Here is a 125948-nt window from a genome sequence, read left to right as displayed (position 1 = left end):
CCCTTGCCTCCCTCTCCCTCTCTTTATTGAGCTCCTTCACCTGCAGAGCTCCACATCAAAAAATTATCTTCTGCTGGTCCCCAGAAGAATGCAGCTTTTTTTGTTCTTTTTTCTCTCTCATCTAAGTAAGGTAAGATAAAAGCAAGACCAAGAGCAGAGAAATCATTTAAATGTAAGATTTTTTTTGTTGAATTTGAAGGCAACGTGCTTATAAAAACGTTTTTGTTGCTGCAGAAAAGATGTACGTTTTTATTTAACGTTTATAAAATAAACGTTAAATAAAATAAAATATATATAAAAATATTTCTCATTTTTATTTAGCTTAACTTGATGTACTAAAATTACTAAAAACTGAAGAAAAAAAATAAGAACTGTATAGGCATATTAAGAAAATGTATAAAAATGACAAAAAAGCAGCATCAAAATTGCTAAAACTTTAAAATGAAAATGAAACAAATATAAAAACTAATTAAAAAAAATTTAATCAACTATAATAGTATCTATGATCTTAAAATAACACTGGAAGGCAACTTCCAAAATATCGTAATCTTTAATTTTAAAGTGTTTTAATATATATAAATGCATGATGCCTCTGACCATAAGCACTAATAGATGATCCATGTGTTATAATAAAGTACTATTAGGAAGCTAGATAATTATTCTATTTATAGTAATTCATTTTCAATGTTAAAACCCCAACACACCTGATAGTGATTATAATAATATTATCTATGTTTTAAACTCAAATTACACAAATAATACAGAAACATTTACACTTGTTTCGGTGAACTTCAAATTTGATCGAAATGGTGCTTAATCGTCTGTAGGCGAACATGCCAAGCTAGCGATCAAAGACTTCAGATTTTAGGCCCGGGATCAGAGAAATCTTTTAGGATTCTCAAAATGTGTCTCAGACTGCCAAAATTGTACAGTGTGAACCCGGCTTTATTTAACACAACAACTTATGCACTACCCCCAGGTCAAAAAATGAGAAAATGCAAAACAGAAAAATGGTGAGTCACCTCATGAAACGTGTTATGCAATAATGTCCTTCGGCACTAAGTCTCAGGAACGGAAAATCACAGAGGACAGCAGTACACATCTGTAAATTTTTATGACATGTGAGAATTGAAAACCAAAAATCTATTTGTAGTTTATACCTATTGATTCGGTGAGCTCTGTCTTGAGCATTGCGGTGAGTTCTCTTTGAAATATTCTCCAGCTAAGCAAAAACCCTCCTTTAAAAGCAAACTACTCCTGAGGGTGAGACACTGTGACCCAGCAGGGCGATAAACACATTCCTCAAATTAAGTCACCTAAATGACCCCAGATTCACAACTTGTTGGCGTGTGCCTGTTCTTTTGTTCATTTTCATGCAGGGGAGGAAGACAAAACAATACTGTCACTGCATAATTTAAAGTACAATATCATGGATGAATGGGTTTAAGTTGGTGTTAAAATGAAAGTAATGCTTTCTGAGGGAGTTAATACATAGAAAATAAGAATAGAAATAGATCTAGGGAGCTGATGGTAAAGAGATTTCCAGATCCCATGTGAATCTCTCGTTATTAAACGTGCACATTAACCTACCAAATGCAAATGGAGAGCCAGACCTCATCAGGCAAGGTCAGCAATGACTAACCACTGACGGTAATGAGTCCTCACCGGATATTCTCCAAGAGGATTGCTGAGGAAAGACTCTGATAAGCGCTTTTGGCTTCACATAAATTTCTACGGTTAAAGTCGCTTTCATGAATTATTCATTTTATTTGACGGTCGACTGCAGTAAACAGAAGATGCTTAGAAGTGTGTCAATCTATAAAAAGGTCTCCTGAGGCAGTGCAGGAATACTCAAATCATTGTTGCTTTCACGCAACTCTGAATTGATCCTTTATGAAACATGATGTTTTCCTGCAGGCATGAATATAACTTGAGAATTGTATGTGTTAGTAGGTACACACCACTATGTACATGCTCTCCTTATATAATAGCTTGGCTCGACTGAAAGTAATCTCTGTTTTTGTGGAAAAAAATGTGATTGGACGAATGCCGGGCTTAGCTTAAATATAAGCAAGAGATTTCCTCATCCAACTAAACTCATCCCAGCCTCTTTGAATACTCACTTGAAAGATGCTTAGCTGTTAAAATGCAAGAGAGCAGGTCTAGCTTATGTTGCAGTCCACTCATGTCACTTTGGATAAAAGGGTTTGCTAAATCAAAATATGTAAACGGCCATCATTACTCAACCACACTTAATTCGGTTTGGAGCCCCTTCTGTGATTTATTGAAATAATGTAAGTTATTGCTATTTAGCTGTACACACGCTAAAAACGCTGAAACATGTCTGCTAACACAAACTATTCATGTGCCGAGTCATTGCAGTTAAAACTCCTTATTTCAGAAAGGGAATCTGTATTTTTATCCTTGATTACTGTGCATTCAATTGGTGACTAATGCACCAACAATCTGACAACAATAATGGACAAGCACATTGTTAGTGAGCCATTTACATGATTTCCTGACCTGTGTATTTGACAGCAAAGTATCAGCATGCTGTTCTTATTAATCTTTGTAATTTTTCATTTTATATAAAGCATTTTTCAGTACATTAATCACAAGGACACACAATATCTCAGGACTAAGCAAGGTTTAGAATTTTCTCCACAGAACAAAGCACAAACTCTCCTGTCCACAACCAATAAGCTACAACAACTCCAAGAGTTCACAACATTTTACCCTTATGTCATTCCAAACCTGAATGACCTTCCTTCTTCTGTGAATAGAAAAGGTGATATTCTGAAGAATGTTTACGCTGCTCTCTTCCACACAATGAAAGTGGAAGTGAAAAAGCATCATAAAAGTAGTCCACATGACTTTAGTGCTATATTCCAAGACTTCTGAAGCTGTACACATGAATTACATTATTACATAATCTCGCTGGTCATAAATAGCCTAAATGCTTTTGTGCTCCATAGAAGAAAGAAACCTATACAAGTTCAGAAATACATGAGTGAGAACATTTACATTTTTGGGTGAACTATTCATTTAACTTGGTTAGAGCTCAGTTTAATTTTCCCCAAATTGTTCTTTAACATATTTTTGTCTAAGCTTATTACACATTATAATTACTATAATAAAAAAAATGATGTGACGTGTAGCCAAGTATGGTGTCCCAAACTCAGAATCTGTTCTCTGCATTTCACCCATCCAAGTGCACACACACAGCAGTGAGTATTGAACACACACACACACACACACCGTGAACAACACACACCCAGAGCAGTGGGCAGCCTTTTTTCTTCTTTTTTTTTGCTGCGGTGCCCAGAGCGATTGGGTGTTAGGTGCCTTGCTCAAGGGCATCTCAGTTGTGGGTAATGAGAGTGGAAGAGAGCGCTGTTCATTCACTCCCCCCACCTACATTTCCTGCCGGCACTGAGACTAAAACTTGTGACCTTCGGGTTTGAGTTAGACTCTCTAACCATTACACCACAACCGCCCATGTTACATGCCACATTTCTATCTCATTAAGAAATATATCAAGTTTTAATTGAATACAGCTCATAATAAGCATATAGGTCCACTGTCTTCGACAAGAAGACCAAAAGAAAATTAAATGTATATTTTAAAATTGGCAATAAAACCCACATGAACACGATTAATAATATTTTTTGGTCCATGCCTCAGAAATAAGTTATTTGCCTGCATGTTTCCTGATCCCTTAATCTGAATAAAGCTTCCAAGGTCCCTCCATCTGTACAGTGAAAGAGCAGAGCAAATAATCGTATACAGACAATGTTTGCACAGATTTAAAACAAATAATTTAATAAACACATACCATGTACTCTACAGCACAAACAACTGGTTCAATAGTCCGTGTTTGCTTGAGTGAAATCCTAAAATGCACTAAGTGAATCTGCTGAGGGGAAACTCTGTCATGATGATCTTGTCTTTCCCTCCAGTGTTCTGCACAGTTGAATGCACAGTTCAAATCAGAGGAAACAAAACAGACAGTCATAGTGGACATCCTCTCGCCAATATTTAGGATATTCACTGTAGATCAGAGCACATCAGAGCTCCCACTCTCAAGCAAACGAAGTAGCAAATGGTAAGACTTTCTCTTTGTCACATCAATTTATTTTCTGACATTTCTCTTTCACTGCTGGCTGAATACCCTGGTAAGCAAGAACATGATATAGCCATCAAAAGAAGAGAAGAACTGAAAAAGCTTTTACCCAAGTTATGAATCACCCTTGTGCTTTTACCTGTTTTTGAGTAGCACTCTTTTGTTCCTGACACACATGCAAGCCACACACAAAGATTTCATTACATGAAAATTGCCCTCATTTTCCCAACTTGTATTATGATTTTGTCAGGATCTCCATTCTGTACAAATGTCAGCTACAACATTTGGCTTCTAAATTATCTTGCAAAGGTTATTTTCCAGGATGACATTCATTATTCTAACTCACGCACACCATGAGACAGGACAGACGTCACACGTCATCAGCGAGTTTCATGGACTACCTGAAACCTGCTAAAGCTCCCACGCTAACCAGAGTGTGCGTTTGCTTGCTCATTATTTGGGAGACAACACTGAGCTAAATTAAGCTTTTTCTAAACTCACAAGGCATCTACATTCAGGGCCATTCAGCTCCAGTGAGAAAAGATAAGGAAACAATGGTCAAGGAGATGAAATGTCAATCATTTTTACCAATCGACTGAAATGTCTACTGACAATGTTAGAATATATTTTTAATAATTCTAAAACAAAATAAAAAATCATCTTTTGTATTAATTACATATTTAATCATTTAACACATTAGGTATCAAGAATTAACAATGAACAGTATTTTTTATAGTTACAAATCTATTGCTATTTTGTATGTTGAAATTCACATTAAAGGGATCGTTCACCCCAAAATTAAAATTATATCATTATGTTCTCATCCTCATTTCACTTCAAACCTGTATGACTTTGTGGAAGACAGAAGAAGGTATTTTGAAAAATTTCTATCCTTTAACCATAATAACCAATATGGTAGCACTTTACAATGAGATTACCTCATTGGTTACCATTTGTAATGAATCGGAGTCATAGAGATCCATTTGTATATGACAGGCAGGGCATAGATCGGCAGACAGGGATGGTATGGGCAAGGCAAAGAATACTCAGGTAAGCAAGCGCAGATGGTCAGGGCAGGCACAGAGGTTTCAAAGCACAGGTAACAATCCAGGGTCGTGGGAGCCAGAGAATAATCAGATAGCCAGGAAACAGTCCAAGGTCGAGGTAGCCAGAGAGTGGTCAAAAATATTCGTAAACAGTCCAGATCTAAACCAGTAGAAACAGAATATGTAGATAATTGCTCAGAATGTTAACCAGGGCAAAACAAGACTTCACACTGAATGATTATGAGAGCGTGATTTTATACATGAGGGAATGAAGTGCAGGTGTGAGTGTAACCAGTGAAGAGCAGGTGTGTGTGATCAGTCCAGGAGAGCTGCATTATGGGAAATGTAGTTTGCATGGCAACAGTCAATACTCTGGAGACGTATCCCTCTGTGAGTGCGGAGGAGGTGACGCAGGAAACTCCTGCATAACACCATTACTTAACTAGCTAACATGAGTTGTATCTGTTAACATTAGTTAATGCACTCTGAACTAAATTGTTATATGAACAATGAACAATTTAGATTAACTAACATTAGCAAAGGTTAATAAATGCTATGAAAATACATTGCTTATTGCTAGTTCACGTAAGTTAATCCATTAACTAATGTCAAAAAATGGGAATTTAATGGAAAGTGTTATACTGTTTTAATTAGTTCACGGTACATAATGCGTTAACAAAAGTTAACAAACTGAACCTTATTGGAAAGAGTTTCCAAAATTAGGCATGGGGAACCTCTTAAAGATATGTGCCTGGTTGCATGAGGCACCTTATTTTTTTCCTTTAAGTGTGATTCTTAAACCATTTCTGTCCATTCTCTGAAAGTCATAAAAGTAATCCATACGAATCAGGCTGTTTCAAAACGCGCAAGAACCAATGAGGTTTGTTCTTGTGTGTGACGCACGCACACTTTTAAACAAGTTAAAAGTGATCTACCTGTAAATGCATCTACATGATCTAAATGTATTTATATGTATATATATATATATATATATATATATATATATTATACGGTGGTATCTCATCTGTAATGGTAAATGGACTGCATTTATATAGCGCTTTCACAGACCTATGGCCACCAAAGAGCTTTACATTTAGCCTCACATTCACCCATTCACTCACTCATTCATACACCGACGGAAGGTGTGGAAGGTGTGGAAGCTGTGGAAGGTGTACCATAAAATGTTCATCCAATACCATGCTCGCGCAGACGTCAGACGTCATCAGCGAGTTTCATGCTATGCAGAGTTAGACAGAAGCTGCTGCCACCTTTTACAATTCCCCCTGAACCCAAACAATGAGCTTATGCTTCGTTCACGCCATAACTACCGTAATCTGTAAGAGATGGAAACCCATGACGTTGTATTTTGAGTGGTTCATGACTCCAATTTTTGTGTTTCAATGGCAACACTATCAAGACCGAAATGAATCTGCAGCAGTCAGATGATACAGGTCAGTGCTCTTTATGTTGTCTATATGTTCATTATTATTATACTGTTATGTGCATTGAGGCATGAGGTAGTTTAACTTTTGTTTGCTCCCTGCTGTGCGCATTCATGTGTTTTGAAGGAGGCGTGGCTCTGGAGACACTCTGAAGGGAGGGTGGGATCTTATGCTTTCAAAACTAGCCCGCTATTGCTATAGCCTCTCCGAAAATCATCTACACTACCTTTAACACTTTAGAGTTATTTTCTGTGACAACCTTAAGTTTAAGGAAACCTAAGTACGATCTTAAGGGAAAATTACTCTTAATGTACTTTATGCAAATTGTATTCTCCATGCAGAGAAATGCTGAGATATGTTTGTATTGTTTAAAAATGTTGTCTCAGAGGTTCAGATATTGAAAGATTTTGAAAATAGGTCACTGATGACTATAAGGATGTGTGTTTGTAAGAGCTAAAGGGAGACAGAGCATGAAAGTGAGTATTAGAGAATGTTTGGCTTAAAGAATGTGTGAAAGAAAGTGTCCTAATTGGTAAGTGTTGGTTATTAGGGTGTGTGTGTGTGTGTAGGTCACAGTAATCCCCAAAGAAATTGGTTGGTAGAGAAGGAATGGAAGTAGATTAAAAAATAGGGTCCACAATGACCCTTTCTTTAAGTATGAGGTTGTCATTTTTCATTTTCTCCTGCACAATGGGTCAACTGGGTGACTCCCAGGTGATGGGCTCTCAGTGGGTAAGGCCTTTACATTGGTTACATTGGCCTTTACAACCATCCTCTGACCACTGCTATTGTGCCGAGACAGTAGTCGATTTTACCTCTGTGTTGCCAAAGTTCTTTTTCCCTCAAGACCAGGGTAGAGCAATGCTTTTAATGCCATGTATTTAGGGGCATCGCTAGACACTTTTTTACTGGGACACATGCCCCAGAGAAATACAGCTGTGCCACAGTAAAATATTTGGCTACTATAAATCCTTGTCTGACAATGGAGACACCGTATAACCTATAAGAATCAATTTCCCTGATAATATTTCAGCAATCATATAATGTGTGTTTTCTATTAGCTGTTTAGAATAAGCACTAAAATTCACAAATGAAACATGCTAATTGTTCAAACAGGTTTGCAAAAAGGTCTGTGAGTGAATTATTTCTTTAGCTGCTTTATAGCTGAATTGAACTTATTTCTTAATTGATTAACTTAATTGAACTAAATTAACTTAAAAGTCACCTTTATGTATCTAGAGCTTTATACAATAAACTGTAGATTGTTTCAAAGCAGCTTTAAAGAGATAACAAGAAAATGAATGATTCAATGAGGCAAACAGAATTAAATACTGCTGTAAAGTAGCTCTAAAATGAAAAGTGTCATTGTTCAGTTCCGTTCAATAACTGTGATCATCAAATATGAAATGAGTTCAATTCAGCTATAAAGGATCTCTGTAGAAAACAGGGTTACACTTTGTTTTAATGTGTCCCCGTTACAGTGTAATTATGCATTTAAGAACTGAGTAATAATAATTAGCTATATACTTACTATATGTTAAAGGCACAATATGTAAGATTAAAAATATCCAAAAACCAATGTTATATATTTTGTTGATTTGTGTACTTACATTATCCCAAATGTTTCCAAGAATGTTTAAATCCAGAGAAATAAGCAATTTTAACCAGGACATGGACCCGCGTTACCCTTGATTTCTGTAGAAACCATGAAAAGACCAAAGACGCTTTAACATATTTTGTGTTTTATTAGACAGGTGAGCAACAGTTTGGATACATTCATCAACCGAAAACTAATCATTGTTATATAACTCAACACAGTTAGTCTTATTGTTTAAATCTCGTTTTCTTGATTTACAGCGAGTACCGTGTTTTACCGCACCTAATATCGATCTAGCTTACTGCAGTGTGTAACAAGTGTCTCATAGTAGCCGCATAGTTGCAAACACAGAGTAGTATTACATAACTTTCAACAAACTCAAATGTATGTAAACTGTTACCCCGCATATATGACTGGAAGAAGTGGAAGAGGTCGACTGCGGCATCATAAAAGCTCCACTGCTCTCAAGCCAAAATCACGGCGTCATCAAGCTACGCCTTTGTTTTGAATAAGCAACCTCTAGCAGTGAAAAATTCAGCCCGATCTCATCCCAAGGCGTCATATACTGACGCTCTTGACATTTCGTCTACATCGAACGCACATGGCACCCTTTAACGTCAATATGAGACGCAGATAGATATGGGCCAGAAGGCGCCTCCTAGCAGTCTAACCCTAACCCTACCCCAGACCTAAACCTACCCATAACCGAACAAATCTCTGTGCGTGTCATATTGACGCTAAAGGGTGCCATGTGCGTTCGATGTAGACGAAATGTCAAAAGCGTCAGTATATGACGCCCTAGGGTGAGAATGCGTTGGAAAAATTACATAGTGTGCCTTTAAGGGTTAGGATGAGAGTTTGATTTAGGGTTAGTTGCATGTAATTATGCATCATTTATAGTTATTACTGTGGTGAATACATTAAAATAAAGTGGGTTACACTTTATTTTAAGGTGTTTTTGTTACACTGTAACTACACATTCAAGTACTGGGAAATATTAAGAAAGTACTTGTCCTTACTCTAGTGTTAGGATTAGGGTTTTGTTTTGTAAAACTAATTCTAAACACAAATTAATAGAAAAAGCAAATGGAAGCTAGAAAAAGAAAGGAATGAATGAAAAGGGAAGGCAGCAGGGGAATAAACAAGCTGTTAAAATCTATAAATCTGCAGCCATTCAATTTATTTATTTTATTTTTTTGCGAATTGTTTGTGTCGGAATGAAAAGAGGAATTTGAACTCATTCCATGGTGAGCAGGAAACCAGAAATGAAGGGCACACCATTCAACAAAACATTTTAGTCTGGGTTTCCTGATAACATTGCCACTGATTCTCTTAAGGTCATCTTAACTAACATTGTGCTTTATTTTACAAGGTTTTCCAAACGCCATGTCAATTGCTCGTCAAGTAAACATGAAGCGCATTGTTATGGGAGCTGTTAAGTTCAATTGGTGCAAAAAAGATGCTAAGTCATTAAACATAACTGAATATAGTAAAATAACTAATTATGACATTGTAAGACAGTGTTTCAGAAATGCTGAAGTTACCACAGCCTACAGTTGGGCTCCTTTGGTCAGAAATTTAGAAGCACACTGAAGATTACAATGTCATATTCATAGATCTTCTGGTTTGAGGTTTAAGCACTGGATAATTGCAACTTCCACTATGCAATATGTGACTGCCACAAAGGTTTATCCTACTGTCTGTCATCTTAATTAAGATTTATAACAGGACAAGCTCAGACTGCAGAGTGCAGGACTAACATTTTTTATATAAACTTATAATATTATACATGATTTTTTCATTTTTAAATATAGAGTACACTGACCAAAATTAATTAATAGCTTTTATTTTATTTATCTTCGTTTCTAAAAGCAAAAAGAAAAGGTTAAAAGTTTCAGAGTCTGTTTAAGTTCCACATAGACCTGTTCACGTAATGGGCTAATTCATTTATGGACATTTTTAGGCACTCAAATAACGATGCAAATGTGCATATATATGCTAACGAAATAAAAGAAAGGGCAGCAGCAATATCAGAATATTCTTGCCTGAGCATGACTTTAGTGCCGTGGGTCATTCCAGGCCCCTATAACAGCAGATTATTTACTGAGACACTTAGTAAGGGATATATTTGATTTACCATTGCAATTTTAGAACTCTTCCAAAATCAGCACAAATCTGTATTGAAGCTTTAAAACAGTACCTTGGAAGTTTTGCTGTTTAGAAAGAGATGTGTGTAATGAGGTTTAAAGTACATCAGAGGATACAAATGAACAGAACAGCACAAAGACACTGTGCAAACTGTCTTTTAATACTGCATGCAGAAGCAGAAACTAAGTTTTAAATATGAAATGTTGATGTTGAAACCAAGCCAGAGTGACGCAAATGAGACTGCACATTTATAGCCATTCTAAACTAATGGTCTCTGGCTTATCAATTACTAATGAGCAGAATAATTACCAACGCGTATTGAAACATTCTTTTAAAAATGTGAACAACATTGTATTTTAGGGCATCCGAAAAACACAAATTTTACAGCACAGACTTCACAAAGTGACAAGACTGGTGGCAATATCCAAGAGAGGAAATTGAGCACTATGGATAACAAGAGACAATGCCCAAAGTCTAATCTATTCACTTTATTTATTTACTGCTGCAAGGGATTTGAAACTTGTCAAAACTTTATGTTCCATAAAAAGAAAATTTCAAAGAGGTTTGAGGAGGGGAATGCCCAAACATGGGGAATTGGGGGCAGATATAAATAAGCTGCAATTGATAACTTTAGATAAAAGACATCTTAAATTAAAGCTGACATCTTCATTGTCCATTACTAAACAATCTTATCTAAAATAATTTCCATCTCTCCAACATATTTCGATTTGGCTCTAAAGTTTACCAACTATGACATCATTAAAGTAAGTTTAAAAGAGCTGTAAAAAACGTATGAATATTAATGCCTGCTTCACCTAATGAGGAACTATCATTTCAATAGATAGATAAATGAGTTGTGGTCTTGTGGAGGGCACTGCAATTAGAAGCCAGTGTTCAAGATCTCGCATAAAGCCAGTTTAACGCTGAGCGAGATCCAGTGACCTGAAAGGCAATGTGTGTGTGTGTGTGTGTGTGTGTGTGTGTGTGTGTGTGTGTGTGTGTGTGTGTGTGTGTGTGTGTGTGTGTGTGTGTGTGTGTCTACTATCCGTACAGTTTTTCAGGAACACGCCTCCAGGTTTTTAACACATATCAGGTTGGATTACAGTTAAGAGAAGTATAGGTGAGATCAGGTTGTAGCTCTTTTTGCTCAAACGTCTATATCGCAATTTTTTTGTCTCATTTATTAACATTAGTTAATGCCATAAAATGTTAATTAGTTCATGCAAATTAGTAATGCAAATTATTGTAAATTAGTTCATGCAAAAATTAACAATATATTCTTAAAGCATTTATTAACTTTTGTTAATGATATAATAAAAATGTTCATGTTAATGTTAGTTCACAGTACATTATGTAAGGGACAATGCATATCCAACCGGTTATCTCAGAATAAACCCCAGACAGGGTGATGAGGACCCCGATGCGAAGCGGATGGGTCTTGATCAGCCTGAAGGGGGTTTATACTGGCTGGATGTACATTATCCCGCTTATTACAAGGCTTCTTGACACATAAACAATTAGACATGAAATATTGATCTGAGTTAAAATATTTTATTAGGTCTTTAAATGCAAAGCTTCTAAGGAGAGGGCAGTTGCTAGCGCGGCAAGTTCAAACTAGAAGGACAATGGAGGGATACGGTAGGCTATATAGTCATAAACATAAATAATTATGGGGATAATAGATATTGATTTCAGATTAAACTGTTTTAAAATCGTACCTGTTTGTCCTATACTGGGATACTGTATCCAACAGTGTACAAAAAAATAGTCACAAAATGGCAGCAGCTGCGTTTGTAGAGAGCGAGACCATGATACTAGATGGCATAATTGACCTATCGGTAAGCCCCGCCCCCCTTAGTTACTGTTGCCAACTAATAAACAGAGTTGCTAACTGTCTTACAATGACAGCTGTCAGTGTGAAAAACTTGTCCTAATTTGTTTTTGATACATTTTGGACACAGAAGGACCACCTCTCGTCAAGGAGCGTATTAGATTAAATTAATAAAAAAAGGAGCATTCATGTGGGATTTAAATATGCCATGGAGGGATATAAAAGATTTTAAAATAAATATGGTGGGTAACGTTAACAACAAGATTAATGGGAATGCAAGCGCGAGAAACATCATGTTATGGTCGTCATGATCGCAGATGACAACATCCAGGATCAACACTGTTCATGTACCGCGGGGTTAGATTAAATTAATTTACATTTAACCAGTTTAATATGGAGAGGCACTGAAATGTACACCTTCGTTTAGCCTATGTGTTTATGACCTAGCGTTACACTGTACATGATGTGAGAAAAGTTAGCTATTTAGGTTTGTACATTAGCATGGACTTTAGATTTTAATTGTAACTTATTATGACAACAAGAAAATTAATGTTTTCGTCTTTTTTTGGGATTGGGGTTGAATCTTCAGGGAACCAGGTTACTGCGCACACATCAGTGATAAATTAATTTGCAGTTGCAGATAATTGGTCCATTCGCAATCTTATCACACTTTTAGTGATTCATAACATAAATACCCATGCCCATCCTCTCAGGATATCTGGAATCAGTGTTACAAGTACCACAGGCACATCATTTTACCATTTTTGTAGCATTTTTGTTGGGCTTACCAATAGATCAATTAAATAACTGTACACAAAATATTGATTCGACTGAGTTTTAATTTTTTATTAGCTCACTAAAAGCAAAACTTCCACAAAGAAAAAGCGTTCCTAGCAAGCGTATAGCGCTGCTGACTTCAGTAACCCAGATGACCCTGTGTTATCTGTTTTCAGCGGTTATCGAGGAATAACATACCACTGGATCGTGCGATTGGCCAGTCAGAATCAAGCATTCCACACAGCTGTGTAATAGCTAATGTAAACAGATACAACTTTCTGGGCCCTATTTGAAGGATCTAAGTGCATGGTCTAAAGCGCACAGCACAAGTGCACTTAGTCCGAATCCACTTTTGCTAGTTTAACGACGGGAAAAATGGTCTAAAAGGGTTGTCCCTATTCTCTTAATGAGTAATGGGTGTGTTTTGGGTGTAGCGTGCAATAAACCAATCAGAGTCTCATCTCCCATTCCCTTTAAAAGCCAGTTGCACTCGCGTCATGGCGGATTCAATATTTATATGGCGGAATTTGCAAGCGGAATAACTGAACGCTTCTCTAGCGAGGAAACGGATCTGCTCGTGCGCGTGAGCAGACCATCTACGCCACAAAGTGTACACGCGTTGTGGACCCGTCTATAGGCGCACATTATTAACGCTCCCTTTAAATAACAATTCAAATTATTGACTTTAGACCAGGTTTCAGTTTGTCAATGATGCAGTCTATTTCAGTTGCCTCAAAACAGCAACGCGCCAACAATGCGCCTGAACACAACTCTTTTTCAGACCAGCACGCCCAAGGGCGCACAGATGGGCGCAAATGCATTTGCTATTTAAACAACGTGGCGCAGGACATGAAAATGATGACTGCGTCGGACTGAAACTAGCAAATAACACTTGTGTTACGCCTGGGTGATAGGGCCCCTTACCTTAACCCTCTGGTGCCATCTATTTTTTACCTGTTAACCACTTTTTTAACCTGAAAATGATACTTCCAACTTAAACTGTGATAAATTTTGAATGCTTTAGAGCATAGACTTAAGTTTGGTCTCTTTTTAAAGAAGACGCTTGACAGATTATTGCAGAAGTGATAAAAGTCACAAAAAAAGAAAAAGAAAAAAAAAAGTGTAAGTTTGTTATTACGAAAAAGCAAAAATTAAATTTTATTCTCTCAAAAAGGGCCTTCAGTAAGATTTTGTTTGGGCGTGGCTTATGTTTCCATTTCCGTTTATTTTCAGGACCATTTAACCTTTTACAATCATGTGTGTGTGTGTGTGTGTGTGTGTGTGTGTGTGTGCGTGCGTGCGTGTGTGTGTGTGTGTGTTTTCAGTTCACACAGCAAGTACCAAAACCATTACCAAGTTTCGTACCATTCCGATCAAGTAAAAAATTCTAAAGCAAAAATATTTTATGGTTAACTATAAGATCAATAAATGCTGTAAAAGTATTGTTTATTGTTAGTTCATGTTAACGAATGTAGTTCACTAATGTTAACAAATGAAACCTTATTATAAAATCCTTTTCTTCTTACATAAGCTTAAACCTGCTGTTCTACAGCAATCAGTGTCAGTCCTGACCTTTGCACACACATACAGCACACACTGCGCATTTCTAAATGTAATACAGAAAGATGATCCTGCAATTGGTTATTTGCTCCATGTTGACCAGTAATTCCTAAAATGATCTCTGCTTTAGGAATATATACCTCATTGTCTGAGGACAATGTGCAGAATTCAGTTTCTTGAGGTCTTTTTTCCCTCTTCGTGTTTCCTCTCTCCTTTTCTTCCGGCCATGGGAGACGGACTTCATCATGTTACCCTTAATAAACTGGTCACCGTCATCTCTCTTTTTTCAGCTGTGCAATAGAGGTGACTCATCCACTGCTTTGGCTCTCTGCAGATAAGAACACTTGCCTTTTCATTCATGATTTTGACTAAAGGGGAAAACAAGCACGAAAACAACCCACAGTCTTTAAGCTTTCACAACAGCGTGATAAATAGACCAGTATAGTGGTCTATTAGTGGAAGGACAGAATAGATTTAATTATCTATCATGATAAAAGAAGAAAAGGACAAGGACCAGAGAAAAGCCCTTCTTTCTGTCCAGATGTTACGTGTGCTATTGAGTATGCTTAATGCTGCGCGTATTGTGTGAAAGACGCCCATCACTGAGATATTTCTGTACATAAAATGATCAATTCAGACACTATCAGTGGTCATTTATGAAATATCTTTGTGCATATTAAAGGAAAGAAAGTCTGGCACTGCTAGTGATCGCTCTGTGTGTGTGTGTGTGTGTGTGTGTGTGTGTGTGTGTGTGTGTGTGTGTGTGTGTGTGTGTGTGTGTGTGTGTGTGTGTGTGTGTGTGTGTGTGTGTGTGTGTGTGTGTGTGTGTGTGTGTGTGTGTGTCTGTGTGTGAGAGAGACTGTCCCCTAATGCCACCTCACACTGAGCCCAGCGTTATCATAGTCGCACAAAATTACATGTTCTTTAAAAAAAAAAAAAAAGTTACATGTTTGATGATCAACAGACAACATGAAAAACATTTCAGCATGGCTTTTTCTAGTCAGATTGTTTTATATGCAGTTGAATCTATCTTCTCTCTTGTGTTAATGTTCTGTCAGGACAGGACACCTTTTTGCAATTGAGAAATGAGTTGAAGATGAATGCCAGCTTTGAATCATCACTGTTCCTGTGCCAAATAATAGAGACTCGCTTTATTAAATTCACTGCAAAAAGAATTTACCTCACTTTGTTGTCTATCAGAGTTCATTACAGGAAAAATGGCCCTAGATTGTTCCAGGAAAGAGAAGCTGTGTAAATCGAGACAGAGTTCATGTAATGTAACTTCAAGGGCAGAATTATTTCGATTATAAATAGATAAAATCACTCTGGATTCAATGTAGCCTAAATTAAATTTGTTCTTAAAGCCATTGTGCCTCTCCAGAAAATGTGGGCTAAAGCACTATTAGTTTTAAGATCTCTTTATGAACTTTTTGAAGTCAAAGTGGTAGTTGCGTAGACTGTCAGTAGAGGGACAGAAATCGTTCAGATTTCATTAAAAATATCTTAATTTATGTTCAGAAGATGAACGGAAGTCTTGTGTGTTTGGAACGACATGAGGGTGAGTAAATAATGACAAAATGTTCATTTTTGGGGCGAACTATCCCTTTAATGTTTTTTTGTGTGTGTGTGTGTGTGTGTGTGTGTGTGGAAACCATAATACTTTTTTTCAGGATTCTTTGATGAACGGAAAGTAAAAGGTTTTTTTTTGTTTTTGTTTTTTTGTAAGAACATTACTGTAATTTTTGATCAATTTAATGCATCCTTGCTAAAGAAAATTTGTTTTTAAAAAAACGTATTAAACTCCAAAAGCAGGTTTTTTGTGTATGCAAAGCAGAAAATGCAGAGAAAGCAGAGCTGGTCATTCTCTGTAGTCTTTAACAGTTTGTTACGGAGTGGACAGATTCTCCTTTGTTATATCAGGAAAAAAAATACGTTCAGACAGATTGTACGGGCAGGGGAAAAGAGTCATAGATGCTCTCAGCGGACAAAACAAACACTCACACCTCTGTACAAATCTGACAGGAGAAAATCCGTTTTTCTAATCCCTTTTCTCCAGCTGACTTATACCAGCTTTTATTATCTGATCCAAGTTAAAGCAATTATTTGTCAGTGTAAACTTGTTAAGTCTAAATTTGATGTCAGGATTAGCGACAGGGATAAAAAGCACTAGGTTAATCAGTCCTTGACATTTCTAGTATCAATATACCCTTGCCATGTTCATGCAATGTAAATATTCAGTGCAATCTTCATGCAAACATTATTTTGCTTAATGAAACCTTCAGTGGTAAACCATTACACACTTTATGTGGTCTAGTAATATTAATGCAAGATATAAATATGCAGACAGTGTTTACAAAGAAGTTATTATGACTGTGGCAGTAAATTCAAGTCCAGATGAGTTTAGTGTCAAGTGTTTAACTCACCTTGCAGCAGTGGCATGATGCATCATGCTCTCCAAGAACTTGTGATGAAAGTTATACCAGCCATCTGCAGACTTGAGTCTTGTGGAGGAGTCTGAAGGTTCAGGTGAGAGATATGAAGTTATAACTTCTATTTCATGTCAGTCCGGAAGTAACGTTACATTTTTTTCACCGACAGAGCCAGATCAAGAATGTCAGCCGGGAGAGCCTGATCTGTAAAATAATTATGTTCAGAATGCAAAATAAGAACAAGTACAATGATGTTAGGCTGTCCATAGACATAAAATACTGAGGTTCAAGATTGTGTTGATCTGTTTCTTGTATCACACTTCATACAGTGTCCAGTGACAGTTAGATATGCAAAATGTAGAAAGATTTGAACGAGTTATTGAGTTTTCGTTTACTTTAAATGTTCTTATTACAGGAATTTTCAATTTGCTTGACCAATCGCTACATTCAGTGGATAACGTTAGATGTTTAGAGATATTTCTATTGTTTGTCGTCCATGGTAACCTTTTTATATATTGTCTATGATGGTAACTGACCGTATCACCCCGCGCATCCTGATGACTGCAGCTGCGCCACTCACGTGTCTCTCGTATCACTCCGCAACTGGCGCCGTCTGCATCGTAGTTGATAGTTCATCCAAAAAATTTTATTTTCATAATTTACTCACCTTCATTTTGTTTCAAACCTGTTTGAGTTTCTTTCCTCTGATGAACACAAAAGAAGATATTTTAAAGAATGTTGGTGACCAAACAGTTGACAGTGGCCGTTGACTTCCTTAATAGGAAGAAAAATAATATGCAAATCATAATGGCAGCTGTTAACTGTTTGATTACCAACATTCTTTAAAATATCTTCTTTTGTGTTCAGCAGAGGAAAGAAACTCATACAGGTTTGAAACAACCTGAGGATGAGTAAATGATGACAGAATTTTAATTTTTGGGTGAAATATCCCTTTAAGATAATTCAATTCAGATTTATGATACAGGTAAAGTAAAAAATGTAGGCTTATGTACAGTAAATTCATATCAATAGTTCATGTCTACGTATTTATAGCCTATTTGTTTTTTGGCTGTGTAATAAGTGGGATAATGTAGGCTACATAATTTAGTAAACTTGTTTCAGAACTTTATAGAACAGTGGAAAAATCACAATAACAACACTCCCATGTAGGCTACCCAATCAACCCCTCATATAATTTAATGCTATTACAATCACTTTTTATTACAACACTAAATGAGTTTCCATGTAAATTACTGTAATTATTAATGACAATTAAACTTACTGTATTTCTTTTATAATTGAGTACTTTGATGGATCTAACGAAGACTATTAAGAATCAGCACCAGGATAGACAGAAACACAGAAACACATAGGGAAGAGGTGAGAAGTCCTTAGAGAGCCGGTTACTGCTAACGGCACCTTTCCTCGAGAGAGAGAGAGAGAGAGAGAGAGAGAGAGAGAGAGAGAGAGAGAGAGAGAGAGAGAGAGAGAGAGAGAGAGAGAGAGAGAGAGAGAGAGAGAGAGATCGCGCGCAGACATGGCTCCATGCTCCAGCTTATCCATGTGATCAAAGAGAACCTAAAATGGATCATCATTCACAACTAACAAATAATGAAGGCAAGTCTTTCATACAGTGCTGGTCAGAAAAAAATGTGTCACTGAGCACAAAACCAAGCATCTGCAATGGCCATCCCAGTATCCAGACCTAAATCCTATAGAAAATGAAGAGAGGAAGCGCCAACATGGATCTGGGAATCTGAAGGATCTGGAGAGATTCTCTATGGAAGAATGGTCTCTGATCTCTTGTCAGGTGTTCTCCAAACTCATCAGGCGTTATAGGAGAAGACTCAGAGCTGTTATCTTGGAAAAAGGAGGTTACAAAAAGTATTTAATAAAAAGGGGGCAAATAATTCTGACCAGCACTGTATAGTCCTTTTTTTTTTTTTACATGAACAAGATTAGATCACAGTTAATTCTGCAGAAGAGGATGATACATGTATATTATGTGAAAGATAACACATATTTGATAGAGTGAAGATGGGGATCATCACTTCATTTACACTCCTGTTGCATTATGGGAATGTGTTGACAGTAACTAAAGACAGTAATGTTGTTAAATGAGTCAGAGTTTGCCATATGAGACACTGGCCACCCTATTGTGATTTACTGAGCCATCATGTGCCCTTTTAAGGTGTGTAAAAGTGTGTGTTGCGAAGTACATGGCTTGAGCTGAAAGACTCACAGCCAGATATATTTGCAAATTTAATGCAAACTAATGCAACTGGTTTGTTATAATAACTTTTAGAAAATAAGAAATAAAATAAAACATTTAGTCAGGTTTATTTCTAATATGCTGATTTGGTGCTTAAGAAACATTTCTTATTATTATCAATGTTTATTTTCAATTATTATCAATTTTTGTGGAAAACGTGATACGTGTTTTTTTCCAATATACATTGATGAATAGAAAGTTCAAAAGAACAGCATTTATTTAAAATAAAAATAATTTGTAACATCACAGATGTCTTTACTGTCACGTTTGATCAATTTCGTTTGATCAATTTAATGTGCCCTTGCTGAATAAAAGTATTCATAAAACTTTTTTTTTGAATGGTAGTGTATACAAGACACATTTTCTGAAACCAAGTGTTAATAACATAAGGGCAAAAATACTGCTTGTTGTCTTTCAACATATTGCTGAGATGTTCTGTTGGGAATTATCAATCTTGAACACAGAACAAGCAGTGAAAACTGTTACGTCACAACAGTTTGAATTTAAATCACTTCTTTTCCCCCCTGGATGAGTAAGGTTGTGATACCAAGAGATTAATCATTCAGCGTCTCATTAGAGAAGTGAGAAGATGTCTCTGACCCATCGACCAAGTGTCACAGGCATGTCTTTCATAATCGTGGTCTTTAGACACATTATTTTAAAGAGTTTGGTCTGCTTTCTAATATACTGTAATTAAATGAAGGAAGAGCACAGAGAAAAACAGAGAATGAAAGGAGTCTCTGCATGATGTAAGTTGTTTATTTTAAGCAGAGTTGGACAGTAACAAAGTACATTTACTTGAGTACTTAAGTGTGAGTATCTGTACTTTACTTGAGTATTATTTTTTCGGGAAACTTTTTACTTTAACTTCACTACATTTGAAAGACAAATATCGTACTCCACTTCAATTCTGTCAAGGTCCTTGAGTAGAAAGTAGTAATGCCAGTCAGGGGATGATTTTGGTTGCAGGGGTTGCATTTTGGATTGTCAGATTGACGTCAACATTCAACGTCGTCTGACGTTGATTAAATACACACAGACGTTGTATTTTGGTTGGAAATGAAAGTCGGGTTGACGACTGATGTTGGTTTCTGCGGTTTTCGTTTTCAACCACGTCGTCTGTCCAACGTTAGAGACTAATATCAATCTGGCCTGGATTCTGACATCAACCTGCTTTTCATTCTCAACGTTGGGTTTGGTCTTCTAAATGCAAATTTTGTCATTGTTTTGGAGCACACTAGCTTACAGATAACAGTAAGGCTAACATATTCATACTATAAGCCAAAAAACTTTAAATAGGGCACTATTTGAGGGAACAGCCATTGGGTGTCCGAAACCATTGTGGACGTTATTGAGTGACTTATTCAATATCACATTCAATCCTACTGGAACTGTGTTCTAGAAATAAATGTGATATTGATATGAGGGTAGGCAGGCATAGATTCAGAGGCATATAGGTACTGTAAGTATTACAACAATAATTAAACAATGCATTGACATTTACTTTTTACTTTTGATTAGTAGCCTACTAGTAATTAGTACTAGTACTTTTAAAAACAAGTACTTCTGTACTTTTACTTAAGTAAAAAACGGTCTTTACAACTTGTACTTGTAACGGAGTTAATAATTTTTGACCAGTAGCCAGCCTATCTGTAGCCTACTTTCACTCAAGTAAGGCAGTTGTGTACTTTGTCCACCTCTGATTTTAAGGGTAGTAAATAGTGAATATGAGTGTGATGTATGTGAGCATTGTTTATGTAAGGGTTAATGCCCGACGAGGTGTCCATTATCAGGTTTTAATGGACGGACGATTGCCTCCGCCGAAGTCCATTAAAACCTTATAATGGACACCTCGAAGGGCATTAACCCGCTTATACCATGGTCACTTTCGAAAGAAAGAAATATTTAATCAATTAATAATACTTTAATGTGTTTTAGAGTAAAAAGGGTTTTAATTTATTGAGTCGAGCGCACTATTTAATATCTCCCGTATACAGGCGTTGCCAAGCAACGTGGCCACAGCGACCCGACCGCAGCAGTTGATCAGTGAGTTTGAGCCAGCGCAATCATTTAGAACTGTCATCAGGCAAATTGACGGGACGCCTTTCCTAGGTGTACATTATCACTTTTTAACGGACACCCTGCAGCCAATCAGAATCGAGTATTCACCCAGACCATGGTATAAGGTTTGTTGAATTATTTTTTGCACATTTAATCCTGTGAAAAAAATATTTCTGTGACCTTACAATTGAGCAAGGTTTATAGACGAGCATGTGGCTGCAGCGCTCTGTGTAAAATCTGTGAGCTGAAGCAACACAGACGAACAGCTCAACTGTCTGTTATCACCTCTAAGAGTCTTAATCGTTTTTTCCTCCAGCTCTTCTTTCGTCCTTCCCTACTCAGCCCACAGCTTGGCGAGAGCATAGACTGAAGAAAAAGCTAAAAGAAGAAACACATAAAGATGCACAGTAAGAAGGAAAATAATAAATGATTGTGTGATTATTCCCTAGCAAGTCATTATTAATTGCAAGCAGGAAAATCTCTAAAGTGCCCTGACACATTCGCTCACCTATTGGTACACTTGACATTAGTACACATTGTTTCAAATAGTCACATACTGACTCACCATGCTGGATGCAAACTAGACTAAAAATGGACTTCTTTGAATTTACCCAGTCTGTGCTTTTATACCGGATCTGAACTAAACATATGAAGAACATCTAGGATAGTTGACACTCTTTTAAATTCTCTGAATCTGCCATTGATTTACCACTATCGCTATGAACAATTATTTTATTTGTAATAAATTGTCATGGATGATTTTGGCCCAATTCTACATTTGTAGAACATTTGTGACATTTCTAATGTCAGTAATTTATCCACATTATATATGATAAACACTTAAATCAAATGTAATTGGTATGTTATGATAACACAAGATTTGGGTGTTCAGCTGGTTGTCAGGTGAATTCATTTGTGTGATATAAAATCATTTAAGATGCTGTGCTGGCCAATTAGTGTTGATGCGCCATCTGGTGGCTGTGAACGACCAGAAATATCTTCATAAAATTTACTGAGGACAAAGAAAGAATTCAGTGCTCAGAACGGCACACTGGGACTGTTAAACCCAATGATCGTGCGCAATATAATAAGGCAGCAAACTGATTTTAGAGCTAAAAAGAGAAACTAATTCAGAAGTTTAGAACTACCTTTTAAAAGAGAGTAATGTGCAAAATAAATTAGATCAAGCATATTCTGAGCCCCGTGTTGCCTAGTCTCAATACAGCTTAAAGAAATAAACAATATTCAGTATGCAAATAACTATAATTGAAATTTTGACAGTTAGACTTGAATGCGCAGTGTCAATAGGAGAATTTTTAGAATTTTATATTAAGACATATGAGGTTTAAACTAAATATAGATACCAAAGGCCGAAAAAATGATCATAGTTTTAAGGGTTCAGGCTGAATTCATATGCAGTTTTGAACACACCCTAACCAGAATGTTAGAATAATATTGTTTTGCCTTGCAATGTAATACATTTAAGCTGACAGTCTGAGCAATGATAATGCACAGAGCAGGGACAAATATATATGCGTGTGTGTGTATGTATATGTGCATATATATATATATACACACACACACACACAGGATAATTGGACTTAAAAAGTCATTTAAATCAGACACATTCCTATATTACTTTACTTCAGCTACAGAGAGGAAACAAACCATTTACAAAGAACACTGCCCTTCTGTATACACAAAATAGACTATGTAAAAAAACAAAACCATAATCTTTAAAAAAAAAAAAAAAAAAACTTTTATTTACAGAGTCTGAAAGTTCAGAGGTATTTACAATGCTATTTATATTCCAACTGTAAACCAGATATTAACGCTTCACTAGATTACAAATATGCAAAATGCAAATGAGTCTGTCATGCTGCACACAATGAAAACAATGCACTGGTGACATTTGAGGCCAGTGGATTGAAATTATGCAAACAAATGATGACTGTAGGCATCTGGAGAATGAAAAACAAACAAATTGATAAAACATATCCAGGTTTATGAGGCTTTGCTTAAGAGAGGACCTGTGTAGGTTTGGTCCTCTGCTCCTCTGCAAGGTATTTTATGTTGCCATCCGGATCTCCACAATCACAGAGACAAGATAAACTGATGCAGACAACATACTTTCATACCTTTCAAGCTGTTCAGGTGGACAAACTCAAACACACACACACACGCACACGCGCACACACACTCAGTCTGAGTCACTGCTGCTGCTGGAGGAATCTGTTGACATGGCCTCAACATCATCTTCATTTTCTTTGTTATGACCAGGTGGCTCCAGGCCAAAATCGTTGCCATGGTGAGGAGGCAGAATCCCCATGGAAACATCAGTGGACTGCCAAGGATACTGTGGGGTTAGTACATCTAAAAGTGAAAGGAGAAATATACATTAACAAATAAAAAGTACATAAATCACACACACATTATAAAATCAATATAGCCCCTTTCACACAGAGCGTTGATCCCAGAAAACTGACATTGAATTGCTAGAGTGGCTTCTGTGTGAACGCAAACACGTCCCGGGATTGATCCCGGAATGTGGACCTAGTGACATCGCTGGAATCAGTCCCGGAACGCGGCCTGTGTAAACAAAAGACAGGACTAATGCCGTAAGGGGTGTGTCGTAGTGATGACGCATGTGTTTGTCATCCTCTTATCACATTCCAGAAAATCACTGGCAGTGTGAATGAACCAAAATCAAAAGATCCCGCGACACATTATCCGGAATCTCTGTGCGAAAGGGGCTTATGATAAGGACAACTAAAAAGAGAAGAGAGCATGGACAGATGAATCAAACATCTAAACAGAAGAGTGAACCTGCCTGGTAACCTCCCAGCAGCCAATGCATCTCCAGGCAGGTGTCCGTTCACTCCATTGGTGGACATGTTGCTGATGTTACCCAACATTCCACTGCGCATCTCCAGATCAGTGGGGTACGGCCTGCGGGGGTCACCTACACACACATGCACATCATGTGAGCTTACAGAATAAAATAAGACATAAGCCAATCAAGTCACTGGAAATGTTTCAGAGTAAATCAAGTCAGATAGGAATGACAGGAAAGGAAGAACATGATGTAGAAGAAAGTAGTAGTCTGTTTACCTGGAACCCAGTTCAGAGGAGCACACACTGCATTACTGGCACTGATCCTGTGAGCGTACTTGATGATCTCCTCTGAAGAGATACTCCCTAGTCAAAACAAACAGAACAACCAAAAAAGAAGAAACATTGAGGAAATTCGATTTTAAAATGTAAATATGTATATTTGTGTGTATTAATATGTATACATAAATGTATATGTAGATACTGTGGTATATCGAGTAAATATCAAGTAAAACTAAAAACTACAATTTACTTGCATTTCAGTCTTACGACTATCAATTCTACTGATAATGAACACATACACTGGAATATAAGTCACATTTTTTATTACCTGAAACACGCTGCAACTTGAATTCTAAAGCAACTTATATAATGCAATTAATGTCAAGCAAACAAAACATGCGCAAAGCACTCACAATTTGATTTGCGCTGAATAAGAGAGGTACATAACCCTAATTTATTTGTATAGCACATTTCCTAAACGTCAGTAGTTTCAGTTTCACTTTGAATAAATTTGTTTAAGCTTGCTGTATATAATAAATGTTGCTTATAATGAATGCCATTAAAATTTATGTTGTTTTATTCTCAAATTTTTCCTTCCTGTTCTGTTCTAAATACAATCAAATTTAAAGGATTTGTTGTGGATTCAGGGGAACTACTAAAATACATGTTTATAATTTTTGTCAATATTTTGTTTTATTATTACAGAGTGTAATAAAATGTGACTTACACACCAATGCGACTTCTGGTTTTTCTCTCTCTCTCAACAATGCAATTTATTTTGACCCAGTGAAACTTATTTTGTGTCACACAAAAATACCTTTTCTGGCCTTTTCAATAGACTTCAGTTTCTCTTTGGCTTGATAGACAGCAGTGGCCTGATGATGAATGAAAAACAGAATTATTATCTGATTCGGTCAAACACATTTTATATATATATATAAAAAAAAGATTGGATGGGTTGCACTTTATTTTAAGTTGTCTTTGTTACGGTATAAATACTCAAACAAGTAATATTACAACAATATTAATTAACAACATGCACTGATTATAGGGTTAGTTTCTTGTACTTAAGTAAACTTTACTGTTATTTCTATTAGTTCGTACAAATAAGATGTATAACCAGGATACTTAAAAGTGTCCAAGAATGTGAGTTTAATCAAAATGCATTGGCAATGTTCTGTCATTTCAAACGACCAATGATTTATGTGAGTGCCTCAAATCAAATGCACAACACAGAAAGCAGTGGTTAGAGCTGGAAATTAAAAAGTTATTTCAAACGTAAAAAAAGAAATCATAAAAGATATATATTTTAACACTATTGTAATTGCAAAGCATACTTTTTTTTTTTCCATAAAGTGATAAACTATTTTGGTTTGCATACCAACAACATTGCTGAAACAATTGAATGTAACTGAAAAGAAATGTGCATTGACTCATGTCAGTCACCAGTATGTGCTCGGCCTCTTTGAGTTGTTTCTGGAGCTGCTGGATATCACTGTCTCTCTTCTCGACTTCCTTCTCCAGCGTCTGCATCTCCTGGTGAACTCTGCCCTGCTCCATCGCCGTCTGCATCAGCTCCTGGAACTCTTTATCTCTCTGCACTAACAGCTCCAGTATCTGTTCACAGAATCAGCAGCATATATATACTAATTCATCATTTTATTACTGACTCTAATGAAATGTTTTAGCAAATGTAATTTAATTTAAGTTACTTTAAAGCATGTAACTGCATGACTTTTCCGGATTTTTCATCAGAACTTTAAAGCCTGTAAATATCAGTGAATTCACTTCTACTTGAGATCTCAGTGTTGTCTCAGTCACTGATTGAATATTGTCTATACGCGCGCGCGCGCGTGTGTGTGTGTGTGTGTAAACAGTGTCTCTCACCTGTGTGTCCTCTCCAGGCTGGGGCAGTTTCTGTGACCTGGACAGTGCTAGCATCTCTATCAGCTCTCTGCAACAGAAAAGAGAAAATAAAAGAACGAAAGAAGAGCCGTGTGTCTGAACAGTAGTAGTGTATATTAAGTGTATTACTAGGAGTAAAAACAGTAGGCTGGGGTGGACAAGAGAGACTGGGACTTTATTTATTCAAGTATTAACTAACGTTAATCCAGCAACTGTTAGCAGAAATCACTGGAAATCTCATGAATGAACGAACTAACGTAAGCAGTTTATTATCATTCTGCTTTGTGCCAGCTAAAACAAACAACAACACACAAATGGTTAACGTATTCTTCATCTAAATGTGCAAAATATATGACGACAAACCTGGATAAAACTTCAATATCATCCAGAGTGGATAAAAGCTTTTCTTTCGTGGACTTCTCTGCCGCCGCCATGACTGTTTCTCCTCACTTGCGCATGCGTGAGAAATGAAAAGCAAACGCATGTGTCAAACAGTGACGCCTGTTGGCAGTAGGACCAAAATGCTAGTGATGTGACGTTCGGCACCGAGGCTTCGAAGCTTGTATCAGAGAATGTCTTGTATCAAAAAAAAAAAAAACATCACACATTGAAGAAGTGTATCGTTTTGCCATAACCACGTGCTATGTGACGTTCGAAGCTTCGTTTCCACACACAGTCACGTGACTGCTTCGGATTCAGAATCAGATTCAAAAATAGCGCGAACCCCTTGAGCAGGTTTCGAGTGTCATACCCTTGCCTTCGGTAGTAGTAAAAAAAGAAAAGAAATAGACTAGCCCTGTTGAACAAGTCCGGTTTCTTAATTAAAAAAAAAAACATTAATTTATTAAATTACCCACAAAAATGTATGTGTAAAATATCAGCTCCCCAGTTCACAAGCACTTCACCATTCCACAACAATTCTTTTTAAATTTTGATTATATATGCCTACATGAGCCTTGCCTATGAACTCGTAGGATTAGGACTGAGGCTAAAGTTTATGTGAATAAGGCTGCATTTGTAGATCAAAGCAGATTCATAAGAATTGTTTCTGTACAAGTGAATTAGTCCCATTATTATTTTTTTCATGACTTAATTCTTACAGTTGTTTGTTCATACATTGTATAAGAACTACATCAACACTAACACTTGAATTATGATGATTAATTGTATTGCTTTGTGGTTTACAGAGCAGAAAGTGATTTATTAAATAAAAATAAAAAATAAAAAAGGTCTTCTGTGACAGAAGGGCAGCTTTTCCACCTTTTGACCACAAGATGTCGTTAGTGTACAACGTGTTGAAAAGCTTCGAGTAATGAACCATTTTACGATACAGAGTCGAGGGGGAAAGTACGGAGCCCCTAAACGGGACGTGGTGGTGGAAATTATTATTTATTATTTATTTTTTTCAAATCTTTTGCGTTCCCACCAGAAACTTTTGCGTTCCCACGAGAAACTTTGCGTTCCCACGCAAAACTTTTGCGTTCCCACGCAAAACCTGTTTTGAGCTCGGACAGACACTTCCTGTTGTAATGTCCCACTGGCAGTGTTTCAGAGCTCCCTCCGTACGTGAATGGAGCGTTTCATAGTGTTTGAACTTGGACTCAAATATAAAGAAATGCGGTCAGTGCTTACTGTCAGTAGCCTACAGTGTGTCACAGTGAATCTATTGAATATGTTTAATAATATAAAATGTGCAGAATTGTCACCAAATTTAGCTCACACATCACTGCTCTCCTGCTGGTTATTCTACATTACTTAGTTTGATAAAAAATGCAGAATTTTTATGATTATTTATTATGAAATAAAAGCAATAACTTCACCCTTTTTAGAAAAAAATATTAAATAACTTCACACTGTGTGAAGTGTAGGCTTACAGTGTAGCCTACAGTGTAATGCCATCAAATTCAGTAAGCAAATATAATGCAAAAGCTGCGTAGCCTACAGTACCAATATAATTTGTGTAAAGAATAGGCCTATACTTATTTTTTATGTGCAGTTACTTCCCAAACTAATTGTTGTAGTCCTATAACCAACATTAGAGCAGAACTAAATTTGGTGTGTTACAGTGAAGTTATTGAATATTTTTCATAATATAAAATGGGCAAAAGCAGTGTAGTATGACCAACACGGGTCACCATTGATGTTTGTAACATTGAAGTTAATGACTATTTTTGTATTTTTGACTGTGAGTTGATGCTGTAGTCGTTTTTGGGTTATATTGCACTTTGCAGACGGTCCCTTTGAACTAGTCTCTCAACCGCCTGCTCATAGAGATCAATTTAGCCTATATTATAAAGCTTGTTTTGATGAGAATCGGGTTGTAGTCTAGGTTACTGTGATTGTAAATAGTGTCGTTTGTGTTTTAACAACGTTTAACTCAAGAATAGGGAAGTTCGTATAGCCTATGTGAATATTGCCAACTTCACTTAACTCCTTTAGTTAAGCACTGACCGCATTTCTTTAAATTTGAGTCCAAGTTCAAACACTTTGAAACGCTCCATTAACGTACGGAGCTCTGAAACACTGCCAGCTGGACATTACAACAGGAAGTGTCTGTCCGAGCTCAAAACAGGGCTGCGTTCAGCCCCGACAAAACGTTGCACAACGTTTTTTAAACAGAAACGGTGATGCGTTGAACACACTGTTCTGATGACGCAAGAGTTGCAACTATGGCAGCTGAGAAGGCCATTCTTTGTGTTCTTTGTGAATAATTTTCTGAGCCTGATGAAGTCGGTATAAATGTGTTTAACACTACAAAATATGCCCGATGTTACTGCACTTGCCGCCCAGAACAAAAGAGAACATCCCAATCGAGTGAAGGGATTTGTGGAAACTGAAATGGAAGCACACATCTTACCTAATTCAGACTAAAACACATCTATTTAGCCTCACATACTGACTTTATTTGTAGTTCATACTGTTTACCCTGTATTTTCTTTCTCATTTTTAGGAAAAGCACTTAATTACCATTGTTTATTTCTATACCAAATCTCATACACTTGCAATGAAGCTAAAAATATAAACAACTGTACTCGAGTCCGGTCTCGAGACCGATTTCTGCTTTCTCGGACTCGACTCGGACTTGTTCCTTCAAAGACTCGGTCTTGACTCGGATTTGGCATAGGCGGTCTCGTCCCCATCACTAGTCCACTAGAATATACCACTAGAAAATTTTAATTTGCTCTGCATGTCCTATAACTATGATTAAAATCACTTTAATACCGCGTGCTTTATATACATGTTGCTGCTGATTGGACTGCAGTTCTGACACACCCACCAAACAAGAGAAAACGTATCTCAAACCCCGTTGCACACCGGTGCACGCCGTTTCCAGGAAACATGACGTTCAACCCGGAAACCGTAGCAAAACGTTGCGCACCGTTTTGAACTTGAACGTGCCCCTGGATTTGCGTGGGAACGCAAACTGCGGGGTAATAATAGAGTAAACGACGAAGAACATAAACCCGGTTACAATTATGCTGGTGTAACAGTAGCTGGTTATGTTAATTACTCAGCGCGGGTGAAGATAGCCAACCACATTTGTTTTTGATGATAGCTCGATAAGAATATTTGCATAAATATTATTATTATTATACAGTTGTATCCGGTTCTCAACCTTTTTGATAAGGCCTCATACTGGCCACAACATAAAGGCCCCCTCCACTTTTTTTAATTTACAGAAGTAGGAGTGCGTTAAAATAAGTAACTAAAATAATTTTCATTAAAATGATAATAATTTAAATGTAGCTTATTTCAAAGCGTGTTTTGTCTTATTTTAAATAGTTTTAAGTCATCTTGAACCCCAAAGGTATAGCTTCCATGCATAAACTATTCCATTTGTTAGCTGTTGTTGTTGTTGTTGTTGTTGTTGTTGTTGTATACTAGGCTTACTGGATTATCTATTCCACATTTACAAGTAACGAAAGGTAGTAATCTTCTAGTAATTATTTCTGTGTTATTTCCAGGTGTTGTAGTTGATTTTCTGGTAGTTGTCACTAGAGGCAGTGGAGCCTCTGTTGTGGTCTGTCATGTGCGTCACACACAAACATTGTTGCTGATCAGGAAACTAAACGCTCTCAGTTTTGTCTCACTTCTCTTTCGCTTTCACAGTAACAACAACTTACAGAGACCTTTCAGTATGGTTAAAGTTTCTTTTAACACGGCTCTCGCCCTAAAGGATCCGAAGAAGGAAACCCTCATTCCTGATGTACAGGTACGTTATTAACAAATCTTGCTCACTTTTATTGAATTAGGAATATTACGTCCAATAATGTCTTAATTATTTTAATCAAAAAGGCTGGTAATGTGTGCTCGTTGTTCTTATATTATCTTGAGAGAAGTAGCTAGACTATCTCAAATGCATAAGTGTGTGTTTCTTTGTTTAAGTTTTAACCTATTTTTTACAGTCTATGGTTTTAACAGACTTTGATCAGTTCAGTGAAAGTGTTATATAAAATGGCTGACGGCCCAAAGCTTGTCAAAGACGGATATAATCACTCATCCATATATACCCTGGCAAAAATTACTGCAATAATATGAAATACTATTATTTTATAGTATTTATTATATACAAATATATTCTTCGATTAATATTTCATGTTCAATTTTAACTTTTGGGAAAGTAATTACACAATGTGATTTTTTTTTCTCACTACCACTTTTTGGTTATTATATCTGAATGCTGATAGAGAATTGCTCTCATTGTATTTTAATGATAGAATGTGCCCTTTCAAATAGGAAGGAAAGTAAGATACAGATGGCATAAAGTCTTTTTCTGTGTACATACTGTATAGGCTAAGGACCAAATATCTGAAAATGTCCTCACAAATACAAACAATTTAAAATCGATTTGTTTAGACTATCCACAAAAGTAAACTGATCCAATCAAGGATGGACTGTATGGGCAAGTGCGCAGGGGCCTTTGCCAGGGGGCCTCGAAATAAGAAAAACCCAGAAAAAAACAGAGATGGTTAAACGCATTTCATTCGGACGTCACATGGTATTCTGCCATCTCAAGTGAGATTTCAATCCGAAGGGATTGAATATGTTCAGTTCTGTGAACAGAATAGAATAACATCGATAGACCACTTAACAGGAAGTGTAGAGCGAAATTTACCCATGTTAAACATGACTACAGAGGTTTATCACTTAGTTTAGTGCTTTCAAATATGACAATTTATTTTAATTAAATGAATAATAACTTAATATTTAAATAAATAACCATGGATGTGATAAATATCCACTTGTATATTAAATGATAGTATGGTAATTTATATTATATTTATTTACAGAAGTAGCCTATATTGCACTCCAAAAAACGATGCAGCGATGCCATGGAATAACCATTTCTTCTATTCAGTTAATCTTTTTGTGTGTGAAGAACTGAAGTAATAATCTGAAGAAGAACCTTTTCCACTATAAAGAACCTTTTGCAACTTTATTTCTTGTGTTTGCGATTAGGGAGGGAAGTAAATAAAATTCGTTTGCATTTCACTATTGAATTAATCGGTTATGACACTGGAAAAAAATCATCTTCAAATGTCTGTGTGGTGGTAGCCCAAGACGTTCTTGTGTTTTGTGAGTTGGAAGCAGTAAACACAGTTGAATTTCTACGAATGGGATTCTTCCAGACATAGTTTAGCTGTGTTTTTCACAGCACACATTATTAGTAGTACCAGGAGACTTTTCATGGGTTGTGAAAGACAGACTTGTTGAGGCATGTTTGATGTGTGCACTCTCAAACATGTTTATGATAATGAGTGTATTGCAAAAGGAGTCAGGGCTGCAAGCCAAGAATACAAAAGAAGATCCCAAAGTGCAAAATAGAAGCATGCAATATAGAACAATATTTGATATGATTTCTCTGTAGAATCAGGAAATGACTGAAGCCAAAGTTTCTAGAAGCTTTAAAAAGACTCTTAACTTCCTGGTTAAGGCCATTCTGTGTGGTTACGTCAATGAGAGAATGTGCAAAAAGTCTAAAAACTGGTTTTGCTTTTCCACTACAAGTTATTGAATAAGGATAAACTATTTGGATTAAATGAGTAGAGCACTATGAAATGATTTATTGGGGCAGTATCTCACTCCTGCATTATAAATGTTGTCTGTGTCTCTTTATTCAGGTTTAGATAGTCACTTGAATTCCCCTTCTGCTCTTCAAATAGAAACAACTTGATTTACTTTCTCTTTTGATTCATATGTGAGCTTCTGTCTGCAGTTATTGTTTGAGTGAGTGTTATAAGTGTTATATGGATTAAATGTTGCTGATTATTCCTCCTCGTGACTTTGCAGAAGTTGATACCAAACTGTTTTAACACATTTTGACTTGAAACCAGAAAAGAGAAACAGAGAGATTCTCACTTCTTTTTTTTTCTTCTTTTTTTTTCTTTAACTTTAATTAGTCATCATTTCTGTTTAAATTCATGTTTTGTCCTTTAGTTCTTTGAAAATCACCCTTTTTCTAAGAAACCACTTTAATCCTCTTGTTAACCTGTCCTTGTGATTTAGGCCTAAGCCTTGTTTATTATGCTGCTCACCAAGCCTGCATTTATTTGATCGAAAATACAGTAAAACGGTAATATTGTGAAATATTATTAATACAATTTGAAATAACTGTTTTCTATTTTAATGTTTTTAAAATGTGATGTATTCCTGTGATTTCAAAGCTAAATTTTTAGTAGGCGCTCCAGTCTTCAATGTCACATTTATCCATCAGAAATCATTCTAATATGCTGATTTGGTGCTCAAAATAATTGCACATTTCTTATTATTATCAATGTCGAAAAATTTCTTCTTGGTTGATATTTTTGTGAAAACCATGATAAAAAAAAATTCAGGATTCTTTGATGAATAGAAAGTTCAAAAGAACAGCATTTATTTGAAATATAAATCTTTTTGTAACATTATGAATGTCTTTACTGTCACTTCTGATCAATTTACTGCATCCTTGCTGAATCTAGTAAAACAAATAGTAGATTTGAATGGTAGTGTGTGTGTATCTAGAGTTATTAAGTGACTTTAACCATCATTATACTGTGTGATCTGTCCGGTAGGATCCTGAAGCAGCGGTGGGGGTGCGTCAACGGTCTAAGGTGTGGTGCTGGTGCTTCTGTCTGGGATTGGCTCTCGTGCTCTCTGGCATAGTTGTGGGAGGAGCCTACCTGTATAGGTATTATGTGTTGGAGGTGAGATAACTGCTGTAACCATGGTGATATCAAAAACAAAACATAACATCCTGTCATCTTGTGTCACTGTTTATCTTTATTTTGATTAGTTTTTATATTTATGTCATAATCAGTCTAAGCCTGTTTCATAAAGCAATTCTCAACCATGATTAAAAGTATGCAAGATACAACCCAGAATACATAGCAAAGAGAATAAAAATGTTTGTGCGACGATGCAAGCCGCCGATTTTACATTACACGGTGGCAACTTCTAAGAAACAAGTCACTGGTATTAAAAGAGGAAAATACATTTCTTCATAAAGTGATCACATCTTGAGAAAAAGTTTTCTTCCAAGACAAGGCAGAATGCTTAAGACTAGAGATCGACCAATAATCAGGTTTCCCGATATTTTTCCCGATATTTAAGCATTTTCCCATAATCGGGTATCGGTTTTGTAATGTCAGATTAACCGATAAATGGCGCCATCTTGTGGCCGTGTGAGAATTAAAGGGTAAGTTCACCCAAAAATGAAAATTCTGTCAGTAATTACTCACCCTCACCTAAGACTTTCGTTTATCTTTGTAACACAAATTAAGATATTTTTGATGAAATCTGAGTGCTGGATCACTCCTCCACAGGCTTATGGACACCTTAACTTGCTGGCCCAGAAAATGTATTAAAGACATTGTTAATATAGTCCAAGTGATTCCAGTGGCTCAATCTTAAGTTTATAAAGCGACGAGAATACTTTTTGTGCGCAAAAACAAACAAAAATAACGACTTTATTCCACTTTTCATTTCCTTCTCTCTGGGCCTCGAGTCTTTTCATGTAGTGTTTTTGCGTAGCGCTTCTGTGTTGCACGTCACCACGTATCACACACATGACCAGCGTCGCCCAATAGTGAGCCTACGTGGTGACGTGCAACCTACAGTCTATGCGCTACGCAAAAACACGTGAAAAGACTCGAGGTCCAGAGAGAAGGAAATGAAAAGTGGAATAAAGTCGTTATTTTTGTTTGTTTTTGCGCACAAAAAGTATTCTCGTCGCTTTATAAACTTAAGATTGAGCCACTGGAGTCACTTGGACTATATTAACAATGTCTTTTATACATTTTCTGGGCCAGCAAGTTATAGTGTCCATAAGCCTGTGGAGGAGTGATCCAGCACTCAGATTTCATCAAAAATATCTTAGTTTGTGTTCCAAAGATGAACGAAAGTCTTACGGGGTTGGAACAACATGAGGGTGAGTGATTACTGACAGAATTTTCATTTTTGGGTGAACTAACCCTTTAAAGCCGTTACAGCGTTGTGTCTGAGGGGGAGATGAGTCAACAACGGTGTTCAAAGGTAAAATAACTTGTCTCCCTTCATTAATAAACTGAATTAATAATTAATAATAATTAATAAAAACAAAATGAGATGTGTAACTTAAATGCTTCATATGTAGTTTAAACTTGGCGCTAAAAAATAGATATGAACTTACGGAATCGGTCAAGTCCCTGTCCCAATAAAGATGCAAGTTTACATGAATTAAATATAACAGCCATGAATGAGTGCATGTTGTAAATAAACGCGCTGAATTGAATTCCCTCTCTCTTGTCTATGCTCGTCATTAGTCTTGTAAAGTCGTTCATGCTCCAGCATGGCCACCGTATGCAGCTTTTAACACAATCCACTCGTTTCAGAAGCCGCGAGAGAAGTTCTGTATAAACGCACAGATAAAAACAGCGCAAACAACACATAAACCTTTTAAAACAAATACTTAGATTTATGCCTATTATATTTATGGGGAGTTGATAGATTTCTCTGTCATTTATTAATGTTTTCCATTTGAACCATTACATTTTGTAAATGTATTTTACCTGTTGTTAATATTAATGCTATTGTTATTTGTTATAAATAAAAAGATGCAACTAGGATAATTAAGATACACTAAATTAGTAATGTTTTTTATTCAGGCGGTTTAGATTTTTTTATGCTTTTTTTATTTTTATTTGTTCGAATGATTTTAACATGCTATAATTGTGACCATATATTTTTTCATATTTCAGACTTTCAGACTCCATTTATTGATGTAGAATCGTTTTGTTTTGTATGCTAGGAGGGAGTGAAATTTCAGAAATTACAGTAAATAAACTATAAATAAATAAATAAATAGCTATTAGTTCTATATATTGGTTATCGGGCACATAAACATGCAAATAATTGGTATTGTATCGGTTATAAAAAATGAATATCAGTCGATCTCTACTTCAGACAGCAGGACATTTATAGATCTGTTCCTGTAAGTTCATTCTGTATCAAGCTTTGCTGTTTTTCCCTAAGAAACCTGATAATGTGAGCTTTTTCGAAGACGATGAGGTGGAGCTCAACCGAGTGCCAATGCCCGAGTTCAGAGACAGCGATCCAGCTGACAACCTGCGTGACTTCAACATGGTGCAAAAATACACACACACACAGTGTTCAGCCATAACCACCACACACATATCATCAGTAGTGTTGTTCGTCTGCTATATTTTTCATTTAGTTTTAGTCATGTCATTTTTGTCAACCTTATAATCACAAATATAGTCGAGATCCATGTTTGGATTTATTTATGCTCATGAAGGAACACAGACTGAGCAGATTACACTTTAATTTGAGCAGAATATCTCAAATGGAGTCGGTCTGATTTTGATACGTTGCCGCCAAATATCATATTTAAATTGATAAAATAAGGCGCTCTAAATAGATTTCCCTGCTCCCTGCATCACTAATTCATGGCTCCTCGAGGTGGCGCTCAACACATGAATGAGGGAAACGTGAACAGCCTAAGAAAAGTAGGTTTTTAACGGGATGGCGGATAGCAGGGTGAGTAAAATAATAGATGCCCCAGCCACGTTTAAGTCTAAAGTCTAGACCCGCTTCGGCTTTTATAGCATTGATGGGACAAATAAAATCGACAAAGAGTACGCGATATACAAGAACTGCCTGGTAAAAGTAAAGCACACGCGTAAAACCACAAACATGCAAAGCCACTTGCAACACCATCACCCTGATCTCATTGAAAATGTTCAATTAAATTTATAGATTGAATATAGATTTTCTAACAGTTTAAACTTGAATAAAGAAAACCCGCACTTACCCTTTTCACGGGCATTTTGTTTTCATAGTTAGACAGATATCGTGATGTATCATTTTAGGATTGTCTAGCAATATATTGATTATCGCAGAATTGCTGTATCGTATCGTGAGGTAATGTACCCTGTGATTCCCACCCCTAACACACACACACACAGACACAAATACACTCTCTAGTTGTTGTTTTTGAAAGGAATGGCTGTGATGTCCTTCTGCTTTTCACCAAATCATTTGCACACTCGTCTTATTTTATTTATTTTTGCTATCCGAAGCGATTGCAACAATATTGAAATCTCCAGTCTCCGTGGTCAGCGTTAGTCATTAGTCACAGCATTAGTCATAAAAAAGGTCATTGACAAACATTTGTCATCATAGTTTTCATAAAACATCGATTTTGCGATCTTGTGATTGCAAGAATTAATGCAAATTCAACCAATCACCATTATTTGTGGCAGGGAAGTGTATACCCAAATGTTCTTGGAAATGTTGATGCAGACATAAACATGCTTGTTTTTTACTCTATATGTATTTCTAACCCAACAGGAGGAGGAGGTGTTTGTCTGTGGGATGAAGTACTTTGAGGAAGACTATGAGTTTGATGAGGAGGTGGAGGTGGGAATGCCGCTGAGGCAGATTGACGAGAATGTGAGCTTTTTCGAAGACGATGAGGTGGAGCTCATCCAAGTGCCAGTGCCCGAGTTCAAGGACAGCGATCCAGCTGGCATCCTGCACGACTTCAAAATGGTGCAAAAATACACACACACACACACACACACACACACACACACACACACACACACACACACACACACACACACACACACACACACAGTGTTCAGCCACAACCACCACACACATATCATCATTTAGTGTATTAATGCAAATTCAACCAATCGCCACTATATTTGTGGCAATTTGCTTTTTTGTAGTATTTTCAAAAATGTTCTGCAAAAAAATGCTAACCTGAAGGGGGAAAAGCAATATTAGCTAATCAAAATTCCTAAATCATTAGTAACAAAATGATCACTGTGTTCAAATGTCCTGTATTTGTATCCATTGTAAACTGAGTGGGGATTGGACTGGTTTTCTAAAATGTTCAATCTCTTAGATATTAATGCGCAAAAAGTATTGTTGAGGACAAAACAGTTAAAGACCCCGAACCAGATATGATGAATGAAGATGTTTTACATCATAATGCATTGATAATGTAATGTTTTACATTAACAAAAATCACAGCAATTATACCCTTCACCAAGGTCTAAGCTACGTCATTGCCTTTGGTAGAATGATTCTGGCTAAGAAATGACAGAAGCATATCTCCATTGATCAGAACAGCGTTTCTGGGCGCAAGCTTGTCCGGAACAACAGTCAGTCAGTCTCCAATAATGCCAGTTGTTCCTTAACCTGTAACCTGTAACACAGTAATACTAGCTCCTTCAAGGTCGGATTTGGTTTGGCTCTAACTATAAACAGGAGACTCTTCCCAAAACATCAAGATAACATGTTCTTTCTCTCAGTGAGAGGATACTTTAATATTGAACAGTAAACACTTTAACAAAAAAAAAGGTCACTTAAACTATTGATTGCAATGACCCCTGTGACCTATAGCTGTCAGGGTAAGCTAGAAACACAGATATATGTATTGACGCATGTTTAGAGGCCTCTCTCAATCCTTACAAAACAAGTCCATATTTCATTTCTGGAAGCCGGGCTAAATGACCCTCGGTCACCTCTTAGATATTTAATACAGACATGAAAGAATACCTGAAAAGAACATTTTGGTAATCACACTCACATAATGTATTAAGGAGAAATATTGATCATTAATTAATACGTTGATTATAAATCATAAATGTAAATCACTCATCAAATCACTCAAAAGGATATAGATATATTGAAGAGACATGGGATTCCAGAATTTTCCCCTTCAGTATATATTATGTGCAATAATTATAATATGTGATTTTATCCCAAAACCACAAAAAAACTGTTTTCAGAGAAGTTTGGATCTGGAAGACTTTTTTTTGTTGTTGAAAGAAGTGACTACTTTTAATCAGCAAGGATGAACTGAATGTATCAAATGTGACTATAAAGACAAACGTCACAAAAGACTTATATTTAAAAAAAAATGCTTTTCTTTTCACCATTGATAATCATAAGAAATGTTTCTTGAGCAGCAAATCAGCATATTAGAATTATTTCTGAAGGATCATGTAACTGTGAAGACTTGAGTAATAATGCTGAAAATTCAGTTTTGCCATCACAGGAATAAATTACATATTATAATAGAATTAAATAAAAAAAACACTCATTTTAAATTGTAATAGTATTTCAAAATATTATGGTTTTACTGTATTTTGATCAAATAAATGCGTACAAAATCTTACAGACCCCAAACTTTTTTACATTGATGTAATTGTACTCTCACTGTACTCTTACAAATACTACTTACATAAATACATGATTATTTATGGGTTTTCAATGCTAAACAACACTAAAATGCTGCAAATATCGCCACAGTTTTTGTTAGAAAAAAGTCTTGACATATTTAGATTATCAATATGGATTTTTCATTGACCAGTTCTTACATTTTTACTTCTAGCCCCCCTAAATCTTGAATAATTGGTTACATCTTATATTATAATAGTAAAATAATGTTGTCAGTCTTAAGTGCATGTCTCTGGTTCCATGTGAATAAACCTGTATGTCATTCTTTGCTGTCAGAGGCTGACTGCTTATCTCGACCTGAATCTGAACAAATGCTACATCATCGCCCTGAACACCTCCGTCGTCATGCCACCCAAAGATTTCCATGAGTTCCTGGTCAACATCAAGGTAAACAAGGAGACGCTGTGAATCCATGTCAATAAGTGGTTCTAACTTCTTGTTTTTTTTTTCACACAAATGCATTTCAGACATTAAGCCCAGGACACACAAAACAACGTTCAGCCGTCGGGCCGTTTTTTTGAGCATTGGTTGGCTTAGTTTTTCCGTCAGCTCTAATCGGAAGCCATCAGGGTTTTTTGGGCTAATTCAGCATGTTGAATCGGCGTCAGTGCCTTCGATGAGAGAGAGAACTCTGATTGGCTGTTGCATGAGAATAAAAGCGAAAGTAATGAAAGCGAGTTATAAAGTCAAGTTTTCCAAGATCTTACCGAAGCATTCGAATGCACAAATATTTTCATAATAACATGAGCCGACTAGAATGAAGAAGTGATCAGCATTATTGATATTCAAACTGGTAAACAAGCGCTGCTGTTTTTGGTTTGTGTATATTAATTTTTTAAGTTCAATCAACTTGGATGTTTAAGTCATTTCAACTTAAATTACGTTAAACTGGCTTAAAAAAAATCTTGAATAACTTAAAAAAAACAAGTTAAAATTGCTTAACTTGTGTTGATGAGTTAAAGCAATGTAAAAACACGTTATCATTACTTATTGATCATATTATATTTTACAGGGTTTCCCTTTTTGAATGACGAAAATAGATTGATACCTGCTGATACATTGCCAGTTATCCCTTTTTTTGTGATGCAGCCGACGAGAGGCGACAATAGTCATCTTTGGTTGCCGAGAGTTATTTGACATCGGCTCAGCGTGTCCCGGGCCTTAGGTTCACGTTCTCTGGGTGTTTTTTGCAGGCAGGAATATATCTTCCTCAGTCGTACCTGGTGCATGAAGAGATGATGGTGACAGAGAAGCTGGACAGCACCAGTGATCTGGGCTATTACATCAATAACATGTGCAGTGACAAAGACACGTACAGACTGCAGCGCAGAGAGACCATACTGGGCAAGTGTACACAAACACTTTGATAAGACTGTGTTTACAGGAAACAGTGGTTTTGTCTATGCATAAACTCAAGTTTTAAGCACAAATACGGGCATAAGTGAAAAGGACAGTATTTCCTCTCGTTATGTTCACTGTATAAGCATGTACATTTGACATGTGCTGGCCTGCCATAAACTGAATACATGTAAGATCCAGTTTTACATCATAGCTGCTGCATACTTTCAAACTTCTGAAAGCTGAATGTGCTTCTCTACAGGTATGCAGAAGCGTGAGGCTCTGAACTGCCACAAGATCCGCCATTTTGAAAACAAGTTTGTTGTGGAGACTTCGATCTGCGAGCCGTGAAGAACGAGAATCGCACATGGGTGTCTCTGACACGGCAGCAGATCTTCAACACTTTCTTTAATTCAGTGTAGCTGTTTGTTTTTCAGCTTTTCATAAGCCTTTTTTTACATCTAAAATGTGAAATTGTCTTTTCTGCACAAAGAGTTGTGCTATTTTTTGTGTGTCTTATGCTCTTTTAGGAATATTAAACTTAATAAAGAGTCACAATGTGCACAAGAACAAAAAGGACTAACAATAGTGATTTTAGCGCATATAGAAATCTGATCAGCATTTAGACAGCAAGTACTTTATTAATTAATGAGTTTGCTGAAAAAGTTTTAGGTCTTTTGTTTTTTCACATTTGCAACTTCTACTGTATTCAAGGTGTCAGTAAATTACTTTATAATCAGGATCACAATGTTGCAGTGCTAAAATGCATACCTCCGGTTTCACAGACAAGGTTTAAGAGTCCCATGATTAAAATGCAGGTTTGAGCTGTTTTAACTGAAAGCAACTTGCACTGATGTTTCTTAAAATATGTCAGTGCCATTATGTTGTCCAAAGAAGCACACCAGTAATTTTTTTTAATATAAAGGCATGTTTATAAAGGCCTAATCCTGGCTTAATCTAAGCCCTTTTTGTGGAACCAGGCCATAATGTCACAATTTGAGGTATTGAAGAACTATTCTGTTTTAAATGGGATCAATAACCATTCATACAGATCACTTTCAGTCAAATAAATGAGTATATAACTTAAAAATGCTTAAATTACCACAAACCTGAAATAGTTTTTTGTTCTTTGCTAAAATATGCTAATTTGTATACTAGCTGCCTTTAAACAAGATCCTAAACTTTACACTTGTCTGTCTTTAGTCATAAGCTAATGAACTCCATCTAAGAAAACAATAAATAAACAGAAAAATCTTACAAAATGTTTGTCATGTTTATTTTAAGTTTGTCAAGATACACTACTGTTAAAAAATTAAAGTATATATAAAGAAATTTATAACGTTACAAAAGATGTCTATTTCAAATAAAAGGTGTTTCTTTTCTTCTTTTTGTTCATTAAAGAATCCTGGAAGAAGTTTCCATATGTCATGTGATACTGAATGGCTGCTAAAATTCAGCTTTGCATCACAAGAAATATATTGCATTTTAAAATAGAAAAACAACTTTAAATTGTAATAATATTTCACAATATTCGTGTTTGTACTGCATTTTTGATCAAATAACTGCAGCATTTATGACATCTGAGACTTCTTTCAAAAATATAAAAAGAAAATCATGGGTCAGACTGTCTCGTGGTCTTCGAATTTTGGTCCTGGCTCCTTGGACATTCATTATTTACCCAGTAATAGACATTGTATGTGGTCATTCGTTGAAGATAATGTTAAAATATTTAATCCGATCCCAGCCTAACATGCAGAGACAACTATAAGCAAGCAATTTGTAGGTTCATTCCCCTGATATGTAAATACTTTGTGTGGCATGTGTCAGCATCAACATTGAGAGAATGTCATTTTAGTCGCATGGCATTTACGCCCAAGCAGGACACGTACTTCTGAGAGACCAAACTAACTCGAGTGGTGCTCACTGCAGAGCCATTGCAGCCTCTCAAACTAACCACTTCCCCTGGGTTTTGTGGCTCGAAGAGCTCAAATGCCCCCTCTGGTGGTGAAAGCAAATTCCTGCATTGTTGAACTAAAAGTTAACGGACTTTCATTTAACAGAATAAAATGAAGACGGACTGTAAACTTGTATACATCGCCCTAAGTACATGCTACAACAAAACATTCATGTCTGAGATATCACAACTGAAAACTTGTGTACTTATTTTCCAAAGTTCAAATTACTTTAGCCAAACCGACAGCTGTCGCTCATTTCATTAAAAAGGCTGTTTGAAAAGGTGAAATTTATTTGAAGATACTGGACTGAGGATGTAGAAATTTCAGCATTCATAAACAAGATGGCGGACAATGTTTATGACCTGAAGACTTTGAGGTTTCCTCCGAGATAATATCTGTCAAAGCCCCGAACGGCTCCCTTCAGACTGGTTAACCAGCAACAGCTAAAGACAAAAAAATGAGCGTTCGGCTGACTCAGTCAGAGGAGCAGAAACTATGAGCCAGATTGAAGGTCTTCTGCTAGATTTCTTAAAGAACTTCACGTAAATACCTTCTGGTGGAGGCCATAGGCCTCCAGAATTAACATGCTATTCTTGGTAAGACAAGAAGGTGGCAAAAAAAATAAACCAATGAAATACGGTCAACATCTCAAGAGGGAAGATCATCACTTGTAAAATGGCACATTTCTTCATCCGTGAAACCGAAATTCTCTTTCCTCTAAAGAAAAAAAGGCACAAAAGCATGGTATACTAGCTATGTCTGCATTTTGTGGTCACAACATTGGATTTATTTGTACGAGATACAAAAATGTAAACATTGCAAAATAAATAGTTAAAACAAGTGACGCAGGACCTATATTCATGCTCATGATCCCAACATGAACTAATGCACTTGTCTTGCTTGCATTTTCAAGTGCAAAAGCATGATGACAAAAAAAATCTAGGATTCAAGTAACAGAAATGACAGACTAATGATACAAATATACTATTTTACAAGGTAGTGATAATTCCCAATTTTACAAAATGTACACTTATAATATTGACAAATTTCTCTTAATATTTTGATATGCTGCTTTTGGGTATAAGTCCGTGTAGAAGCGCACAGATCTCAGCACTGAAGTCTTTGTGTTTCTGATGGGCTATGTGACCTCCATGGCGACTGTGGTCTCTGATAATCCGTTGAGAGCCAGCCTCTCTGGTTCGTGATTCTCCCTGCAAGATCAATACAAATATAGAATTTCAAAATTTCATTTTCATTTGAATTCAAATATATAAGACACTATCGTTCAAAAGTTTGGGGTTAGCAAGATTTTGTTTTTTTTGGAAATATTACTTCAGGGTCTGTACACATTTTTACCAATATATTTCCAATATATTAATTTTGAGGCAAATATTCATGACCTAATGTTCCATACAAGTCTATATACACGTAAAAAAAGAATAACATGTATTTTTTCAGTGCGGTCAATCGATTAAAAATCGACTATTTTCTGTAATTCGCACCTAACATTAAAGTTAACCAAATTAACAGCATAAAGACAGTAGCCTATATTTTAAATATTTCTTTAATGGCATCTTTTTTTGAAAGGCCAGTATTACAGATACCAATACTGCTACTGATGTCTCTATGATTTTTTTTATTTGATTTTTCTCAATTTTAGCCATTAATTAAATAAGTATAATTGTAAGCTATCAATTTTAACATTCATCAGGCTTTAAAAAATGAAGTTCAAAAACGTTTTAATTTAAGTGAAATAAAAACAATCTTCACATAAACCCATTATAATAAATGTCACATTTACCTGTGCCCTTCAATATATCAGGGCTCAATTTTTTCTATTGGCCCAGTCAGACCAGTTCAGATTTTTACTTGCCCTGTCAAAATGCACAAAAAGTTATTGTTTTCATTGTTTTTGACCCATGTAACCTTGCAAACCTACACTTGCAAACCTGCAACCTGACCCATGTCACCAAAACAATTATAAAACGAAAGTTCCAGTACTGGATTCTGATTGGTTGAGTCACGTTCAAAGCTGCTGTAAATTACTCTACAAACATCTTTTTTGTTACTGTGTGTTTATTTTGTAAATAAAATAAATAATCTAAAAAATATATATTTGTATGGACTAACCGTAATAAGCCCTGTGAAGCAGTGGTTTATAGTGAAATTAGAACGTCCACGTCGTGCCTTCCCTTTAGCTTACATTACAAGCAGTAGCACAAATAAATACAATAGAATAAAGATACAAATTAAAGAGTTCCTGTCCGGAGATATTCAACTTGGTGAAGAAAGTACACAGATTATTTTTGGGGATTTCTAGGCGTTTTTCATGTCGTGATTTTATTAATCTTGATTTCTCACAACTTGTGTGCTTTTCTGGGCGAGTCAGAGTGAACTGCGGCGCTTATAGTCATGAATGCGCAGTCCAGGCCAGGGTTTCTGCAGGTTTTTTTTAAATCAAACACTACAATTATATATTCAATCCACCAGCTGAATGAAAATGCGATTACACTCTCTGCCAGTAGGTGGTGCTTAAGGAAGAACAGAAATATGGCAACTACTCTGGTAAATACGGTATACAACGCAGCTGCGCTTTTTAAAAATGCAACGAGTTTGGAGGTATGATATGAACACCATAAGGTAAACATTGTCATAATTCATCAGAAGTAGTTCATAAGTAATGGCTTGGCATAAATGTGTGGTTTTCATTGATTGTGAACTTCTCTGAAAGTGCGAGCCTGTAGAAAGTGCAAAAGCACCATGTTTTGACTTTGAAACATACAGCACTCATGAGCAGGTGTTTTTTATCTCTCCTTTTGTAAAATAATAAATAAATACAGATACTTGAATTCATTTTTCACCCTCCCCCCAAACATAAAAATAAACAAAAAAAACAATTGTAAAGTGAATAAGTTCTGTTTCAGACCTGGCGATGTCGATGGCACTAGTGGGGGTGACTTTGGGTACCCGGTCCAGACTGCTAGCAACACTGGCAAGCTTTAAGGCTGAGGGTGAAGGGGCACACAGACGTGCACTGTGGTGTGTGTGTGCAGGAGACACAGCGCTCACTGTACTCAGGTGCCCGTGGCCGTGAGGCAGAGACTGAGGGACGGGCAGCTGAAGGCCAGATGCACTCGTCATCCGTACTAAAGAGCCTGATTCACCACCACCTGCAGAACGGTTCAATTTGGCTTGTCTAAAACCTCCTGCAAGAGACAAAAATAACAAATCATTTAAATAATCAATCATGCTCACCTTTTTTCCATTAATTAACCACACATCAAAGCGATTGATATTGTCATATAAATGTCCAAAAAAAGGTTTTCAGTCACAGTTTTGCTATGATTCCCCAATAAGTTCTATAAAGCAGTTTACAGTTTTAAAATATTTGGATCAAAATTACAGGCATATTTTCATATAAAGATTATTTTATATTTCAATGCCTCTGCTCAATTCCCAATGAGCTGCACATGCCTGAATTAGAAAGGACGCCATTGACACTTGCAATCTGGGGCCTGTTTTCATTGTTGGGAGTGTTGACCACAGCAGAGGCAGCAAAGTGTGCACTAGCCGAGTCCAGAGTCTTAGACATGCAGTCAGATGAGGCCGTGTTCTGTAAAAGAAATGATTTTTTACTTCTTAAATAAAAAAATAACAATGACTCCGTAATTATTACAGAATAGAGTAAGAGTGAGGTTTAGCCCCATAATGCCTGGCATTGTGTGGATATACTCACGGGCAGGGGCTTGTGGGGTTCTGGTGCTGTCGAGTTCTGTTGGAGTTCTTGCTGCTGTAACTGTTTGTGCATCTGAACCAGCTGTTGCTGATGGGAGTGAAACTGCTCTTCTGTGAATCCACCTGCATGTAAGAACATGGGTGTAAATGTGATGTTCTACAAATTTAAGAGGCTTTAAACCAGCAATTTTTATTTCCCCCACTAGGTGCCAGTAAAGGACTTTTTTTGAAAGAAATTAATACTTTTATTCATTCAGGATGCATTAAATTGACCAAATTGTAAATACGTGTATTATGTTACAGAATATTACTATTTAAAATACATGCTGTTCATTTGACCTTTCTATTTAAAGAATCCTGAAAAGTGCATAATGGTTTCCAAAAACAATATTAAGCAGCTCAACTGTTTTCAACAGTGACAATAAGAAATGATACTTGAGCATCAAACAGGCATGTGATCAGCTAAAGACAAAGAAGGAAAACCTGACCCACCAACCCCCCTGCACAATTATTATTAAAAAATACTATCGTACTGTAAAATCAGTATTTACTAATCATAATAATAAATTACATTATAATACAATATTATAATAAAAGTATTATTTTTTTATTATTGTTATCAAACACAATAATAATCATTATTTTATTTTAACAACAGTAAAATTACAATACCAACATTTATGCTTGCCTTAAGTTCTTTGCTTTCAAACATTAAACAACTGAGCTTTTATTTTGACGGAAAACCTCAGGATGACCATAACTCTTCCCTGATAATAACAGATTTATAAACGATTCTCATTATGAATTTGGGAAGATGGTTGGTGCACACTGCGTTCACTACTGCAAATTTTAAGCGATTATAAGAACAGCACTCGCAAAGTAGCATTTACTGAGAATCGAAACTGAAAATGAACACAGTGCTGTGCTTTGGCTTTACTCGGAATTATGCAGTGCATCATGGAAAGGCAGTTGGAAAATACAGAAATCTGTATAAATACAGAAGAAGAAAAAGCACAAGCACAGCTCACCTCAAGTAAACAATTGAATGTGTGTGCCTAAATTATGCCAGTTCAAGTTTATAAAAGAAATGTAGCTAATTATGAGCAGCAAAAAAATCTCCGCATTTGGACTGCAGTCTGCTAATAGACAACCACTGAGAGCCGTTGAACTCTGCTGAGTTTTATGCATAGAATGCTATTTTGTATCAGACAGTGCAGCAATTTCATCAAAATCAATCGGCAGGCCACATTAAAAATGATTGACAGGCTGAATTTGTTGAAAAACCCAAAAGTAAACTGATAGATAGAAAGGCACAATGGTGAACGAAATTCAGTTGATTGACCTTCTGAATCCTGTTCAGCTCAGACGCCTCACCTGACACACTGTTAGAGAGAGGTGTCCCTCCACCTTTTTCCACCTGCGGAGTCCCTTTCTTGTCCTCACTCCTTGAGTTGTCCTGTAGCGGCCGAGGGCGGAAAAACTTCCACCTGCAGGCCTGGATGTCATTCAGGAGCTGAGTCAGTGAGCAATCAGGAGCCGATTTGGAGATGTGAGAGTTTGTGTTTGTGTGGACGGGGAGGTCAGGCACACTAGAGCCAGCGGAGGGATAAAACATGTCAGGGTCCAGGTGCCTGAGGGCACGGTCCAGATCCGACGAGGCGCGATCCAAAACAACCCTGAAGGAAAACAACAGAGTGCTTTAGGATATTTGGTACAATCGGTGACCTTCAGCGCTGATCTTTAGGGAGTAGCCTCATCAACTTTTCTACTTTAATCTGAAGTAACAAAGAGCAGGGTCATAAATTTAAACCACACATCATCTATACTCGAGTACAATAAACGATAAGATGAAAGGGGAAATGGGTAAATTGTAAATAGTGACACACCTGCCACCTCTGCCCACCCTCCTGTGTGCCACTGCAATACAGCGTTTCGGCACAGAGAGGGCGGTGAGACAGTTCCTCTGCCACAGCCGGTCCTGATCCGCCTGCTGCCAGTGAGGAGAGCAGCTCTGATCCACCAGTGGCTGAGGACACACAAAACTTTTAACAATGGCAAAGGAAATTACCAATGCACCACAGAGCTAAATAATATGGTGCTCTGTCACTAATAAAGCAAGTATATCATACTCTATGGGCAGGAGGGTTTATTCACAATACTCAATTTTGGCCATGCGCTTTAATTTACATGCTAAAAAAAAAAAAAAATGCCAGTGCCGGCACCTTCACACCCTCCCTGTGTCATGACCCTCATGGAAGAGAGAGTTCAGTTGTAAGGTTAATTTCTGCAAATCTGAAATGTAAACCTACTGGTTGAGTAAGTTAAAAACAATGATCTGATGCAATTACCATTCCATTGAGGACAGCTATGAATGTTAATTCGAAAATGAATTAACATTCATAACTGTTCTCAAAGGTCCTCAAGCAGCATTTCTTATGCTTACAAGTATTTAGAATAACAACATGCACTTATATAAATACAATTATTACAAATAATGTAGAAAAAATATTGTGTGTTTATTTTAAATGTTTAATACAATAAATTATCTACTTGACAATAACGGCTGGTTGAAATGATTGTAGAAAAAAGCCAGTGGTTCTCAATCAGGGGTCCAGGGCCCACTACAGGGCCTCAGCAAAGACAAAACAAGCCTTAAAATACGGTTAAAAACCAAAACAAAAACATGTTGACAAATTTTATTATTTCAGTTACTTTTTTAATTTATAAAAACTACTGTAGGAGGGTCCATGGATTCAAAAAATGTTGTGTAAGCAAAACAACAACTAGGGGGCCTTCAAATATTTTTGTGGTCAATGGAGCCCTCGAACTCAAACTGGTTGAGAATCACTGCTTTAAGCCATTTTAGTGCAGCTTAATTATCAAGATATAATTATTCAGCTATATTGCCCAGCTCTTCAGCCATCACTGATGTTCAGTGGGAAACTCACCGAGAGGTAACTGCAGCCAGCTTTCCTTCTAAAGGCGAAGTTTCCATCAGGATCGTTCTCTTCATCCGGCTCTGATACTGGAGACTTCAGAAGAGAAAATAAGGAGAAATATATATACTATTAAATTTTCTGACAAAAAATATTTTAACGTCTTTTGAGTAAAGCATGTGTAACGAAACACTGATTGTATACTGACCAGTGGGTAATCCTCCTCTCCAGAGCTGTGGAAGTCGTACTGTTTAATGTCTGCCTTGATGATGGTTTGCTGTCGCTCTGGCCGACCAGGCTGCCGAAATGTATCAAGTTTGGGCCTCTTGTTGTACTTCTTATGAGAACGCACAAAGTCAAAGTGAGGCTCAGGCTTGATTGTGAATGGGTGGAGGTGTTTGGACCCAGATTTGTGTGACTGAAGGAAAGAGACAGAAGAAATGGTTTTATAATTATCACTGAGCACATTCAAGACATTTCTCGCACGCAGATCTTTTCCCTCCTACTGTTGGCCTTTACCTTAATTTTGCTCTCTGCCTTGTGCCGACTGCTCATGGGTAAGGATGTGGGTGCAGGGTAACTGGTTTTCTCTGCCAGAGGTACAGTGACTTCATTCAGAACCTCTCCAGAGAAGTCTCCAATTTGATATCTAATATACACAAAACAAGGAGAAACAATATGTAAAAACTAGGGATGCACCGGTACTGCGCTCATGCACTTGTACACATAAAAATGCTCCGATACCAACAAACGATATCACGCAGCGTGTACATTGTGTCCAGACAAAGAATCACAGACAACAGAGTATAATGGGGATAAAAGAGAATGCTATAAAGTAAATGTATCTAATCAGTGAAATATTAAAAAAAATATATTAGGGCTGGGAGAAAATAAATCTGTGTTGGCGCTGCCGCTGACCCAGAGAGAGTAGACATGAAACAGCAGTCTTTTCAACCTCATAGTATTATTGTTTCTGTGATACAATAGTTAAAATTATCATAGAAGTACTGGGATAAAAGTTTTAAGTTCAAATATAAACACTGATGTCTACGATAGCGATCAAAATACAGTAAATCAGCTGTTGATAGAAACTTGGCGCTTAAACACATTTATGTGGCGACAAGTGACTTAAATGTATTTGTTACTGAATAATTTATTCAAGAGAATGTAGTATGATGCTTCTGAAATAAAAGTCAGATGATGAGATGAATTGTTTTTGTAAATATGACTCATCTTATGCATCATGTACAGTCTGTAGAAAATGAATGATTTAACTTTTCCCCATGGTCTAGTATTAAAAAAAGAATAAAAAATTACACAAATAAATACACCAATAACTATTTCCTTTTTATTTCCGAAATTTGCAATATCGAATCGCAATACTTGTAGAATCCAATTCTTAAAAAATTATATATATATATAAAAAAAAAACCGCAATACCGTATCGGCACCCAAGTATTGTGATAGTATCGAGTCGGGAGATAGGTATATCGTCCCAGCCCTAAAATATAGTATGCCTATATAACTGTGGTGTGTGAGCTGATAAGTGAAAAACACGCAGTGGAATGAGTGTGTAGCAGCACAGACACGCGATCATGTCGAGTACATCCTTTTTTCACACATCAGTGGAAAGTTTGTAGTTCGGTTGGATTTGTAAATAGCAAAGAAAGTAAAGCGAGGCATGTATTACTAACGTTAACTGAAGGAAGAGAGAGAGAGAAAGATTTGTTGCATGCTCTTGATTGCGGATGGTTCACTCAGCACACATGCATCATTTGGATTAAAACTAAATCGTATACGTAAGCAAAACATGAACTGTTACGTGATTTATGTATGACGAGTGGTTCCCTACATTATTACAGGACGTTTGCAGGTCAAGAAGTTTCATAAACGCAAACATCCGAAGCACGCGCCCTGAAAGCTGCCTCAGACAGCGTGCAAATTGAACTGAATTCTCTTTCACGTCTTGCGTTTGGTGAGTATCCAAGTAAACATACCGGTAGTCAATTATACCTTAATGAACATAAACAAAGAAAACAAATGTACAGTAGGGCAGGCTATATTGGATCATAATAGGGCATATAATAGGGCAGGCTATATGGTGCATTTGGGACAGCAGCCTAATAAATCTGCTGCTGTGTTTTTTTTTTACTGTAAATACAAAAGACAAAGAAATCCCTCACTGCTACTGACAATTATTTTTGTAACCTTATAAAGATTCATCTAGATTTAATTTATATAGTGATGAATATGCAGTATTATTTCACATTTGATTATTTTATTCAAATTATGTACCTGAAAACTACTTTTAGACCTACCTGGAAGAAAAAAAAAAAAAAACAGCTGTTTATTTAATTTGTAGCCTTTCTTTGTTCTATTGTATTTACTTGTGCTATTTGTAATTCGATTTTTTGTTCTTATTTTATTGCTGACTGCTTGCTTGTCTTTAATAATGTTTTGAATTTACATTAATTAGGCTAGTAGTTTTTGCTGTATCAAAATTATAATAGAGAATTGTGATATTTCACTGGCATCTACACATTTGAACCTCTGACCCAATCCTTAGCACTGAAGCAGCTTTAAATATGTGCTGTGCAATTAAATAATAGATAAAATATGATAGAGCAATAGAATGAACAGTGAAAGTAACAGAAGTTCATACAATACATTTTAACATGCTTAAGCATGAAAACAACTGAAGGAAATATTTACTAAACAAATTAAGCCAACTAATATGATTCATATTCTTTTAGTTTCTCTACCCAATATATATATAAAAAAAATTAAATGCAGTGAAAATACAGGTATCGGTATCAGCAAGTACCAAAAATTAAAGTATCGGTATTGGACTCGTTCTGGGAAAAAGTGGCATCGGTGCGAGAGAGATGAGTCACTTTACACTAGGCCTGTCACGATAACAAATTTTGCTGGACGATAAATTGTCCAAGAAATTATCGCGATAAACGATAATATTGTCGTTCTGAGACCATTTTCATTTAATATAATTATAATGGCATAATAATGCAGGTACACCTTTTCAACGATCTATAAACTTTTATTTCTAAAGAATATTAAACATTGAAAACGGAAAACATTTTAAATATCCAAAAAAATGAACAAAACAACCAAAAACAATGAAAGCAATGGACTCTTAGTGTCTGTTAACAAAATAAATGTCTGTTAATATATAAAATGAAACAAAATTGCACTTCAAAAAATATTAAACATTAGGCTTTAGACATTATTAAATGGTGATACATTCCATAACAGGCAAAACTGACAGTTAGGACCTTTGTAAACAAATAAAAAAAAGCCTCAACAAGCCATATCGCACAATTTTGCACTGTTACTTTGTCCTCCTGTTACTTTGTCAAGTGATTGTGTACTGTCGGGAAGACGGAGACGCACTTTATTGCGTGTGTATGCTACGCACTGAAAATACTTGGTTAGGATTAGGGGTGAGGAGTGCGTGCGTATTACACGCCATAAAGAGCGTATCATATGCACGCAAAAACTATTTTTGGCGTATAAATGGCACGAGAAATAACATTCGTGGTATAGATATGCATTTTCATGTGATCGGGCTCGCTGTCGCAACTCACAACTAGCGTCTTCTCTCTCTCCCGGCAGTAGCCGCAAACAGTCCCGCCTTTCCCACACAAAGACCATGTGACTGACAAGTGCCGCGCCGCCGCCTCCCCACACAAAGACCATGCAACTGACAACAAGAGGGTTCACTCCTCCTACGCTAAAGAACCGAGAGTGGTCATCCAGTCTCTTTGGTAGAGAGAGAGAGAGACGAGGAAAACAAACAAGCATGCAAATGGAATTATCGCGGCCGGAAAAATTATCGAGCTCATTTTTTTTATCGTGCGATTAATCGACTTATCGACTATCGCGACAGGCCTACTTTACACACAACAACCATTCTAGCTGTTAAGTAGTGTTTGAAAGCAGGCGTCTATCAGCGGATATATCTATCAGCGGATATATTAGGGATCCACTGATAGACGCCTGCTTTCAAATGCTCCTGTGTGTATCTGTGTAAGCGCTCAGTGAAGACAACATGTTTTTGAAGCGTTGATCATTGTAGCCAATCACAGACATATATGTTGAGCGTGTGAACAATGGCCAATCAGAAGCGTTTAAGAATCGTTCAACAGCGCTCAAAAAGCTAGAAGGAAATGCTGGTTATCATAACATTTAAAAAAGTTCACTACCGTCATGGTACCGAAGTCGGTAGTTTTGACAACACTACTGTTAAGTTGCACATGACAGTTTATTTATATAGAGTATGCAACAACAGACATTGTCTCAAAACAGCTGTATTAAAAGAACAATGTTGACAAACCTTTTTTCAAACACCTCCAGTGTCAGATGCAGCAGCTCTCGTTTGCTCTTTTCTCTCTTCTTGATCATCTCCAGGATGCTCATGGTTCGGCTGAACTCTCTCCTCAGCTTCAGCATCTTTTCATAAGACGCCTCGTCATTCTTGCGATTCTACAGAGACAGCATAACAGAGAGACGGATGGTTCCGGTAGGTGTTCACACTTCTATTGAGGGGAAAATGTGATCTTTATTAGGGACGTGTGAGTGTGTGTGTGTGTGTGTGTTCATTTATATGTATGCATGTGTGTATATATATATATACATATATATATATAATATACATACATAGCATTGTAAGCTATCTGACAGCTTCAGTGATCATAATGGCAGCGATCTTTGCTCATTTTCTGTATATAATATATATTTTCCATGCTGCTAACTACATGTTGCAAAGTTTCTGGATTAACAAACGTATTTAAATACCTGATTGAATCTGAAAGTGATAACCATAGCATTGGATGAAACAAAACAATCTGAAGCTGTATGTCAAATGATCTATACATGAAGTCTTGGAAAATGAATTCATGAATAAATAGGATGAGCTAATATAACAAACTGTTTCTTTTTTTATTTTGGATTTATTGTCAGTACTGGGGTTGCCGTTCACAGGTAGGGTACTTTGTACTATGTTTTGTACTATGTTTGTCTGCGTAAGTTTGATGCACAAATGTATAAGGTAAAAACCAGTCCTGTCTGAATGCCCTCTAATAATGCTGTTTGAGGCATCCATGACAAAACACAGTATGTGCATACCTTCCTAGTCTGCATCTTCTCTGTGCGACGCCTGAAGGCCACGTAAGCATCATTGTTGGTGGAGCCATCCCTCTTCTCCTGCTTGATTTGCGGGATGAGCGACGGTCCCCGGCAGTTCTTCCTCTTCCTCACCCAGTAGTCATACACTGACTTTAAAAGGTAGTCATCTTCATTTAGCAGCAGCTTGGCCTCCTGAAGAGTGACCAACTACAAAATTATTGAGAGAGAGAGAGAGACAGGAATGCATGTGAATAAAAAATCAAATTTATTAAGAGGTGTATTTTAGATCAGTTTTCAACTTGTGGATCACAACTCAAAAATAGGTCTCTGATAGTGTGTGTGGGGGGGGGGGGGGGGCAATGCTAAATCCAATCAAAATATAACTATGTAATTGTGCAAATTTAGAATAACAAAAATGGAGGAGAACATTTTAAATGTTATTTTATTAATGTGTCAAATCAAAAGTTATGGTATTCTGAGACAAGCAATTTGTCCCTTGGTAAAATCGAGCTAGATCATACAGATGGCCAGACACATCTTCATTCTAGAAAATCATGAACAAAACAACATAAGTAAAAAAAAAAAAATACAACTAGGATGCAACTTACTAGGTTTTAATTGTAATAATAAAATGATTTGTCAACCGTAAAGTGTTTGTGTGATGAATCAGTGTGGTCCGCCACACCAAAAATCATCCCGCCACGGCTGCAGCTTCTCAGTGAGGTCCGATATTGTGCATACTATTGTGTTGTGTTGTTAAGCCCCACTAAAGGCATAAAAAACATTGTAAAGCACCATAAAGTTTTCGTGCACTATATTCCAAGACTTCTAAAGTCATTCGATGGCATAATGTGAGGTAAAAATGAATATTTAAGTCGTTAAGTTAAAAATGGGATAAAGGTTTGCATAAAATGACTTTATCTTGCTGGAGTTCTAAATCATATTCCTTTCTCCCGGGTGTCTGTTAGATTACAGCACTGGAGTAGAGCATTGTTCTTCATGCGCACTGTCAGGGACGGACTGACAATCTGTGCGTTCTGGAAAAGTCCAGAACGGCCGTCCAACCGAGGGCCGTCGGCACAAAAAAAAAAGTCTAATAAAGCAATATGAACAGCCAACATCAGGGGCACTAATATGATCACTTATATGCTAGGCTACGTGTAAAAAAAACAACAACTGAGGAAGAGTCGGCCTATAGCCACTGACAGAAAGTTAGTTTTATAAGGCTGCACTTTTAAATTTGCTTACATTATATTTGAATAGCAGTGGTCCCCAACGTGGTGCCTGTGAGTTGCCCGCTAAACACTTTCCATAAATAGCCCCAAGTTGTCGCGTCGGGGTTCCAGACTTCGAATAAATGGTATAATTTTGGACCTTTTCAAACGTTTCAATTTGAACTTTTGCCTCTACAAAATTACTCAACTCTCTTTGATTATACGCTGTCATTTGCGTTGCGTATGACAAACATCAAATGGCAAACGCTCAAAAAGCGGAACAAAACTTGTTTGATCTGAGCAGCGCATTATTAGCTCGGCCCAAAAAACAGCGATCGCGGACAAAGCAGGTGTGCGGGCTGATCTCGATCACGCGAACATTAGGCTATTACACAGAGCTGCGCGATCCACTGAGAAACATTTCAATTCAGCGCAGAATTCTCTATCTCTATTATAAACCCACAAATGACTATGTGATTTAAGCTTGTTAAAAGCCAGATGAAACAGCGCTGATATTCTCAACATATTGACGCAAAAGAAAAACAGGCGAAACATTGTTCCAAGAAACAAACCAGTTAGAAGACATTTCACACCAAAATTTATGAATTAACTTTAGTAAAACAAACTTTTTTTGGGCAGAAATGTGTCTGTATTCATATTTAAAATGCTGTTATATTAATATAGTCATGTATAAATGTATTAAATAGGCCTAATGCAGTAATGTTTTGTTTAGAAGTTATGGCAGTTTATTTTTATTTTTTTATTTTTTTCATTTATATTTATACTAAATGTTTGGGCTACTGTTTTTGATAACACATAAAGTAAGAAAATCAACAAAAAAAATCAATAAATATTTTCATAATTTTTCAGGAATTGTTTCTTTTTTTAAACGCTTGTAAGTCTGAACCAGAATATCAAGATATTTTATTATTTATATATACAAATATAAGCCTTGGCTTCAGCCTACTCTTTTTTTGGTTATATCATTGTCATTTCATTGTTATTTTATTATTTTATTGTTAAATTTACCAGAAAAATAAATCAAATCAAATCAAATCAAATTTAACATATGATGGTGAAAAGTAAAAAAGCTTCACCATGTTATGTATAATAAATATTGGAGTATAACAAATAAAAATTCCTTCTAGATTATTTTATCCCTTGAGGCAGGCCTCTCACACAAAAAGGTTGGAGACCCCTGGTATAGTAACTATATGTTTTATAATTACAAGTTTGTGTAATTTGGGGTTTCTGTAGCCAGTGACATTTTATTATTTGTATTTTATGGCATTGTACATTTTTTGTTTTTATTTGAAGGCTGAGGCTTCATTAATAAACCCAACCCCAATAATCATCATTGGTTTTGAGATGTTACTTGCTGTGAATACCTTGTCTGATAGGCTACAGTATTGTGGCATATAGTATCAGGACATCCTGGCTAGTGTCTGTCGCACACGGCTAGGCGAATGGCCGGATGATGGGCCTATTTGGGAGAAAGTCCAGGGCTGTTTTTTAGCCCCAGTCCGTCCCTGCGCACTGTACTATAATTATTTTGTTCAAGCAAGGACACATTCAATTGATGGGGGAAAAAAACAGTAAAGAAATTTATGTTACCAAAAAGTTCTGTTTTAAATAAATGCTGCTCTTTTAAAATTTCTTTTGATCAAAATATCCTGAAAAAGTTCATCACAGTTTGCAATAAAATGTTACATAGCACAGCTTATTGTTGATGATAATAATAAACGTTTCTTGAGCAGCAAATAAGGATATTAGAATGATTTCTGAAGAATCATGTGACACTGAAGACTAGAGTAATGGCTACTGGAAATTGAGCTTTGATTTCACAAAATAAAATATAGTAAAATAGAAAACATTTATTTTAAACTGTAATAGTATATTTTACAATATTACTGTTTTTTTATTGTATTTTGACATTTTCGTTACTTTCATACAATTCTGGTACCATGTTGGGTCGCCACATGATATCTCATGTAAAAACTGTATCCTGAAGCAAAACCAGCTGAGAAGCACTGAATTATAAGACTTATAAGGTATCTAAGGGTGTATTCACACCAGGAAAGTCCGATAGTTCACTTGCTTTGGTCCGGACCAAATAGAATGTTGATTTTTTTTATTTGGTACGGTTCGCTTTCACACTGCTCTTTTTACAAGTGAACCAAAATGTGTAAACAAAACCACACGTGTGCTAAGGTCGTCCATTCATTGGACAAGAATTCTCAAGCAGGGAAAAGCAGGAAGTGCAAAAACAGGCTCAGCATGGAGATATTTCGTAATGTAATATTTGGGTTTTTTTTACTGATTTGGTGTTATTCTTTACAAACGCAATATGAAGAAACTATGGTAGTACAGATAAAAGCCTTGCTTGGGTCCTTACATGCGCTTCGTGAGGCACACTAGCTGGCACACACACGCAAGGTCTCTCGCTCCCTCTCTCTGCCGTGCGCGCGCTCTTGCTCGCTCGCTCTAGATTCCCGGAGATTTTAAATGATTTGCGGGCATTCATGCGCTTCTATCGACATGCGGGAGACTGACGGAACTTCCGGGAGACTTGGGATGTCTGTATAATAAGACACCATTATGCCAAAATGTCCGTTTTGTTAAGTATCCTCATAAGAGCAGTCAACTGTTTTCTGCAGTTGGGTCGGTTCATGTTCACACCGTAAACGAACCGTACCAGAGTTCGTTTGAAACCGTACCGAGACCACCTCTTCAGCTGGGTCTCGGTTCGGTTGTTTGGTCCGCACCCGAGTTCGATTGCTGTATTCACACCAGCCCAAAAGATCCGCACCAATGGGGGAAACGAACTAGAGTTCGATTCAATCGAACCAAACAAGGCAGGTGTGAATACACCCTAAGGTACATATACTTATAAGGTATAATGCACTTGTTATTACCTGGTTGGTGCTGGCTTTCTCTAACCGGTCCATCATGGTCTCAAACTGCACAGGTCTGAGCTCCATCTTGCGGTTGAGTCTGTTCAGTAAAGTCTCGTCCTCTGAGTCCATATCATAGTCAGGCAGCTCGTTATCCAGACCCAGAGCTGGTGCGGAGTATAAGGGGCAAAGGTCAGATTGAGGTCATATTCAAATTACATTTTATGTGTATGTTTAAACCAAGAAATTGAAGTATCCAGTGGGGCTTGAGGTAGACGTCACTCACGCTGGATGTGGATGAGCTGTTTGGGGATGCGGAACTCTCCTTTGTAAAGGCGGTCGTAATAGGTGATGTTACTCTCTGCCTCTGGCACAGGGATGACCATGCTCTCCTTCTTCTCCCTGAACACCTGCTGGGCAGAGATGGCCCTCTGGAGATGGTGCTCCTGAAACACCATGAGAGACTGTGTGAGTAATGCTAATTCTGCATTGACAGAGTTGGTCAACTCAAATATGTGAACAGGTTACACCAAATACGCCAGAACAGTAAAGATTTTTCCACCTCATATATAGCACAAAATATTTCCATTGGCAAGTTAGTTAAGCTGAAACTGATGTAGCTGGACTAAGCAAAAAGAAAAAGTTTAACAACTCACACAGAGGAGGAAATAAGAATTGGGCAAGTACAAATTCTAATGCAGCTGAGAACAGCAACGTGATGAAAACCGCTGCAATGTTTTACACGGCTCGCAAACAAATTAACTCTAAATTGTTCTGATTACTTTTGGATTCCAGACTGATCAATGAGTGAGCAGTTCATTATCAGGTAGGTCAGGAGTGCAAATGCAATCTGTGGCACACAAAATCAGCACATAACTTGATTTAACTAGGGTTGGGAATTGAAAATAGATTCCAATTCTGGAATCGGATACTTGTAATAAAGTTAAAATTTTGATCCCGCTTATCGATTCCTGCGTGTAAATTTCATTTAGTCTGTGCCGTTTTCTGTTGATGTGCAGCGTGAACAAAACTTTACTAAACATTTGTGGAGAGAGCGTCTGCCATCCAATAATCACAAAAAGCTTTGTTACTTTTAATATAAAGCAATGCCTCAACTCTAAATTCTGTTTATTTTATTACGAGATTCAAACAATAAATGTTGCTTGCGTGATAGATCACTGTAGTGCAGTTCAAACGGCAACACGGATCAAGCGGTGCGTGAACCGATCATCTCATCTCCTCTTTACTGCATCACGAAATAAACATGGGTGAACATCAGAAGGTATGTCGAAAGATAGCCTATCTTTTGACATACCTTCTGATGTTCACCCATGCACATTACAACTTCTCATGAATCCTGTCTCATGTAATCGCTCAATCAGTGTTTCAACCAGGGAAAGACATCAATAAAACAGCTTCTAAGCTATAAAATCACTTTACCTCAAGAAAGCTATTCAATGTCCATAAACTCATTAGTTAGCTAGAAAAAAAAAAGTTTAATTAATGTATGTTTGAATGAATATGACAAGAAAGCAAGTTATTACAGTTTATAGCTAGTCGTTTAAATGTTTATTTTTCACCAACAATCTAGTAGAAACAATTCTGTTATTAAAAAGTTTATATAAAAACTGCCTTATGTGCAATTCAAATGTTTGTACAACTCAGTTTGCGCTATTTGAGTGTTGATTATTAAAAAAAGTATGAATTATTATATGATTATTCATTTATTTGATGAATCTGTGAATCTCTTCGACAAGCCAACGAGGAAACTGGCGAAAATAAAACAAAACAAAAATGATCTTCATTAAAAGTAGTGAGACTAAATGTCTACCAGTGCCGATGCAGTCTTATTGCGGCCTTTGATCTTGAAATTAGCTTATGATAAATAAAATGCAGCTCATTTCTATTGCTTTCGCTGACGTGAAGTCGGATTTATATCCGTTTTGCGGAGACACATTTAAGTGGACAAGTGTAAATGGAACACTATAGCTATCAACCAATAGCTATCAGATCTGTAAAAACATATGAAATGACCAGGTGTAAACAGACGCCTGTATATTGGATCCTGCATGAGGTCTTACAGCAGCCTAATAAAACCTGCAGCTGTGAGGCATTAATGTTAATCAAAGAACAAAAGAAAAACTTTTGTAACTTTAATAAGCATCAATCTATATTTTATTTAAAAAAAAGAAAACTATGCAGTGTTATTTTACATTTGATTACAATTTCTATACCTGAACTTTGTACTTATTTGTGTGGTATTTTTGTGAAAACATTAGTGTTATTTAGTCTGCTGATTTTTGTTCATGAAAAGACAGAATAAATATGTTTGATTTAATAGTTTGACTAAATGTTTTTATCTTACAGGAATTAAAACTGGGAATGGAAAAGAATCTGAATAGTTAACAATACCAACCTATTTTTAACAAGTACTTGCTTTCCGTACTGTACATCTGTACAACATAACATTGAGCTTGCTGATCACAATGGCAGCATGACAGTTAATACTTCTATTTTAATAAAATTAACTTCACTTACAAATCATATGAATAAAACTGAACGAATCAATGAATGCTTGATGATCTGTCACACATCTTTTGAAAGAACTCATAACAGTGGTGCAGCCAAATACTAAAATAATAAATATGAATTATTTAGTTTACAAAAATATAATAAAAAAAAATATAAAACTAAACTGCTTATTTCCTTAAGTAATTTTTTTAACTAATAATAACAATAATATAAAATGTAGATATGTAGTACATATCTAATGTCAGTACATAGTACATATCTAATGTATTTAGAACATATCTAATGTACTGTATGTTTAAATAATGTATATTTTATAATAATAACAACAATAATGAAATATAAGCAAATAATAACAATTATTGTTATTAAGAATTATTATTATTAGTTTTTTTTTTTTTACTTTTTCATTGGGTAGTGGTTTGAACATAAATATTGTAGTGGCATGATGGCAACATCATGAACATGGTACTCTGATATATACCATGGTACTAAATAATTCCCATATTAATATACCACTGTACTATATGATATGCAAATGTGAAGAATAAAACATGCCATAATGGTGGATTGCACTTTGTGTCCGCAGTTCTGCGTATGCTTGAACTGATGACTAGTGCCCGCAGATGCAGAAACTAAACATCAGGACCACTGAAGAATCAAACACAGATTCAGGCTTCAGAGGCACGCCGTTCAGCTCATGTATTCCTGTCGTAACATACGTCAATCTCGAACGCATTTGCGCAAAAAGGCTGACGTCAAAGCGCATTGACCACTAGCAAATCTCTCACGTAAATAACCTTGTTCACGCCACTAGTGTAAAACATTTCCCACGACTACGCAACTGTCGTGCACTGTATACGTAACCTAGAGCCTCAGAACGCTGCTTACAGATCCCCATACGCAGAGAATGGACTTGCGCAGTAAAACGTGCGTAAACGATACGTGAATACCAACACCCTGCTATGCACCTGAACCTCATGAAAAATGATGAATTTAAAATCATTTACATACCGACTCCTCTTCCTTTTCCATCCCGGTTGGCATTTGTGGGACCGCTCGGTTGATGGAGACGCAGTCGGTGAGGTCCGGGAGGTCTTTATTGCGGTAGATCGGCAGCGGTTTGGCGGCGTCTAGCGCTCGTGCGCGGAACGAGAGTTTACTCATTGTTTTCAGCGATCACAAACACACTAAACACGGATCATTCGGTACAAGTACACACACGAGCCGACGGTTCTCTCCGCGGCCGCACTCACTGACGTCCCTCCGATCGAAATCCGGCGGTTAAGGGCATCTCTGAGCGAGTTATGGTGTTTTTTCACGGGCTTTTTTTTCTAGGCTGGTGTGAAAACATGGCGGACATGATCCCGACAGCCCGCGCGACACTGCCAAAGAGCGTGAGCGGGAGCGCGCGTGTGCCGCTGCGCGCGCACCTCATACAACATGCGTGCACACGATATTACGACACACGGGCACGAGGGAACACATACATGCATCGTAGAGCTGTCACATGCATTAGACCGTCCATTACAAATGTATATTGATGATAATAACGTCTTCAAACGTGCCACGAAGACAAAGATGGCCTACAATCAAGAATGTAAACAAATATTAAATGTTCTGGGCTATAGAATTTTTTTGACAGGGTCACCTATCCTCCTGGCTGGGGGATGGGGTGGATTCGGAGCATCGGACAGGCCCCTGTCTTACCAGGGCCCTTAAAATTGTACTAATCTTCCCCTGTTACAGTTCCCCTGTTGATTAACTGTTAGTATAAGCCTACATTTGGGCGACCATCCCCTTCATAGCTTACCTTCCAACTTGATCTCATGAGAAAACATAATTTTACAATAGGTATTTCATATGAATTTGTACAATGTGATTCGTGTGGAAATAATTTTTTAGAAAAACTTCAACATGAAGGTCCATCCCTAAACCTAACCATGGGGCGTAAGCAGATTGTACATTGCCTATGACTTGAACAAATTCATACGAATTAGTCACCGATTCGCCAAAACATAAAATGGTCATGAATTTCCATAACAGTTTGTTGGTAGCATACCTTCACACCATAAAACGTTTAAAGTTTATAAGTCTATAAAGTTGTAGACCAACCCAGTGAATTACACAAATGTTCAATTCAAATGCAATGACATTGTTTGTTGCTGCTTTTTATTTGCCTGGTTCACATAATTAAATCCACGTTTTACTCTGATTATGAGCGTTTTCACACTAACGTAAGTATTCTGTTGACATGAGTTTTATTTTTATTTATTGTTTTATTAAATAAATAGCATCCATCCTTCACCATTAGATTTCTGATAGGTCTACTGCAATTGAGTTTCCTGGGCTGTCTGCTAGCAGCAGGAGTGAGCTGGGTGGCCAGTCTGCTAGAAAAAAAAAAGTTAAGCCTGCTAAGACACATCAGTTTTAATGAGAGGAACGAGCAGAACTTCGAGCACTGAGGCAATCCTAAAGCAGTGGTGGATGTGCGATGCATAAGTGGAGAGTGTCTGTGCACTGCACTCAGTGTTTCTCTACAGAACATTGCCTGAATCGCTTACATAAACTGGGATCCATGAATTAATCTAGGCCATTATGTTGTACACTATACTGTTCAAAAGTTTTGGGTCAGTAAAAATGATTGGCTATCACGGTTTATTTATAAAATGTAAAGTGATATTAATCAGGAATGCTTCCTGAGCACCAGATCAGCATATTAGAATCATTTCTGAAGGATGTGACACTGAAAAAAGTTATTTTTTTAAATTATAATTTTTTTTTATTACTGTTTTTACTGTATTTGATTAAATAAACACAGCCTTGATGAGCATAAGCAAAACATTTTTAAAAACTTGTGAAAAGTGCATTTGGTTGTGACACTTGGGAAATATCCTGGTGCTCCTTATGGTTAGTCCATTGCTTAAAAGAATGGCATTGTAAAATAATACTGCATGTCTCATCTAAATGACTGGTATTGCCAGGCCAATATCAGTAAATTAAACTTATATGAGATGAGAGGGGAGAAAAAACTTCTGAAGTGAGTGGAAGAAAGTTAGTCTTCATAGAAGAAACAAGGTGTCATGGGGCATTTCACAAATGAACAATCTGATTCCCTGTTCAATTGGTTTTAAATGGTTATAGAAATGGACTGTTTGCCTTGTTCCCACTAATTACTGATCATTGCTGATCTTCTTCAACTGTTACTCTAATTGAGGAAAATACCTGAGGAGTTCATTTAAGATGTCTACACTTTGCAAATTTCCTAACCTACTTGTTAACTCTTTTTTTTTTTTCATCTAAAATGTGCATGTCTCTGAAAATCCCTTAGTACAATTGTTTTAGTCTCTTGAATGTTATTTTCTGATGTTCAAGACATTTCCAAAGTTGTTGATAGTGGTGATTCCCCTGCTCTTCACCTCAAAACAATGATGTCACAACAAGACTCGTCAATTGTTGGCGTCATTGAAGGGATTGAGATCACGAGTGTGAATTGGTGTGAAATTGCTGCGATAAGGATGAAAGGTAAGTAGCCGGCAACTGGTGTCCCAGGCTTCAAAGATGGCTATTCCACTTTTCACAAATGGTCTCTTTCCTCTCACAAACCATCCTGTTTCTCCAAAACTTTGACTTGAATATCCCTGGGCTGCATGTGTGAACCTCATCTTTTAGTCTTGTCCAGAGGTGTCCCATCCCCTCTGTGCTGTGATGGCTATGACATTCCTCATTACTGTACCATAACACTCTTCTTTCCCCTCAGGGTCCTGTACTTTAGGTACTGCAGGTCCTTCTCTGGGAGTCCTGGGAGTTCTGGATGTGACATTCCACATTGCCAACTAAAGTTGACAGGAGTGTGGCCAAGTGTCTAAGTGTTGTACATGTAGGTGTTTAGGATACTGCTGACAGTCTGAGTTGGGCTCCCTCTTTATTTTTGGGAGCCTGCCTGTATGAACACTGTAAGATTCCTCTAGAAAAAGAAGTGGAAGTTTCAGTCAGTAGATTTTTCAGTATCACTTCAGTAAATGCACATGGCATGCAAATGACCTTAAGACCTCCTGAATTATATATAATGAGCTACATGTATTCACTGAGGGGGAATAGTGAGCCCAGGGGCCCTTGTGAAATTGTGACGTGGCCCCATGTGGGTCACACGGATTATAGACCCAGGTTCAAGTCAGCTCATGTGTGAATGTACATTCACTGTGGAATGTTTTTTAGGCAACTTCTTCTTGGACACGTGATATTGACATTTCAGTCTGAAAGTGTGAAGAGAGAAAAGTAAGTCACACTTCTATATAGTGCATAATGTCTTTAAGAAACTCTTTAAGAGTCAAGAGTTATAATTTTCCTTTTTGCCTGTGGAGTGTAGACAGTTTTTTTTTTTAAATCACATTTATCAGTCTTCTGGACTGGATATAAAATTTCCCCTCATAAAAACTGGATACCTCTGTATATACATATTCAGTTGTGGACTGAATGGTGAAATGGTGGTCAAGTAGAATACCTGTCAAAGACAAAAATCAGCTATAGTTTAATGATTATCAGTATACAGAAACAAGTCAAACACTTGATCCAAATTTAATACAAGACAAAAGCATATGTCCAAATAAAAATGTAAATAATGTATTGTTGTGATCACCGCATGTGTTTGTTGTATTTTGTTATTGTATGAATTTATGCACATTACTACCAATAGGTCTTTAAGCACATTTCCAGATCTCGAGTTGTGGTTTGGACAGTTGAATTGCAATAGATACATTTTGTGGTTGAAGTAGCATTTGGCTTTTCACACAGTTTTCTTTTCTGCCTGAGACAAATTAATACATTTTATGAGTGAACAAAGTTCTAAATGTAAAACTGCTGTACCGCTAATATTAAAATGGTCAAATAAACAGAAGTTGATCTGGATTAAAACAAAACACATTTCTTAAAAAAACTTAAATGAAAATGAATTAATGATATATATATATATATATATATATATATATATATATATATATATATATATATATATATATATATATATATATTAGGGCTGTCAAAAGATTAATCGCGATTAATCGCATCCAAAATAAAAGTTTGTGTTTACATAATATATGTGTGTGTACTGTGTATAATTATTTTGTATATATAAATACACACACATGCATGTATTTATTTAAGAAATATTTCCATACATATACTGTATATATTTATATTATAATTTATATTATATAATATAATTTTTTTATATATAAATTACACATTTTTCTTAAATATATACAAGCATGTGTGTGTATTTATATATACAAATTTAATTATACACAGTACACACACATATATTATTTAAACACAAACTTTTATTTTGGATGCGATTAATCGCGATTAATCTTTTGACAGCCCTAATATATATATATATATATATATATATATATATATATATATATACATATCAATTCATTTTCAGTTAAGTTTTTTTAAGTTTTATTTTTTCATCTAATTATATTTTATTTCAGCTTTATTTTAATCACTGAAAACAAATTTGAATACATTCCATTTGCATCTCGTTGCATTTTTTTTTTTTAAAACTGGTTAAAATGCTCAGATGCATTGTGAGAAACCTCCTCTTGTGAGTTCTGGAGATGATGGAGAGGCAAATGGCAGATGTGCATGGAGGCATATGCATTGGCATAGTGACATCTGTGTTTGGGGAGCAGCCAAATGATTCTAGAGACACATGTTTTTCCCAAGAGGAGCTCAATGTAGATGTTAATTTTCTCCTCCAGGGATAATGGCTCTCTCTGATCAGGTTATTATCAACCACTCGGTCTCACGGGGCAGTTTGACTGACTCTAAGGAGTTGCTTTTGCATGGATATTGGACAAATTGGTCAAATTGAAAACACACCACATACCCAAAACACTTAAGAATGTGTGTGAAACATGTTGCTAATGAATGAATGAGGCATTTATATAGCACTTTTCTATGTACTACTGTACACCCAAAGCTGTTTACAATCATATCGGGGCCTCTCCTCAACCACCACTAGTGTGCAGCATCCACTTGGATATTGTGACGGCAGCCACAGTACAACGGCGCCAGTGCGCTCAACACACACCAGTTATAGGTGGAGAGGAGAGAGAGTGATGGAGCCAAATCAGGGAGTGGATGAAGTTTATTAGGAGGCCATGATTGATAAGGGCAGGTGGAGGGAATTTTGGACACCAGGGGTTACACCCCTACTCTTTACGAGAGGTGCCATGGGATTTTGAATGACCACAGAAAGTCAGGACCTCGGTTTAACGTCTCATCCGAAGAATGGTGCCTTTCACAGTATAGTATCCCCATCATTACACTGGGGCGTTAAGATCCACACAGACCACAGGGTGAGCACCCCCTACTGGCCTCACTAACACCTCTTCCAGCAGCAACCTGGTTTTCTAATGAGGTCTCCAGGTACTGGCCAGGCTCAACCCTGCTTAGCTTCAGTGGGCAACCAGTCTTGGGCTACAGGGTGATATGGCTGTAGCACGCTGTGAAATGATAAAACAGTAACTCAATGTTTTGTTACTCAATTTCTAAACTATGAAATTGAACTTTTCGCATTTAGCAGACTTTTTATCCAAAGTGACTTTACAATAGAGGAACATATTCAGCCAGAAAAACTAACAGCAGTCACAAGATCAGCCTCAAAATCTTCCTTATTGACAGAACAGAACTCGAATCTAGCATAACACAGTCGTTTTCAGTTACTAGTCAGTTTTGGTTTTCATTAACTAAAACTAAACTAATAAGAAAAAAAAAAAAGTTTGTCAAATGAAATAAAGCACAACATACATTTTAGATAAAAAAAAAACTATAAACGTAAACTATAAAAAAAAAGGTCTACTTTTGCTTTGGCAAATATTAAACTAAAATATACCAAAATGATATATAAGAATATGAGCTAATTAAAAATCTTTATAAAAACTATAATAGTATATAAATAGTAATAAAATAACACTTAGAAATGCACTGTTCACAGTTAGCAATGATTATCCATGTTCAATTATAGGTATTGAGTAAAAGCAGTATTCGATAGGTCATGTGATCTCAAAGGGCATCCTGGTTATAGTGGTTATAGTTTTCAGAGCTTCAGATATGAATGCTTCTCTGGCCCTACTGCATGCATTATGAACTCTTTCTCCTTTTTGTTATGTATTCTGGGAGAATGTGATTTGTTGACTCCCACACTGTTATTCAAGGACATTTACAGCAGCCTGACCAGGTGATTCAGTTCAACAGCTCAAAGAGAAACAGTGAGATGAGATGCCGGACAAGCAGTCCACTTGAATTTATATATAACCTCTATGGTGGGCGTTCAGTCACTGGACTGCAGAACTCTCCAGCTGGAGCTTCACTCCCTTTCCAGGTGAGTCTGGGACAAGAGACAATGCAGCAATTTTAGAAACACTAGAAAAATATTTTATACAATAAGGATACATAATAATAATGAACAAATCTAGATTATGTGCTAATGTTATTGATAAGCTGTTGTATTCATAACATTGGATTTTATTTTTTAATAGGCTTTTATGCTCACCAAGGCTGAATTTATTTGATCTAAAATATAGTAAAAAGTCATTTTTTTATATTTCAATGTATTTTAAAATATAATTTATTCCTGTGATGGCAAAGCTGAATTTCCAGCATCATTACTCCAGTCTTCAGTGTCACATGATCCTTCAGAAATCATTCTAATATGCTGATTTGCTGCTCAAGAAACATTTATTATTATTATCAATGTTGAAAACAGTTGTGCTGCTTACTATTTTGTGGAAAACGTGATACATTTATTGTGATTGTTATGAATAGAAAGTTGAAAAGAATAGCATTTATTTGAAAAAGAAATATTTTGTAACATTGTCTTCTGTTATTTTTGATCAATCTGATGCATATTTGCTGAAGATAAAAAAAGAAATAAATCTTACTAACCCCAAACTTTTTCAATTGAGTAGCATCAGTAAAATATTACTATCAAAAAGTGTACAACGAGGTGAAATGCTGACATCTAGTGGTGTGATCACACACAACAGCTATTCATCAAATACACGTCAAGCTTTGAGAAAGTCAAATTGCCAATATCAGAAACACAAAGAAAAATATATTTTTTTTTCAGATGCAGTGTTCGTGCTTAAACATTTATCAGTGGAAATCTTCACTTCTGTCTTTAAAACAGACAGAAATACGCATTACTATTTTCAGATGAGTTGAGTAATTGAGACACAGTACACATTTGAGAGCAGTCACTATACTTTATTTGAGGGGAGTAGTAGCATAAAATTTAATCTGTACATTATGTAACAATTACGTCTGATCAGGCCCTGAATGCGGTAAATACTCGAGAGTAAGGTGGACAAAAATGGCATGTCCAGCACAACAGTAATACAGCTGCTCGCACCTAAATTAGAGAGTTTTGGTAAAGTGGAGACATTCACTCAATGAGAAGAAACATTGTCACTGAAGTGTGTCTGAGAGAAAAGACAAAGAGAAGCTGCTGGTCGAATCCCAGGAGCAATTTTTGCAACGCTGCACCATGTTGTCAGTCGTGCTACACTGTTTGTTCAATCTTTTGAACGCTGTGAGTGGAAGTCTGAGGTAAAGGATTGATTCTTTTGTAGTGTTTTATCTGACCAGTTTAAAAAAAAGAGAAAGCATCACTTCTCATTTATCCAGAAAAGAAGAATGACAGTTGGGCCATGATATAAATTAATAAAACTAAGATACAGATGTACAAAATTAACATTAAAATATTTAATAATAATAATAATAATAATAATAATATCAATAAAGGATTTCTTTCTTTGTGACATAAAAAAAAACCTCATGCTCTTTTCACAATCTTAAACAACATTCATTTGTACATACGGTGCATTTTAAATTGAGTCTTCTACTAAACAGGGGGCTTTTTTTAAAGTTTGGCTTTTCATCTTATTCAACCTTCTTCCCAGATTCCCCAAATAAAACACCAAAAACAGACAAGGGTACAGGACAGCACCTGGTGAAAACACTCTACAGGCCAGCAGCAGTCACTCAGGCTTAGTGAATCTTTTGTAGTGTTTACAGTCAAAAAGTCAAATTGCAAGAACCTCACAAGAGGTGCTCTTAGACCGAGAGCACTCGTCCTCCTAACCCTAACCTGCAAAGAGCTTTAGTTTGGGCTTATAACCACCTGGCCTTCAATTTTGCACCTACAAAGTCCAACGGAAGGCCTTTGAAAGATGGCATGGGCCCTTATTACTTTACCATTCTGACAGCAGTCAGATGAAGTACAACAGAATGAGCTGGCTGAGAATGCTACAGTAGAGAGAGATAGAAAGCTTTCATTGAAAGGGCTTGATTGCATACAGTTGTATGAACCTGAACATTGTCAAATGCATCACAAGGGGTATAACGAAAGGTAATGAACCAACATTTCAGAATTTGTTCAGACAAGCAACAGAAATCCGATTTTGTATCATACTCGAATCCGTTTAGAAATTCGTAGTGCGAATGGGTGAAAAAAACAAGCAAACAAACACGAAACGCAATGTTTACAAACCGGATTCAAACCACATCCACATGTCCGAATGGTCAGATCAGATCTCAATTCATTTTTTCACCGTTCAGGATTTGACGTGATTAATATCAAAAGCAAAATGAGCAAAATCACTGAGCCACTGAATCATATTTCAGGTTTTGTTCAGACAGCAGAAATCTGAATTGGTGTCCGACTCAAATCACTTTAGTTTTCAGTCTGAACGGGAGAAACAACCCCACATGAAAAAACGATTTTTACAAGCCTGATTCAAATCAGACCCATATGTGGTTTGAAATCGGTTTAATTGTGAACAGATTTTCCATCATCTGGGATGCAATGAATGACTGATACTGACTACACTGTCTGAACAAATGGATCAGATTTCCTGCAAAATGACAGTTGATCCTAAAAATTGGATTTGAAAATCAAAATGGATTTAAGTGCAGTGTGAACAAAGCCTAAGAGCAGCAGCAGAGAAGCTGTTCATTTGAAAGACTGTCAGCCAGTCGGCAGAGAGTTACTGCATGTGTTCGGTCCCCGTTACAGCATATTATTATCTTAATACTCTCAGACAATCGGGCATCATAACATATGCATAGCATGTCGTAAGCTTGACGTCAACTTCAGTTCATGATGTACATTATGGTTTAAGCAATCAGCTAGGCGCTTATATTTTTACCACACTGGAAGTGGCCTGTGAGCTGTGAAACAGTCCCTGCTTAGGATGTTATTGCACATAATATGACCACACTAATAAGGTGTTATATATCAAGGGCCCTTGCATACATAATACAACAAGGGTAACCATAATGGCACCAAAGGGCTCAAAGCAAAGGGAAACGCTTCCTGAGACATACTGAGATACAGTTCTTGTAGAAGTGTGTAGAAGGTCGCCTGGCTGCTGATCTGAAACCAGTTTGAGGTGACAGACAGTGATCATAGAAAACCAGGATTGGAGGATTCCAAATGAAAATGGAAATGAGTGATGCCCTGAAGACAGGAAGTACTTCAGATTAACGAATAATTAAGGGGTTTCCATGACTGCTAACGGGATCTCATGCACAAGCTCCACGTGATAACAAAGGTTTGAAAAACAAAGGAAAAAAAAGAAAAAAAAAAAGAGAACACGAGGCATGCACATACGTCAATGTTGTGAGGACACCGCAAACCTATATTGGTAAGTGCTGTATTATTTTCACAAAATTCATATTTTCAGGGATTTTTTTCTTCTCAACAGGTCTCGATAAAGGTCAAAACGGTCACAATGCTAAAAAACAAAAGTATCACATTTTAAACAGCAGGGCAACACAGAGAACGGCTAAAAGAAAGAAGGCAGAACACTGGTTTATGAATGGCCATCGTTTCTTGGCATAATCTGTCATATAAAAAAACTTTTCCCCGTATTTAAAAAGCTTCCGTGCCAAATGGAGGTCATCGAAAAGCCTCTTTTTTTAATATCATATAGTGTTACAAAACAAACGTATTATTAGGATGAGAAACTGAGGTATACCTTGTCGAGAGGTTGGTGGTTATCTGACAGAAACTCTGAAAGCTTTCAGAGAAAACACGTGTTGATTTGGGTTGTATCGTCACCCTTTCTGTTGATATCTGTACAGCAGCGTCACACTACACATTCAAAAAGCTGTTTCTTATTGGCATTACAATAGTCATTCATATGAACACATTAAATGTGTTTTTTTACATGGACGTTGCCCTTTTTTATACTGAAATGACACTAGCGCCGTGCGGCGAAGTCTCGTTTACTCCTTGAACGGGAAAGTTTCTTCTCCAAGCAGAGAAACGACAACAACGTTTTTGATGCCGGCTTATAATCTTCCGTCCTTGCCGGAGCGCCCCGTGGTACTAGTTTATATATACACACACATACACTAACATAGCTGGCTCCAGGTGTACCTGTATTAAACCCAGATTCGGCGCAAAATGTACTGCCTGCATTTGCTCCAGCCGAAAGTACAGGACAATCATCCAGCACGTCTGAAGCCGGCTGTCAGAACAGCTGTCCACCACCATTCCCGACGCGTTTTCTGTTCGGTCAGCCCGCAATTCACATGCTGATATCCTCTAGTCATAGACTGGACTCCTTAGGGGGATAGTCCACGTTGGTCACCATGGTTACCACGGTGACTATTTCCTCTGGGGCAGAGATGCTGGTCTGCCGCTGCATTTGGACCACGCGTTCCTCGACACATCCCGCGGAGAGACGCGCCTCGGCCTCGTGGTCCCAACACTCCTCTATAGTCTCACACAGCATGGCCAGACCCTGTGAGACAAATGAACGCATTTTATATCAAGCCTAATTTTCACTCAATGAACGTTTTTGGTGAGGTTTTAGGATTGACGTTATGTACCGGATGTTTCTGCCAGCACTCCCTGAGAGTGGGCCGAAGCTTTTTGTGGACCACCACATCCTGCATGTCCTCTAGAGAGGGATGTTGGCCCACCTCCTCCTCAAACGGAAGCATGTACTCGTCAACTGGACCTTCAGAAAAAATGAACAAACATCTGCTCAGATCAGGAAGTCCAATCACTGAGGCTGTTTTCAAACTTGGTTCAGGGAGCTACAAGGGGTACACAGAAAATTTGCAAGACAAAAACAAAAAGTGATTTTTTTTTAGGTATATGAACCTAAAACATCTGTTTGGTTTTGATTATTATCATCTCTATTGCGGTCACACTCACGTGACATTGCAGTTCTTCATCATCATGAATGTTTATTAACTGCATGCATTTTTAAGCCATTTCAATCTAAACATCTGATATATGGTTTTCTGAGCGCACACATCCGAAGCACAAGCAGACAGATGGATGTCAGACGGTGCGTCACGCGAGTATTAAAATAAGTTCACTTTCACGTCTTATTGTGCTTAAACGGTCAAATACACAAAAGGTTGTATAAAAAACACAAAGTTCACATAACGCAGTCGGTTATGTCTGTGAACGTAAACAGCAAGTGAAGAAATCACATGTGTATATTAGATCTGTGTATTTTAGGCTGAGTTTACACTGGCACAACAAATCTGATCCTTTACTATGAATTTGTTGCACAAGTGTAAACACAAAAATCCGCATTAGATCCGATTTTTTCGCAACCAATCTGAGCCACTTCCAAATGTGGTTTTAAATCAGATATATATCTGATATCTGGACATCTAAACGTCTAAACACGCATATTCCAAGCCAATACAAGGCAAGGACGACACATTTATTCACAAAGATAGCGTTTTAATGTTGTATTATGAGGCAGACGTGTCTGTATGCGCTCGCTCACAGCTTTTTATTGAGGTGGGAACTTTATATTTATCTTTGTAAAGAAAAGAAATTGCGCAAACACCGAAACATTGAAGAGCTGGTTTTCAACCTCTGCCTGTGACTTTTATAAATAATACAGCTTCACTACTAAAAGCTACATTATATTTCTCTGCAATGAGGTGATACAGGGTTGCTGCACACTTAAAGTCAAATTTTAGGCTTTTTAAGACCCGAAGAAATCAAAATTAATACTGCACATTAGGAGTGAGCAATATTGACAAAAATATATCTTGATATTACCACTGTTGCCACTTACCAGTCAAATTAAATCATTAAATCAAAATCAATTTTTGCAGTGCAGAGGTGACACAGAAGTGGCATCAGAACAGGCATTAATATATTTAAACTCCATTTACAATTGCATAAATAAAGCTATGAGATTATTTTTTTTATTCAATATTTAAATATGAAATTATTTCTAATTTTAACGTTTTAATTAAAGGGTAGCTACTTTAAATATGAAACTAAAAGCGCCAGTAGGTGCCGGCAAGTCACTGTCTTAATAAGTGAGTTGAGGGAGTCATTCATTCAACCGAATTGAACTGACATTTACCAACTTTCAGACGTAATATGCTGCCGCGAATGTGAGGCGAATTGTCACGTGAACAAGCAAATCCACAAAGATAGAATAATAAAAAGAATATGTACGCTAATTAGATTAGATACGTCCAAGTCAAAGTGTCATCAAAAATGTACAACTTTTCATAAGTAAAAATAAGACTTTTTATGGCCTTAAATTGTAAAAATCAAATTTAAGACTTTTTAAGGATCCGTGAGAACCCTGTGATAACTTTGCTGTTATTAATTAAACCAACAAGCTTCAATTTTAGGCTACTTACTCGTGTACGTGCACACTCTCTCTCTCTCTCTCTCTCTCTCTCTCTCTCTCTCTCTCTCTCTCTCTCTCTCTCTCTCTCTCTCTCTCTCTCTCTCTCTCTCTCTCTCTCTCTCTCTCTCTCTCTCTCTCTCTCTCTCTCTCTCTCTCATTTATTTGAATTCATTAAAAAAAGAAATATTGGGCTTTATTTCACTTCTATATCTGAGCTGTAGATACACGAAAAAATTCTCCGGACTATATGTTCCGTCAGATTTTGCGCTGCAAAACATTCATGAGTCATAACAGCTATTATCTTGGACCACGCTGGCAAATAATCATGAACACCTGACATGAATTATGTAAATAATTTTAATAGCACATTCAAAACCAGGGTCTATCATGTGCGTAGTATCAAGATCACTGAAAATCATTTTGGAATTTATGTAAACACAGGTATCGGATACCAGTCACTAGTAAAGTTAATGTAAACAGGTGGGCCAAAAAATCGGATATGGTCAAAAGATCGGATTTGTGCATTAAGATTTGCAGTGTAAATGTAGCATACTATACAGTGCCTACTGCTATATATACTGTTAATATGAATCAAACAACAAAGGAAAAACAGAAAATCACTCACTGCTCTTGACTGAATAACTTAGCTTAAAAAGCTTTAATAAGAATGCATTTCTTACTTGAATGCTGCTGTTTAATGCTCTGGCGATGAGATAAACATGGCGGACTGTGTATAGCTCACTGAGGGCGGGGTCTAATAGAGCAGAGTCCGTCAGCAATAGTGGGCATATGTGACGTCACTGTTAGAATCTACAAACGGCTTATTCTGAGACATCGCTTATGATTTATGGGGATTTAAATAAAGGAGTGGGTGGACCATTTACCACACTACCGACATACATTTATGTTCAAACACCACGTAAAAGTGAATTTTGCCTAATAGGTCCCCTTTAACTATTTTGAAATGCAGTTTGTAGGAAATATAGATTTTTGGGGAAAATGTGTTCAGCTCTCCTTCCCGGCAATGTACATTCATTTAAGAATTGTTTGAATTTGTGTTGTATATTTCTAGATAGTTTCTCAACACTGTCGACTCTATCTTTCTAATCAAGGGTTGTAGTGCAACATTCTCTGTAAAGAAGCCTTTGAACAATATATATCACAAAAAGTGTCACACAAATAAATTCAAATATAATTGAAAACGTTTTTTTTTTCCAGGTTTATACATTATACATTATTTTATTATTATTTGCTTAGACTTGACTAGATTTACAACATTAAAGGCAATTATTTATTTGGGAAACAAGGCTTAATATGTCTCTCCTACATAAGTTTTCTGTATACACAATCATATATAGCTGCATTTAAATTTTAGAAAAGGGATAGCTTAGCTGACACAGGTATTCACTCAGGTGAGAAGAAAGTATTATATCATATAATAATATTAAATCAACATTCTATAGTGTTATCCGCAGAAACGCAAAATAAACAAGGGAAGAGAAGCTTTGGAGAATAGGAAGTTGAACAGAATGACGTTTAACCACCTGATCTGCCTCCATCACACTCTATCATCCATTCAATCCCATCATGCACTGAACTCAATGAGGTCGTCACACATGACTACCACTGTCACAACAGTCCCAGTCTGCTTCACCATCCACACCTGATCAATACTGTTCCATTAGACCAGACAGCAATAATCAATAATGGCGAGCATACTGCACTTAAAATGACAGGCTTATTCAGGAGCTCGAGTGGCAGTAAAACATACAGAAAATGTGTGCGTGTGTGATCAGCGAGTGCTGCTAGACTGTTACAACTCTAATATCAATGAAATTTCTACTATACAAGTAAGGGATAATACACAGCTAGGTGTGCATTACAAGATTTTAATGGAGGAAAATAATCACCTGACTGGAAGTATAAAAATGATGGTTATTTTCGTCAGTTATGACTCATTAAATCTAGTGTTTTGCACAGAAAATAATGCATTAAGATTCCATTTATTTGAATGAAATAGAACATGTATTTGAAAGAATTATTGAAAGGGAGAAAGAGAAAGAGACTGTGCGTCTGTGCAAAGTCTTTCTACTAATAGTGAAGCTTTGTGTTTAATTACTTCTAAAACAGCGATGTTACCATACCGCCTTGTTGCTGATAAATATATAATGCAGCGATATATATAATTCAGTAGCAAAACTAATTTATTAATAAAAGTCACAGGGAAGTATTGACAACAAAATTCTGTGCACCTGAATGTTTCTGTGTGTGCTGCGCGATCTCCAATCTCTGTGTGCGAGTGATCTGTGTTTGCATGCTTCAATGAAGGCAGCATATTAATACAGAATGTGATTAACCTGACTAGAATTACATTACATGGTTAGCATTACATGGTTTGAATGCACACTTTCCTGCCAATTCAAAGAATTGAGTATTCAGAAAGACTGTGGTATAATAACTGATACAACTGTAGTGTGTGATGTCAAAACGGTCTTAGAGGAACAGCAGCTCACGCATTCGTACCATCAGATGCAGTGCAGCGGGCCGCCAGCTCCCACATCACCAGCCCGACCGCATACATGTCTATCCTGAGGAAAGAGTCTCGCTGGAAGTTGATGGCCCCCTCCAACACCTCCGGGGCCATGTAACGCCTGGTTCCCACCTGGAGCGCACAGAGAGACCACTTTCTGATTAGCACAACAGTAAAAACAGTACATGTAAATACATATAGACTGCCTTGAGGAGTACAGCGTAAGGGAATTATGGGTTAGGATGTAGAGTAAATGCCAGAGAAAATTTTACATTAAAGTATATGAGAATGTTTTAATCATCTGGATGCTTAAACATACCTATAATAAAATTATGTTAATGACCGGCAAGTCATTACAACAATAAAAAAACAGTATTGATACAAGTCCTTCTACAATCTTTCTGCCAGCACTGCAGTCAATTCAGTCATGGTTTCAATATGGATGGTCCAGACAGCCTAATAAACACTACTAGTGAATATCTTAAGTTTTGTACGTCTTGTAGAACACAATAGGACAAGAAAGTTTATTTTTATTTTTTTTAATAAGATTACTTTTTTATTTTATTCAATTACTGAATGTTTACCTGAATACTTCAGACTGAAAATCCTCAAGCATTGTTTAATGATTTTATATCCATTTTCTATTGTTTTAAATTGTTTTATTTTTTCATGATTTTATTACCACCTGTTTACTTGAATAATTTCTTGGAAAAACTTCAAGATGTCTTTACTTCATCGAGAAACACTCCTGCTAAATGCCATGGTTATAATTGAATTTGTTATCATTTATATTATAATTTAACTTTTTACATAAAAGAGTGTGCTCAATAGCATATGTTTTTGTTGTGGTATTGATAATGAAATTTCACTGTTCATTCGATATCGACAACTGACATTTTGGTCTATTATGTCTATTATGTGGACAGCTGAGAGGCAGCCTCTGATACACCTCCACAGAATCACATTCATATTTAAACACACTTCACACAGCCAACCCTCGCACAAGGGCGGCACTTCAATCAGCACCAGCTCCAACACTTACCTGTCCATGCGTGTCTCCAGCTGACTTTCCTGCCTCAAACTTCAGAGCCAGACCAAAATCAGCTATACAAGCCGTCAGGTTTGTCTTCAGCAGAACGTTCTTGCTCTTAATATCCCTGTGCATGTATAATACAAGTTTAAATATGTAAAAATTGCTTAAATTGATCATAAACAAAGATATTTTTAAGACTGCTTCAGCAGTTTGTGTCTATACAATGAAAGTCAATGGGGTCTAAAACAACACTATTTTGTGACAGTAAGTCATAAAGGTTTGAAACAACATGCGAGACAAGATTTAGACCAAATGTCCACCGTTCAATATATCTAAGAACCACAATGGTTTTTAGATAGTTGTATATTTCTAACCTGTGTGCGATGGCCGGTTTGTGGCCATCTCTGTGTCCTGGGAAGTCAGAGTGCAAGTAAGCCAGTCCTCGAGCCATGGTCTGAGCGATGTGACACAGCTCGTTCCACGTCACTACGTTGGCCTTCAGGTAGTCTGTCAGGGAGCCCTGCACACAGAAAGCAGAGACTCGTGGATCAATCATGGCTGTGCTTCAGCCTGCAGTATAAACAACTAAAACCTTTTAACTCGCAACAAAAAGTATAAACTCAGGAATAACAAAAGACTGACTGCTGATAAAAGTAAAAAAAAAAAAAAACTGTGAAAAAAAGGGAAAAACTCTTTGAGCACTATTGTAGCACATATTGACTAAAAAATATTGAATCATCTTTTTATGAAAATGATTTCTTTTGTATAATTGGATCCTACCGGGCATCAACATGACATATGAAAAACGTTTCTTTTGTAATGAATCTTTTGTCACTTCATTCTTTCTGCCCCTTAAGAACATCTCAAGCAGAAGACCTTCATAACAAAATGTTTTATAGACACAGCAAATTTATTACATCAATGGCATTCAAAACATAGCCATGCGATGTGATGTATTAATTCTCTTTCTCATTTATCACTCTTTTTTTGTCATGTTTATTTGAGTGTTCAGCTACTGGGATTGGTAATTTCAATGAGCAAAACTCAAGTCTTTAGTCTAAAGTTCAAAGTCTTAATAAAAATGTATATATCAAATAAATAAAAGACTTAAAAAAATAAATAAATCATTAGCAACACTGCAAAAAAAAAAAAAAAGAATATAAGGTAATCCCTGCTGATAATGATGGCAGAGAGATTTGTAAACTTTGAGAAACTAAAATATGGATCTAGAAATGTTCCTCCTTTTAAGTGCAAGCCAATGCTGTCCAGCCCCCATTTAGTTCCAGACCTTTTCATGGTAAGCTGTGATGAGCCACAATTCAATGTCCAGGTTGCTTCCTCTCTTCTCGGCCCCGATGAAATGCAGAACGTTTTCATGCCTCATGCCAGGGAGATTGTAAATGTCATACTCATTCTGCCAAGACAGCTTGTCCTGAGAAAGACACAAAGTACACAGTTATTACAGCATACTGGCATGATGGGCAAACCCCTAAACACTGATCCACTGGTCAGTCGACATCAGTAGGGCTGCTAACTGACCATTAAAACAATTGACACATCGAGTCTTAGCTGACATTCACAATCAACTATTATTTAAGTAAGCAGTCATTTACCAGAGCAAATTATTACATGGGTGGTTGATGGATGAAACATGATTTCACCAAACACCAAACTCTAAGCTGTAACTCTATGAGAGAGACAGCTCCTGTTAGATGTGTTTCCACTGAGGAATTTTCATTTCATTTCAAGAAATACATATTTATCTTTATTAATTTATGTTTTGTAATTTAATTAATGTATATTTAACACTTTCCTATTGGAATTTATTGTAAAAATGTAAATTATTCCAGTGAATTTTCAGCAGTCCTTTCTTCAGTGTCACACCCTTCAGAAATCATTCTAATATTCCCAATTTTTCTCAGATTATTTGATGCACAGAAATTTTAAATCTGCATTTATTTGAAATAGAAATGCTTTGTAACAATGTAATGTTTGTGTGCTTCACAGGCTGACACATGGCTCAGCTCCACGTTTGGCTGTGTAATTGGTTAAGCAGGTTAGATTAACTCATCAGCTTTAGAAGCTGATTCCCTGGCCTTGGGTCCACGTGGTACCTGAATGGGGAATATCTTCACTGCCACATAGTCATTAAGCAGCTGAGCCTTCCACACACAGCCAAAGCGCCCTCTAGCTTTGATTTCCAACAACTGCAGTGGCTTCTGAACCAGGGTGGGAGATGGCGGCATGGGTCCAGGGTCCTATAAAGACAACAAATAAGGAAGTGTAAGCTATAGGGTTGGTTAAACAGACCATCTGTAGGTGTGATAACTGCTGTAGACTTCATCACTATGGTGACCATCCTCAAACAGCATGTTTCACAGCGACTCTCTAAATAACACTCTGGCTGTGCTGATATCTAAACACCCTATGCAGGGTTATTAGAGTGACATCATTAACCACCAAGGTCATTTCAATAAGATGTGTGTACAGGGAAGGGCCATTCAAAATGACCTTTACAGACGGACACTGTCCAGAATTCAGACCCTGAAATTAACCCTTGACTCTTATCTAAAACATCATCTCCGTTTTGTTGATTACTGGTTCCACAGGTGAATTGTGATCCCCACTTTAAAGGGACACTCCACCCATTTGCACTAAGCTTTGCATTGTTAGAAACCCAGTCATATTATTGAATGGTCGTGCAACACTCTCTCATTTTCCCCTGAGACGGGAGAAATCCGTTATTTACCTCTTACACTTCCTCCCACAATGAAGCAAAAATCATCATTTTGCGTCATTGTCGGAGGAAGTGTAAGAGGGGGGATTTCTGTTGAGACTACAAGCACTAGTTCCTCATCTTTCCCAGGGGGCGGGACCCGCTCACGCTACAGACCTATTACAGATCAGTGGGTGGGACTTTACTCTCTGAAACTGAAAGCAATATCCTCCATCTTGTTTGAAGCTAAGCTAACAGGCGCTGTGGAGACAGATGTACAGTTATGACAATAGCGGAGGAGAGTACTCAATATGATATAGAAGAAGATGATTTCGGAAGTCTGATGCTTGAATCAGGTGTTTGTGGCTACCTTTACAAGCCGCATTATAGCGAAGAGCAGCCGAGGCAGAAGACCTGCCTGCCGTGGACGAGGAGCCCGGACTGGCTCGAGTTAGGGCGGACTGGTGGCGCCGGTGATCTCACTATGCAACTCATAGACTGTAAGATGCAACTACGAACAGAGATAGAGTCCCTCTGCGGCAAAGAATTTCAACAATGACAATTTCTCCTGGACGAAATCTCTGAATCAGACGAGGGCACGGACGTTTGTGTTGTGAACTATCCTAGTTTCGCACCGCATATGTTCTGACTGAACATCCCGGTACCATGCAATAATTCACCTTTTCGAAAGAAATACAAACGAGGAGTAATGCACTAATGAGTTCGCCAACTAACTAGACATTTTGTGTGAAATTAATTTCAAGCTCTGTAGCTTGCCTTGTAGATGGAAGAGTGATTTCTCTAGGCAGATATGCGCTGTTCTGGATTAGTGGGAGTGGCTTGCGGAGCTGTGGAATGTGGTGCATTGTGGGAGTTGTTGTCTTTCATACAAATGCGTCCTGAAGTTATTTTTTGTCTTTCCTCGGTCACGAAGGCACCAAATTCAAAATTTATTTTACATTTCGACTACATATATGACCCACTTTCAATAAAAAACAATGTTCCTATGGGTGGAATGCCCCTTTAAAGGAGTTCAGGGTCGGTTCATGCTAGATTTTATTTTCAATTGTATGTACATGAAAACGCAAGAGAATGGGTACACAAGCACATGCAAAGAATTTGTCTTCACTAAACCCTGAAAATCTGTTTGATAAATATAGGATCAAAACATCCAGATTGATTTCTTGGATTAAAATCAAGCACGCAGAAAACTCTCATTTTGGTAGTTTCAAGTCATGTTTTACATACGTTACCATCCGAACGTTTGGGGTTATATATTTTTAAATGTTTTTAAAAGTAGTCTCTTATGCTCATCAAAACTCACATTTTTTATACATACTGTATGTATGTACGTACGTACGTACGTATTGCTTTCAAATACATACGCGTATTTTTATACATAATGTTTTTAATACAATTCATTCCTCTTATGGTAAAAGTTAAACCGTTGATCAATATACTGTATCCTTCCTGAATAAAAGTATTAATTTCTTTAAAAAATAGATACAATCTTACCAACCCTGAACCTTTTAATGTTTGTGTAAGAGAAGTGAATAACACAAGCTACAGTTCAGAAGAGAAACTGCATGAATTTACAGTTCTAAAGCTAGTAATCATCAATACATTTTTAATCGAATCGTGAGATTCCAAAAGATTCCCACCTCTACTATTGTGCCAGATACCTTATATGAAATAACACATGCAAATAATACTAGCTGACTGTGGTGATGTGGTGGGATAAAGGTGGACCCATGTCATGCAGCTGAGCTGCATAAAGCTTTGACAGAAGGGGCTTATGGGAGTTGAAGTTCAGAGCTTGTTAAACATAATCCACAGCTTCTGTAAGTGGACCACAGATGTGATAATCAGCTGACCTAGTTTGTGGGTGCTGTGAAATGCACTGGCATGCCATTACACCTAGAAGGATTGAACCTTTCTGAATATGCCTTATGCAGGAAGAGACCATTTAGCAGTTCATCTAAATGCATGAGTGTGCTCTGTCTACACCCGACATGACCTTTTCTGACCAATTATCCTTTGTCAGCAAAACACAATAGGCTGTTTCCCGCTTATCAAATAAGCTAATCCCAGTTATTCAAGTGAATCAGTGTAAGAAAGCAATATAGATGGCATCTGTAGGCACGGACCCAAACCCTGGTGCTGTGCTGGCTGAGCCTGCCATACTGCTCACCTAATTCTCAACAAATTTCACACTGAAAATAAATAAATAAAATATTCTTCAAAATATAAATATAAAGACAATATATTTAACTGATTAAATAATTTTCACTGACATAAATATAATTTTATTGTAAGATATACATATATATATATATATATATATATATATATATATATAAAGCGTTTTTTTTTTTTTTGCAATAATTATTGTTGTCGCAAAAATACCTCAATTTTCTTTAAGCAAATATAAGCAAAATTTAATTAAATTATTTTACTACTAGGAATAAAAATGACCCAGGTACATTCTTTACAGGTCATCAGAACAACCTACTTTTCAGTAGCCGCTTTTCCACTGTCGGGCCAGTGCGAGCCAGGGCTTTCAACTAATAGCTAGAAGCACCAATCCCAAAACCACGCTGCGTTTCCACCATCAGGTCAGAAACTCCGCAGCGCTTCACTAAGACCCGCTCATAACACGCCTCTCTGGAAGAACAAACCCATCATTTCACCAGCAAATGGACGTTTAATCAGAAAACTAATCAGAAAGAAATCACTGGAAACTAGCGAGATTGTAAAATGAACATGATAAAAGCGACCGTTTGTTGGCATTTTTGTTGTTTACTTAAAGATTTAAAACCCAAGCATTGATGTTTTACCACAGTTTTACAATAATAAGTGATACATTGATCATAAGGAATTAATTATCCAAGATTGCACATTAGTCACACAGAAATAAAGTGGTATTTACCGTTATCACAAAAGAAAGAGGACACACGTACTTATTCAGTCGCGTCTCTTTCTGTTTATTTGTAGTCACAGGACAGTATGTTTACATCACATTCAGAAAGAATGATCATTTCTATGACCTGAGGAGCTTTAGCACTCTCTCCAGTGACAGTCCCAATACAGTTATATTTTCAGTCAGAGAAACAGAGGAAGCTCCTGAAAAAAAGGAGTTGCTTTATGTTATGACATATACGGAGCTAAATATGGATCAGAGAGTCCGATATAAAGAGACGAGATGACTTAGGCCGTCTCCTGACTTAGGCAAACTCCGCCCCTGCCCATGACCACTCCTCAAGCCCGAACTGGCGGGCCAAAAAACCCTGGCCATTGGCCCGACGAGGGCCGATCAAGCCCCAGAAGTGACAGTGGACCGTCAGTGGAAACACGGCTAATGTTAGTCTTAAGTGCTTGAATAGGTGGGGGGGGGGATGATAAGTAGGTAGGATGTAGAAAGGCTGTCCAGAGAGCACCTGCTGAAATGTGATTTGGAGTTCAGGCAAAAGTAGGACAAATGCAGAACAGGCATGTTTTTATATGTGGCCTACATTTCCACCAACTGAACATGGAGAGAGAGAGAGAGAGAGAGAGAGAGAGAGAGAGAGAGAGAGAGAGAGAGAGAAGAGAGAGAGAGAGAGAGAGAGAGAGAGAGAGAGAGAGAGAGAGAGAGAGAGAGAGAGAGAGAGCGCGAGAGCGAGAGAGAGAGCGAGAGAGCGAGAGAGAGAGAGAGAGAGAGAGAGAGAGCGCGAGAGCGAGAGAGCGAGAGAGAGAGAGAGAGAGAGAGAGAGCGAGAGAGCGAGAGAGAGAGAGAGAGAGAGAGAGAGAGAGAGAGAGAGAGAGAGAGAGAGAGAGAGAGAGAGAGAGAGAGAGAGAGAAAGGCACCGATTGTTCTGAACCGAGACTCCTTAGCATATGGATCTGGGTTGTTAACTAACTTTTTTCCAAGTCCTCAAGGAAACAAATGCCGAAGAAAACTACATCACATGACTGTGGGTGGGAGGAGACGAGGTTAAAGAACAGAACATCCATCATGCAGAGAAGAAAACAAAAAACGGTCAGGAACCAGGCGAAAAAGCGAACACTTCTGAGATGGCAATGCTTTGCTTTTACACAAACCGAGAGAGCTGACAAGTAATGAGGGAGGATGGAGGTAAGGGAGGGACTGAGCTCCTGAGGGGGACGTAACCCTGACCTCACACACCTACACCCACACAGGTCAGGGTCATGTTTACTTTCCCATTTGCCCAAACGTCAGTCACTAAACAGACACCACTTATAAACATGATGACAATAGGTCTTATGGGAAGTGTCTGCCCCTGGGGCGGCAGACGTGGATGGAGGCAAAGGCTGACATTTTTAAAGCATTCTTTTTCCAAAATAGAGTAAAAGAAAGAACAACACAGGTAATTTAAGAGGGCTATCCATCTACCCAGATGCCTGTGGCAGATATAGTATTTCAGAGAGCAGGTTACTGGAGTTGTTTGTTGTTCAAAGTCTGAAAATAAAGAGACCAGTGGAAAAAGTCCAACGGACATTTGTTTTACGGGTGAAGCATTCATCCCACAGATGTCCCGAATTCTTATTTCTTAAGCACCCTATAATTTTTGTCGATGCATGTCTGAATAGTTTTAACAGATTAAATTAATCTGATGCAAATAATGTTTTTATTGCACTCAAAGCTTTAAGCATTGTTATTAAGTCTACTGTAAATTTTCTGTATGGAAAAAATAATTTGATTTCTATAACAAAAAAGCCTCCCCATAAGGTCCATGACTGTTTACCAATACTAAACTTTTTGAAGAAAGCAAATGCATTTGGGGGCTTTTGATCTCTTGTGAATTATTTACATACAGTTGTTCATTTGGAAGACACATTTAGACCAAAGCAATGCACAGCGCTTTGCTGTAACAAATGGAAGCGTAGGCAGCACATATACAATGCAATGCAAAGCAAAATCCTTACAGAACTAAATAGATTTCTAAGTGCCCGAGTGCATCTTATAAGTTCTGACACAGGGATGGATAAAAGCATCAATGTGATGTTTAGTAATAAATCTTCAGGATGGACTAAATCTATCATCAACTGAGCAACAGTCTTTGGCTCCACACACACTGAATGACTAGTTATTTACTTGTTCTTGGACTGCCCAACATTACTGTTTAAGCACCTTCTGGGAATACAAAGTGATTAAAAAAGTTTTAAAAGGGCAATATCTAATACTTTTGCAGGACCCCGAGGTCCACTTATAATGTTAATCAAGTTTTCCTGGACCAAAAGTTAAATATTCTGGTCATAATTCAGTTTTTGCATACCATTTTAAACTTTCTGGCCCTAGGAATAAAACAGACTGCTTTTGCCGTTAGGATAACATAGAAAATGATTGCTGAGAAAACATAATATAATCAATATAATCTAAATAATCACTATACTGCTGCATTTCTTGCTGGGAGGGGAAAAAAATCCAGTTTTACATAACACGACCCTTATAAAACTAGCAAGGCATTTTTAATATTTTGCCGTTTAGGATTTATCTAGCTCATGGACGAACATCTGTCATGAAGCACATTCATACAAATGTAAATAAAGCTCAGGACTCATTAGAGAATAATCTTGGTTCATTCCAGTTTTTAAGAGTTTTGCCTCTCTGGCAAAAACTACCAAAACAGATTGGCAAACGAGTGTTTCACAGGCCCACAGCTTCACATCCATTAAACTGATCAAACAACAGATTTTTCATGTGCAATTTGTACTATTGAGAGAATGTCCAAGGTGTGACGCTGATTCAATATGACAGTTTGCTATGAATCTTTCAATATGACAGCAAATGTTTCATATGTTAAGTACAATAAAAACACTTTAAGCTGTTCCCCATTCCCACATTCATAACATTCATCTTTGCATACATTTGCTGCATGCTTGGAGACGTGCATTCATCAATCTCAGTATTGCCGTTTTACCATGCACCTAAATCAAGGGATCTCTGCCTGAATCCCCTGAATCAGAGGGGATTTCGTTTTTGTTATCCGTGCACTGAAATTCAGAACATCACAGATTGATGAGGCAATGTGCAGGGATAAACACAAAATAAAATCAGTGGGATATTATAGGAAAATGTGCTAACGAAAACAAAGGGGTGCTTTTGATTGCAATGAAAAAAAGGTTTAAAATGAGGTTCCAACATAATCTTGAAAAAAAAAAGATGAATGAATCAGGCTTTTCTTACCTCTATCATTATATGAAAGGCGTGCTAGTTGAGGAAGGAAAGAGGAAATCAAGCGTTAGTTTTAGTTTAACGTATATGAGATGGAAAGACGAGATGGGGAATTTCATGGTTTCTGGAAGACGGGTAAATCTCTTTCACTATTTCAGTAGGGAAATTTACTTGCTGGCCAGCACAACATATTTCTACAGGTTAACCCAGTTTTGTCTGTCCAAAATATTTAAGATTTATGTCAAGCCAAAAGATTGGAAAATGATTTTGTTATAGTCTAAAATCCATAAAAATTAGTTAACAAAAAACAACAACTTTCTTCTACTTTCTTTTGCTACTTTAATGTGCAGAAACTACAAGTAAGCCATGCAGAGGTTGACCATCATAGCAACACTGACTGAACCAATGTTTTATGTTAGGGATGGGACAATCTGTTTGTCCAACCAATGATTTTGGGATTTTGTATTTTTGCAATTCTGTTTGGTGCAGCTTGTGTTGCAAAAAGCACATATTTCATCTTTAAGATGAAAAAGGAATATACTGGTTTAGGCGTGGGCCTTAAGTAGATATTCTGATTAAAAAGCTTGCCTTACGTAGGAGAATTTCTGGCTTGTGTGCAATTTTAACTTTATGTAAATATATAACTGGAAAGAATGAACCTTCTGCCCAAGGACGCCACTCAACAGTTGCTGCTCGCACCTGAGGCAAAATCTGCATGTTACAGCAACTGCCAGACTTCTACAAGATACGGAGAGACTTCTCCAAATAAAATGGAAAACTAGGAAAATTTCAGAATCTCAAAAAAGAAAACACCAAAGATAGAGTTTAAAAAAAATGGGACATGAATAGTTGTTCAGGAAGTACAACAGATCTCCCTGCATTCTCAGAGACTTAATATTGTACCATACTCTTCTCAAAACAACCAACACTTAGCACACATTTTTGTGCAGGACTTTTTGTGAAATTTAAATAGAAAATTAGAGAATATGGTGTTTTCAGAGCCATAATGCAACAGTAAGCACATCCTCCCTATCCTTGCCAAATAATAATTTTTAAAAATCAACGGAAAAATATAAAAATGGCGATTTAGACGAAGAGCTAAATAATAATGAAAAGCTAATAATGCACAAGAGCTAAAACCTGAATATAAAGAAATAGAACCAAGGCAATGCATTGCACATGAATGCAGGAGCTGACCACATGGCCTTAAATACTGCAAAACTCGTGCAGTTGCCTGAATCTCCGTTTTTCCTGAAACAAGAAATTCCTTTCCTCACCATGAAGCCAAGCACTTAATGCGGTTAAAGCACACTGTGCTCTCTCTCTTGAGGGGCATGTTGGGTCTTGGGCCCTTGTAAGAAAACTGTTAAATAAGCGTCTCTCTGCCTTCTAAATGGTACAAGACTCTAAACTGGAGGCTGGGGGCCAAATGTTTCAAATAAAGACATTATTTTTAACTACATGCTTTAAAATGGCCTGAGAATTGATGGAGGAATGTTTCAATCAGAGCTATTCAAAACAATGTTGATGACAACTGATTAGGGCATCAAAAATGATTCTTATTTATGTTGATGCATACAGCATGCATTACATCCCATGTAAATGCATACAGCAACCACCATCATGGCTACCATACACATTTAAAGACAGACCCATTTAAATGAGATTTACAGTACATTCAGGAGTTTCAGTGTAGATGTTTATAGAGATAATATCAGTGAGTAAATGAACTGACCAAGTTATAGGGAGACAAGAGAGTAGTCTTTAACCAAACATATATAGTCAAAGTCAGGCAAATCTTGTGTTATTTATATTTACATATTTAAAACATTGTGAAAGTTAAGCTCAAAGCTTTGTATAAAACTCCAAAAAGGAGGGATGCTCCGATCGATCGGCTGCAGATCGGTATTGGCTGATAATCACATTCTACGACTCGATCCGTAGTCACTAAATTTGCCCGATCTTACAAACCGAGCCCAATTTGGTGTTGTAAAACACGCTATGACGTCAAACCTTAGCGCTGCAGTAACCTAAAGAATTCTAAAGAAATATCACGTGGAGGAACAGTTGTTTAAGGATTTAATACAACAAACCTGATTCGCTGCCTCTGTCATCTGCTCTTAGTGTCAGAGGCGGGGCTTAGGACACAAGCACACACACACACACATACACATTCTTGTACATCTATCTTTATGAGGACATTCATTGACACAATGCAATCTCTAGCCGCTTACCCTAACCTTACCCATCACAACTAAGTGCCTAACCCGAACCCTTACCCTAAACCCACCCTTAACCTAATTATAACCTTATCCCTAAAACCAAGTCTTGACCCTCAAACAGGCCTTTAAAGGGGTCTCAGAAAGTGAGGACCGGCCAAAATGTCCTCACTTTACTCTTTGTCCTCACTCCAATGGTCTAAAACTGGTCCTCACAAAGATAGTTGTACAAGTACACACACACACACACACACACACACACACACACACACACACACACACACACACACACACACACACACACACACACACACACACACACACACACACACACACACACACACACACACACACACACACACACACACACACACACACACACAGCGACAAGAAACCTAAATGTGTATGATTACCTGCATCTGTCAATCTTCAGGTCCTTCGTGAAAAAAATCTATTTGCCATTGGTTGTCAGAAGATGAATCTATCTTTGTCGTAGTATCCTTTCAATGTCCAATGTAATTGGATTTCCCAAGACTGGCGTCAGCGCTGTTCAATGCCATTGATCTCTATGAAGTGCAACCTTAACCTCAGCGTTACCCACGTTGCTCGTCGATTGAGCCTTGCAAAGTGGCGCTCAAAGTTAAATTAATTTGAATGAATCGTTAAAAATTCATTAATAATCAATCGGCAATTTTAAGTGTATTAGTTCAATGAAAGGTTTAATGACTCACCCATAGAGACAGTCCCTTGGCACCACCTACTGCCATAACAGCACTGACTGACAGCCTGCAATTGTTCAGTTTTAAAGTCTTGTAGGCTCTTTAATAAGCCAAAGTATCATAATATTGATAATATTTTGCGTAAGCTCTGTTTTTAAAGGCCTATTAAAATGTTCACTGTAAAATAAATATCGAGATCAGTATCGGCCGATGAAGATGACAAGAAATCGGTAGTCGATATCAGCAAGAATTCTAATCGGTGCATCCTAACTAGAAAGGGAGGTTGTAGCAGCAATATAATGCAACAATATCAAAATAAAGCACAATGTTATTTATCAACAGAAACTGAGCAAGCTTTTGGAAGGTATTGGTTTCATCACTGAAGAACAAAGAGAACTTTAAAGCCTTTTTCTGCAAATGCGTAATTCAATTAAACAGATTTTCAAAGAAACTACATTTCTAAGCAATTCAACAAGCAGATCTCTTTGTGGCATTTTGCGAAATGCCACACTTTCCATTAGAAAATAATTTCTGGCAATCTCCCAACGTTTGTGACGCAGTAGAGTGACATCTTTGAGGCTTTAGACACAATTCTGGAGGAAATGATCGATCAAAACAAAAAGTAAATTAATATACTACCATTCTAAAATGTGGAGTAAGATTTATTTACTCACAAAGGCTGCATTTATTTCATCAAACATAAGTTACAATTTAAATATTGTGAAATAATATTTAAAAGTAAAATACCTGTTATCTATTTAATTTCATTTTTTAATTTATTCCTTTGTTTGATCAACAATTTATTATAAGTTGTGATGGCAAAGTTGAATTTTCAGCAACTATTCCTCGGTGTCACATGATCCTTCAGAAATCATTCTAATATGCTCAATATTTTCAGGTTTTGTTGATGAATAGAACGTTTAAAAGAACAGCATTTCATTAAAATAGAAATCCTTTGTAACAATGTAAAATGTTTAATGTGTCCTTTCAAAAAATAAATAAATAAATAAATTAATAAATAAATATATATATATATATATATATATATATATATATATATATATATATATATATATATATATATATATATATTACTGACCCTAAACCTTTAAACGGAAGTGTAAATATAAATAAATACAAAATAAAACTTTCTCCGCCTCCAAAACGATTTTCTTTTTCAGCTGACATCACCAAGCCTCATTTTCAAACACGTTCCCAACCACCTGTCATATACAGACTGCTTTTCACAATCCAATTAAGAATTAAATTCCAACAATTTCAGTAGCTACAGAAAGGTTACGGTAAGAATATATGGAAGTTGCAAACACAGTTTTATATTGACTTGTTGTAATAGTCCCTAAAGACTTCTGCCTGCTGCATTAAGAACTAATAAAGCTTCCAACAATTCAAAAACAAGTTTGGGCTGATTATGATATTTGATATCAGCAGTGCTGTGGGGATGGTTTATCTGTCAGATCTGACCTACATAACACTGAAACTCAATCGGGGAATTCCAAATGCTCACCTGACTCAAAGGTAACCCTTTGTGCTACCATACGGTCCCATATATCATCCCAGCACACGCTTGTAAATGTATCTATTCAGACCTGCCAAAGATGTCTTACAATGCTCAACAGTGAGGATTTTTTCCCACTGGCCCAGTAGTTCAGATTATCACTTCACTGACTGAATCCATAAAGCTCTATTGTGTAGTTTAGAAGTAGATGTGAATCTTAACACTAGTCACACACAGGGGGTAAAGGTCACCTGATTGCTTGTGTCTTGTGCTATGTCATTTTTGTTATCTTTTGTTTATTGTAAGAGAAGAGGACATCGAAACACAACAGTGTCCTGACAGATCTCGTTTGATTTTAGCTGACAGTGTGTTTGAGCTTGAGCTAGTGTGACATTGAGCACATTAGATCCCTGAATTCACTGTCATTCATGTCAACAGGAGGTTCTGCCCAGGGGAAATAACAGCTCCCCAAAGCACAGTTTCTAGTGATATGAAGATGTCCTGATACACCGAAACTCTCTCACACACACACACACACACACACACACACACACACACACACACACACACACACACACACACACACACACACACACACACACACACACACACACACACACACACACACACACACACACACACACACACTAAAAGAGAATCAAATACATGGATTATATACGTATAAAAGTATCAGATTACCTGGGTAGGCACCAGAACAGGTGGATACGCCAGCTTGTGTTGCCGATACATCCAGAAGGAGAGCAGGACAATGGCAGCGATGCCCATGATGGGCACGATGGAGTACAGGAGGGTGCTGAACAGTGGTGGCTTTTGGGTGATGGGGTTGGATGTTGCTTGGGAGATAAAAAGAATGAGAGACATCAGTACCAATCAATACTTTTTGTGTACTTTTAATGTACTCTACCACTCAAAAGTTTGGGATCTGTAATTTAAAAAACAATGTTTTTCAAAGAAGTCTCTTATGCTCATCAAGACTGCATTTATTTGATCCAAAAACAGTAAAAACAGTAATGTTGTGAAATATTATTAGAGTTTAAAATATCCATTTTCTAATTCCTGAGATGGCAAAGCTGAATCTGCAGCCATTACTCCAGTCTTCAGTCACATGATCTTTTAGAAATCATTCTAATATGCTGATTTGGTGCTCAAGAAACATTTCTTATTATCAATGTTGAAAACAGTTGTGCAGCTTATTATTTTTATGGATGACAATGATACAAAAAAATAATAAAAAAATCAGGATTATTTGATGAATCAAAAGTCAAAAGAGGTTCAAAAGTCTTTACAGTCACCTTTGATCAATTCAATCCTTGTCCTTGCTGAAAAAGTACACTTAGAAAAATAAATACAAAAATATGACCTTACTGACCCCAAACTTTTGAAAAATAGTGTAATCTGTGACCAAAATATTACAAACTAGAAAATGAAAAGAATATATTCACACATTCTGTCATTCTGTCTGTTTTAGCCATTGTGACTTACAAATCAATCACAAAATTACACAAATAAGGAAAAATATGAAACAAAAAATTCTCAAGACCCCCGTGTTTGATTAAATGTGCTTGTGTAAAGGCCTCCATACATACAAATACAGTTACACTTAATTTTAAGGTGATGTTACAGTGTAATTAAACATTGAATTACTGAGTAATATTAATTAACAACATATACTTCCTATAGGGAAGACTATGTTTGGTTTAGGGTTAGATGCATTTGCTTACGCAAAAATTACAGTTATTATTACTATAACTACATGTAACATGTAACAAGGACACAATAAAATAAAGTGTGACCACTAGGGATCCTCAGGATTTTCGCAGCCGATACCGATTACCGATTTTTTTTGTCATCACGATCGACCGATACAGATCCCGATGACTGATACAGATCCCGATCATTCAAGCTTTATATAAGTATTAAGTAATAATTAAGCTCTCTGCTGAATGTCAGTGTTTTTTCCAAATAAGTAATACCACAGACATTATTTACAGCAATGCTATAGATTGTTGTATTAATTGAGAATAAAATAAATAAGCATAACAAATATTAATTTTACAATGAGCATTTTAATAGGCCATTAAAAACTGGGTTTATGCAAAACACTATCCATATGAGGATACTCTGGCTTATTAAACAGCTTACAAGACTTCGTCAAACTGAACATAATTACAACCCATAAGGTATAATTAAACATTGCCCAATTATTGACAGACGACAAAAACAAATAGAAACACTGCAAACTCCTAAATTAACAAAATGAGTAGTCGGATACAAAAATGATCAGGAATATTATTCAGCAATTGCTGAGTATTTGAGTAATTTCTTCCTACATCCTACTTAAGTAGGTAAGGCAGGATTATCTTTATAAATGCGAGCTTTTCTGATACTCGGGCATATTTGACTGTTCAAGCCCAGTAAGATAAGTACTCATACGCTGTATGAGCAGCAGCTGCTACTGCGTGTGACGGTTTCAAATCACTTGTTCTTAAATCACAAGGCTTAAAAATGCATTGTTTCTTGAGACCGCGTGATAACTGGTGATGACTGCGCCGCTAATACCACACCAATTTCCAATCAGTTGGTGGGATCGGCCTATTTTAGTGACTCCCGATCAAATCATAGAATGTGATTATCGGCCGATACCGATCTGCAGCCGATCGATCAGAGCATCCCTAGTTGCCACAAATACTTATGAGAAACAAATATGCTTGTTGTATTCTACTAGTTAAGACTGTTACAATATACTGATTTGATATAGGTAATTATATTTTTACAGATACCAATTATGATCATCATGATCATATTTCATAAATTATGAAAGTAAACATTTCTAATTTGTCTGTAAAAAAAAAAGAAGCAAAGAGTCGGATCTCATGTATGCATATAGAGAGTCCACATTCTAAGCTTTTACTATTATCATATCAAATTAGCGTTTTTTTTATTTAGTGAACTGCTCCCACTGAAAGGGCTGACATAAAATAGATAAATACAAATGAATAATAAAAATAAGTAAATAAAATAAACAAAGAAATATCAGCAAACATATATGCTCTTTGGAAACAGCTAAATGCCACACTTCATTATTATTGGTTTAATAAGATATACGAATGTGAAAAGGGATGATATCAGCATTACTTAGCAGAATCTCAGATTCTAATTCCCTCAAGAGGAACAGCACGAACACAAGACAAATGTGAAGTCTAACATACACCTTCTGTACGTTGCATTAGCGAGATTCGCAGTGTGCGTTGAGAATCTCTCACTGCATACTTATCTTAAGTCCCGCACCTTTTGAACTTGCTAATTACAATTCTTACACGCCAGCCTTGTAATTCAAGGTTGGTTAGATTCCCTGAAGGCTACTGACAGATTCTGCCTTGTGCAAACAGTTTTATTTCCAATGCACATGCATCTATGCAAATGCACATTCCCGTTAAAAGCAGTTCAACAGAACTGCACGAGTGTGTGCTTGAGGGAGAATAGCGTGTGTACTTAGAGCACACGGTGGTCTTTGGTTTCTATGCATCTAGTGCCAGATATCGGACTGGGTCGTGGCTGTTCGCCAGAGATGCAGTGATCCCTCATCCTTGTGTTATGGCAGAGCATTTCCCATTCTCCTGGGTTGACTGCGGGACCATGTGCACAACCCACCCGGTCGAACTCCGGCTGAACCTGTGTTAGCTTTGGTCCAGCAGAGATCCCATTCGTGATGCCATTTCTTCCCTCTCGTGCCGGCTATGGACTTGGAAGTGGGTTAAGGACTCTGGATTAATCCACAAGCGGAGGAAAAAACACATCCACCCCCAACAAACCCACTCTCATGCGACCCTACTTCACCCTTCCCCCATTCAGCAGGCAGAATGGCCACATGCAGCCGCGGGGCAAAAAAGTACCCAGTCACAAGGTCATGAAAAGCACACAGCTCCATGCTCGCAGAAAGCGAGTTCAGAGAAACTCCAGTGTGCTTTGTGCAACTCTCCGCGTCCTTGTGGGTTTTTGCATTTCATATCAAGATCATTCCATATGGAGTGAGTCAGTGCTGAAAATATACCCATTACATAAGCACGAGTGAGACCCCCCCCCCCCCCCTCAACCCACCTCCTCTGCTACTGAAGTACTGAAGACTCTTCTACCCACCACATTTGCACTGATACAGACAGTTGTTGTGTCAAAACTCATCAGGCTGAGCTCAACCAGTGCTGTATGCAACTAAATCAGGAATCTTTTAAAGCGGCCGCGGGTAGAAGATAAATCACGATTGCTGAAACGTACAACAGCCCTCCTGCAGGGAGCCGAGAGCAGTGGCTCGCTGATATGCCTCCATCCCTCATTTAGTTAAGAGGATGTTGATGTCAGTGTTTACTCAGAAGAGATAAAGCGACCAGATCAGCCCCGGTAATCTAAAAGACACAGTCATCTCTGAGAGCACGCTATGCTGTTAAAAGCCCAAAGACAGCAAAGCAAACTGGTGCAACGAAATGTCTTTATTACAGAATCACTCAATAGATGGTTGTTCAGGTTGTTCAATTCATGTATTTCTGAGGATCTACTGCAGTGGATGAAGACTGGAGTAATGATGTTGAAAATTCAACTTTGCCTGCACAGGAACAAATTACATTTTAAAATAGAGAATAAAGCTTTTGTAATTGAATTGTAATAATTCTGAATATTACTGTTTTTACTGTATTTCAATTAAACAACTGCAGCATTGGTGAGCTTAAGAGACTTCTTTCAAAAACATATTAAAAAAAAACTTACCTACCCCAAACTTTTTAGTATTAATAATAATAATAATAATATCGATATAAATCGATCAGGTCAAGACCAATGCAATCTTTCTGCCTCTAAAATACAGATTTTGAATTAAGTTTTAGAGCTACTTCATTATTATTTATTAAAAAAAAGAAAAAGAAAAAAAGCTTAAGCCACTGCCACTGCCACTGCTTCAGCTCCATTCAATGCTGGTCTTAGCTTGTTCACACAAGCATGCTAAGTTTTTTTTCTTTTCTTTTTTTCGTTTCTGATGTCAAAAATAACCTGAATTTATAAAAGCCTCCGGTAGCAGCAACATCACAACGATCAATTAAAATTTTACAGAGGAACCTGCTGCTCTGAAAAGAACTTCAACTCCACTAAAGCAAAGCAAAGGTAATGAAAAATGAAAAAGCCCGATGAGCTGCATCAATAAGGTGACATATGAGACAGATAACAAGCTCTTCATTCAAAGGCGGAATAATCCACAGCCATAAAGCTGTGCAGTAGTCACAAGAAATGCAGATGTGTATAAGAGCCAACACATGCAGCAATTAACAGAGCTTTTGTCAGTGGAGTTCTGGTGGCTTGGTCAATAAGCATATCAAAGCATACCTTCTGATCAAAGAAATAGAGAATTATCTGAACAAATGAATAAACATAACCAACATTATAAAAGTCCCTAATATCTGTAGATTAAAAGCACTTCTGTAATTAGATTATTTCAAAAATCAAATGTGAAAACTGTATTTCTACATTCATAAGGAGGGCACAATGGATTCACTGGAACTGTACAATTATGCAAAAGCAAAATTACAAACTCTCGAGAAACTATCAAACTCAAAAATCTCACAGAAACTGCACCTCATCAGTGTCACTAGCTACGTTTACATGAACAACTTTTGAATTACAATTAATGAATCCGAACGTAGTGTTTACATGAAAGAGATGGGGTTGATGTGCGTGTTTATATGTCACAAGCTTCAAATCGGAAATGATTTATTTGGCATGCGCACGCTGCACGAATATACAGTTTACCACTGTTTGCGCATATTCTCCTAAATTTCTTCTTTTCTTTGATTTCGGGTCCTAATTAGGAGACAACGAGCACATGAACCGTTGTGGCTTGTTGCTTTTATTAAAAAAGCAGTAAAATGCCCATTCCCGCACCCAAAACAAGGCGTCTGCGGATGAGAGACATAAACAAGGACTGGTGGGACGTTGTCCTGCTCCACTTCACAGACGATGAGTGGAATGAGAACTTTAGAATGACACGACAGTCATTTATGACACTATTCAACATCAACAGCTCGTTCCTTGCGTCACATGTCATTATGCCATTTCTACATCATTGCACATGCGCAGTTTTCTTTTTTCGGACTGTGCTAGTAGTCCGATTACAATCAGATTATTAGGGTCCATGTAAACACAGCTACTGGATATTAAATACAGACACATAGGATATTAAAAATACATGCCAAAAAGCACACAGAAAAAATCTTTAGTTGCACCATATGTTTCCAACAGGAACTAATAATGAATATTCACACCACTGATAACACTCTGAACAAGTCGAAAATAAAATTAGGCACACTAAAAAAACAGCACCTTCAAGACAACCAGTTGATTTAATATGTTATGATTTTCTGGCGAAAAAAAGAAAGTGGATGTTTATATGTTACATGTATATACTATTCACAAAGTTGTCTTTCTAATATGCACATTTTTTCACGTTCATAAATAACATGAAGCACAAAACACTGATGTACAGACTATCAGAGTAAGTGTTCATTATAACGCAACAAAAACACAGTTGTTACAAGGCAGGTATGAATTGGATTCTTTGTGGTGCTAAAGCGGGGCTACACACATACCTCATAATTCAGGATATGAAACATGAAGGAAAAAAAAAAAAAAAAAAAAACTAAAATGGATTGCAAGAGTATATGAAAAACACAGCGAGCCTGTTATGACTTTTGACATACTGAATAGTCATGAAAAACGCCTGAGAGGTGCTTTGAGGTAATCTGATGATTTTGATGATGAGGTTTATGAGGGAATATAGGCTATGATGAGACAAAGAGAGAAAGGAGTTTCACACCGACAGAATCAAACACCAGCACAATTACATCAAAGGAAGAGGTATAACTGAAGAGCTTCCAATACCCTTAAAGACTTTGCTGTTTGTTTCGCTGAAGGGAGCCTTACTCTGAACTGGCTGCGTGTCTGGGTTGTAGAAGAACTTCTCGTTGCACATGTTACCCTCACAGCAGCAGAAGAACACATCTGGGTCCTCCTTCTTCTCCACACACTCAGTGCTGTAATATAAAGAACAAGCAGAGCTGTTTGTCCACAACTGAGGTTAAATTTTTTTAACCACTCAAATACTGAAATTTCTAGAACACAACACATTTTTCAGCAAACACAAAGGTGCACAACAGTACATACTGATTACATACAATTCATTTGATTAATTAAATACATTTAATGTAATTCATTTGATTATAAAAAAAAAGATTGGCAGCACTTTTTTTCCCTAATTTTTGGCAATTAAATAAAGATGGCATCACATTTGGGGATTATTGAGACATGCGTGCTGCAAGGTTTATTTGGATTTCGCTCGGGTTAGAGAGCAAACAAACGTATAAATGCACATGGGCGGAAAAATGCCTGAGCCAAAGAGATACTTTTTAAAATCTGGCAGCCCGCATCAAAGCAGAGCTCTCAGGTTGGCTTAAAGAAGATAAACAAAGCTTAGCAGCACACCAATAATCCTTAAGATACACACACAGGTGGAAATGAAAAAATAAAAGGGGAATGGATGACATTCCAGAGGCATTTAGTCAGAAAAGTGATTCGGTTACTGTCTTGCAACGCACACGCACCATTAAGCGATCGCAATACTTGCTCAGCTACTTAAGGACTTGACATGGCAGAGCAATGTGCATGAAAAAAAAACAAAAAACATAAATCCTTCCAGCGAGGGAGGTAAACGGGTTTAGCAGCATGTTAGGACAGGAGAAGTGCTGCTTCCTTTGCACGCTATCAAAACAGCTTCGTTCAGGAGAAGCACTTCCTGATCTACCAGCGGTGCTACCTGTCGCATAGGGGCAGATGCGTTGATAAACCTGTTTTTACTATCTCCCTTTTATGGCCGGAGGTTACAAGGTTCACAACCAATTCTAAACATGGAAACACGTTTACACAAGACTTTATCTGAAATACTGTGAAATCTTGAGAAGGAAGTGTTTGGTTAAATGAATGTGTGGCGTATACTCTCTCTGTAATGTGTAGAGCATTGAGCATGGGCAATTTAGACTAAGTTAAACAATGCTTGAAAAAAAAAAAAAAAAAAAAAAAAAAAAAAAAAAAATATATATATATATATATATATATATACACTACTGTTCAAAATTTTGGGGTCGGTAAGATTTAGTTTCTAATGCTCACCAAGGCTGGATTGATTTGATCAAATATTTAAATGTAATTCATTCCTGTGATGGCAAAGATTAATTTTTCAGCAGCCATTACTCCAGTCTTCAGTGTCAACATCGTAAACAGTTGTGCTGCTTTAAAAAAAAAAATCTGGATTCTTTGACAAATAAAAAGTTCAAAAGAACAGCATTTTTAAATAGAAATATTTTGTAACTTTATAAATGTCTACTGTTCCTGTACAATGTAATGCATCCCTGCTAAGTAATAAAATTATTGTTTCTCTAAAAAAAAATTTAATGGTAGAACCCTCACACTGCAATATTTTTACAAAATGACAATAATTGAACAAATGCTGATGCAAAACTGCATGTGAGGAGCAAAAACATCTCTACTACAGTTACAGTTTTGGAAACTATGATATAGGTAGAAATGAATGCTGATCGCAAGGGCAGTGCTTGAGGGTTTGACCACGCCTCTATAAGTTTAATCAAAACAATCTCTATTCAGAGGGGAAGGCTGTGACATATCATATGACTACAGTTAGCACAGAACATGACACTTAAAATGATGCTGATCAATATCGATGGAGGATACCAGTCAAAAAGCCTCACAAACTGCTGGGTTATCAGTTTGAATCATTTTAACAAATCATTCAGAGCGAGCACTGAATAAGCATACAAGATTCACTTACTGAAGCACAAGTCATTTTCTCTTTCATTTAAATTTGGCTCAAAATGATTACCTGTCATAGCAGTTGACATCATCAAGCCAGCAGCCTTGCTTTACTATTTCAACTGATCCTGACACATTTCGCCAAGTCGCGAAGCAATGAAGCCTCTTGTCCTTTTCTCCCACGCAAGACTCAATACCGCTGCGGTTTCCTCGGTTCTCCAAGCTGGGGCTGTAGTTGTAAAAGACACACTCTTGTGTCTCTGAGCGGCCGAGAATGGCACCTGGAATAAAAAACCACAGGGGAAGCTGGTTAAGACATGGACTGCCTGCAGTGGAAACAGACACCTGCTGAACTGATCTCTCAGAAGACTTTAACCACAACCCAAAGTGTAAAGCTCAGACGCCAACCATCAGTTCGTCACTGATTAGCAGCTGAAAATCAATTAAAGATAACAGGCATTGGAGGAAAATAACCGACACACAACTGTTAAATAACCAAAAAAAGTGAAATCCACAAATGGGATTTTTAATTTTTTTTCAGAAGCTACTCATGAGTTACCATATGGTTAAAAAAAGAAAGCGAAACACTGTGTTAAAGCAAAACATTGTGGTTAACCAAAAAAAAAAAAAAAAAGCAAATGTAAGGTAGTGAGTGTGATTAACACAGAAGGGCCACTTTGAAACAGGATGTGGCGTTTACTTTTTCCTAAAACAACCGCAACTCAGATCGTGCTTGAATATGGCAGTGATGTGATGAGTGTTAAGAAATTATCCAAAACACAACCCGTGTCATCACCATCACTTAACACACAAGACAAAAATCCAGAGGATTTCATGAACAAAATAAAGAGCAAATAGTGGATTGAGATTCTAATCTAATTCTTTACTTGCTAATCCTGATCAAAGACACCTGGGATCTCGTGCAGGTTGTGCCAAGCTCGCACGACTAAGTCTCTGTCTGGACGTTTACATAAGATGCGTTCTTGCACTCAAAAACATTTAGACGGAGCGTAACAGAATAGAATAGAACAGAAAGTCAAGCGTTAGAAGCACTAGTTTGGCGGCAATCTTGCATCTATGGGAACATTGGTGATCCAGACATTTGGCTTGAGCTGATGTTCACATATTGTGCCACAAGGAACAGCCTTGGTGATTTCTTTAAAAAAACATGAAAAAAATCGTACCCTCCTCAAACATTATTTTGAACAGTAGCGTATCTATGTGAATACATGCAAAATCACAGAAAGCTCACTGTGTGTTTATATGACAATGTATAGTTAAACATATCGGCAACAGGTTTTGTTTTAATGAAAAGTATTTTAATAATAAAAATCTATAATATTGTTGGAAAAAAATTAAATTGTTACAGTTTATCACACAACAAAAACAATATCCTGAAGGAAACATTGGAGTACTTTTTTTGTGGTGGGAATTAATCTGCTAATTGCCATTCAGTGGGGATAAATCCTCAGGATTTGTTCCAGAGACACAAGTTACCATTATTGGGATTAGGAGGAAATCTTCTGGAATTACTGTCACATCCACATCAAGGCAGAGAAGAACGATGGTGCACAAGACGCACAATGATCAACAGAGGACGAATCGCATTGAGCCTACTCATCTTAAATGATAAAAGGAGCATCACAAATTGCTCCAATGCCTTGAGCATCTGTTAGGAAACATCTAGAATAAATTAAAAACTAATTACAAGTGGCAAACATAAGGGAATTACTCACCTGCCCTGTCCACTAACAAGTAGAAGGCTCAATAAATCTTTGACCTATATTCTACGACTGCTCTTCCTGACAACAGCCCTTGCCCCTCCGCTGAGCTGCTCTCGGTTTTTAATATGAGACGCTGGGATACACAGACTCCTCTGAGTCAGCAGGGTTACACGAGGTAAAATGGCAGAGTGCACTGTAAATATATGGAGCTGGTGGAAGAAGCTTAAAAACACCCCGAACACGGCCAATGAATGACAGCCAACGGTATGAGTGAAAAGACCACATGCCATGATGTTAATAATGGATCATGTATGGTGGTTTCCTACACAAAATAAACTTGATGACCAACACTTTGCCTGTACATTAAAAACAAGCTGAAACGTCTTTTGAAAGGTATTGACTAGTACAAGAAGTGGGCTGCTGATGGCATGTTTGGTGCTTCTCAAGCTTGCATTTTCCATCTCTGATAGTACCTCTAAAGGTACCGCCACAGTGACAGCTTTTGTACCTTTTTTTCTGAGAGTGTACGTTATACATTCCAATGCACTCATGTACATTTTTACTCATGAACATTTGTAATGTATATTCTATAGGGATGTAATGTCTGAGACCAATATTGAACATGCTTCTATTTAGCATTTTTTATGGGTTAACACTTTAGTTTATGGTCCAGTTCTCACTATTAACTAGCTGCTTATTAGTACTTATAAAGCACATATTAATGTGTTATTCTACATGGCCATATTCTACATCCTTACACCGTGTCCTAACTACACGTGACGCGCGATAAAAGTTCTCTTTTCCATGTTAATCAGTCTTTGTCCTAACCAGCCGCGACGGCGACACGCGACGATTCTATTTTAGAAACAGTTTCTATTTTTCTGCGACGTCGCGGCTGGAACAACAAACACAAATTGTGGCAATGATAATCTCAGGTACTGTTTATGTGCTTTCAACTATTAACTATTTATAACTATATATAACTATTAATAAGCAGTAATTAGCAGTTGAGGCAAAAGTCATAGTTAATAGTTAGTTAATAGTGAGAATTGGACCAAATAATGGACTAAAGTGTGACCAAATAATGTTTGTACCTTATTACAAATTTATTATATAACCAGCATAAAAATTTGAAATTGAACTGAAAAATGATTTGGGAAGATCCAAAAAGCATATTGTCTTTCAATGGAAGAACAACATCTGACCATCCATACAAAAGTTCACATGATCAAAGTCACAAATTTGATTATATGATAAGTGACCTAGAAGTGCAGAATGTGAAGCATTACTGTATTGTACATAAAACCTTTTCTGTTTTAAACTTGTTGTGCTGTGACAAATTTATCTCACTGAGAGCGAGACTGCACACCGACTTTCCTATCAGACACTAACTGGGTTTACATGGACCCTAATAATCCGCTTGTAATCAGACAAGTAGCACAGTTGGAATAAAAAAAAGTCACCGGAACCACGTCAACCGGAATGAATTGGCCAAATCTGATGAAAATTTCATTCGGATTGTAAGGGGTGGATTAAACCTTTTCTAAACAATTTGATAGGACACGTAAACACTTGATACAGGGAAGTATATTATTTTCTATTTTCTGTCAAATTTTCATTCTTAGCTGTCAGTCCATAGCCTGGTAATACCAAACTCTGCTACTTCGCTTTGCTTCGTAGACAGAGTCTGGAATGGCATAATAGAGAAGTATTTTCTCTCTCGCGGGGAGTCGCTTGTCTGAAGTTTAAAATCATTGGTTACCCGTAAGCCAATCACATGACGTTTGGTTATGGCGTGTGTTATGCGCATGCTCAGCCGCATCTAACTTCCACTGTAAACACATATGATGCGAAAACAAAACCATCGAGTAAACATGGCTGTGAACGACTTTTGCAGATTATGTGAAGTAAATCTATGCATCCATGGTACAATCAGCGCCTACGTCACGGCTCTCAGCCCGCCCTCTGTTCGTTGATTGGCCCGGCCGTCCGAAGGCCGCTGGAAAACTGAAAGATAGGCTGCTATCTCAGACTGACTACAGAAGCGAAATGAAATTGAGCGGAAGTAGGAAGTCTGACGTAGTCAGGCTAGTCGGTCCATGGAGCATTAGAAAGAATTATGAACCATTTTAAACTACCACTGGAACAAATAAACTGCACATCTTAAATCCTAAATGGCTAGTTGTTGTGATCTATAAGACTGACTGCCCACACATTTGCATGTGATCAGACTGAATCTGAATGCTTATTTTCAGTCATGCCTATTAGTTCCTTTAGTAACGATGCAGACATCAGTACTCAACTACCATACCTGTGTGCAGGAAAAGACGCATAGCGTCTAGATGTACTCATGTACTGCATCGGACACCAAGGGGCCTCATTACATTTGCCATTAAAAAGTGAGTTGAGTAATCCGATTTATTGGTTTAAAACACATAAAATTGTCCATGTAAACACACAGAAGTGCTTTTATGTGGTCTAGGACAATTGAATTGCAATCAGATAGCTATCCAATTACTTAAGATGCAGCTTCATGACAAGAGTAAACAGGGCCCAAGCGCCTTCACACTACAGTTTATGGTGCATCAAATGTGCTGCCATTGAGATAAATTGCAATAGTGCGCTTTAAAGACAGAGCAAAACTCTCTTAAGCGCTCAGTCAGAATGTTCAAGATGAATGCGAGTGAAAATATATCTGTGCTAAATTTAGCCTCTAACTCAAACACTGGCGAGTGAAATCTAACAATTTACTAGCCAGTGGCTATATTAGACATTCGTTAGTCACCTATTTACTTTCATTGTAGAGGGTTGTGAAGACAGAGCAAATACTGTACCAGGCACAGCAAACTCACTGTTCGCGATGCTTGAAATATTGGAAGATATTGAATTGGGCGTGTGGGTTTATATGAATGTATCTTTGAAGGGAACTGACTGCTTTCAGAAAAGTTGATGGAATTTTCTTTTCCTCTTCCCTCCGTATAAATGCGTATTAGTGTTTACAGTGGTAGTGTTTACCGCTTTGTGTACAGCGGTAACCTAAGAAACGCTATATTGCTGCTGTTCCATAAGCGCCACCAAACTGGCAGAGAGTGAATTTGCATTTTCATTCAGTCCGTCTAGGCATGTGCCGGTATTCGGTAATGCGATAAATCGCGGTAATGAATATGCACGATATTGTTATCGTGGGCACTTCAAAATACCGTGAAAAATAATAGATCAGAATTTATATTTATAGAACGTGTATTAGCTTATTTTCCATCAACCGCTTATACAAACACTGCGTATATGCTGCGCGAAACACGTGCGCACTCTGATGTAAACAATCCCCACATGTATTAGCGCTGTGTGCATGCGGCGCAGTGCGCACTCTAGTCTAATGTAAACAATCCTCACATGGAGAAGAAGCATGGCGGAAGGAGGCACGCTGCCGACGATCTATCCCCTCTCTAAAAGCAGAGCTGTCAATACGCATTCAGCGTGAGACTCACGCAATTTACACTTTTCAAACGCTCTCTCGCCACATGCAGTTTCTCACGCAGAGAAAAATCGCGGAGCAAAGAGGACACGGAGACCGACAGACTAGACAGAGCAGGTTATTATGGTATGAAAACAATTCTCAGCTCTCATGTTCTGTCCATTTTATTACGGAATTCATACAACAAATACTGTTTTGGTGCTTGTAAATGTGACTTGACAGATCACTGTAGCGCCTCAGTTCAAGTAAACCGATCATCTGTTACTTTTTATTTAAAGATACAGTAGGCTACAACTTACCGAAAGGTATATATGCCTCATACATAATTTCGATCATTCAGTGTTTTTCAACCACGGAAAGAGGTCAATAAAACTGCAGGTGAACAATTATGTCACAGAACGTTACATTTACCTCAGGAAAGCCATTTAATGACCAACACGTTAGTTGACTAGAAAAAAATAGCTATAGAGAGGAGTATTTTGCTAAATATGTGCAATTTGTATTATATTTTTACTTGTGTCATAATTGTTATTATAATGAAAACCAAATTATATTTAATTTAATTAGTTAATTTTTAACCTTTAATAATACCAGCTGACAGGGCTCTCTGTATGTTTACAGCATTATGTGAGATATATTTTTTCTTGAGAAAAATGAACGTCTATCTACTGTAGCCTACCTAATATTTATCCAAAAAGTCAATACTGAAACAAGATTGAAATCAAATCCCAAGAATTGAAAGCGTGAAAATTGTGTAAAATTCTATTTAGTTACCAAATGTTTTGACAATCACTATTGTAATGCAAGTAGGTTTTTTTTCTACATCCCCCCCACCAATCCATCCATTTCTCTTGAGCAATTAAAATATCGTGATAATACCGTATACCGTGGTAAAAGCTCAATCAATTAATCGCAGCATGAAAAGTTGATACCGGCACATGCCTAAGTCCGTCTGCTGTTTTTGCTTTGTGCGGTTGTTTTATGTAGCATAATTTAAAAGCTAAAGCTAAAGTCAGGCCATGTTGTTTTAGCTTTCAATCTTGAAATTATACAATCTAATTTAAATCAAAATCAACTGCTCACACTACATGTAGCATTTTTGTTTGGATTGATTAAAATGGAGTGGTTGCATCTAATTTCAAATGGCTACAGAAATTTTTGTGTAAGGTCAGTAATATAATAGAGCAAATAAACAACAAATAATTTTGCTATCTCTAGAAATATCTGAACTTTAAACCATCTACTAATGTGAGCTATGAAATCTGATTCCAAACACTTTATTTGTGCTGTTCTGACCACATTCAAATAATCATTTGACTGAGATATTTAAAAACTGATTTGCACTGCCTCTGTAAACACTGAATTAGTCTGTGTCCACTGTAAGCCAGTTTTCAACAGTCCACCAAATCTTTATAGAACTAAGCTGAATATAAATTTATGAATATGATGCATAAATAAATACGCAATGTTGTATATAAATGCTGAACCTTAGTTATAAACTCTCTCAAATAAACAGAACAACAATAAATGTGCTTTAAAGAACGTGGTGCATAATTGGGCATCTTAGGCTGTGCTACTATTGAGAAGCTCAGACAAAAGCCCTCTCGGCAGTGTGAGACCTTGCACTTTACCATTACAAACGCACTTCCTGGCATTCATGTCTCTAAAGTTGTTTCCAAAAAATTTTTTCAAACCCGGATACTAATAGAATGAAGCAAATATTTTAGGAATTGTTGCACATTTTAAAACTAAACTCCTCCCAGATTCAACAAGCTAGTCATCAGACCCAAAATGTTTTTATCTGCATTTTAAAAAAAGAAAATAGTGAGTCATATTTAGTTCCTGGGCATAAAAAGATTGAATGTACACTCATTTAATATTTAAATATATATATATATATATATATATGTTTCTCAAACAACAAATACATTTACTAGAAAGTTTCATATCATGGATTTCTGAATCATGAATATCATGAATGAGGGTCATACAATTAAAAAGGTCAAATTAGGCTATTTGACATTAAGAAACGAATAGACCTTGAAAAACAGTCAAGAAAGTATGTAAGGTTCCTCTCAGCGATATTTCCTTATATATATTTGTCACAAAAAAGAATCAAACAACAAAACAATTTGAGTTCTGTATTCTGTAAAACAGGCTGCATAGCTTCCAGTTCAGGTCATTTGCATACTTAGCCTACATTACAAACATGTTACTCATGATAAACATGTTAAAACTAAATTGCTTTAATACTTCTTTATAAATATATACACATATAAGAGCTGCAACTAACAATTATTTTGATAATCGATTAGGGCTGACACTTTACATTCGAAAATCGATTGCACAATCGATCGGACCAACCAACAAGTTTCGAAAAATAGGGAATCGATTTTAACCATGGACACTATTCATTTTAAACTAATTAAATAAAAAAGATAGATGTAACAAAACTCACAAACAAGCAGAAAAAGAAAATGAAGAATTCCGGAGGAGGACAACGGCGATCAATCTGTGCGACATGAGAGACGAGTGATAACCCCTAATAACTTGAGGAGTTCAATATGGAAGCACTTCGGGTTTTGGACTGTAGATCAAACTATGGAGGAGGACAAAGTGGTATGCAAACTGTGCGATCGTGAGTACCCGTATCACATTCATTTTTGAACAGTTAACGTAAAATAATTTAGGAGATTTCTGAATAGCCTAAATCATAAATGCAGCCCTGTTGTAGACTGCAACAGATGTTTCTAGTCCACTGTCTGATTTGGAGAATGAAGTGGCCCTGTGTGTTTATCCTACACGAACTTCACTTTCAATGTAGGCTAGTCCTTCAGTGAATTTTAAGTTTCATGGGCTTTTCATGGGTTATAATCGCCGACGTTGTTTGACATTTCTAAGGGCCATGTTGAAGCCAGCAGTAATGTTTTTCATTGATGTTATGGCAGTCCACTCTGCTTATTGTTTTTCGAGAATGTTGCACTCCTGCTTGTCATTGTGCACGAAACTTCACGCCAATAAATCATCAGAAATATTGCTGACTTGTGCGTCTCAAGCGCTCTCTTTACGTTCGTCCTAATGCCTGTTAGTTGTCCGTGTATTGGCCTATATTTGGCGTTGAAAATGTAAACGTCTTTAGACATGGAAAATCGATTTTACAATCGATTCACTTATGTCTAATCGAACAGGATTTTTTCACAAAAGTGACAGCCGTATAATCGCTTAGTTAGTTGATTATTTCTTAGATTAATCTGATTAAAAAGCCCAATTTTCCTTTTTTATTGACCCAAAACACACTATTCCACATCCTGGCCAAAGCTAACCTTCAAACAAATTTGCCAATTGATTGCTATGAAAACATAGTAAATAGGCCCTATATCTATGCTATGTACAAAAGAGCTATAAAGCAAAAGAACAGTTCAAATCATATCAGACATTAATCATTAAAGATATCAATATAATAAATAAAAATAAAAACACAAACTAAGTGTTAACAAATGCAGAAACACACACATTCACTCTGGAAACAGTAACCTGTTACTGTAATTTCTTTATGCTGTAAATGTTAAAAACGTCTTACATTTATATTTAATTACACGCAGTTATCCCTTTACAGTTACCACTCTCATAAAATACTTGAATAACAAATACACAGACTGTCAGGACGAGCATTCATGCAAAATGGAAATCCTCGCGTGAATCGCGTAAGTGTTCAGCGCACGGTGGGCAGACACGACTAATCGATAATGACATTTTCGTTGTCAATGATTTTCATTAGGGCCCGAGCACCGATGGCGTGAGGACCCTACCAGAATTGCTCCGTTTATTATCAATTAGTTGTTGCTAGGGCTGTCACTTTACGTTCGAAAATCGATTGCACAATCGATCGGACCAACCAACGCAAGTTTCGAAAACCAAAATAAGGAATCGATTTTAACGGTCTTCTCTCGGAGCGCGTCCAGCTCGTCACGATACGCCCGCAGCGAACGCGCATCACACAGCAACGGCAGGCTCTGACAAACACGCATAACAGCAAATTATACTTCTGCATAATGTTTCTCTTTTTACTACAAAACTGTGAATTCTGCCGGTATGCAGACAGTCTCATGCATACAGATACAGTTTCGGGCTACGGTCTTCAATCGCCTATGTAGGCGAAATTAGTTTGACATTTCTAACCGTAAACACAGCCATGTTGAAGACTGAGGTAAAGTTTTTCATTTATGTTATGGTAGTCCATTCTGCTTATTGTTTTTTGAGAATGTTGCACTCCTGTTTGTCATTGTGCACGAAACTTCGTACCAATAAATCATCAGGAATATATGCTGACTTGTGCGCGTCTCAAGCGCCGTCTTTACGTTCGTCCTAATGCCTGTTAGTTGTTCGTGGATTTGCCCATATTTGGCGTTTAAAATGGAAACGTCTTTAGACATGGAAAATCGATTTTACAATCGATTCAATGAACACTAATGTCTCAAAAATCGAACAGGATTTTTTCACAAAAGTGACAGCCCTAGTTGTTGCAGCCCTAATATATGTATATTTATATATACATATTTATATTTATATTAACAGCTTAACTATTTTGTCAAGAATTTCAGGCTTTTGAAACTTTTTATTTTTCATCATTACAATATAACTTATTTGTATATATATATATTTTTTTTTTTGAATAAGCGAATAGATCCGGACACCACTAATCTGCCTATACATTTTTTGCATTCAAGTCAATGAGCTGTCAATCATGTTTAACATACTTTTTGCTGCAAATCCCTTTAATCTGCTTTGATTCCCCTCCACCACCAAAGGACTGTCTGAAAGCTCATGACATGACATGAACGATCACACTCAAAAAAACAAACTGGATCAGCCTTTGTTTCTGTGCCTAGCTGTCAGGAAGCAACTAGACTTTGCGTCGCACTGAAAGTTCAAACAGTGAAATTCATGAACAGAAATGTTTGAAAACACTTGGAAATCTTGTTCAGAGGTTGCAAACGCATTGAGAGATGACATGTTTAATCTGCTATCCTTTGAAAAACCATTCATATACAGAATATTTAGGCCAAGCAGATTTTTAACGCTAAAAGCCCTAAACATGTCTGCTGTTACAGTGAGAAACTGATGGGTTGATATATATTTACTCGATCATGATTTTACTGTCTGTCAACAAAAAAAACCCAAGAAAACTATGGCACGGGTCAAAGCAGACTGTTAGAGGACAAAGGCAGCACATTTGATTTCAAATAGCCCTTCCGTCAGCAGTGGTCAACCGTGGTTGTAAATTATTCACAGAGGCATCTGCATCTTGGGCAACAGTGGCTGCAACCTGCCTATGTCATGGAAGTCCAGTTGGCGAGGATCAAAATACACTGCAAAGCAACACAAGGTCAAGCTATCAATCACACATTAGCGCTTTAGGCGAAAAAAAAAGAGAGGGAAGAATCAAATTATAATGTGTTTGTATCATCAAGATTGCATGGATCAATAAGAATAACTTTAAACGAAAGACTTTCCATTTTTAAACTCTCTTCCTGCATACGGAAAGTCCATTCTCCTTTTGTAGTCCATCTGTTTGAATATTAGCGCTGTGACTTAACGGGGTGAATGAGAATTGTTTTATAACAGTGCGACAAACTGCACAGCACATGGGTTCATACAGACATTTGATACTGGGATGAAAACATCCATCCGACTGGCATTAAAGAAACATGGTGCAGCCGAGAACACTGATTACATCTGGGTAAAGATACTTTACTGAGATAAACCAACTACGGAAGACTAAGGTCAAGCACAGTAAGGCAGAAGTTGTAACAACTGCTTATTTTGTATGTTTTCTTCCTAATGCTACAAGAATGCACACATGATGTACAGTGTGCCCACAGTAAACCAGGATATTTGAGCAAATAAGAACGAGGAAAAGAACAAGAAAAAGCTGAACCACCCCATATTGCACTGTAAAATAAGAGATCACATATTTAATAATAAGAATAAGTATATTATTATTATTAAGAATAATTGTATAGAACAGCAGTAAAATTACAGTATGTGATTCAAATGTTTCAAACCATAGGGCTTTTATTTGGTGGAAAACCACAGGTAGAACTAAAGTTTCTCATTTTTGATTTAGAAACCAATTTGGTGAAGATCATAATTGATAACAGATCATACACTATAAAAGCACTAAAACACATACAATTCACAGACCTAATGCAGAATACAGTTTTTTTTTTTTTTTTACGTGCGTGACAATTGCATTCTATAACCAAACTGACACCTGCACATTTTCATCGCGACCACATTCTCGAAAACCCGCGCTGAATGAACGAAACTGCACTGGACAACTAGTTGTCTGCCAAGCCACTTCATATAATACGTTCATCCGCAGATCCACCAGAGCTGCAGTGGGTGTGCGCTGTGAGGCGCGGCTCAAACGTAGGCCTACTCTCCCCACTCGGTTACTAGTAGGGGTCGGAATCTTTTGGGAATCTCACGATTCGTTTAAAAATCGATTCTCGAATTTTGATTGGATAGCCTATATGCATAGATTTGATTTTAGATTTGATTCTAAACTTGTTTTTGAATCTTATTTAATTTATTTTCCATGAAGTCCTCCTCCTTATATATAACAAAACCTGTGCCCCAAATTGTAATTGTGCAATTAAACTTAAATTAAAGTTTTGTTGAATTATTATTTTTCAATCTCATGTTATTGTTTTACTTCATCAATCAATTTATAATATCTAAATATTTTATATTGAACTATTTAATTCATAATAAATTATGAATTATTTCATGCATTATTTATGCTATAAATAAATTATTTCCTGCCTTTTCTTTTTTTAGGATATTGGTATTATAGGATTATTTTTTTTTCCCCTCTGGTACAGTTTTTGCCATGTCTGTTTATTATTTTGAGTTAAGGGGTTTGTTTTACTTTTTTGTGATATCTGGCAACCCTTCACCTGAAGCTTTAATGAAGAGAGGGAAGAGTTGTGAGTAAAGCGAGTAGAAGGAGAGCAGCCGTATGCAAACTGAACAGCAGCTACTGTCAGTGTAGTTATTTAATAAGGTAGTTTAAATTACATGTTTACACGACATCAATGTACTACAAACAGATGACTATGTTGTCAAAACTATCCCCGTTCACACGGATCTGCGAAAATGATTAAAAAGGCTGTATTATGCATGTCAGGTCAGTAGTTGGCGATGTCACTTTGTCAAGATACACCCTGTAAATACGTAATACACATGTGCATGGCGTCACCGTTTTCACAAACTCACATTTTTGTCATTTACACAGAGACGGTAAACCTTGCACTTTGAAACCCATTTTCAAAAGCCCCCAAAACGCGGTTGTTGTGTAAATGAACGGCCAAAATGCATAAAAAGTTTTCAGCTGAAAACAGTATTGTGTAAACATTCCCTAAATTGTACACACCTTTGTAACCGCATTATTCATTTACTCAAGCCCCCTGAAGACTGAGACGCCGCCGTTGCTCTCACGGTGTGAGCATGTGCGCATCTTTGCATCATTAAAATATGTGAATATCAGCTGGTTCTGATCAGTGGTTGATTGTTTGAAGTTAGAAAAATATAATACGTGCTGTTGCATTCTCAATATTTAGTGATTTAGCATCAGATACAGGATATGTTAATTCGCTTTTACAAGCAGGTATTGTTTCTTACAACGTCGTCCACAGTGAACGTGCATCTTGTGTATAAAAAATACAAAAAAGCTTGCCGTGCCGGACTGCCAGTAAATTTAAATTATTTAAAGGTGCTGTATGTAACTTTTTGACTGTACTAAAGCATAAAAGTACCATAATATGTTTTCATATGTTTAGGAAACATGCCAAGTTCACATACTTGTTTCTCTGAAAATCAATGCTACAGCCAGTTATTTTACTTTTGAAATGTGCGTTCTGTGTCGGAATGTCTGTTTTAGTTTCGGTCTGTGTGATCTCGCTCACTGCCAGTTCACCCAATAGTATTTCGACACTCGTTGCCAGTTGGCGGAAAACACCGCGTATTGCAGTCATGGAAGTCAGCAAACAAACTAGGCCTACGTCTCCTGTTGCAAGCCTATGCGCTCTCTAAACTGTCTGGGTGCTGCACTGTTTTTGTTCCGTCAATATCCCGTTATTAACAGACATTTATATTGATTTTTGAAATGTATGAATCGATTCGAATCGTTAGAATATTGAATGCGGTTGTGAGTCCTATTCTCTGAATTGTGGCGCAAACTAGGGCTGTCACTTTACGTTCGAAAATCGATTGCACAATCGATTGGACCAACCAACGCAAGTTTCGAAAACGAAAATAGGGAATCGATTTTAACGGTCTTTTCTCGGAGCGCGTCCAGCTCGTCACGATACGCCCGCAGCGAACGCGCGTCATACAGCAACTGCAGGCTCTGACAAACACGCATAACAGCAAATTATCTTTCTGCATAATGTGTCTCTTTTTACTACAAAACTGTGAATTCTGCCGGTATGCTGACAGTCTCATGCATTCAGATACAAATTCGGGCTACGCGTCTACAATCGCCTACGTAGGCGAAATTTGTTCGACTTTTCTAACCGTAAACACAGCCGTGTTGAAGACTGAGGTAATGTTTTTCATTTATGCTATGGCAGTCCACTCTGCTTATTGTTTTTTTCGAGAATGTTGCACTTCTGTTTGTCACTGTGTACGAAACTTAACGGCAATAAATCATCAGAAATATTGCAGACTTGTGCGCGTCTCAAGCACCCTCTTTACGTTCGTCCTAATGCCTGTTCGTTGTCCGTGAATTTGCCCATATTTTGCGTTTAAAATGGAAACGTCTTTAGACATGGAAAATCGGTTTTACATTCGATTCAATGAACACTTATGTCTCAAAAATCGAACAGGATTTTTTCACAAAAGTGACAGCCCTAGCGCAAACTAACATTGCGGCGCCCATCGCATGTTATAGATCAACAAACATGATCATTATAAAGGTGTTTAAACGACAAAACGCATTCACACATATTTGAGAATCTGAATATGTCAGAGAGCCTTAACAAGTTTGAGAATATTTTGAATATAAAAAGGAAAAACGATATAAAAGCTAAACATCCGTCATACAGCACTATAGACCTCATTTACATAAGCGCCATCTTTGATTTTTAATGTGAATGAAAGTGAAGCTGTGAGGGATAGACATCTCTTCAGTGGGTTGTACTGTTATTTAATGTGTTTGTTAGTTAATGTGGATTGTTCTATTAATGAAACACTGCAAAAATACCTGCGGTGTGTCACGTGGAAGCACCATGGAAATAAAAAGGTGATGGGAGTTTGGGTTCCATGTCTCTGTCGTCTCTGTCTAGCTTTTAAAATATCTGATGGATGAACTCACACCTCGATTGGATTTGTTTATTTAATAACACGCTGTCAATTGTGATAAAACTAGGGGTGGGGAGAAAAATCGGTTATTAGATGCATCGCGATGCGGACGTGGACGATTCTGAATCCATTCACAAACGTCAAAAATCAAACACATAACAGAGACGCATAATGGCTGAGCTCAAAATCCGAACGGCACCCTCTTCGTTAAAAGCTAAGGTATGGAAAATTGGCATAATTTCATTGTGGACTATTTTGTATTTTTGTATGAGAGCTGCTTTCTGTATTGTTTAGTTTTCACATCAATATGCTGTAAACAGATGTTATATGTACGTTATACGTAGATTTACTGTACTGCCCTCCACAGTCACAGTGTATCAGTGCAATGCCAGTCACAAAAATTTACATTTTGACTGTGCTCTCTGCAGATGTTCATTTACTTTTTGTGTACAAGCTGTTTATGATTGTGGTATACAGCAACAATTTCAAGTCACAAGTCTTAGACTCTTTATTATTTATTTGTGTATAAGAGCAGCTTTGTATGTTACTAATTATTCAGAATATGCGTAAGTCCACAAGCATTATTTTTGTATGAGAGTTGCTAGTACATCATTCTATATTTTTTTGTATGAAAGCTGTTTTGTAATTTTGCTAAAGCAAACTTTTTTTTCTTTTTTTTTTTCTGAAGAATTATATTGCTCATTGCACATAACAGGAGGATGTTGGATAGAAGTCTATTATTTTATGTTAGAGATTCAGAATATGCTGAAGTTTGTATTAATTTACTACAAGTATGCTGCTAGTACAGGCACACACTTCTTTTCCTGTTGGTTCTTTGCAATGTCGGGACATATGCTAGCAAATGTAACCTTACAGTTGACTTGCCAAATCACTTCCATTTGTTTCATTAATAAAATATATTGGAAGTAAATTCTTTATGGGTCATTATAAATACTTTGCTTTAAAAGTACCAAGTAGTCACACAAACAAAAAAAAGATGCATTGATAATCATTTTAGCATCGCAACGCAGCCCTCTGAATCATAATCGAATTGAATCGTGAGGTGCCTAGAGATTCCCACCCCTAGAAAAGATCTCCTATGCTATTCGCATAGTAACCGCAGTCCAGCACTTCCAGGTTCTGAAATTTTTCTTTTAACTTGCGTATGAAAGGGTTAGGCTAATCCAAATGACCATGTATAAAGAGCTAATCAAGTTAACACATTATGAATTTAAGAATTTTTTTATAAAAGTAAGAGACCATCCAACAGTTTATGACTATTTTCTTCTGCACCTACACAAACAATAGCCTTGTAGCCTACAAGTACGTTCACACCACATACGTGCACAAAAGAACTAAGCAAGTGAGTGAAAATATTATTATTTTTTCGTCTCACAACAAAAACCAGCCACTGTATAATCCAAAAGCACATTTATCAATTTGCCCATCAGCAACCCTGTTGTGGCTGTAAAAAAAAAGAGGATTTCTGGAGTAAATGAATGTTATCCACAACACTGAAAGATCTTTGTTTTGGGGATTTGTTTTAGAAGTTGTGTCGCTGTACAATGACCCCAGCTAAGCTGTCCGGGTGTTATACAAGAGAAATAAATGTAACCCCTCTTACCCACAACAGCTGTGCTGACAGATTACAGTGAATAAGACAGTGGAAGAGCAACCACCATTACTTCTATTCTGCACTCCAGTCAGTATGTAGCTAGTCTAAAACAGTAACACTTTCACAAGCATACATAACGCTGTGCATAAGCGTGTCATTTTAATGCACACTGTCAAATAAGGATGCATTCTGGAAGGCACACAAACGTTTGCAAACTTGCAAGGCACTCAATTCCATCAAAGGTCCCATGAAAAACAGCTGACCATGGCATTTACTTATAATAGCTAGTAAATATTTACAAGAAAAACAGATACAGGAAACAGAAGCCACTAAATAAAGTTTGGAAGTTCAACTAAGAAGTAGGCTATGTGGTCAACATTATATCATAAAATAAAGTGCATTACTTCACACTGAAAGAATGTTATCATTAGGGCTGCCCCCATCTAAAGATTTTTCATTTAAGCCATTAGTCGACTAATTCCACGCATACGTTCAATTACTTAAATATACTGGGGGGAATACTTAACCTTTAATATAGGTGCAATATGCCTATTCCACGCTCAAGTGAACACATAACTTGCCGAAAGCATCGGCAAAGGTAATGATTATAAATGTGTTAGGAAATAGTGTGTTATAATAGCGAGGAAAATTTTTAATTATTTGATAAACTAGTGTTTTCTGAGTCAGTGTCGGTTGCTGACTCGCCATCGCCACTGTTTAGTGCCTTTAGAGAAAAATGCACCTTTCATACAGATTACATAATTACATTTTTATATTTTTATTTGAATGGGTTCATTTAAAAGTAGACATTTCAAGCTTTCTATAGATACCTAATGTTTGTGAGGCAAATAGCCTATAAGCTGAGTTTCGGTTCATTTTTGTGACGCGCTCCAGTTCACAGAGATCGAGACGGCAGAAAGCGCATCCTGTTTGTTTTCTTTATTTTAAATTAATTAATGTTTTGTTGTTATTGTGAGTTCACACAAATAAGAATAGTTTCGAATGATGCATACCAATGTTGTTTTCGTCAACGATGACCAGGGTTTTTCCTGGCTTAAAATGAGGCGGAGGTGGTAAAATCCTAATAATGTATTTTAATAATAAGGTAATTAAATATTATTTTTCATAGATCATCATATAGCCTAATGTGTTTTCGGCATTATTTTTGTGGGTGGAGGTAATAAGACATTAGGCTGTTTCCAATCAAATTAAATAATTTACATTGAAAAATTATAACTGTATTAAATTAGATTATTTTAAATATTTTTGAATATACAAATAAGGAATGTTGAAAAGAATTATACTTTATGAAACTAAACCGCCAGTAGGAGGCGGCAGGCGACCATCTTAATGAGCGAGTCATTGAGTCATTCATTCAAACGATTCGTTCAAAAGGCTTCCGAATTCCGAATGAGGCAGTTTATGAATAGGTAATTGAATCTTTGACTCAATCGATTCGTTCAAAACGCTGAATCATTCAGTAATGAAACACGGCTGAGTGTTGCTGTGAGATACGTTACGGTTCTGCTGTGATCTTTGTTTGGAACTATTTCCGCTGCAGAAACAGAACAAAAACAGTCATTGCGTCTCAAATGTAAGTGACTTAATTTAAACTATTTGTTTATTGAACTGTTATGAAATCAGTCTAGGTTTCAGTCTTGATGGCATTCAGGAAAACATCACACTGATCGTGTGTAGCCTAGGCTATATATTGTTTCTTAACTATAATATGTTATAAATAACAGCACGAGCCTCAACAGCGCAACTTTGTTACCGTCAGTACATTAGGTAGGCCTATATTATCAACTATAGGCTATCAATCGCCACTTACATTAATTTAAATAAAACAGAATCATCCTCACGTTTTCGGTGATTCGGAATATTTTTATATTACATTTTTTTTTAATCAGGGCATTTGTCCGGATGGGCTACAATTCTCTCTCACTTTTCCCTTCAAAAAAGAAAGAAAGAAAAACACACGTGTCCCGGACAAAGTATATGGTCCCAGACAAGCGTTATCGAGTCCTCCTGATCCTTGATTGGTTTTCCATGAAGAGAATTACGTTGTTGAAAACGAAAGTAAAGTGACGCACGTTCATTGCGTTTTACCGAGTTCCGTGTCTTTATTAAACTCAACACAAAATTATTTATCTGTCATCCACCCTCGATTAATTGGAATGGAATGTTTTTATTACTTCTCCGCGCGCAGCAGCAGGACTATACGGTTTGAGAATGGACACAAGCGGTAACCGCAACAGAACCGTCACGGTGGAAAAAGTGTATCTGACCATGACTGTCTGTCCGAGTTTTGTCGAGAGCCGGAGGCGGCACGAAATTTGACGGAGGCGGCCGCCTCATAATTCTCTATGCAGGAAAAACCCTGATGACGATAACGAAATGATTTCGTTGACGCACCTTTTTTTATGACGATAACGTGACGATGACTAGCTAAAAATGGCTTTAAGGTGACTAAAACATGACGAGACGTTTTCGAGTTTTCGTTGACGAGACGAGACGGAACGAAAATGATTATAAGTCTGACGTTCACAATGCATGTAATTTCTGCCTATTTTGCGTGAAATCTGTCTGTTTTGAGCTAAAAAAGTATCAGCAATGCTGCCGCTTATCCTTGTTTCTATCCTTGTTTTGGGTACGCCCACCACCCGGCTGCCGCCATGCCGCGCACCAGATTCCACAACAACAACAACACACCTGCGGCTGCGGCTAGTCACTCGCCACACATCTTCGATATGAGGCGCCGGACTGGACAAAAGCGAAACGAACTGCGCGAGCGAGCGACAGTGCGCGAGAGAGACCAAACGTGCGCGAGAGAGACCGAGTGTGTCCGAGCATTAGTTTAGTTGGCTAATTGGTACAAAGTAATATATAATTATTATATAACTTAGATTATAACATAAATTATAACATCAATTATTATTTAACTAATTATATAATAAAGCCACAATTGCCAAAGTAAGAATGTTTTTATTCCTGGCTTTTTTGGAGTAAAACAGTGATTCCACTCAGGGTTTTTCCTGGCTCAAAATGAGGCGGAGGTGGTAAAATCCTAATAATGTATTTTAATAATAAGGTATTTTTTGTTGGGCATCATATAGCCTAATGTGTTTCCCACATTCATTTTTGTGGGTGTAGCTTGGTACCTCTAGGGGGGTCCGGGGGCATGCTCCCCCGGAAGAAAATTTTGTACATTTTAAAGATAAATTCATTAATCTGGTGCACTTTGAGTCACCCGAATCCACTGTTAAAAATAAATAATCCACCCGCAAACCGCCCATATTCTTTGATTTAGATATCTGCATCTGATCATCACATTACAATTATTCAAATTCTCAGTGTTAAGCATGATGGTAACATATCACACTGAAGTAGGCTGATTTAAAATGAACTTTTATTTAAAATAAAAGTTCTTCCTTTGGCAAAATTACATTTCCTGTTTTTACATTTTTTTGTACCTTATATAAAGGGCATTTCCCCCCTAATTTTATTAAATGCATGCTCCATTTTTCATTTCAAATTCTTAAATTTGATCAATATATTCAATTAAAATAATAAGACACAGGCTGTTACCAATCAAATTAAATAATTTACATTGAAAAATTATAACTGTATTAAATGAGATTAATTTAAATATTTTTGAATATACAAATAAGGAATGTTGAAAAGAATATACTTTATGAAACTAAACCGCCAGTAGGAGGCAGCAGGCGACCGTCTTAATGAGCGAGTCATTGAGTCATTCATTCAAACGATTCGTTCAAACGGCTGATTTATTCAGAGTGAGGCAGTTTATGAATGGATCATTGAATTTTTTACTCAACCGATTCGTTCGAAACGCTGAATCATTCAGTAATGCTTCAAGTGTTCGTTGCTGTGAGATGCGCGATGGTTCGTGATCTTTGTTTGGAACTATTTTCGCTGCAGAAACAGAACAAAAACTGTCATTGCGTCTAAAATGTAAGTGACTTCATTTTAACTGTTTAATGAACTGTTATGAAATCAGTCTCGGTTTCAGTCTTGATGGCATTCAGGAAAACTCTGGCACTCTTGTCGTGTGTAGCCTAGGCTATTGTTTCTTAACAACATTCTTAACAACATTGTTGCAACATTGTACCGTCAGTACATTAGGTAGGCCTATTATTATCAACTATAGGCTATCAATCGCCACTTACATTAAATTAAATAAAACAGAATCATCCTCACATTTTCGGTGATTCCCTAGATATTTTTTATTTTTAAATAAAAAATTGTTTTAATCAGGGTATTTGTTCGGTTGGACAAGTAGTACAATTCTCTCTCACTTTTCCCTTCAAAAAAAAGAAAAAAAAAAAAAAAAAAACACGTGTCCCAGACAAGCGTTATTGTCAAGCCTTGATATTTTCCTTGATGGGTTTTCCCTGAAGAGAATTAATGTTACGTTGTTGAAAACGAAAGTAAAAGTGACGCACGTTCATTTCGTTTTACCGTGATGAGAGTTCCGTGACTTTATTAAACTCAAAACATTATAATTTATCGGTCATCCACCCTCGATTAATTGGAATGGAATGTTTGTATTACTTGGCCCGCCCGACCTGCGGATTATCCGCGATCCGCGCAGCACTATACGGGTTGAGAATGGACACAAGCCGGTAACCGCAACAGAACCATCACGGTGGAAAAACTGTATCTGACCATGTGACTGTCCGAATTTTGTCGAGAGCCGGAGGCGGCACGAAATTTTACGGAGGCGGCCGCCTCATAATTCTCAATGCAGGAAAAACCCTGCCACTGTTACCACTTTATCTGTGTGTAATGTTGTAGTAGCTCAAAGTTTTTTGCTGTTTAAACTGTAAACCATTCCTTTATTACTGTGATTACTGGTGAAAATAGCCAATGTGCTGAAATTTTAGAAGAGCATCAATTCATGTAAAAATATAACTTGAAATATGGGGATAAAAGGTTTCTGCCCAATGCGACAATGAAGTACAGCTTGGCAGTACTGCATCTCCATCAATGAGAAAGTAGTTTATTATGCAAAGGTTTTAATGTTAACTGTTGTTTTATGAATTGCAACACTTGCTACAACCTGTCAAACCTAAGCCCATTTCCAATACTTTTTAACCTAAATTAATTTGTTAAAGACTACTTTTCTTTTTTTTTTTACTAAAACTGACTAAAACTTGACTAAAACCTTTTTGCGTTTTCGTCGACTAAAACTTGACTAAAACCTTTTTGTGTTTTCGTCGACTAAAACCTGACTAAAACCTTTTTGTGTTTTCGTCGACTAAAACTTGACTAAAACTATCAAGTTTATAAGTGACTAAAATGTGACTAAAACTAAAAAGCATTTTCGTCCAAAAGACTAAGACTAAAACTAAAAGGGCTGCCAAAAACAACACTGATGCATACTCTTATCTGCATGACCAAAAATGACAGAGTCTTCTAAGTTGTTTCCGCTGTTATCAGGACAAAATGCATGTGATTTATACTGTATATTACCACAAGGACCCGCAGTTAACGATCTGTCCCTCACGGACTGCGTGACTGCTAGTTACTAACTAACCAAATAATAAAATCATGGTCGACTAAGCCTCTTCTCATCAACTAACGTTTAGTCGACTATTATGGGGCAGCCATAGTTATCATCCATCAGATCTGAGGCACTGTGACCACCACTCACAAAGTTAAACTGTTATTATGATTATTATTGTTGTTATTAGTAACAACAACAACAACAACAACAACAACAAATGTGTCTTATTGCAACTTTTAGGTTGCAGGTTTACTACAACTTTAGTAACAGGTAACAGGTACCAGTGATTTTATACTTCTGACATGTACTGGCATGGATGCATTAAGTGTGTTTGCTAACAGCTACTACTACTGTCTACAAAATGTAACCATGCCTTAACCATGAGTGTATTTGTAATGCATCAATTCAAACTACAAACGTAAGCTTTTTACTCTAATGCTTTGATTTCAACCAGAGCACATAGTTTAATCTGATCACTCATAAAAGTACTCATAAATTGAAAATAAATAAATAAAATCATACAATTATCCTGTTATCCTGTCAAATGGACATAAAACAATCTATTTGAAAAGAATAACAAATAATACAGAATTGCACCTACTATGTAAAATATATCTAAAAACAGTGTTTCTGTCATTCTGCATTGATAAATCTATAGAATCTTCATTAAATAAATTCACAAATTACTCGTTAAGCTTCCCGTTTTTCTGTGTGCTTTTGGTCAGATGTTGCCAGTTGTGATTTATTTTAAGAGTTGTGGCTTTTAAAGCATAATTTACATTCGACTGGGCAAGCGCTTAGACTTGATTCTCACAGCAGGCATTAACTCGTGTCTTGGCAAAACTTTTGTGAAAACTTACATGCAGCACACCAAATCTAACTTTTCAGTTGGTATCTGAACAGTAGCAAGAATGGTCCAAATACAGACAAAACATCCAGTAACATCCTGAAGTAACTCTAATGGGCATTCAGTTGTGTAACACAAGTATACAACACAAATCCATAAACACGATTCGAACAACAATCAGGTGAAAGGTTCCTCATATCACTACAAGCAGGTCTATAATGGTTTATATGCTCATCCCATTAGTTTACACCGATTCCTCTGAGAGAGCATGTGCAATGTAACCCCTAAGATACAGTTTCTTATGTTACCCAGATGCTCATGAATATTTCTGCCTTTAGACTGATATAAATACCGAAGCGATGCGCTCAAATATAACATTGTATTGATTAATTGTCTCTGTAGCCAAAAGAGTGCAGTGCTGTGTGGGCAAGTGCAATCCAGGATGAGGGATGTAGTGGGAACACAGAGTACAGGCACAGATTGTGCCTCTTTTTTCAATAAAACCAAAATTCAAACCATGAACACAGAGTCTGTATAGAAACATCCCCCGTATGCCTTGCTATTCCTTAAATATATTTCTGAATAAATATAACCATAAAGGTGCACATTAAATATGCTCATGTAACTTCAGCCATATCTTATCTAATGTTCTCACATGCAAATATGACCTTTGGCCTAGCCGGCCTCATCAAATGATTTTATTCCTTTTTAAACCTCTCATGTACTAATATACATAAATTTAACGGTCCTCATCCATGAATAATTAAAAAATAAGAGCTACCAGTAGAGGGGGTTTACATGCAACATATAAAACATGCATGCATGCATGAGCAGCAGCCAGCACAGTGCTATTGGTCAATATTATATGAACACACACTAGTTCAATACACCACTAGTGTTTTCTAAACTTTACTGAACAGGTCTTCATGTTGGAAACTTGTCAGACCAGTCACTGAGAAAATAAGATGCACAATCCTGGCAGTAAACGCTGCTCCTGTATAGTGCATGCTCAGATTATATTCAGATGGTGTTATGTAGCTATTTTACGAGAAACCAGTGAATTCGATCTCAATGCGGAGTAACACGAGAAACAGCCTCCGGTGGCACACACACACACACACACACACACACACACACACACACACAGAGAGAGAGAAACATGTCATGATACAAACGAACACTCTGTACATGCATATTGCATTTAGAGTTGTTACAACATATTAATACCCACCTGAGGAGCAGGAGATGAGGAACACTCCAAACGCCAGCTTTGTTGCAGGTCCCATTTTTCAATCTTCTGTCTTGTCCTACAAAATCCAAGAGTCTCTGCATTCAAGTTTCCCCTCGAACTACTGATCAGCAGTCAGTGAAACACATCCATGTAACCGAGTCAGTGATATATGGCAGTGCACAAATCCAATGGCAGATTATAGTCCTCAGATTCAGCGATTGGGAAACGGCATCAAAGTGTCCACTAGTGACAGTTCATTTAAAGCAGACGAGCTTTTCGAAATAAAGTGATCTATGACTGTCCATGCAGTTTTCCTGAAAACCCATATCAATAACGAGGAAATTCCAACGCGTACGAATACTATCTATACAATGTTGCCCTGTCGAGCGCTCAGAATAAACGAGCCCGTTCAATAAGACCTTTCAGTAAATGGGCCAGCTCCCATTTCCAATGAACAGAACTGGACGACCTATGCATAAAACCCGCCATAAAATATGTATAAAATATTGTTATTAATGCAAAAGAACTAATATTTCAAGCAGAGCAATGCCTCTAAATCACACCCACCTGAAAAGTCTATGGCAGTTCACTAAATGCATGCACATTTACGGGGATATAAATGGAATTAACACCCCTAAACGATATCTCCACATCACACTTACTTTGCTTATTCAAAAAAAAATATTTATATATAATATATGTAGTACAACTGATCATAGATAAACGGGGTCACGCGCACGATTCAGCGCACGCGCGAGCTCAAGTTGACAGTGAAGGACTTAAATATGGCCAAACGCGCTATATCCACATTCCATTCGGGTGTTAATGACTCAAACCTGCAATTACCAACCTCACAAAGCTTTTCGAGATCTGCTAAGGTGGGTAGTTAAAACAAACACTCGTTTTAAACTAAGACATGTCGACGACTGAATAAAGCTTAGCATGTACAGCCTCCGAAATAACTTCATCAGCCCCGTCGGGAATATGACGCCAAAAATGAGACGGAACTGACAGATAACGTCACTAAATGTAATCCTTCAATATGTATTTTCCCGGTGATCGCAGTCGGTTGACTTTTTAGAGCGGTCGGAACTCAATTTATCGCGATTTCACTCTCCGTTGCTGTCAGTCACCGTTGGCTTACTGTATTCAAGATGGACGCCCGGGCGGATTGTTTTTGTTTTTTTCTGCCTTCCACTGCCTTTCCCCGCCCATTTTTTACGAAGGCTCAGCACCTTAGCGATTGACAAGCTTTTTACCCAATCAGAATCGCATATGTAAATAATTGAAACCAATCATAGTGCTGGGTTCACACAAACCCAGCCCTCTCTATGAGGGGTTTGTATGTGGCAGTAGAGTGACGAAGGTAGGCAGTAAATATTCATTGTATGTTAATAGTAGTGTAGGATACTATCGTACATGTGATGTAACCCTCTATTTTCTGAAAAGGCGAATTCAAATGCAGAATTGTCTGTTTTCATTTTATGTTGCACTATGGTAGACCGAATCTAGTTCTCACATGGGGAAGTTGTCACCATTTTTATATCATAATAACATTATAGCCTAAGGTTTTGAGTCTAAAGTACAACTACAGAAGAGTGTTTTTCCTATGCATACAACCCGCCATAAAATATAGCTAAAAATGTTGTTGTTAAAGCAAAGCAACTGATATTTCAAGCAGAGCAATGCCTCCAAATTACTCCCACTGAAAAGGCAGTAGAAAAAGCACCCAAGGCTAAATGCATGCACATTTACTATGGTAACACTTTATTTCTATAATCCACTTTAGAAATTCTACTAACGATAAGTAACTTTGCAACAGGTCAACTACAAGTCATTATAGAATGTCTGTTGGGGGACCATCAAAATAAGGCGTTAGCAGATTTTAAGGATCT

General features: G+C 37.0%; 4 protein-coding genes across 17 annotated transcripts; 1 reads left to right on the top strand and 3 right to left on the bottom strand.

Annotated features, from left to right (window-relative positions):
- Positions 1-23019: 23019 nt before the first annotated feature.
- med4 (mediator complex subunit 4) lies at positions 23020-26889 on the bottom strand. The gene is made up of 7 exons (XM_081369649.1): positions 26669-26889; positions 26288-26354; positions 25847-26017; positions 25218-25275; positions 24398-24484; positions 24117-24248; positions 23020-23659 (listed from the first exon to the last, which is right to left on the bottom strand). Exons 1-7 carry the CDS (start codon positions 26737-26739, stop codon positions 23487-23489), a joined length of 759 nt encoding a protein of 252 aa, XP_081225775.1. The 5' UTR covers positions 26740-26889; the 3' UTR covers positions 23020-23486.
- A 2786-nt stretch (positions 26890-29675) lies between these two features.
- On the top strand, positions 29676-41637 carry itm2bb (integral membrane protein 2Bb). Of its 11 annotated transcripts, none has more exons than XM_081368840.1 (9): positions 29720-30113; positions 30271-30335; positions 30416-30518; positions 33358-33489; positions 35795-35905; positions 37133-37333; positions 39314-39424; positions 40231-40381; positions 40638-41637. In XM_081368840.1, the coding sequence occupies exons 3-9, from the start codon at positions 30444-30446 to the stop codon at positions 40724-40726; spliced, it is 870 nt and encodes a 289-aa protein (XP_081224966.1). In that variant the 5' UTR covers positions 29720-30113; positions 30271-30335; positions 30416-30443; the 3' UTR covers positions 40727-41637. The 11 variants fall into 11 exon arrangements, with proteins under 11 accessions (XP_081224968.1, XP_081224972.1, XP_081224966.1 ...); XM_081368843.1 differs by having other exon boundaries at positions 29982-30113; positions 30271-30326; XM_081368846.1 differs by lacking the exon at positions 30271-30335 and having other exon boundaries at positions 29679-29736.
- Positions 41638-43077: 1440 nt separating this feature from the next.
- On the bottom strand, positions 43078-62288 carry epc2 (enhancer of polycomb homolog 2). Of its 2 annotated transcripts, XM_081368839.1 has the most exons (15): positions 61795-62243; positions 58538-58697; positions 58273-58418; positions 54144-54350; positions 53353-53501; positions 49521-49650; positions 49210-49419; positions 49014-49097; positions 47952-48091; positions 47440-47741; positions 46067-46188; positions 45805-45943; positions 45257-45536; positions 44132-44204; positions 43078-43541 (listed from the first exon to the last, which is right to left on the bottom strand). In XM_081368839.1, exons 1-14 carry the CDS (start codon positions 61945-61947, stop codon positions 44156-44158), a joined length of 2271 nt encoding a protein of 756 aa, XP_081224965.1. In that variant the 5' UTR covers positions 61948-62243; the 3' UTR covers positions 43078-43541; positions 44132-44155. The 2 variants fall into 2 exon arrangements, with proteins under 2 accessions (XP_081224965.1, XP_081224964.1); XM_081368838.1 differs by lacking the exon at positions 44132-44204 and having other exon boundaries at positions 61795-62288.
- A 5798-nt stretch (positions 62289-68086) lies between these two features.
- On the bottom strand, positions 68087-125213 carry acvr2aa (activin A receptor type 2Aa). 3 transcript variants are annotated; one of them, XM_081368834.1, is made up of 11 exons: positions 124054-125213; positions 100336-100546; positions 98367-98476; positions 92085-92239; positions 80155-80298; positions 79329-79472; positions 78415-78560; positions 78050-78164; positions 77001-77139; positions 72688-72818; positions 70605-72599 (listed from the first exon to the last, which is right to left on the bottom strand). In XM_081368834.1, exons 1-11 carry the CDS (start codon positions 124106-124108, stop codon positions 72405-72407), a joined length of 1545 nt encoding a protein of 514 aa, XP_081224960.1. In that variant the 5' UTR covers positions 124109-125213; the 3' UTR covers positions 70605-72404. The 3 variants fall into 3 exon arrangements, with proteins under 3 accessions (XP_081224961.1, XP_081224960.1, XP_081224959.1); XM_081368833.1 differs by having other exon boundaries at positions 71646-72599; positions 98325-98476; positions 124054-125179; XM_081368835.1 differs by lacking the exons at positions 70605-72599; positions 72688-72818 and adding an exon at positions 68087-68176 and having other exon boundaries at positions 98325-98476; positions 124054-124242.
- Positions 125214-125948: the final 735 nt, after the last annotated feature.

The sequence above is a fragment of the Scardinius erythrophthalmus genome (assembly GCF_964197995.2).
Source record: "Scardinius erythrophthalmus genome assembly, chromosome: 6".
In the NCBI taxonomy this organism is placed as follows: domain Eukaryota; kingdom Metazoa; phylum Chordata; class Actinopteri; order Cypriniformes; family Leuciscidae; genus Scardinius; species Scardinius erythrophthalmus.
The sequence above is the reverse complement of the archived record's forward strand: the minus strand, read 5'-3'. Positions and strand labels throughout refer to the sequence as shown.

What these genes read in the sequence shown, in the direction of transcription:
- med4 (XM_081369649.1), bottom strand. Translation starts at nt 26,739, where the DNA reads ATGGCGGCGGCAGAGAAGTCCACGAAAGAAAAGCTTTTATCCACTCTG. An exon ending in AAGAGGCCGAGCACATACTG is followed by an intron (nt 25,276 to 25,846) that starts GTGACTGACATG and finishes ATTCATCATCAG; the next exon opens with GCCACTGCTGTCTATCAAGC. An exon ending in GGCTGCTGGGAGGTTACCAG is followed by an intron (nt 23,660 to 24,116) that starts GCAGGTTCACTC and finishes TTTCACTTTTAG; the next exon opens with ATGTACTAACCCCACAGTAT.
- itm2bb (XM_081368846.1), top strand. Translation starts at nt 30,444, where the DNA reads ATGGTTAAAGTTTCTTTTAACACGGCTCTCGCCCTAAAGGATCCGAAG. An exon ending in TCCTGCACGACTTCAAAATG is followed by an intron (nt 37,334 to 39,313) that starts GTGCAAAAATAC and finishes CTTTGCTGTCAG; the next exon opens with AGGCTGACTGCTTATCTCGA. An exon ending in AGTTCCTGGTCAACATCAAG is followed by an intron (nt 39,425 to 40,230) that starts GTAAACAAGGAG and finishes TGTTTTTTGCAG; the next exon opens with GCAGGAATATATCTTCCTCA.
- epc2 (XM_081368838.1), bottom strand. Translation starts at nt 61,947, where the DNA reads ATGAGTAAACTCTCGTTCCGCGCACGAGCGCTAGACGCCGCCAAACCG. An exon ending in CTGGAGGTGTTTGAAAAAAG is followed by an intron (nt 49,651 to 53,352) that starts GTTTGTCAACAT and finishes TGTGTATATTAG; the next exon opens with ATATCAAATTGGAGACTTCT. An exon ending in AGTGCCATCGACATCGCCAG is followed by an intron (nt 43,542 to 45,256) that starts GTCTGAAACAGA and finishes TTGATCTTGCAG; the next exon opens with GGAGAATCACGAACCAGAGA.
- acvr2aa (XM_081368833.1), bottom strand. Translation starts at nt 124,108, where the DNA reads ATGGGACCTGCAACAAAGCTGGCGTTTGGAGTGTTCCTCATCTCCTGC. An exon ending in AAACAGCAAAGTCTTTAAGG is followed by an intron (nt 92,240 to 98,324) that starts GTATTGGAAGCT and finishes TTATCTCCCAAG; the next exon opens with CAACATCCAACCCCATCACC. An exon ending in TGAAGATATTCCCCATTCAG is followed by an intron (nt 79,473 to 80,154) that starts GTACCACGTGGA and finishes TGTCTTTCTCAG; the next exon opens with GACAAGCTGTCTTGGCAGAA.